At 41.6% G+C, this 144,179-nt stretch overlaps 1 protein-coding gene across 12 annotated transcripts; it reads right to left on the bottom strand.

The window, feature by feature from the left end:
• Nucleotides 1-45,468: 45,468 nt before the first annotated feature.
• TSC22D1 (TSC22 domain family member 1) lies at nt 45,469-138,081 on the bottom strand. Of its 12 annotated transcripts, XR_009818606.1 has the most exons (6): nt 134,121-136,978; nt 107,497-107,602; nt 106,189-106,294; nt 105,895-105,943; nt 100,883-101,143; nt 97,790-99,920 (listed from the first exon to the last, which is right to left on the bottom strand). XR_009818606.1 is itself a non-coding variant. In XM_061994991.1 (4 exons), the coding sequence occupies exons 2-4, from the start codon at nt 136,949-136,951 to the stop codon at nt 46,658-46,660; spliced, it is 3,141 nt and encodes a 1,046-aa protein (XP_061850975.1). In that variant the 5' UTR covers nt 136,952-136,984; nt 137,650-138,081; the 3' UTR covers nt 45,469-46,657. The 12 variants fall into 12 exon arrangements, 6 of the variants coding, with proteins under 6 accessions (XP_061850975.1, XP_061850966.1, XP_061851034.1 ...); XR_009818607.1 differs by lacking the exon at nt 105,895-105,943; XM_061994991.1 differs by lacking the exons at nt 97,790-99,920; nt 100,883-101,143; nt 105,895-105,943; nt 106,189-106,294; nt 107,497-107,602 and adding exons at nt 45,469-46,915; nt 48,025-48,076; nt 137,650-138,081 and having other exon boundaries at nt 134,121-136,984.
• Between the last annotated feature and the right edge of the window lie 6,098 nt (nt 138,082-144,179).

Here is a 144,179-nt window from a genome sequence, read left to right as displayed (position 1 = left end):
GGCCACGGTGAGGGGCAAGTGGGGATCGCTCAACCCTTGCAGTCACCCCTGGAGGGCCCTGCTTTGGTTTTGCTCCACCAGCTGCAGCTTACAGGGATGTATGTAAGCTGCAGGGCTCAGAGCCAGGCAGAGACATACCCAGAGGGGGAGGAGGAGGATCCCCTGGGCATCTGCAAGCCACATCCACAGCCAGCATAGGAAACAATGTCCAGACTGGACCCTCCCTCACTTCCTCCGGTCACCCGGTCGCTGGCGAATCCTCTCGCTTCCCAAGATCTTTATGTCTGGCTGCAGCTCCTATTTTTAAGCTGACATTCCCTAAGCTTAATCCACTTAGCCTGTGCGCACCTTCATCCTCTTCCTGCAAGCACAGCCTGAGGCTTCCAGATCCTCTCTGCTGCACTCCCTGTCCTCCTCCCTCCACCCCTTCGCCTCTCTGGGGAACATGTATCTATAAAGAGGTGGATTAGCAACATTACCAGGCAGGTCACAGGGTGTCAAGCTGCTCTTTCAAGGCTTAAAACCTGAGGGTCGCTCAAGAGGGAGCCATTTCAGATGTGCTTGCAATTTGTTGACAGAGCCAGTAGTTTGGGGTGGAGCATTTAAGAGACATCATTCCTGTAAACAAAGCAACCAGGAGCTGTAGAAATGGTTTACCTTCGTTTTCCTTTTTTTCACGTGAGGAAAAAGGAAAGAAAGAAAGTCTGTCTAAGTGCAACGAACGAAATTCATAGCTGTCGCAAATCCACCTTGCTCCACTGCTGCCACCAAGCACCGGCTGATTTACACCCACTACAAACTCCAACCCCTAATCTCCTCTGAGCAGGACAAAGCAATTACTTTAGTTGTTATCTGATTGGTGGGGAAAAACAAGGTGTCCACAAGGCCAAACACCCACCAGCCTCTCTGTGCCTCTGAGTGCCCCCATAGTGACTTCCCAGTGCCTAAGACCATGCACAAGGCATCAAGTATGGTCAAAAAAAGAAAAGAAAGAAAATCAGACCAAGCTCTTACTTCAGACTATGAGGTGTGTTTGGGCTGGACCCACATCTTGCAGGAAACATCCCACCTCAAGCGGGGTTCTTACATCTTGTAAATCAGGAGCAGCCATTCCGCTTTGGTGTGCTGCAGGGACCGACGTGAGGGCAAATCCCGGGTGCTTCGTCATCCTGCTGAGCTCTAATCCCATCAGCATCTCCTGCCACTCCATCAATCGGATTAAAATGTGGCTGAAAGTCATAATAGAGCTGGCTGGCCCAGAGGGAGTAAGCCCTGCGTGTGCATAGCCAGCCATTGCAGCTCAGCCAAGCACCACGCTGCTCACAAGCCCACAAAGCTTTCACCACCACAGGATTTCGGCCTGGTTAGAGCTGCAGACAGGGCAGCCCATATTCAGCATTACCACAGAGAGGTAGAGGTTGCACTTTTAGCTCACTCCCGCCCCTACAGAGTCTTTGTGCTTTTAATGGATGAAGTAACTGTAGCGTTGCTGTCAGAGCCTTTCACATTCATACCAAAAGTTAGACAAAAATGTTCCAACAGAAAATATTTTCCATGAGAAAATGGTCCTTTAACAGAATCTAACCTTCCTGGTGGAAACCCATGAACTCTGTCACACCCTGTGGTAGAAACAAGACAGGTATGTACAAGGATGCTGCCTTCATCCTGGGACCACTGGCAACAAGAAAAAAAGATTCGTTTGAGGTCTCTCTCTTTTGCTGTCTTTCTCCAACTATGAAAATAATTTCATTTATTTAAACTTTATGTCCCATTTGTGGAGTCTCCTTCCTTGGAGGTCTTCAAGACCCACCTGGACACATTCCTATGCAACCTGATCTAGATGAATCTGCTTCTGCAGGGGGGTTGGACTACATGATCTCTAAAGGTCTATTTTGGAAGACCAGTCTATGATTCTGTGATTCTATGATTTTGAAAAGCTTTTGACTTCCTCCTGCTACCCTAAGTACAACATACGTGGGAAGGGGATACAGCCTCTAGCAGCTCCGTTCATGGTCCAGATGGGCACATCTTTTCTGCCTCAGTGTGGCAGTGGGCCTGTGACCACACACCAGCTTCACCAGCATGACGCAAACAGGGACCAGTGGGTTGGAATTGGCCTCAAGACAGCTCCAAGTGGCCAGCTGCCTTTGCCTGGATGGTTCTTGGGAAAGTAGGCTTCATCATATCCATGTGATGCACAAATAAAGGCTTAAAGTAAGATTTGAGTCCCATTGTCCCAGAACACCAGCATCAGCACACTTACTTCAAGCTTTTATGAGGGTTTGGAAGATCATCTGAGGTCAAAACTGATCTTCCATCCATGAATACAAAAGTTGAGACCACTCTCATATAGACATATGGACACCATGTAGAGATATGCCAGACTTCAGCAGCCTGGAGGATCTCTACAACAAGATCTGCCCGTCTTTAAAAGTTGTCTTGAGATATCATCTTTTCTGAGAGTACTTGATGGCTAGCAGGAGATGACCTCTACCGTGTTCACAGGGAACAGTCCTTGCTTTTGCACAAAAGACAAGATTAGGCCTGCTGAACCATCACCTCTTCATGACTCTGTGAGGTTATGGAGACCCTCACTCTTTCTATTTACAAAAGTGTAGTGTCTTGGCAATAGGAAAGGAATAGTTGGCTTCATTTTTGTATTTTCTAGGTCTGCCTAAATTCAGCCTTCCTGTCTTTTCCACTGCACTTTTCTCCAAAAATCAATCAACACTTCCCACTCATGGATGTTTTTTTTCTTTCATTTACTTCCCCAATAAGTAATTGCTCACAGAAACAGTAGGAAATACCAAGCTGAGAGGCTTCTCAAGATGGCATCTAAATGACAGCTTTCTCCAAAAAATGCCCAGCCTCTACCATTATCTACAAGCACTCATCACTCCCTTACAAAGATAGCAACAGTCTAGTGCCTTGAGGGCTGGGCTGCCTGCACAGTACAAATGGTGACACCCTGGCCAGTTTGGGAAAATCAGACACATCTCTTTTTTCCTATTTTATTTATGGCAATATATAGAATTAAAGAGTTTAACTGGAAGGAGAGTTTTCCATAGACCTATGAAGAAGCCTGAAGAATTCACTTGCAGGGAAATAAATTCTATACTAATATATTCCATAGGTTGATTCAAAAGTTAAAAGGATGATTAAAGTGTTATATAGATTATGAATCATTCTGTCCAGATTCCAGATGTAATAGTCTTTATTATTCTTAATTTGTCTGAAGTTTCCTCATCTCTTTGCTTCCCCTCTCATTCAAGAGACCTTTTCCTGTGCAAAATGTTCCTTTACAGCTCTGCCTTGTATGTAGAGGAGGTGACTCTGAGCACATATCGACAGGCATTGCAGCCAAAACAAGCTCCCTGGCTAAGGTCTGATGCTAACCCCTGATGCAGAGCCACTCCGGTATCTTGCATGTCAGGGGAAAAAACAGCACAAATGTGTTTGATTTGTAACTTTACAAGGACTTTCACATTGAGGCTTAAGTTTCTTTATTGGTAGACTTAAGAAGAGGGCACCATTAACACATAACAAAGGAGGCAACACTAAACTACTGCCACATAACAGCAATGTTTTAAAAAACTCACTACTTAGAGGTTTATAAGGTTCCTTTGAAAGATTACTGCAGAAGCCACAAAATAGAAACAGAGGAGAAGGTTTCTCAGCTGCGTTGTGCCTTTCCACACACTTTCGGCCCTATACAGAGGGACGCGCCTGGTCTAAACATAACTTCAGCCTCTCTCGAGCAACTTCCTCAGCCTGGGGCCACCCACAGGGGTTTCCCTGCACCAGCAGGATCCCCTGGCAAGATTTAAGACCCCATTGTACTATTGGAGTGACTCAAGTGACCCTTAGCAGTAAAATCGAAGGAGTAATTTAGCAGCTGAAACAACCACTTTTCCTCTCCCAACAGCCTTGTGCCAAACGACTTTCTGATCAGGGTTGGGGTTTTTTTCTGTTTTTCCCTTAGTTTTTTATTTTTTCTAGGTAATTTGAATGAAAGGTACTCTGGCCCTGAAAATTATCCAAGAGAAAAATCCCAGCGTTTCAACACAAGATATTTAAATCAAATGCTGTGTCTTTTAGAATACTTTCCTATTTGTTCATTTTGGTCACACCTAGAACTGCGTTTCCAAATCCTCCTGGCTGCCCCCAAAGCTGCCTTTAAGTATACTCTGCATCTGAAAAAGTGCTCCCAGCTCCGTTTATCCAATTCAAGGTCCACACGCTGTTAGACTCTCATACAATGAAGACGTCATTAAAAGCTGTAAGTACGGATTATTTCAAGATATTTCCTTATAAAGCAGTGACACTGTGTATTAGCAGCTTTTATTCTCTGCAAATCCCTGTTTCAGCTTCAGAAGAAGAAAAAGGCTGGCTGGTCCGAGAGAAGGGACGCAGCTGAGCCTCTGCTCATTCTTGCCAAGGTGCATCCCTATGCCTGCACAGCTAGCATGGGGTCATCCTCACTGGGGCTTGCTTTCTGCTCCTCTGCTGGCCGGCCAAATCTAGCATCCTCTTGGAGCACTGAGCCAAGGTTCCCTCCCTGGTCAGCCCAGTGGTACTGGGAATCAGAGGAAACTCAAGATTGAAGGGCACAAGGGAGCATCCTTCAGGCAGCAGCTGCTTTTCTCCTTCCCAAAGAGAGTCCTTGCTTCAAGGCAGTACCCCTGTGGACAAGCTCCAGTCCAGCAAACTGACTTCTTCCTGTTTTCCTTTCTTGGGGTTTTTTTTGTGGAGTTGCCTTAGTCTTGGTGCAGTGTGACTTAATCAACCAGTGCTGATGCTCTAACAGATTCCACTCCTTAGACCTCGCTCCATGACCTCACTGCTTTACTTTTTCCTCTTTGCCCAATCTCCATCTGACACAGAAAACATCCCTTTCTCAGGTCTCAGTCACCCTGGATTCGTGTCTCTGTCAACCCACATCCCCAAAACAGTTTGGCAGAAATACCACAGAACACTCCTTGCAGATGCAGGGCATTACCCCTCCCGGCCCCCCAGCACAGGCAAGGACCACAACACATGTCTCCTGGCTGGAAAGAAAGCTGTCTGGAACATGAGATCATGTTTTCCTAAAATAAACGGGAACCATGTGCTCAAACTCAACACCTGAGGCAAAGCGAGAGTCTCTGTTAACGCTGTGCAGCCTCCAAAGCAATCCTCACACACACACACGGCATGGTGACTAATGCCCTGCCACTAAAAAGGGCTTCCAGAGGTTTTCCATGAACAAATTTCACTCCAGCTTGAGTATTGACTTTTCACCTGCTAAATACACAAACTTCACTGTAATGTCCACGCTGATGGGTTGGGTTTTTTTACCAGCACATACCACAGCTGTTCAAGAAAACCCAGCTCTTTCATAAGTGATGGCAGCATTTGATCCTTGTTAACACCCCTCTTAAATGCCAAAAGATCACCCTTCTAGTAGGTCACATGGGGGTGTGGAAATGAGGGTATGTGGTAGACATGGAAGAGAAGGCTGGAACATAAATGTCTCAGCTCCAAAGAAAAGGTATAGAAAATAATGTACTGATACAGCTGCTCAGAGAACCGCCATGTTACATCAGAACAGGTGGCCCTGTCAAAAACGCTCAGACACTTCACCAAAACACCAAGCAAATTTCTCCAGAGCCTCCTTTCAGAAAGAAACCACAAAGAAAAGCCATCAGTCCTTTGGACTCACTTTGGACCTGCAGGATCTTACTGCTCCTCTCCTCTCAGGTCACCAGGCCTCTGTGCCCTTTTGGCACCTCTTCTTCCACGTGAATAAAAGCCACATCTCCAAGAAAACTGAATGAACATATGGCTCAGCTCATTGTGAGGAGGAATGTATATACAGTGAGACTTTCTGAACTTGTGCAATTAACATCTTGCCTAAACAGACTCCGGCATTTTGCTTTCCTGCATATTTGAGGTTTGCAGTCAAGCAGTCAAACTGTGTAATCCACCATCTAAGACATAGCATATTATTTGCCAGCCCTGACAGGTTGATTCATCTTATAAATCATTTGGGCTTCCAAATGAAATGCAGATTGATTTTATTTTACCTTTTTTATTTTAGGAGCAAAGAACCCACAGGCGGGTGTGTCGAAGTGCCCTCCCAATACTGCTCCTAGGAACAATACCGTCCTGGCAAAAATGCCAATGAAAAGTATAGAGAGAGGTGTGCATTTGCAATTGAAATAAGATTACCTCGAGAAGCTGCCAAAATATCTATGAATAATTTTCCCCATTACCGACATTATGCCAGCTCCTGAATTACTTTGCAGGGAACACATACACATATCTCCTCCTATTTCAGGTCACTGGCTTTTGCATCTCACAGTCTTTTGTTGTTGTTGTTCAATAGCTAAACACCATCCTGACCAATTTGAGCTCTATGGCAAGAACCACTGGTCTTCTCCTAGGACAGTTCATTTAATTCGTGATGCTCTGAAGGTTACGAAGCGGTACCAGATGTAGAATTTGGCAGTGCGAGGGGTATGGATTGGAAAGGAGCAGCTCACTGTGGCCCAGGTCTTTGAGAGGATGGCCATGCTTTATGTCTCAGTCCTGAGGACTCTGCAGCAACTCAGTGTGAAAAAGATGGGTGCTGTGGTGTGGCCCTGTTCTGATCTGAGAAGAGGGATAATATAAATCTTCTAAAATGGTCTTGACCATTTTAGCCCACTGTGGCACCGGCAAGGTTTCAACACCTTGAAACAATTAATTCTAGCATTCCCAAGGGGGGGAAAAAAACTGCATTCAACTTACTTCTAATTAATTTACGGGTTAGCTTCCCAGTCCATAAAGAGCACCATGCACTAATTAAGACCAGCTGCTTTATAGGAAAAGCTACAATGACATTTGTAGTTTTCTGGTACCAAAATGAGATGTCCTATCTGCACATAGTTCAACTAGCACTCACTGCTCCTGGATGTTGCGAAAGCTGAGAACGTATTCAGTCACAAAGAATTAAGCCTTTATATTAGATCTTGAGGGTATGCAAAGCTATAATCAATAGGAAAAAGAGATAGTGCCATTAGTGCCAGTGGCTACCTAGGATTTGCATCTCATGTTGATGGAGAGCTACGGTTGAAGCTTTTCCCACAGTTGGAGCACTTATAGGATGCTCTCCCATGTGGTTTCTCTGGTTTCTAATGAGGCATAACTCACCCTGAGCTGGCACGATTACCCGTCTCTCCTCACTGGGGAGCAGCTTACACTCATGAAACCTGTAGGAACTTAACTGTTTGTGAGACCTCCTTCTCCTCTGTTCCACGTGGCAGAGATTGGATGTGTTCAGAGGTTGCTGGAGGCAAGAGAGTAGACAGAGAGGGAGGGAGCTGGAGATTTGTACAGCCAGGCAGCGCACTGGTTGCATAAGCCCTGTGTCTGTGGGAAATCAGACTAAAACCTTTTCAGAAGTAATATAAACATGTAGCCTTTTAGGACTAAAGTCATTTATGCAGAAATTTCCCCTATGGTCAGACTATTTCATAATTATCCACACTGGGATGTCTTGCATTTTGCTTTGAAGCATCTGGTTCTCGGCATGTCACCATTAGTTTGATCTAGCAGTTTCTATCCTTATATAATAGCAAACCATTTCATGGCTATTCCACACAAAATCTCTCTCTTCTTGCCCACTAAATGACCTGGAACTAGAACACAAACATTCTGTTTGCACAGTTTTACATAACATTTGCCACAGTTTTCACACAACGCTATTAAAGGCTAATTTGTTTCTGTTCCCTGGCTGATGGAAAGCAGTTCTTTTGGTAGCTCGATTGCGTCAGTGTTCTTTGAAAATGTAAATAAAGATACTAAGATAAGACCTGTCCAACTACAGAGCCCTTTTTCTCTTTATGTTTACCAGATACTTCAAGCTAAATAAAATTACTGTTTGTACTTGATCTGCCTGAGAACATGCTCAACAAATTGATAACCAAGCTTTCTTGGATGCACCAACCCCTGCCCAACATTTTGTGGTCACAAGCAGGATCTAAGAGGATCCACAACAATGTTTTTCAAAAAGGCCCTCTGAAAAAAACAGCTTGGGGTCCCAAATACCATTTTGAAAAGCAACATAACTCCAGAGGAATGGGATTTTCAGGGAAATTTAGATTCCTGAGCATTTCACGGCCAGTTTGGGAAAAGGAGCTTCTACTTAGCAGACCCTTTGAAAGCATTGCCTTGCTAGCTCCTGTTGATGTTGATGGAAACACATTGCCTCTTGTCATCTGACAAATCTCACTGAGAACTCTTCATTGGTGCAAAACACCTTTGCAATGTGGTTTAAAGATGCTTTTCTACACTGTCTTCAAATCCTTCTTGCTAGGCAAAGGTTCTTTTTCAAATGGTGTCTTGGAGATCTGTTTGCTTGGCAAGATTTCCTGAATTGCCTGAATTTTCAATGAAGACAGGTGGGTTTGGATCATTTTGCAAAACTGACCTTAGCCTGTTTTAAAAAGCTGGAGATATGGCCCATCGAACATGAACCACTCTTCAGAGATGCCCAGTTTTGGAAGACTAGGGAAATTATTCAACTGCATATTTACCTCTGATCCTCCAGTTACAGGGTGAATCCAGCCCTAGACCTTAGGCATGTTTCCTCAAAACATTTAAATAAGCTTAACTACATGGATTCATGAAATCAGCTCATCAAATGTTGGATCCACGTAGCGGGTGGGGTGATGGAAGGTGCCTACAGTTAAGTGGAAAAAGACACTGGCTGTTTCTGTCTTCATCTTTGTCTTCTTTTCCTTTGCTAGACTCTTTCCTCCTGGACTTTAATCATCAGATGCTACATAAGGATCTTCTGGTCTCTGAAGCAGAGACTTTACCTCCTATTAGAAAGAAATTATGATGTTACATTCACTTTACTGGGGTTGATGTTTAAACAGCTGCTACTGTTGTTAAAGTCCCAAATAAGCAATGCCAAGAGTCTCTAAGTGTAAAAATAAGTGAGAAGAAAAGCAAGAAATGCAGGAGGCAGAAAATTATTAAGTTCACATCAGGGTTTTTTTATAAAAGCTGAACACAAAGTTACATGAGTCAATTAGTCTTCAGAAGGGCACATGAACTTATCTGCTGTTTATGGCACAATACGAAACTTAAACCTACATTTCCATTATATAGAGTAAAAGAACTTTACTTGCCCAGTCGATTCTTCTTCTGACATTTCTAGGGTTTTGAGGTTTTTTTGGTGTATTTTGATAAGCCTAAAGAAAAAAATGTATATTTGGAACAGCTACCTTATACTAGATCCCAAGAATTATTATTAAAAAAAAAAGAGCTGTCACATACAAAATCTGAAGAATATAAGTTATTGATACAGGGACAAGGCCACCTTCAAGGTCAGAATATTTCAAGAACCACATGAATTGACTCTAAACAAATTGCCATCACATCCAATAATGCATGACAAGAGTTTCTGGAGGCAGAATGGCCCAGAGAAGCGTTTTACTCCCACCAGGTCATAGAATCATACAATCATAGAATGGTAGGGTTGGAAGGGACCTTTAGAGATCATCTAGTCCAACCTCCCTGCTAAAGCAGGTTCACCTAAATCAGGTCACACAGGACTCCAGGCAGGTCTTGAAGACCTCCAAGGAAGGAGACTCCACAGCCTCCCTGGGCAGCCTGTGCCAGGGCTCCATCAGACTCATGGTGAAATAGTTTTTTCTTGTGTTTAAATGGAACTTTTTGTGTTCCAGCTTCATCCCATTACCCCTTGTCCTGTTGCTAGATACAATAGAAGAAAGGGATGCCCCAACCTCCTGACATACACTATTTAGATATTTGTAAATATTAATGAGGTCTATGATGATGCTTGAAGCAACAGCCAACCACAGCCATTCCCTGGTATCAGTTGCTGATAGAAATGTGTTTAGAGGAGCTGAGAGCCCATCAAACTTTTCCCAGACTTTTTTTCCCCAAACTTTTCCTCTGCAATATAAAAAAGCAAATACTTAAAAACCTTCTGATGCAAAACTCCCTTTGAAATTAGCAGACTTTATGGAGAGCTCAGCACTGCCCAAGGCTATCCAAGAGCTGCCCTGCTCTGCCCTGCTACTGCACTGGAGAAAGAAAGCCCACGTGTCCTGTAGAGACATGGATTGGTCAGAGGCAAGAGAGGCTGCTCCCTCCTCACTTCTTTACCTCCTGGGACTGCCTGGAAACCCCATCAAGGGCAGCAGAACTCACACCTTGCCTTAGGAATCCCCACACCTTTTCCTCTTATTTCCCTTGGAGGGGACAGGTGGGAGTGGAGCCAAGGTGTTCCCACTACCATCTGGGTCTCAGCACCTCTGCACACACCTTTCGGACAAGCATCTCCCGCTGGCACAGTGCCCCAGGCAGGCTGCATCGGCAAGTGATGGTCCTCAACACTCCAGCTCGGCTTTATCTCCACATTTAATAAACAACCAAACATCTGCTTGATGATATCAGCTGGGACGAAAGCACTGTACATCGTGAGTGTGATTCAGCAACGTCTGCGACCTCAAACAGTTTGTTGTTTCTTTAGCACGCGCGGAGCCTGACCCCGCTCACATCCTCTAAATCCTTCTGCTCATTTCTGATTTTCCTGACCCCAAAAAGGCCATAGGATGAAAAAAAAAAAAGGAAAAAATAAATCCAAGGGGAACTAGTATTCAGCTGTAAGCAGCAACAAACAAACACTTCATCAGCGTGAACATGATATTCATAAGTCTTTATCACCAACAGGTTTTTTTACCTATCTGGCATACACCATACTGCAAATTAGTCCCATTTGTCCACACACTGCTAATGCCATTAAAACCGACCTCATTTGACAAAGTACATGAGTCCACCAATCCCTGGACTTGCTAATTTTTCAGCTTAAAAAAAGAATCTTGGTTCCTACACTAAATTTAACGAAAAGAAATCTCGTTGTAGTTGGAAACTACACCCTTGTAACTCTGAGGAAAATTAAGAGCAGACCACCCTTTGTTTGGGTTGGAACTGGAGGACACTTTAACACCTGCATTATTTCCTTATGCCCCAAGAGCAGCTGCTCATTTCTTTCCATTCCAACCAGTACTTTTCACCTCCATCTCTGACTGTGGCTGCCACAGATATTTTAGCATGGACAGAATAACAGAACACATGATTTCTCACAGTTTTGCAGAGATCGTTCTGAAAAAAAAGAATCATTTTCTTTTCTCTAAAAGGGCAAACTTTGAGTGTGGGCAAAATATTCTGAAACCCTAGCAATGCTAGCAAAATAATGTTAAAAAAAAATCCCATAACTCATTCATTTCTTTCCATATTTTTTTAACCAATCACGCCACCTCTTAAGGCTCTGCTACTAGTGCTTTCCCAATGATATCTGACTTCTAATTTCACCTTCCATTTTTTAAATGCCTTCATTGTCTTAGCTGACTATAACTGCTAAAAAGTTCTGCTGTTCACCAATGGTTTGGTACAGGAAAAGATGAACACAAGCTTTACTTGGGCTAGGAGGGGTAATGTGAGCAGATGTCAGTGGTAAAGGCTGTCTACTGCATAAGTGCAGGTGTGTATTTTTGAAACTGGCAATACAAAAATATGCATGCTGAAGCTACATAAAAGACAAGAAATAGGTAAAAAGCACAAAAAAATCACCATTTCCCATCAGTTCTGCATCCTGTTTGGTGAAGAAAACTGCAGTGTCATGCAAGAAACCTTTAAAATGGATATTGATCACAGATGCAGCGCAGCCAAAAGACAGAGCTTTGCTAACTGAGTGTTTCGCAGCCTCCTGTTGTGTTTTAAGAGGGAATGTGGCCATCACAGATTGCCGAGAATGCTGTCAGGTCGGTGAAATATGTAGGGCTCATGGGAACAGGCACAGTGAGTGCAGGCAAGAAAACATTTCTTGAAAAACAAGCCCTCTTTCCTAAATGATTTAATGAGAAGCAGGAGAAAAAGTTAAGAAATCCCACTGCCTACACTGAGCCCATATCTTGATCCCTGCTTTTGGGTCCCTCTGAAACAAGGATTTAGGTTTATGTGGTAGCCAGCACTATCCTGACACAGGTTCGTACCGTAGTCACCACTGTCTTTGTGCAACCCCAAGCCAAATGTCTTCTTCATGTCTGTGTAAGCATTTACACTGAAGTGAAATTTGTCATAATCATAAATAAAAGTTAGCCCTCTGCTCAGCGACTACCAGGTGCTGTGGAACAGCGGAGGAAGACCCAAAGGGCCATGGCTGCAGCTCACGTCCACTGCTCTGAACAGCCCTCATCCAACATTGCGTGGGCAGCTCATCACCCCACTGAAGGTTGAGCCTCAGCATCACTCCCTCTCTGCCTCCCACACACAGGGCCTCTGTGGGCAGCCGCGGCATGGGGGGCAGCTGGCAGGCAGATGTGAGGCAGGCAGCTTCAAAGGAGCTGCCAGCCACTTCCTGGCAATGGGTGCATTGCCACAGCCCACCACGGGCGCCAAAAACCGATGGGTTTCCCAGGTTCTACTGCTATGCAGCCCTCCAGGTCTCAGGTATCACTTCTTCTCCTACCTCATGTTAAGGGAGACAAGCCTCTGACAGGGCTGACTCCTCTGGGTGATGTCATGCAAAACACAGGACAGCTGGAGGACCAGCTGGTTCCCAGGCTGGGGCATGCTGGTGGGATACAAACAGGCATATATTAATGCCTTCTGATGCATGTGGGTTGGGGAAGGTGGAAATGAGGCCAGGATTGTGGGGATATGAAGAGGAGAGGTCCAGATCCCAGGTGAAAGCAGTCTGTTGGAGCTGGAATGATGTCTTCACTAAAGTTTGGGAGAGAAGAAAAATTGTCCACATGGCAATGCATGGAGGAGAACAAAATGTGGTGGAGAGAGGGGAGGTGTTTGTCACAGTCCCAGCCTCTGAGCTGTCACTCGCTTTCTCCTGAAAAAGCCCTACCCAGCACCTCCCTGGCCTGCTGAGCCCCTGCTACCCATATCAGCAGGGCTGGGTGTCTCTGGGACAGCCTGGTCCAGCTTCTGCTCTCAGGCACCTGCTTTGCAGCACATTTCCCCACTCTGCTCAAGGGATGTGTCTTTGGGAAGTATTTTTGCAGTAATAAAGCAGCATTTTCACTGGGCAAAGCTACATTTTAATAGTAAGTGGAGAAGACTGTTAAAAGCTGCAGCAGGCCCCTTTTGGCGCCAGTCATTGCTTTTTTTTCCTCCTCCATATGTACCCCATATGCAAGTACAGCTGAGAAGCTGACAGAAACTTTTTTAAAAGGAGAGAAACGTCTGAAGCTGCCCCGAGAAGGATGTTCTGGGCTTTTAATTCTGCTTTTGCAAGAGCTGGGAGATCCCAGAGATCTCTTACATCTGCGCTTTTGAATTCTCTCCTTTCAGGTAATTAATAACGCGGAAAACTGTGATGGGGGTGTTGCGCAGAGACCTTTCCATTCCTTATGCCTTCTTCTCAGCCCAGCTGCTATTCAATGTGTTCATGCTGTGCCATGAGAACACCTCCACAGATGACACAGCATAAGCAGGTGGGTCCAAATGATACAAACCCATTGCTTTGCACAGATTTGCATGGCTGTGATGGGTCTTCTCCTACAGCCCCTCGACAGCCATGAGTCCAGGCATCCAACACCACCAGATGCATCAACCTACTCTCACCTCGAGTTCCTCCTAGAACAGAGCAAGGAGTCACACCCAGAAACAAAACCCACTTCCAGGATGGGTTTTATGACCCAAGTTTAGCCACAGAAAAGGCACAATTGTTCTCTGTTCTGCCCATGGGAAGTCGTACTCACAAGTTCTTTCTTCAGTTTCAGCTGAAGAATGTATTCATGGGTTGCATTGGATGGGCATGCATGTCTTTTGCTCCCTGCTGTACATGGTCAATATTAAATCCCTTCTTCATATACCCACATGAATTATTCCATAAAATGTAAAACAAAAATAATGAAATAATCCCTACAGACTGAAAACATTGCTTAGACTCCCACATTTCAGGTCCTGAAGTGTCCTCAATGCTCACAAGATTCACCTTGATTTCTAAACCAAAAAGCATTCTTTAATCAGGTGACATGAGAAATATATAGATCTGCAGGGGAAAATCCCACATCTTGGCATTTATTTGGTTTAATTTTCTCATCATCATAGAGAACTCTTTGTGATTAGGTAAGAGTCCCTGCAAGTTTACAACGTTCTCCTTTAAAGACCTCTGGCTTGTTCATCAAGTCTCAAAATCTGTCTGCTGTCTAACTGGGCAAACCAGACAAAGCAAGGGCAGATGTAACAGTTCCACTCCCATTTTACAACTAAGCCAAGAGAAGTTGCAAAGAAATCTTAGCATGCCACTTAAAAGGACCAAACTGCAGCATGAAAAGCTTTTTGTGAACTAGTTGGGCTCCTGAGTGGCCCAGAGCTTGTGTTTTCCCCAGCAAACATCCGCTTTTTTGAAGTTCTGGTCCTCATTCCCACATGAATGGCAGGGTTTGTGACCCTTTCAGTACCATGCAGGAGCAAATGAGGAAGCAGGCTTCCCTAGGCTCCATGACACCCCTCCCAGCGGTTATCTAACCATCAAGGATGCCGTCTTCCTCAGCTGAAACCCCAGTCTCTCATTTCCAAGCACTCCATGACAGCAGCATTCAGCTCTCAGAAACATGTCCATGACAGGGTCACCTGAGAAGTAGTTACTGCAGTCCTTGCCCACTTCACAGAAACCATGAAGAGCAGCAACTGGCTGTCAGCTGCTCTCTTCTGCAGTGCATTTTAAAACATTACCTCCTTTTTCATAGCACATTAGGTCCCCTAAGTCCCTTCTTGTTAAAACACACCAGGAGGATGAAATTGTGAATCCTCTTGGCTTGTTCCATAAGACAAATTGGGGACTACATCCATTCCCACAGGGAGAGGAGAAGGACTACCAGCCACAGACAGCACCTTCTCTGGGATCAGCTCTGTGGGGACAAACCCTCAGGCAGTATCACCCTCTCTCACCAGTGAGACAGAGACGTAGATGAGAAAGGAAAATGCATGGCAGGGAGCAGAGTTGAGGAGTGATGGATGTAGGTAGGGGACAGTGCCATAAAAAGGATTTTTTTAGAAGTTTCCATATTGCCCACTGAAAAATAACTTTTTTTCATACTCTTTTGACCTTTATTTACATTTCAGTAGAGCAGACTGTGATGCAGGTTATTATTCTCCTACAAACAGTAAGTTTCCTTTATAAAGATGCCGCATCGCAACAAACACAACGCTTGATGGTACCTAGGTCACTTTTCTAGGCAAAATATACAAAACCTGTGGTAATGGGTATATTTTCTACAGCTTTTAGGAGTCATCCCTGAATGGGGACACAATTCACCAGAATATCCTATAGAGCGGAATTTTCTATTAAAACCGTTAGGACATTTTCTGCAAAAAGTTTATAAAACTATTAGTCTTTAGGAGATTCAAATGCCTCTGAGTTTTGTTCTACCACTTAAAGTGTTGTTTTAGAAGCACTTCAGCCCTGCTAATGTGTGTCTGCCAGACAATGCAGCTGGTATGAACTGACCATTAATTGGAAAGCGGGGCTTTGCGTGTACCAGACTAAATGATTTACTTTCAAAGTGCTGTTATTACAGTTGTAGACTGTGTTTTGTTGCTTAGAAACCATCCTTATCAATGATTCAAGATTTCTCCTGATAGCACGGTGAAGAGACAGCACCTTTCTGTTTTCTCTCAGCAGTTGTCAGGGAGAACTACTTTATAAAAACCATTGCAAAAGGCAGTATCCCCTCGTGGATGGGCAATAGTACAGCTGGCATGTTGATTTGGACCAAAGAAGTACTTTATTCCAAAGAAGCAAAACTGACTTTAGAAAACATCATTTGTCAGCAAGATGCTCTGAGACCTATTGTTCAGCTTGGGGAAGAGGAAGAACAAAACTTTCCCATCAAGTGGAAAGACACGTTTGACAAACATATCTAACAAGCAACAAATGCTAAGAAGGTGGCCTCTGTAATGTGTCATTAAAACCACAGACACATTACCCATGTGGACTTCAGGCTGCACTTCATTAGTAAATGAATTCTATCTGTGACAGCCTTGTCAAACCCAAGCTTTACTGATTACATTTGGCTTTTAGGCAGTAATCCCCAGAGAAAGTGATTTATTTCAGTCATTGATGAGTTACTCCATTGATGGTAGTGATAATGACATTATCTTGACATTGGTGAGCATTTATAGGCCTCTTGGAGGGAGACAGTGTTCAAGGGGGATTTAAATGAAGACAGGAGGGAAGCTGAGCACAGAGGCACAAGAATAGTTGGGAAAGTTTGGAAAGCACAACCCACCTGTAACAGTGAAGGGTTCACAGGCCAAAGCAGAGAGTGCTGAGACAAAAGGACCCCCAGGTCAGGCAGCAGGCCCACAGCAAAGCAGGGCCACGGGCTGCCCACCACCCTCCCTCTTCTCCCAGCCCAGTGCCCTGCTGTTGTACAGGGGCTGAGCAAAGCTGGCTTCAATTCATTTCACAGCTAAACTGGGAGCTGCAGCTGAGAATTAAACTCTTCTCATGCCCTGTTACCGACAGGGAAGTTTTTTCCAGGTGTAATGAGGAAATTAAGTTGAACGTGTGATTACTGGGGAGTAATGATGCACAACGAAACTGGTGAAGGGTCTGGACAACAAGTGTGATGAGAAGCAGCTGAGGGAGCTGGGGATGTTTAACCTGGAGTAGAGGAGGCTGAGAGGAGACATGATCACTCTCTACAACTGCCTGAAAGGGGAGCTGTAGTGAGGTGGGAGTCGATCTCTTCTCTCTCCAGTAATGAATGACAGGACATGAGGGAATGCCCCAGTAACAGCTATTTGGAAACACCTTAGTTCATGTCTTTTCCAGTGTAGACAAAATCAAAAAGGGATCTGCAGACACTTGACAATCTTTTAGGTTTTTGTTGTCATCCAGCTGGCCAGGCAAGGCTCCTTCTCTGTGAGGAAATGTACAGCCAGGCTGTACACCCTGGCTGTGCAATGGACATAAAATTGTAGCACTAGTGCATTCGAGGATTGACGCATTCATTATCTCCAAGAAAACATCATAATCTTAATTCTGATGATCTGTCTACAGAAAACAGAGCAACGCTTACTCTGCAGCAGCAGCATCTCCAAGGCCTTGTGCAAATTCAGGAGAAGGTTTTACATCGGCTGAAATAGTTCTGTCAATTTTCATTCAAGAGTATGTCTCAAAGTTCAATGAACATGCACCCTGTCACACTGATCCAGTACTGGCCCACCTGTAACAGTGAATGCGAGAATAGCTTATCTTTTTCAGTAATTAACTCTAATCTGAGAAGACATAGGTGAGTAATTGCAAGAATAGAGGCTATTACTCCTCTGATAAATAAAACAATCTGCTTTTTTTTAAGCTCCAGGACTCATTAGGCCACAAATTTGCTTCTGTTGCAAATTGGAAGTGTGATATGATTAAACAGTAAATCTACTCCTATCATTTTTAAGGTACCCTGCTGGGCACAAGCTCCCAAGTTTATGGGAATAGCTCAGCTTATGAAGGAGTGGGAAGCATTGTGTACAACTTAAAATAAAAACTATAAGAATAAATGAAGTGGACTGTTCAGCCACAAGGCTAAATTACCAAATAACGTGGAGAATAATACTTTTCACCATGTAGCCGTATTAATTTCCATACACACCAGTGAGTTTTGAAAACAACGGAGGTCAGAGCCACCGGCAATACGTGGCTGCTGTGCTGTTCCAAACTGCCTGTCTGTGCTGAGGACAATGCAAAATATGATTTTATTAATTTCTCATTCTAACTGCATGGCACTTAGCAGTGTTTGTGACTGGGCACAATGACAGGCACCAGTCCAGGGCCTGTGCTGGCACAAGCCAGGTTTGTTCCATCGACCCCAGCAGAGCTGTGCTGATTTACACCAGCTGAAATCTGACCCATAATTTCTGCCTTGGAAGGATTAAACTTAATTGGTTCTTTATGTTTGACCCACAGCACAGGGATATCCCAGCACCACAAACCCAAGGGTACCCATCTCTCCTCTCAGCTGTAGTTAACATCCCCGTTCAAGACCATCTCATGACAGCTGGTTGGCAAGAAGAAGAAATTGTGCTGTGGCACCAGACCCATTGACCAGTTGGTTTGGCCACAAAAGGTCATACACCAGAGTTTTTGGAGGCATGAGGGAACTCCAGGGTGTCTCAACAGCCAGCCTGGCAGGAGCAGTTTTCAAGAACAGCCCCACTGGACAGCAGTCCTAAAAAACTGTCTCCCGAGGCCTCCTTCAAAGAGAAGAGGGCTTTGACCCTTCAAAATGATCCTACTCATGCTTAGTCTGGAGATGCCCTTGGAGTCCCTTTGGTCTGGTGATGCCAGAGAAGGGTTGGTGTGGGGCCTTGTCTGCCCTGCAACACCACACACGGTTTGTCCGTCACTGCTCCATCCGTATCACCCTCCTGCTGGCTCTCCCTGCCTCCTCAGTTTTCTACTTCTAAATTACCTTTCTTGAAAGCTAAGACAGATGGGCAGACTAATGCATAACTGCAGCCTTTGGAGTATGTCCTGAAAGTTTCCAAATTTTGGACCACCAGAGAAGCAGAGGGAACCTTCCAGTGGCTGGTTTAACACCCAAGTCCTGCCACCTGCCACCTGGACAGTACTCCTGCTTGTGATGGCCCATAGGCAGAGAAACTTGGTGCAGGCCTTCTGAGAATGTCAGAAGCCAAATAGTTTGGGATTTTAGAGGTTAACAAGTAGTACCTCAGATTTCCTTCGTCTGCCAGAATCAAGCAGTGGCCCTGCCCAGTTCCCAGCATGATCCATCACCCATGGGAAGCACTGTTGAATGAGGACACATTGCCACACTGTCCTGCGCACACTACAGTTTGACAAATGCTCATAAACAGTGTTTTACATAGAGCCCATTGTAGTGATCCTGCCTTAGGGCTGTGTTCGTTCTTTCCAAGCAGAAGAAGTTGAAAGCATGCATGGAAACTTTTTTTCCACTGGGCACATTGTTGTGGAGAAATCCAGCAGTCTTTTCCCCCAGTGCTTTTCAGCCTGCAGACCCTCACTCGCACTCTGCACAGCCTTCTGGTTTATGCAACTATTGGGACAGTTTAGGGCACCTGCTGCTGAGCAATGTGCAATACAAGGATTATTTTCTGGTTCCCAGTTAAACAAGTTCCCTGGTGATGGGGCTACAGAGTGGACAGGAAGAACATACAACACTGTGCAACCTGAGACAAAGCAGCACGCCAGGGAAATCCCACCTCTGATAAAGTCAATGCTCACCAACATCATCAGGATTTTGCCTCAAATTATCTCTTTTTATTGTCTGCAAGGAACTGAGCAATCTGTTAGGTGAGGAGCAGTAGCTGGGTTTGTTTTACAGAGCATAGCTGGGAATGTCATGATGTCTGCCTTCCATGTAGGCACAAAACCAACAGCTTGGGGGTTATCGTGTAAAAATCTCCTGCTGCTAAGCCGTACCTACATGGGGGTGATTTCACTGCGTCCCTTCATCTGAGGACGTGCTGAAATGCAGCTGTTAACCCTAAGGTACATCTCCTTCCATCTCTGAAGAGTGTACACCGGTTCATTAATTTTGCCATTTCATCTGGGAAAGATCAAATCTGGAAACTTTTTTTTTTCCCTTTCTCTTCAGTTTCGTAATTACACTGTCTGTGAGAAAACAGAGCAGAAAGGAAATTGCTTCTAAAGGACATGGTAATAAATGTGTCATGTATATCACTGAGCTGGCTTGTGTTTATTATTAACTTGGAAGAGAAGGAGAGTGGAGCCGCGGCGGGGGAGCATGACGGACAGGTTCTCCTGGGAGTGCAGTTCCAGGCCGTGCTGCCTGTCCCACATCTGCACTACGGGGCTCCAGACCCTGCTGAGCAATGGACCTGTGAATCCTGCTGCTGCATTAATCTCTCCACAGTTCAACAGCAAGGAATTCCCTAATGTTTCCCTCTGTGCTGATTTCCACTAACTGAGGATCCGGCACATTTTAATTAAACCACTATGTAATAACTCCTCTGACTTCTCATTAATGCCAGCCAATAGAGATGAAACTCTGCCTTGCAGTGTCTCCTCTTTGGCAGTTGTTCACTCAATGAACTTCATCTGTGATTATCTGAACTCTGGCACATGTAGAGATGAACCTAAAGGTGGCGGTTTGATGTTGAATCCCGGGCAGGACTTTCAAGGATGAGAAATCCTAGAAGTCTCTTGAACTTCAGCGCAACCAAGACGCCACCTTTATCTCCAAAGCGTGTATGTATTCAGGACAGATCTGTTATCCTGCTGCTTTAGATCACTCCCAAGCTGTAAAATGGGCTTGAATCTGTTAAAGCATGCTGCTTAATCTGGGTTTACTGCTGCTTTGTGTAAGTGAAATGGCAAAAAGCAGCTCACTCGTGTAGTTGAATCCCAGACCTTTCTGTTGGAGTAATTTAATTTCCTTTATAGAAAGACCATTGATGAGCAAACAAATAGCCATTGGATAACACTGCAGATAAAGAAATGGTATGGGCATTCATATTGTGGAGCTCCTTTGCTTTTAACAAAACCTGGAGTAGCTCTCTGCTTGAAGGTGTGAAAGTGGGGTGATAGGAATAGCCTCTCCATGGTTCAAGCTGGGACTCTGGAAGACTCTGAAACTCCTCACTTAGATTTAGTGAGGTCGTTCAGATCACCTGATTTTGGGTCAGTTCATGGAGGTGAGCTGCACAGGACTGATGCTTGTTGAGGAAAAGGATGCTCTGATGGGAGCCAGGTCGTGGTGATGTCCATATCAAATGGAGCCAGTTTAGTTCTCTGTGGACAGTGCAAGGGCGAATACTAGACAGAATTTTAAGAGAGCACACACATATCCACAGTTCCTTCCCTGTCATGTGAAATACATTTCTCAGAGCATACATTTTGAAAGATGTATACTGGCCTTTGGTTTTTTTTTTTCAGGAAATTGAAAAGGTGGCATCCACCTCCAAAAACCATTTTGTGTCTAATTCAATAAGCTCCACCAAGACATCAGTTATTCTCCCGTTTGGCTCCTGCCTCTATTCATTATGTGTGTGTGCATATTATTGTTACTTATCAGTAATCTCCTTGGAGCTATACAATGACACAATATTATGACGTTCGCTGCTCCAAACAAAAACTTGCTACACCAAACACTAACAAATCACAGAATCTCAAGGGCTGGAAGGGACCTCTGAAGATCATCTAGTCCAATCCCCTTGCCAGAGCAGGACCTCTTAGAGTAGGTCACACGGGAACTTATCCAGGTGGGTTTTGAATGTCCGCGGAGAAGGAGACTCCACAACCCAACTAGGTAGCCTGTTCCAGTGCTCCATCACCCTCACAGTGAAGAAATTCTTCCTTGCATTTCTTTGAAATCTCTTAAGTTTCAGCTTGTATTCACCGCCCCTTGTCCTACCATTGGACATCATTGAGAACAGCCTGGCTCCATCTTCCTGACACCCATCCTTTATGTACTTGTAAACATTAATGAGGTCATCTCTCAGTCTCCTCCAAGCTAAAGAGCCCCAGCTCACTTGGCCTTTCATCATAAAGGAAATGCTCCACTCCCTTCATCATCTTTGTGGCCCTGCAGTGAACTCTCTCCAGCAACTCCCTGTCCATCTTGAACTGAGGGGCCCAGAACTGGACACAATATTCCAGATGTGGTCTCACAAGGGCAGAGCAGAGGGTGAGGAGGACCTCTCTTGACCTACTGTCCACAGCCCTTCTAGTACACTCCAGGATGCCATTGGCCTTCTTGGCCACTTGGGCACATTGCTGGGTCACGCTCATCCTGCTGTCCACCAGCACCCCCAGGTCCCTTTCCCCCACACTACTGTCTAAGAGTTCATTCCCCGACCTGTACTGGTACAGAGACACTGCTCTGAGCCAACCTTTGATCTGTGTCTGGAGATTCATGGAATCAAAACATGACTTGTCAGACTGTCAAGATGTTGAGTTTTTATACGATCCATCAGAAAAAGCAGGTACTCTGGCTAGGGCATCCTCAATGCACATTCTTTCAAGGACTCTCGCATTTTTTCCTCGATTTGGGAATTCTTGTTCTCCACACATGGCATTGGTTTGAAAGTAGTTAAGTGGTGATTATCCCTTATTTTCCTACTTTATTTGCAATAGTGAATTGTGGGGATAAACAGAATGTATGCCATGGTGAAAAAAAAAAAATGTAAAATAAAAGCACATTTCAGAGTTGAGAAAATGAACCATAGAGCAAAGACCACAGCGTGATTACACAAGCTTATTCAATGATGGCAGTAAGAACTGTGGCAGGCAATTATTTCCAGACCTTACCACACAAGAAAGGCAAACTGTTTGCTGGACAGCATTCACAAGGGTCAGATGATAGAGGGAAAGGCCAGGAAGACAAGAAGGAAAGCTTTCACATCCCTTTCTCAAGCTGTCACATGAAAGAAATGCCTGCAGTAACACTCCATGAATGTGAACAGGGGGATGTTTGCGAACTGCAAAAATGTCCCTCAGTGGGGTGGAGGGAGGAGGAAGAAGAAAATTATCATTAAATGAAACAATAAGAGAATTGTTGCCATTTCACTTTATTTTTGTCATCCTGGAGCTGAGTGAAGAGAGACGAGTCGTGCCTGGCCGTTATGTGCTGTCACAATGCTGCTATAGGTGCCACATAGATTTCTCAAGTGCTGCTAGAGAAGGGCACCTCTGCTTAGTTAGGTTAGAGAAGGGCAGTTCTCTAGGTCAGAGAAGGACAGTTGCTGGTTACATACCTGGAGTATATAATGGCATTCTGTAACCAGGAGGAACCCATGGTAGTGACAGCAGAGTCAATAAAGGTCTTGGGCTTGACTCACTGCCATCTGAGAACACTCATGTTAAAAGCAAGTGCTCTGAGCCCTGTGCCAGCTGCAAAATCACCTGGGCTCATTCAGAAACCATACAGGTCCCAGTGGCACACGTGCTTACACCACAAACACTACACATGCTTGGAGGCTTCTGCACAGTAGGGACTTCTGTTATTTGGTACTCAGCCCTGAGTCAGCAGCTTGCTGGCTGCAGGACACCGAGATGAGGGGTAACTTTTGGACTCTAGATGATCTCTAGAGGTCCCTTCTAACCACTGCCATTCCGCAACTGCCCTAGATGATGGGCAGAAATCGCCCCCTTGGAGGGAGTCCTTCTCTCCCCTTGACTGCAGAGAGGACCCAAAGCACACGTGCTTCTACCAAAGACACTTGAGTGAAGTGTTTGAAGCCAGGTGGCTCTGGACCCGCAGGCACACGCAGCTACAACCAGCACACCTGTTCCTACGGGGACAACAGCTCCATTAGCCCAGGGGGTGGCTCAGGATGGAGGGACACTGCAGAGAAAGCTCCTCAGGAAACACAGGCTTTCAGGCGTAAGCAAGCGGGTCCTGCTATCTATAGATAACGGGCTGAAAAACAGGAAACAGAGGTCAGGAGCAGACAGACATTTCTCACAGCAGCAGCCTGATAGCAGTCACCTTCCACAGGGGTCTGCCCAGTGACCTTGGCTGCTCAGTGTCTTTGTAAATGGCTTGGAAGAGTGGTGAGGAGTGAGATGTGAGAGTCTGCTGCTGATAAGAAGTTATCTGAGGACAAGGACACGTGCTCTGAGAAGTGCAGACAGGGAGAACGGGCAAAGGACAGCTGAAATTCAACACATAAACCCACAAAACTCAACATTTTGAGGGGGAAAGAGAGCCCTAGATTCACTTGGGCTCTGCACAGACCACTGCTGGTCAAAAGCCAGGACTGTATTTAATGCCCACCAAAGCATGAGCTCAGTCTCTAGCAGCAGTCAAGAAAGCAAGTCAAACACTAGCATCCTGCAGGAAGTCAACAGAGATCTCGGCAGCCAGCAAGGGAAGCATGATAAGGCCTGTTTTCTCTCCTCTCAAAACATCTGGACACAGCTGGAGATGGGTGCTGGGCTCAAGGCAATACCAGCCTAATCCATTCAGTCAAGCCTCTTCCATCAGCCACGATGGCACCTCGGTACACAACCAAAGCAAGAGGTCTCTGCACCTTACAGCATCACAGACACGGTCTTTCTTTACCCATGCTCAGTAAAATGAAAAGATATGCAAATAATATGAAAATGAGGCCCCCACACCTTTCAACAAAGATAGCACAGTCCCAGTTAATGACTGAATTTCTTCCCAGCCCTTAACAATGGGGTATGAAATGTCAATACCCAAAGCAAACACCAGAATATCGACCTTGGGAAAGTCCATCATGTTGTTTGCCAGCTGAAAGATGGGTTAAAAAGGGTGTAGCAAGGGGCTTACTGCTTTCTTGTCATTAAGAACAACCTACATTGGTTATGGCAGGAGTCACCTGGCCATGCAGCTATGTCATGAGGTATCTTCTCTCCTTTGCCACATGTGGTCATACTCTTATGATTTGAGTCTTGTTGCAGGGCCACTCCAAGCAGCTGGACAGTTTGCCATGTGTTTTCCTTCCTACAGCTTGATATAATTCCTGAGGATGTGTTATATTCTGAAAGCTGAGACAGTCCTGGACTGAAGAAGCTGGATTGCTGCTTGCACTCTCATTTTGGGAACTGGTCAGTATGTCACAATGAGGCAAGTTACACTAAAACACACCTGCTTCAAGGAGAGCCTATACTCATATGGTCCTGAAATAAGTGGCGCTCATCAGAGGGTGGTAATGTGTCCTGCAAAAGGAAAGGGACCTCTGCTTTCATCTCAGATGTTATTCTTGCTGCCAGGAGAGATGCAGGGAACACCTCAGGTGTGCTTCTCCAGGGCCTGGAGCAGGCAGGGTTTCTTTTTCCCTGTCATCCTCTTTAGAAAGGATGAAACCCCTCTGACTGTTCATTGCAATGCATGCATCTGCCTCAGTGAAACCAGCAGAGGAAGCAACAGACCCCACCCTGAAAAAAAAAACACCCAACCAAAACATGTGTGAGTGTGTAGGTCTGTCTCTATCTACAGATGGCTCAGGGGAGTGGTGGCTTTGTGGCCAAACACAGCAGATATCTCCCCTTCACGGCGGTGCCCAGGCTCTGACTCCAACACCGCTCCACCCAGCCAACATCACCCACAGAATCACAGAATCACAGAATCACAGAATGGTTGGGTTGGAAGGGACCTCTAAATATCATCTAGTCCAAGCCCCCCGCTAAAGCAGGTTCACCTCCATCAGGTCATACAGGAATACGTCCAGGAAGGTTTGAAAACCTCCAGAGAAGGAAACTCCACACCCTCCCTGGGCAGCCTGTGCCAGGGCTCCCTCACCCTCACAGGAAAGAAGTTTCTGCTCATGTTCAAGTGGAACTTCCTGCGTTCCAGCTTGTGCTCGTTACCTCTTGTCCTGTCTCTGGGCACTACTGAAAAATTACTTGTCCCACCCTCTTGACACTCACCCTTTAGGTATTTTTAAGTGTTGGTAAGGTCCCCTCTCTTCTCTGAACAGCCCCAGGTCCCACAGCTTTTAATTGTGAGAGAGATGTTCCAGCCCCCTGATCATCTTGGTGGCCCTGCACTGGACTCTCTCCCTCTTCTCTGTCCCTCTTGAGCTGGGGAGCTCAGAACTCGACACAGGACTCCAGATGAGGCCTCACCAGGGCAGAGTAGAGGGGGAAGAAACCCACCAGCATTTGAGCTGCTGAAGACGACAGTAGCCTATGAAGGAGGGCTTTTAATTTAAGCTTAGCCTGCCTTTATGTAGCACTCATTTACAGCTGTGCTTGGTCTACATCCACCAGCAAAAGGAGACAGGTGGAAACCAAAGAACCACTTTCCCTTCCCTCCATCCCAGCAGTGCAGCTTCCACAGGAATGGAGGGGGTGACTTTCTGATGTCCCAAGGGGGAAGGAGGAGACTCCTTATTGGGATTTTTGGGTGATTGGGAGCAGAGCAACTCACTCTGCCTTGGAAGTGGGACTCCTCTTCAGCTGTGTCTGTCCACAATCCAGCTTTACTGTTGAATCACTCTCACATGTCTGAAGATGAACTTTAAATGAAAATATGTTCCAACTCTTGAAGTTTTCCAGTCCTTAGGAAAAACTGGCAGATTTGGTCTTCTTCCACCCCAAAAAACGTGTCTCAAAGTCAACCATTACAAGCTATTTTAAAACGTAGTGTTTCTACAGCCCAGTGCCCTTCAGATAACAAGAAGTGAGGGTTTGGTTGGATTCTGTGTTTTTTTCATGTTCACTTTAAATCCAGCCTCATGTTTTCCTCTTTCGCTCCCGCTGCTTGCTGATGTGGGAGGCAGCGCTTGCGCGTGGGCCTGCCGAGACGAGCAGTGGGAGTCCCCACGGGCAGCAAGGACAGGACAAACGGCTGGGGATTCCTAGTTGCTGCTCCCATGCTTCCTCTGTCCACAGCCCCATGTGGTTCCGGCTCTCCTCAGGCTGAGGGGACGCTCCCACCAAGTTGTGTTGTGCCAGATAGTGGGATTTTGCCCCAAAATAGTGTTTGAAGCTCAGCTGTCACACTCGGCAGCAAGCAGGGGTATTGCAGGGGTCAGAGAGGGAGCAACGTGGATGAGACCCCTCGAGTGGATTGCTCCAAACCTCCCTCTCTGCTCGGCAGCTGCCTTGGGGATGAAGCACAGTTGGAGGGGCTACCTAAAGCCCCCCTGGGGCCAGGGGTGACCTGCCCCAGCAACTGCCTCCCTGGGGCAGGAACTCAGAGCAGAGGGAGGAAAGGAGGGCTGCCAGAAGACACTGAAATTAAAAAAGGAAAGGAGAATGAAGACAAAAGAGAAGTCAAAGTAGAAATTTGGTTACTCTTCAGAGCTAGGGGAAGGAGCTCTCCTGTTCCACAGCTTTTACTGTGCCCCATTGAACAACTCTAATGAGTAATTATCAGTGTATGTCAGCTGTTATTTCAGTTCCGGCAACATCTGCATTTGAAGAACATCTGGGGTTTTTTTCTGTGAAGCTGCAAATGCTATAGTTAACATATCGGTATTTGATTCTTCTGTTTTTATTGTTTTTAAATCTCCAACCTGTTCCGTGAGTACCGTGCTAGCTGTGCACGGGAAAATGAAACTCCAAAATTGCTATAAATGAATTAACTTCTCCTTTCTGTGTTCTTCCCCAGCCCCAGGGCCCTGCCTTGAGCTGCTTTGATGTACTGAGTAGAAATAAAATGAATAAAAGTTGCAATATCTTAGCACATTTCACATAGTGATATCCCCAGCACAGGCTGAAAAAGCCTCCATTGTAATGGGATTTGAGGGAGAGGGAGTAACAATTTAGGTGGTTGTGCCTGTATCAACAGTGACTGCGGCATCTCAACAAGAGAAAAAGAAGAGAAAACCTCCTGGGAGAGAAATGCTGTTGAAGCTTTGAGACCTCGGAGCATCCTCCGTTTTATTTATAGAGCCTCTGTGGCTAAACACTATTTTCCAATTACTATATTGTTGGGTCTTTTTTTCAGTTGGGCTCCTTATCGTGTCTTCGAAGCAACGTGACCACACAGTAAAGTGTTTTTGAGGAGTGTTTGCTGTTTGAGGTTAGAAGTTGAAACCACAGAGTTCCTTATCTTGTCTTTCTGAGACTGCTTTTAAATGAGCTAGCAGGGCAAAAGAGCAAAGCACTAACAACTGAAACCATCTTTTTCCCTTCTCCCCACCCATACCTTTGAGGCCACCGGAGGAGAAGTCTCCCATAGGAGACCCAGCTGCTAGCTCGCTTTGATTTTGTTGTCCCCAGACCAGGTATGAATGTGCCTCAAAGGGGTGGGCAGGGAGGGGGGGCGTGGGGCTGAATGGAAGGTGGAAAGCAGTTGCCAGCTTAGTGTGATTCCCCTTGGAACCTGCCTTTGTGGCTTTGGAAAAAGTGCTGGAAAAAGCAAATAAAGTTAATTTTACTACCTTCCCCCCCCCCCCCCCCCCAGACTTTCAGCATTTGTTATTTAACTGCTGCTGAGTCTTGCTAAGAAATATGTCTGGATGCTGAAGCTGGTGGGAGTCTTGCTCTCGCTGGGTAGTGGTTGGGGTCTTTCTCATGGTCTGTGAGTTGGTATCTGGTGTTGTAGGACTGCTGCTGCTGACATCCAGAATAGCTTTAGTAACCCTCAAGAGAATGCTTTTGGATAAGCTCAGGTGACAAAAATCTGCTCTCCTGGTTTGCTTTTAGGTTACAAGCTTATTAGAGACTTGTAACTGGGATGAACTAGGCCACCTTTCCAGGCAGGGATGAACTCTTGGAGGGCTGTGAGTGTCTGGTCCCTCCACCGTGCTCTGTTGGTACCTAGAGACCTTTCAAACCTGCTCAAGCTTTCACAAGCCTCAATGTGCATTTTGAAGGCATTTGTTTTTCACACGCTCCAGTAGTCATGCTCAATACATCCCAACGTGATGTTTCGATACCAGGACAAGCATGCTGGTGCAAATCATTTTGTAAGGCTATCTCCTTGCAGCTTCCCAGAATTGCACTGGTTCAACAAAGTCTGCCCAAGCTGAGTTTGGTCATCATAGAATCATATTGGTTGGAAATGATCTTTAAGATCATCAAGTCCAATCATTAACCTAACATTGTGTCACAGGCTTGTGCGAAGCTGCTTTTTGCTTGGTAACCGGGAGAGAGGGCTGCAGTGCTGGTCCCAGTAAGCAGTTCTTGAAACATCCCCCAGCTCTGAGGTGGACACATTTCCAGCCTGGATGGGCCAGTCTGGCACCTCTGCCATCACTATTTAAGAACAGAAATCTGTAGTTCAAGGAGGTGTAGGAGTGGCATAAGATGGAGGCGACGATGTGGACCCCACAGTCAGAGAAGGAGGAAGGAAGGAGGAGCACCAGACCAGAGACCCCTCTGCAAGCTGTGGTGAAAACACAGCTGTACCCCTGCAACCCATGCAGGGCCATGGCAGGACTGAGAGCCACCAGCAGCTCCATGTGAGTGAGGCCGGACGGGTGACAGACTGTGTGAGGAGACGGCCATGGCACAGGCCGTGCTGGAGAGCCTGCAGGCTGCAGAGCAGCCCCACACAGGAGATAAAGACACTGGGATCAGGGTTCTGAGCCTGGGAAGAGGGGAGGGGTGGGGTGAGGTGATCTGAAAGGGCTGGTTGTGCTCTTCATTGTATCACTCTGCGTTGTTTTCTGTTTGTTATGGTTTTGATTTTTATGGTTTTGGTTGTTAGTGGATTGAATTTTTGTTTTCTTCCCCAAGGTGAGTAGTCCTGTCTGTTTTGCCTCGGACCACTCAGTGGCAACTGAGCCCTCCCTGTCCTTAGGCCCTTAGTACTTATGGCTGGTGGTGGTCCTTTGTTCCTAGATGGGCCTAAACCCTGACACAAGCCAAGCCCACCACTAAACCATGTCCGTCAGCACTTAGTTCTTAGTTCTGATCTTTAACAGCCATACTTAGGCTTCTCTGGCTTTTTGACTCTGTGAACTTTAACTAAGAGGGAAAAGATTAAAAAAAAAAAAGAAGAAGAAGAAGAAAAGATAAACAGCTTCTTAGACACACCTAATATTATCATCATCTCCAAACAGTCCTTCCCTGCCCTGAGGAGGTACCCAGCCATCTCAAGCATCCTTGGCAGACAGCAGAAACTCGCTGAGGAGAAGGAGGAGGCAGTGAGCACAGAAGCTGAAGCGTGTTGTGATCCAGAGCAAATCAACAGCACATAGATGACTCGATAGTCTCATCTTCTAAAGCTCATGGCTGGATTTGGGAAAGAACATGGTTTTCTTTTCTATTGGTATATGATCACCTCAATCTGAACAGAAACATTTTCAGCATGGAACCAGGAGCAGTGTTCATTATCTGCACTCAGCAGTCAGCAAATTACATGGAAATTTCACCTCAGAAACAGAATGATTTTCATTATCTGGAGACCTATCTTGGGAACACGGCCTGATAATGACCTTGATTTAGTGCTGGCTCTCAGAATCTCTGGCTTTGTTCTTGAATAAGACAGACAGTGTTTAAGCAAAGGCTTCCTGCTGGCAGAAGCTGTTTCCGAATCACTTGTCGAGCTCCATGTAAGCCCAGACCTCTTCACCTCAGCAAGTGACCTCTCCCCACTACTCAGCCCTTATCTTACAGTCTAGCCTGAGCCCTGCTCCTCAGAATCACTTCCTACTTGCATTTCTGTTGATACCTGTCACTAAAGCTATTCTCATCCTCTCCCCAGTGACTTCTTCTCATGGAACACCCTTAGTAGCCCAAACAATTCTATGATTCTATGCACAGGTCCACATCTGTCTTCTATATATTTGGGCTAGTTCTCGTATGCCTTTCCTTAACACTGAGGTCAAAACCACAAACTGCACCTCAGGTTGGCCTCCACAGCTTCATTAACCTCATAGCTTTTACCCATAAACCCTCTTTCCTAGAGGACCATCCATCATTTCACTTCCCAATGTTTTCCTCCGCGCATCCGTGGCGTTTAACCTAACGTTTGCCTTGGTAGTAACTGTTCTGCATCCCATCCCCAGCAGCTGGCAGCGGTTTGGTTTCACAGCTCCAGGGTCCCAGCCAGGGATATGACAGCAGGACATGACAGGATTGCCTTCCTGCCACGTGTGACTGGTGACCTTCCCAAATGGAGACTCCTGGCATGCTAGTTCGTCTTCTCAATAGCTACTCCATCTCCTAGACAGAGCAAGGCCTGATATCTCTTGGACATGAGGATGCAGTGTCATTCTTCCCCTCCTTCTTCAGTAATTTTCTACAGCCAGTAGAAGCCACTGTCAGCCGGCACAGGTGCTGCTGGGCTGGGAACTACCTGGTGGCTGGAGCTGCAGAGGGGCTGGGAGACAGAACAACCCCTCCAAGTGATGGCATGAGCCCAGATGCTTGCAAGAGGTGCAGGAGGTTTGGATGCTGCAGGAGGCAGACCAAGCAGCCATCACCTACTCTGCTAGCAGCTTCTCCTCATGTCACCCTTAGCAGGCTGGGGCCAGAGCTAGGATAATTGCTCTTGCCAGTCCTCAGGGGACATTTCTCCATCCAACCCCATCTACATCCCTGCCGTGTGTCTCCGAGAGGACCTGAAATCCACAGGCCTGCGTGTGGAGGTGAGCTCAGGCCTCTGGCCTCACTGGAGGCCAAAAGCCCCCTTCCATCTGCCCTTTCTGCCTTGGCCCTTCTCATTGTCTTTCTCCACTTTATTTCCTGTGACCAATTTGCCGTGCCAGGTTTGTGGAAAGCAGCTGGAAGGGTTTTGTGCCCACAGTGTTTTTCTCCTTCTTTATCCTGCTCAGCAGGCTTGGATCTATTCAAACCTCCCTTTCTTTTTCTTCCTTTCTTCTTTTCAGTGCAGCTTCCTACAGTTTCGGCTTTTTGGCTGAGGCGGTGCTTGAAAACTGTCTTTCCTCTTCCCTGGTGCCTCCTCCCACAGTAACCCTTCATGTGCTTTCCACAAGCACATGTGCTTTTCTTGCTTTCCACAAGCATGTGGAGGTGTATTACGAAGAGCACAGCAGAAAGCTCCTGCCTTTCCAGTAGGAAGACTGACTCCCATGCTGCCAAATTACCACCTTAACCTCCCAGGGGTGGTGGGAGCATCATCTGCTTTGCCCACAGATGCAGATGCGCAAGGGAAGAGCATCGGAGTGCTGTGCCTATGTCAGAGCTGTCAGGACATGGGGTCTGCCTCCTTGCCAGCCCTGGCAGAGGCTGCCCTGGGAGGCTGTAGAGTCTCCTTCTCTGGAGGTTTTCAAACCCACCTGGACACATTCCCATGTGACCTGATGGAGGTGAACCTGCTTTAGCAGGGCGTTGGACTAGATGATCTCTAGAGGTCCCTTCCAACCCCTACCATTCTGTGATTCAATAATCTGGGAAGGCCAACAGTTAGCTGCTCTCATATTTGACAAATGTCTGTGTAGCTAGAAACTTGTACTGGGGCACCAGTATGATGCGTCACCACCAGCAGTGACACTGCCAGCAGCTGCCTGAGCATGTCTGGCACTTGCAGCACACGAGCATCCACCATCTCAGCTGTGCTGTGTCAGCCGTGATGGTTTTACACTGTTAGACAACAGTCAAAACAAGGCAGGATGAGTTACCAGAGAGGAATGGGAATCCTCACTGGGCTTTTACCAATCTACTTAATGTCAAGAAGCCATGACAGGAAAGGTCATTTTTGCTTTTATACCAATTTTAAGCATATTGGTAAGCTGGCTGGCCCAAAGCTGGTCTGCTGATTTCCTTCCACTCTCACGGGGTTGTATTTGTGTGATGACTATGTGTGTGTTTGTTTCTGGAGGCTATATACTGTGTGTATACTCTCATAAGTTGAAACTTTAAAACAATGTTATTATTACTAGCATTATTACAAATGAACGCTTACGCACAATGGTGTGGCGTTGGCACCCGCTTCCCAAACAGCCGTGCCCGATGGCTTGAGTCAGATGCAGGGCTCAGCATGCTGCTTCCTGGAACAGATCCCCAAGCACCACAGCTAACCTTCTCAAGTTTATGCTCCAGACCAGGCAGCTCTTTGGGGTTTTGGTTTTGTTTAAGAAATGCATGCACCAAAACTATGCTCTCACTCATCTGCAAATTTTTTTTTGGCCATTAAACAAGCCAATGGCAACAAGGCAGGAGTGATCCTTGCCAGACTGGTCAACCTCATCTCTCTTTTTAAGCAAGCCAGGAGTTCCCAGCTCACAGCCCTGATGTCTCTGTGGCAGCAGAGTGTCGGACAGGCTCAGTACCTGGCAAACACAGCCTGGGCAAACACAAACAGCAAAGGAAAGGCCCCTACCAAAACCCGCCTCATTCTCTAGCAATGCTCTTTCCTACTTTTGCTTCACTTTTTCTCTGTGTGTTTGGTTTTCTTCTATCATTTGATGGCATTTCATTAGTGCTGCATATTACATAAGAATATCTTACTATTTTTTTTATAAAATTCTGTTTCATTTTAAAACTATTAAAACCATCTGCCACTTAGTAAACACTAACATATTTTCTTTTCTACATCAAAGTGTCTCCTGTCTGTGTTGTAATGGAAGTTTGACATTACTCTTTTTTTCTTTTTACAAGACAGGCAGGAGACACTTTGATCAGGTGCCAAACCGTTTCACTACAACAAACAGGCAACACTCTGAGCTAGAAATGATAAGATGTTATTATGAACCGTGATGATTTCACGACATGTCAGCCACAATGTCAAAAAAACCCACCCTACGTGACATGTAACGTTCAAAATATCAGTGTGAAATTCCAGATTATTTTCAAGACTTTAACAATTTATGAATTGAAAGCTTTCCTTTCATATTTTTGGCTATGAAACCGTGACCTTTTTGCAGTGTTTTAAAAAATATCTTCCTTTTTTAATCCTTTTCATGTCAATGAATTGGTTATCTTCTGTCAAAGATGCTCCATTGAAAAAAATTCTGATGGAGTCAACTTGAAATGCTTTTCTTGAGAGCCTTCTTTACATACAAAATATTGTTGTCCCTGTCAGAGAACAAAAGAATCACCTGCTGGCTTCTGTGTCACTCCTAAATAAATCAGTTGCTCAAGGATTATTTCATCCATGTTCCTCAAACACACAGCTCCCCACTGCTCCCACCAGCCCCCTGTACACGTTTGCCTTTTATCCCAGGATGCAGAATGGCTGCACAGCTTTCTAATGACATAAATACTGCAACTACGTGCTGGGGGCCAAAAAATCCAAAGATATGTACACTGTCATTTCTGTCTTACGTTGCATGCTGAAAAGAAGGGCTCTTCCACAGTCATTCCTGCCAATTGCTCAGGCTGTGTATGAATGTGCAGCCCCTCAACACGGGAGCTGCAGGTGGGGCAGGCAACAAGCTCCTCTTCCTCTCTCTAAAAGCAGGTCTACTCCTGCTTTGTCAAATAAAGCTATTCTAGCTATCCAGGTGAACAACCACAGCCAATAAAGCTATTCTAGCTATCCAGGTGAACAACCAGAGCCAAGAATGGGTTAATTGTCTCCACTGAGCATGGCAGCTGGAGGAGGTGTTCACCACTGGTAGCAGAAGGGCAGCAGCAGGCAGGAGGACAGCCTGTCTCAACAGTGGGGAAAGACAGGTGCTTCTTATCTGAACTTGCAATTTATTTCACCCTAAAAAAGGTGAGAAACTTCAGAGGCCTGAAACTTGATATTCTGTAATGATCATAAAGGAATCAAAGATGTCCCTACTGTCAAAACCCAATAGAAGTTGCATTTAAGGAAGGTCTGATGGAGTATTAGAGGAAAAAACATCTCAAAAACTGGAAGACGTTGTCCTTGGAGGTTTCCAAAACAGCTGGACACAGCCCTGAGTGACCTGCTCTCATGCTAAAATTAACTCTACTTTGAGTGGCCAGTTGGCTGGATCAGATGACCTCCACAGATCCCTTAAATGTTCAGTCATTCTACGTCCATGTTATGACATCCCTACCATTACACAGGATGAATCCCAGCTCAGGAGCTGACAAGTCTCAGGTCTGCCTGAACCTGGCCTCGCATCCTTACACATGACATCTGCTGCATCAGCAGCTGTACAGATCATTGTCTCCCAGGCCCAGGAGGTGCTGTTGGAAGCACAGCATCCAACCTTTCCAAGAGAAGGTCTTTGGCTTCCCAGATAACTTCATTTCAAAACATGCCTTCAGACTGGTCTGGAGTTGAAGGACTTGCATCGCATCACCCAAGGTCAGGAGGAGACCCCAGGCAGCGCCAGACTGCGGGTGTTTGGGCACGGGGAGTTGTTTGTAGCAACAGAGCCACATGCTGCTGCAGCATCAACACACAGAGTACATCCAAGCACAGCCCAGGCTGCTGCACACCAGGGTTTTGGGTCAGTATGTGCAGAACAAACAGACACCAAGCCTGGGACACTTCATGTTTCACGCTGCCTCCCTCCCCTGATGGGTTGGGTCGGTGTGTGTCACTGTCCCGAGAATGACTTTCGAGCCTCAGCTGAGCAAAGGTTGCTCGAGAAATGATTGAGCCTAAGCTCATCTTCTCCCCTTTTAAATGTAGGCTGTTTAGAAACAAAAGCCAGAGGATTGTGTATGCTTGTCATTTCAAACCAGCAGTAAGTATCTTAACGTGCAATAAATCATTCTTGAGAGTAAAGGCCAGAAATCCAGAGCGTGCATGGCTGGAGGGGGCCATTGGGGGTTGCAAACCAACTGACAGGAATAAAAGTGGGGTGTTTCATTCCCTAGGGTTCCCCAAAAATCCACAACTTTTGTGGTTTTCTTCCTGAAAGACTGCATTCAGGGCGCATCAGCACAAGGCAAAGTCAGTTTATCCTGGAAAGCTGAGAATTTGGTGTTTTCTCCCTATGAGAAGAGGACCTGCTCTCTACAAGTTGTTTATTGGTTATTATTGCTGGTTGTCTGGTAGCATCTCTTCCCCTTTCTCACCTTCTCCAGGCAAAAATCAAAGACTTTCCTACCACCTATGATGCTTTAGTTCCCCATGGGGTTAGTAATTAGCTAGTGCCATTCCTCCACACAGCTGACCACACAGCCCAGTATGCCCGAGAGCTTCCCTCCTCACCAAGAGACAGAAACCACTGGCAAGTGACAACCACAACTCCCAAAGAGCATATCTCTTCCCAAATTAAACTGTTGTGGAGCTGTGGCCTAATTACCACAGTTGCTTGCCAACAAGTTAGAAATGTTGACAAAACCTTCCCCTCTGTGCCAGCGTGAGGAGCAGCTGGTGCTCAGCAGCAGATGAAGGCCCTGTGGTACCATAAGCCTGCCCTGCTGCAGGAGGTTCCATCAGCCATGCCACTCCAGCTCAGCAAAGAAGGATTTTGATTTGGGCTAGCAGAGGCGGTAGGGGTGATGCTCATCAGGATAAGCAGAGCTCACAGGCCACAGCAGAGACCCTGGGAGGAGCAAAACATGGCCTGCAGTTGCAGCATTTGCCAGGCAGCCTGGCTGTGCTTGGCAGCCACCGACACACCAGCACTGCCTGTGCAGCAGAAATCTGAGGATAGCCAGGGAATGATGCTTCTCTCAGCACCAAAGACATCACCAGAAGGACTGATCCATTGTCCTGCTGCCCCTTTTCCGAGTGCCTTGTCTCCCATCCAGTAAACAGTGCAGGAAACCCTTCATATTTACCAGCGCCAGAAAAGCCCTTTGGTTTAACCTTGTCAGAATGCATCTGCCAGAGTGGCAACGTTCTGTCTCTCTGTGTGCATGGGTCAAGGAAACAGGCTGCCTACGCAGCCATCTTCCAGATGGAGCGGTCCCATACGCATCCAGACCTTTGTTAGCAGTTGCCAGACTCACATGGCACGTGAGAAACGCCTTACACGTAATTATAGGGCTGCCTACAGTGTTTTGCTTAATCGTTTGGCTGACAGTAGAACACAGCTGTCAAAGGAACTGCCCCCTTGGAAACCTTCTTGTCCACACATTTTAGGACAGGCAAAATAAACTAAATCCCCTCAAACAAAATCTCCTCAACTGTTGGCATGGCAAAAAGCGAGCAGCCCTTCCTTTGCCTTTTCCATCTTTGCAACCTTTATTCGTGCCTTAAGGAAAAGATTTAATTGCTTTTGATGTCATCATTTATTCCTCCTCCAAAAGCAATCAGTACTTCAGCTTGATTATTTCCATATCATATTATTCACCAGCCACAATGTTATGAGTATAAAAATGTTTCTTGATAGAGAAATTGGTAAAAGGGATTTCAGATTAAAGACTCAACATATGCTTCAATATCATGAAACTGTCACAGATCAAGAAAATATCTATAGCCCCACATTGTGAAGTGGGAAGATTGATCCTGTGCTTCTGCTTAACCCCAGTCCCTTAATTAATTTCTTGCAGGATCAGGGCACTGTAACAGCAGCTTGTGCTACCATCAGAGCACAAGACCAAGTTTGTTCCAACACAATTTCAGAACTGTTAGAGTATCCAAAAGCCTCCTAAGCCAAGTCCAAACTTGTCATTTCATCTTAAATAATTTCAACATGTTTCCCTCTTATTTCTCTTCTTTTACCTCAGCGTGTTGCAACTCACTGATCTTTTCAGTGACTTTCCTCGGAAACTGAAGGCTAGAAGCTGACTCATTATTAATAGAAGGTATGAGTCTCATAGAAGCAACATGATTTCAGGAACTCAGATTTTAAGGGGAACATCAAATCTGTCTGTGTTACAATTAGGTCACCAGAAATTAGCAATACTGAAGGTATGTCCTGTGTTTGCTTCTAACATGGGTCATGGCTGATGCATACATATGTCTGTACACATGCTGCCAAATAGCCTTATGGGCAAACTTGGGAGTACAGCTAGGAACAGAGCTTTGTGAAAATTTAGACCAAAAGTAAACATTCTTAAAAAGAAAAAAAAAAGAGAAATGGATGTCTGTGAGGTTTCACATGCAGCATCTCAAAAGGGTGGGTGCACTTTCATTTAAACCTTCCCTTAGCTGGGTTGGCCTCAGTCCTGCCAGGAAGACAATCCTCTTCAGAGAAAGAGAAAGCAAAGCTTTGCACAGAAATGAAAGTGAGTCATTTGATGTTGTCACATCTAATTAAAAGCAAATAAAATCAATGCTCTTAAGAGATACCTATACCAAAAGTGCTTTTCGTTTCTGAAGGTAGAGAATTACTTCTTTCAAGTATATCAGTGGGCAGATCAACGGTGGTGAGGGTGAGGAGACGAGGTCTCTGGAGGACACTATGTCAGATGTGTGAGTCTACCTGAAATTTCAAAGACAAAGATTAGCAGAGGAGCTCACAACACATCCAGAGCAGAAACCAAGTCTGAAGTGACACCCATGGGCTAAAAGCACAGATCAGGGCCAGTGCTGCACTAGGAGGCAAGCACAAGCATCGGGGAGCCTGGGGAGACAGGCTGGAAAGGGATGAGTGGGGAACAACTGCTCTTGCAGAGGGAGCAAAAGGATGGAAATTAATTTAAACAGGGGGTCTATGAGTTGTTGTCTGGCTGATGGAAGATGCTGAGGGACAAGGACAGCTCCATGCCTTCCCTGCAGTCTGCAGCTGGCCCTGGGCCAGGTAGACTGGGCCAGTCCTCACCCGTAGCCCAGCAAGGCCAGTACAGATTGATAACACCCTGGGTTGCTGGATTTATGCTGAGCAGAAAGTGTCATTGTAAGTGTAGCAACATCAGTATCACAGTACCAAGAGGATGGGATGAGCCTTTTTTCTGCATTTCCCAGTGACAGGACAAGGGCTAACGAGCACAAGCTGGAACACAAGAAGTTCCACTTGAACATGAGCAGAAACTTCTTTCCTGTTCAGGTGAGGGAGCCCTGGCACAGGCTGCCCAGGGAGGGTGTGGAGTCTCCTTCTCTGGAGGTTTCCAAACCCACCTGGACACGTTCCTGAGTGACCTGATGGAGGTGAACCTGCTTTAGCAGGGAGTTGGACTGCAGGATCTCTAGAGGTCTCTTCCAGCCCCTGCCATCCTGTGATTCTGTACTTACACTGCCTAGGAGCAGCCACTACCAAAATACAATCATGCTCACTCAAAGAGATCCCATGACCCCAGCAACAGGCATAATCTGTAACACAAACCCCTACCTTTAAGAACATACCTGCTTTTTGGAGTGGACGCAGTACTTTGGCAATGGCTTTCAAAGGATGAGCCTGCAGGCAGTGTTTCAGTACCAGGGTGTTTGTGTTCGGTGCTGCACTGAGCGCTGCATTTCCTACTCATGGCCTGGCTGCTGCAGCATGCACTTGGGACTGTCAGGCTGTGCTGGAAGGACTCTTACTTCCCCCTGGGATGGACTGGGGTAAGATTCTCATCACCAGACCCACCAAGAAGCATCATCTGCAGAACTGCCCTTCCCTTCTGCAGGTCGTTTTTAGTTTACATTAGTTTGGGGTTTTTTTGCATTGCTCATTCATCTTGATTAACTCAAATGCTCACCTTAAATTTATCTTGAGAAAAGGCAAAGGATCTAACCCTCCTGTAAACATGACAAGTTTTACTCTCTAAACTACTAATAAAAGATATCTGTATTTTCACATCCCCAAAATGGAACTTGTCTAAGGAAAGGGGCGTTTGTCACTGAAGCAGCATGGTGAAATGCAAAGAGTTGTGGTGGGGGCTGATTTTACCTCCAGCCTGATTGCAGGCAGCCACAATGAAATAGGAGTGCCGCAGAAAAGGGGAGTGTTTTCCCCTGGGCTACAAGGTGCAGCCCTCTCCTTGTCCTCACTGGGGGCATTAACTCTCATGAGGAGCACTGCAGCTCCCTGAGGGAAGGGTGGGTGGCCAATAGCCAACTGAAAGCCCTCATCCAGTGCCTCCTGCTCTTACAGGCCCCCCAGCTCCTGATCCAGCAGGCTCAGCACAGATGGCCTGGGAGGTCTGGGTACATTCATCTGCTCTGCCAAAACTCAGAGTGCCCAGAAGCAAATTTAAGCACTGCAGGCGTTGAGGACTCTCCCATAGAAAAACAGCCCCAAAGCTCCTCATTGGCAACCCTTTAGAACGGATACCAGTCCGTGCCAGACTTTCCTTGCCCTGTAAGATTTCACTTCATTTATTAAAATTATATTATGAAAAATCAATATTGTGAGGGGATTAACACACAAATACAAGTCTCCCTCCTCAAGCTTCATATATCTCCCTGCTCCATGTGGAGGTCATCACAGCAGCTTGGCCCTACTACATGCTCCCAGACCTCGCTGGCTGCCAAAGCAGCCCAGGGCAGGAGTGAAATCATGGCTGGCGCAGCACTGACGTTTCCAATACCAACATTGGCATCCAACAAGTCACATGAGAATACAGCCTCTCCCATCATCTCCCTCTGTCCCAGATCTACATAAGCACTCCCAGTCCTGCCTTATTTGTGTGCTGTTGTTGGTTGGAGCTGCTTCAGTTTTCTCCACGTGCCCTGGCAATACAGGTACTGCCGTTCCTTAGAAAGCCCAATTGCATTTATGGCACTTAAGTAGCAAATAGGAGTAATTGCCTTCTGAGCAAACAGGCTGTCCTGGCTCAGATCCTCTACACTAACCCATTAAATGGTGAGCTGCTGTTCATTAAGAGCATGACTGAACTTGATCCACCACCATCGTTTACTGGCTTTAAAGTCAAAGCTGATGGAGAAGGGGGGAAGGGCTAGGGGACCACTCTGTGATTCTGGGACTTTTTCCTTCACTGCCTACAAATACTTACATATTCATCCTCACCCTGAGAGCTGTGAAGTGCTTTTACCATCACTGGTTGGGAATCTTTCTGAAATGGAAATGGAGAAAGCCCATGGCTGCAGGAACTTATTGGGGCTTTGCTAAATCCTACACTCAGGATACAGGCAGGTACAGCACCCCAACTCAGCTGCATTGTCCTGATCCCTGTTTGCTCTTGTCCCATCCCAGGCATGTATTAAACCTGCTTTTCTATTACTTGGGGACTGCTGCTGCCTGAAGGCAGGGAAGCTTGCAGTGAGCTGCCAGCCACCTCTACTCCTCACTCTCACCTTCGCTTTTCACTTAGGGTTTAGGGTTTTTGATAACTGCATCTTTTCTACGAAGCAGCCCACACAAACCTCTCTTCTGACTGCTTTCACTTATGATTTTGCAAGCCTTTATAATCAGTTCTTAGAAATGCTTTAAGTAAGACCACTATAGCACTTTGTCACATCTTTCTGGACCATTTTTTAAACAAGGTTATGGTAGGGAGCAGGGACCAGCCTGATATCCCTTGGAGGTCGTATTTACCTCTAGGGTCACAGAAGTATTTCCAAGAGCTGTTCCTCACGCAAGGTTCAGTGCTCTGTCCTGCCCAGGAGGCGGTTGGATCTCATCTTGGTCACCTCAGAGTCACTGAAATCAAGAATGGCAGCCCCAGGGCAGCTGGCATCAGGGAGTATGAACTTGCAACAGTGGAGACTGAAGTCAGTCAGTTCATAATGGACATTCCCATCCAGTTATTGTGCTTCCATGCCCAAACAAAAGGTGCAATAATTTATCTTTGGAGCTTCTTCATCCCACTTCCCAAGACAGAAAGACAGTAACTGCAGCAACCACTCTCAGGAAGTTTTTGAGAAGCAGCTTTGGTAGCTCCTGAGCGGTGTCCAGTTTCTAGCTTCAGAAATAAGCACCTACCAGCCTCCTGCCAGGAATGGGTCTTCATTTCAAGCATTTATAAGCTGGGTTAGCAAGGCAGGAGGCAGAAGTGCTGGAGCAGGGACCTGCAGGCTGCATCCCTGGCATGGAGGGCACTCTGCTCTGGCAGCAGCCGGTTTCACGGAGATCCTAAGTTTAAGCACATATCTAATTGAATTGCAGACGTCTTTTCTGATGGCTATCTGGTAACACAGCTTTGATTAAAGCAGCAGTGGAGCGGCAGAACAGGCTGGTTCTCAGTAATAAAACTAATGGAAGGAAGAATGACCATTTACTGCAGCCTCCGCAGAGAGTATAATGTCTGCAGACTCTTAAACAAGATTTTGAGGGCAGATCAGATACCCAGTTTCCAATGCCTATAGATCCTGCATGTATGTTGGACTGGAAAGCAGCTGACAGGAATTTAAGTAACACACAAATAAGCTCATCTCCCTCCTTTCCCATACTCCCTGATTAACAGGAGATCTGCTTTCCTTTCTAAAGGCAAAAGAGGTTTGTTCTTCTTGTTTTTTTAAAGGTTCACAAATTCTATTCACTGCCCTGTTGTTACTTCCAAGATTTAACCTGAGATTGCACTTGCCAGATCTCAGCCTCCCGACGTTTCACAGTGCCTTCAGAGCTCCAAAGAGGAAGAACTTTAACAAAGCTCAGTCTAACCAAAACAGAAGGCAAGAAATTGCAGTGTTATGACCTTTTCTTCCTTTTTTTTTTGCCTGTAGCCACTTTCTCATGACGACTTGAACTGCCTCCAATATGTGTTACCACATACGCATCCCTGAACCCCCCCCCCCCCCCCAACGCAGAAGAGGAATCAGAACTAAGCTTCAAGATGACCGAAGAAACTGGCTTAGCTCAGGATTTTGAGAACTATTTTTTCCCCTCCTCAGCTGGTCATTATGCTGTACTCAAATTCCCATTCTGCTACATTTTGGGGGCCTCTTGGCCATGTCCTACCCAAACTCCCTTGTCTCTTGGACCAGCCCAGCTCTCCTGGGGGCACCTCAATGAATGACCACCACCTGGGACATAGTTTCAAGGAAAGTCTTCACAGTTTTGCTCATTTTCCCTTTTGAACTGCTGCCGTTTTCTGATGTATTTACAATGTAAGGAAGTTAGTTTACTCATGGTTTGGCTTTTAACTTGGTTGTTGAGCTTGGCTTTGCTCCTGTTGGAAACTGAACCCCGATTCAGGAGGGCAGTTGCCAGTGTCTGCTGGAAACTCCTTGCCATGGGAGTTTCAAACATAGCGATGTTGGCCTAGCTCAGCACATACTCAATGCAGTCAGGTGAGTCTGCTTACTCAGCTCATGAAAAGGACTGGGCCAGCGGCAGGTGTTTTTCAGAGTATCCTCAAACAAGCATTTTCAAATGCCTGAGGTCATTCCAAACTCCCCAGGAGCTGCCTCCAGCAACCAATCTCTGTTACATTTCCTACATCTGAAGTTACACTGACCAACAAGGGTTGGAACTGAATTAATCTGGCAAAGCCTCAGATTTGTAACTTGTTTCAGGCTCATCCCAGCAGAAAACTCTCCAGAAAGCAAAAATGCATAATCCTAAAGAGAGAGGAGAAAAGCAAGAAACAACATCAGGTCTGTAAGACATGAACTGCTACTAAAGTACTTGAGACACTTAACCAGAGATTCTGTGAATGGCATACATTAAGCTGAACAAGTGTGCCTTCAGTCAGGCAGCTCGAGTACTGCTACTTCACCCCTACGAGGAATAAATAACAATTACAAATCTTTGTATTGAGATTAATACATTCACTGGAGCTACACAAATCAAAGGTGCTAATTCCCAAATGGTCTCGCTGGGTTCTCTCCCCAGTTGAATGGCGAGGAAGCTGCCTCCCAGGCACTGATTTATTCTGTAAAAATTAGGGAGAGGCATGTGTAAGACACTGCGTTTTCTTCACTGCTGCTGGGAGGTTGTGGCTGGGTGCTCTCCAGGCAGTATTCAGGCACGTAATGGAAGGATATTTCTCTTCCCAAATATTTACAGAGCCCTGCAGAATTTGGCCAAACTGGACTTGCTTTAGAGTCATTTGCCAAAAATCATTGTGGCTTTTTTTTTAAACCCAACAAAACAAAAGTTAAAAAATCCATGGGGGTGGGGGGAAGCAATCTGATCTCTGGTAATTTGCTTGGATCAGTTTATCATATTGCTGTTGAAAATAAGGCAAATGTGCAGCTAATTGTTAACAAGAAGTTAAATAACAATCAGCTTGAATACAGCCTGAAGAGTTACTGAATCAGAGATAAGCAAAGAATAAAAAGCCTGACATATAAGAGATAGATGACACTTAAATTTGAGTCTCGCTGTGAATGAAAACCCGAGCATCTCAGAGCTCCTCTGAAAGAAAAATTCTGGTGGAAAAAACACAGCACTCTTGACTATTGATAACATTTAAAGTGTTCTGCAAAAAACCTCACATTTGTTCTAGAACAAAAGCAAAAATCAAAACAATTCATTCCCGAAGTACTACAACACAACCAGCTGAAACATCTACTCTTCCTTTGGGTCTCAGGTGCAATTTTAGTGAATTCGAACCCGTTTCATGGAGAGACGCTGCAGTTTTGACAGAGCTCAAATTACCTCAGCAATAAAGCACTGCTCTGCCTAACTAATAAACAGCTCAAAAAAAAGTCTCCATGGTTTAAAAACTACTCAGCACCTAAATGACCATATTTGCCAATATCAAAATGCAGCGTACTACAATTATTAATGTATTACCTAATCAATAACCTTCAGACTTCCAGATACCACATTAAAGAACAGTTACAAAAAATCTATAACCTCAGATTTAGAATATGCTTGTACTGTTGCTCAAACAAAGTGAAAGAAATAAACTCAGAGGTCAATTTATTTCTTAAGCAAAAAATAATTCTGTGCCAGTTTCGGTAAGCAAATGGGGTGAAAAAGCCGATCTGCGTGTTCAGACTGACTTTTTTTATACACTCAGCCTGGAAGTGCTAAAGAGACATTCATAATATAAAGGCAACTGGAAACAATTAAGCCATTTAAAAAGCACCAAAATTAGCATTCCCTTTGTCTGATCCAAATAACTCAAGTGCTGTTCTGCCACAAAGGCTATCATCAATTTCTAATTTTAGCTTAATCCATGAAAAAAAGCACTTTGCCTTTCTTGCTGGCATTAAGATGACTCTCAACTTACTTATCAACATCTCAAGAACACAAACTATGAATTAAAGTTGACACTCCCCCATACACACTCTCTGATATCCCAGTGAAGGTAATGCAGTGACCTGTGCTGAGATACAGCTAAGCAAGCCCTGAACTGCTGCACGGCAAGTACCCAAGAGTTTAGCTCTAAGTCACATAGAAAGGTGATCCATGCCACCACCTTTGAACCTTCAGCCTTCTCGTTACCTCTGCTAGACCTGACTACTCTCACAAGAATGTGAAGCTCCTCGTGAAAGGTATCTCCTGATTTTCATTATAAGGAGTGAGCAGTCATATAAAACCTTATAAAAAAACCCCTTTGTAAAAAGCCCTGACATTTCAAGTCAAATTAATCTTCTGGATTCGTATCTTAGGACACTGCTTTCAAAGTCAAAGCACTGTCCTGCCGCTCAAAACTACTGACTGCTTTCTCTCGTTGTGAATAAATACTTAAGATTACCATCCCCAACACCACAGAACACAATTTGCAGGCTATCAATCACACCCTATCTAGTCCTTCACCTTGAAATTTATAGGTTTAGGTTCAGATGTATTTTAGCCATCATTACCAAAAAAGAAACATTGGGGGTGTTTATTCCAAACTGCAGGGAAAGTTGTGTTCGCTTTGCACAGAAATGGAAATTCTCCCCAACAATTTCAGAAGGCAGAACTAACCACTACACACCAAATTCACACTATCTCAAAACAAAAAAATAAGTATGAAATAATCATGGTAAAAGGTGTGAGAAATTCTTGGCCATTGAGATTTCAGCCTGGTCTCACCACTGGAAGTTTTGATGCTATGGCTGACCTGCTGGGGAAGCTGTAGGGCTCGCTGCCTTTGTCACCCTGCACTACAGGTGTTGGAGCTGCTGCCATGCCCAGACAAGGGAATAACTTTTGCATGAGATTTATATTCATCTATGGCTGATAATAGAGCAGATGTCTGCACTCTTGCTCACCTACTATTTAATGTGTAGAAAGCACCCAACACTTCTGACTGCCCAGGCTCAGTCTGCCCCCTATTTCCCCCTCCTTCATGCCAGTTCACAGGGTTTTTAAGAAACTGCAACAAACAGGAGCAGCATTTTTAACTGAAGCTAAAGCTCTGAAGACAAGGAGGATCTCAGACCCAAGCCTGTGCTCCCTGACCTCACTGTTCATGTAAAACTGCATTGCAACACGTTGAAAGTGACTGCAGTTAACATCAGTACAATATACAAACCGTGATTTATCAACATCGTATGCTTTATTGAAAGTTGACAAGTGCAACAGTTAAATACATTGACGTGTTACAACTGTTTAGAGAACATGCACAAAAACATATGCATACTACTATACAGATCATATGCAAAAAATCCATACTGGGAAACCCAATTTCTTTTTTTCTTCTTTTAAATTCTTTGCTAGCGGGGGGTTGATAATTTTTGGAGTGGTTTTTCCTGTCTTGAATCAAACTACAATGAACAAAGATTTACTTCAAGATAATCAGCAGCCAGGGAACTTCAGAAGTTACACAAACAGCATAAATCTGCCAAATTCTGAACAGTTGCGTAGGTGCATTCTTTTTCATGTAGCATTAAAAAAAAAAACAAACAAAAGAAAAACCCCAAAACTTTTCAAACTTCTTCAGATCAGCCAATGAAACAACTAAACTTCAATCTGTACAACCTAAATAGTTACAGTTTTCTATTTTACAAAGTAATTACACTAAATACACAAATATACAGTAGGCAAATAACCTTCATTGTAATTATTCTATGACCCAACTGCACGTCACCTACCTGCTTTCTATATATAATACAGTTTTATGCACCTGTCCACTGCTCCAGAAAACGGTGCAAATATTTGCACTTAAGGTTTCAGGTGACAATTAAGTGTTAAAACACTGAATTTACCTTTCTCCCTCTTCCTCTTAGATCCTATGCATCAGTCCACACTTTGGAACCCCACTGTACTACGGGGGATTGAGCCATCACTTTTTACTCCAGTCTATTTCTTCATAATTCCAAGCTTGAAAAGCACTTGTATCGGTTAATGTCACTGGATGAGCGGAAGATTTTAAAAACAAACCCAAAAAAAATTCAGGCATGCAGCTTCGTTTCTCAGCCATTTGCAGAAGCTGCTCAAGTTCCCAGTGTACTTGTGCTAATTCTCTGGAAGTTTATTTTATGCAGACAACCTAAAATAAAGACTCCTTCAAGCCAAAAAGGGGGAAGGGAGAGAAGAGAAAGAGACAAATGAGTGTGTAATACAGACGGGTAAAAGCCTCTCCTGATGTGTGCAGGGCATGGAGTCCTCAGTCCGGGTTGCGATGTACATTGAAATGAATGAAGGGTGGCTGTGGCGGATTCCCGCTAGTCCTTCTTGCTCTGGGCAGTTCAGAGGCCAGTGATCACAACGGCAAGGACATCTTGAGCTACGCTGAAGGCCCTGACCCCTGTGATGCTGGCTGAGCAGGCTGCTGCGCTGTCCCTTGTGACTGGGAGGAGGAAGGTGGGGAACCAGTTTGCAGCTGTGCCTGGAACTGGGCAAGCTGCTCTGGACTGGCAAGTGTTTTTAGCAGAGTATTTTCTTGCTCCAGCTGGGAGTTCTTCTCTATCAGCTCTTTGATTTGCTCTTTGAGGACCTCCACTTCCTCCCTGACCGCATACATCAAGTGACTCTTTACCAGATCCTAAAACGCAGAAGAGAGCATATGCATTAGGAGAACAGCCCAGCGCCAGGTCCCAGGCTCCCACCCAGCTCCACCTTCGCAGCGAGGCGCCGTGAGCCCCAGCTCTGCTCGGGCACGGAGGGGCATCCTGAGGCACGGCCAGCCCGGGCCGGGCGGTGGGTGCCCTCCCGCCTCCCTCCGTCCCGCCCGCCGCGCACGTGCGGCCGCGCGCCGCCGCGGCCCCGCCCCCCGCGCGCCGGCTGCAGCCAGTTCTCAGGGCAGGTTGCCGCATTTCCCTCCCTACCGCCGGCCGCGCGCGGCCGCGGGTGACGTCAGAGCGCGGCCCGCCCAATGAGCGGCCGAGTTATTTATAGCCGGGAGTTAAAGGCTCGGAGTTTGCCTAGCAACAGTCGGCAGAGCCTCCCGTGAGAACGGCTCCAGGCGCCGCTCCAGTAACAAAGGCCGGCCGGGCCCCAGGCGCAGCGCGGCGGGACGGGAGGGACGGCACCGCGCCGGGGGACCGGGCCGGCGGCCCGCGACGAGGAGCGCCCCCCCGCTCCGGGCACCGCGCCGCCGGCCGCGAGAAGCGCGCGGCGGCGAGTGCCCTGGCTACAGCCCCGCGGGGGGGATGCGCCCGTTTGGCAGGGGCGGCCCGGAGCGCCGGAGGGGCAGTTCAAAAAAAAAAAAGTGCCAAGCACCTCGGCGGGGATGTCGTACACGTCGCCCTGCCGTCCCCAACAAATGCCGCTTTCTGCCCCAGCACCGCCCCTCCCCCGCCGCATGTAGCCGGGATCAATCGTTTGGGGAGGCAGGAGCCAAAAGCGATGCCGTCATTCCCTGTCCGGCATCGACAGAAAAACGTGCGCATTCCTCTGCTCAGGAAGCCTTTGATCATCAATAAACGCCCCCTCCCCCCCCGCTCGAACCCCCCCCCCCCCCCCAAAAAAAAACAACACAAAAAAGCCCTATCCCAACCACCAAAAAGCCTCCCCTAAGACAAACCCGTGCCTCCCTTCCTGTCCCGGGATATGAAAATGCATCCACGCGTGGGTTAACCATAGCCTGCCGCATCCCCATCTTGTTTACTGCTTTAAACATGAACACGGTTTTATGCCCCAATCAGTACATACCATCGCTTGCTCGATCTTGTTGTCGATTGCTACCACGCTTGCACCAGAGGAGCTGCAAAAAAAGAAATAACATACAACATTAGCACCGGTTTAATTATTTAAGACACGAGAGACGCGGGCATCAGTAGCCAGTTGGCTGCGAAAAAGTCATCCTCACGCTGCCCTGCCGCCGCCTCACCAGGATGCTCCAATGCAGCAAAGCAACCTGTGAAGCCGCCTCGAACCCCCCCACCCGCAGCCCAATCAAACAGACCGACATTTTGCCCCCCAACAGACCACAAAGATGGAGCTTAACCGCGGGCTGCGGCAGAAGCGCTGCGCTCCGGGGAGGGCAGCCCCTCCGGGGAGGCGAGGCGAGCGCCCGGTGCCGCCGCTGCGGCTCCCCCGGACAAAGGAGCCAGCCCGGCATTCACCTGCCCCGCTACCTCCGCGCCGGCGGAGCCCCTCGGACACAACACTTATTTACCTACTGTCGAGCCTCAGGGAGGAGTTGTCGGTGCCCAGCAAAGACGATAAGAAAGAAATTGAGAAGTGTCTTAGTTGATAAACTCCTAGATCCATTGCCACTGGTCTACAACATTGGGCATTCATGCGATCGCGGCCAGAAGCGCTCCCCGGAGAAATCAGGTCTGTCTCCCTCTGGCCGGGTGCGGCTGTGCGGGCAGCGGGGCAGCTCCCCCGGGCGGCGGCGGGGCCGGGCGGCGGGACCCTGCGGGGCGCGGGGCTGCGCTCGGCCAGCTCCGAGGTCAGCGCTCCGCCGCGCCGCACAAAACCTGCCCATGCCGGCCCCCCCCATAATTTATGCGGCGGCGGAGCCGCCCATTGGCTGCGCCGCAGCTCGGGCCCCGCCCCGTCGCATCTCATTAGGAACACTCCCCGCTCCCCCCCCCCCCCCCCCCCCTCCCGCGCCCGGCCACGCAGCCCCCGGGTCCGGCAGCGCCCTGCCCGCCACGCAGCGCCCACGCGGAACGACCCCCCCGCGCGTGAAAGGGTGGGGGAAGGCAGCCTCTGCCCACACACCCACCCCCTTCACCACGCGAAAACCTGACCCGCGGGATATCGGAGCGCGGCTCACCGTGCCGATGGCTCGACGGCGAGAACGGAGGGGGGAATTAAACGCCGTGCGCGTTCTAACGCGGATGCAGCGCGGCGGGGAAGCCCGGCGGGCTGCCGGCCGCCGGCGGGAGCGCGGGCCGCGCGCACAGGGGCCGCCCGTTACCGCGCCGACACCGCCACCTATTGGCGCAGGGCGGTGCCGGCCGCGCCGGGCCCCGCCGCCCCCGGGGCACTCAAGACCTAACACCCGGCCCCTGCCTGGGCATCCGCGCCGCAGCCCCCGGCGACTGCACTCCGTACCCCATAGCTCTGCACACATGGGCTGCGGATGCAAGATACACACGGACAGATAAAGCTGTTTCAGACTTGAGAGATCTGCTGAAGATGCAACAATCCCTCTTTATCCCTTATGCAGGCCTTCCGAGGCCTTGTTGTTCATTTATGAACAACAACATTCAGCCATCAGATCATCCTCAAAAAGCGCGCACAGCACGAACCCGCGGAGTTCTAGCGAGCCAGCTGATGCTCTCCTACGGGAACACGGGAAAACACCTATTCACACATTTTCAGATGACACCTTGCAGTACTTACAGCTGCTGCACATGCATTAATAATTTAGCAAAAACTCTTCACCAACCTAATTGGTGGTGTCTTTCTTAACAAGTGTTATGCTCTCAGGTGTCACAGGGCACAGCCACTACAGTTAACAGTTTAGAAAGAGACCTAATGATAAATTCGACCACCTCAAAATACTGCCACAAGAAACAACCGACCTGCATTTTCATCTGGCATTACGTCAGTTAAAGGCACAAAAAGAAGTAAAAGAACTATTCAATTCTCTATAGCAAGCTTCTCCAAGAGATAGAAGTCACGTATATGTCACAGGTGTTACTGTCAGAGAAGCAGGAAAGTCAAGAGGCACAGAATAATCATCTTAAAGCTAAATTTAGCATTTGCGTAGCTGCATCATCCTTCTTAGTTTATTTGTGTTGTCCTTGTCTACTATTCTTTCATTCAGTAATGCCCCTGGAGTAGTATATACTAATCCTATTCACCAGAGAGGTCACATTTAAGAATAAGAGCCCCTCACAGCTGCTTGCCCTGTAGCACACTGGATGCACATCTCACAACGGCACAGCTTCCCTCTCACCCGTCAGGTACATGGGGAAGTTGCACAGGACAGTACCTAACAGGCTGAAAATTAAAATTAAAATAAAACCCCTGCCTGTGTTGACTTGCAAATTTAATAACAAGTAAACTAAAAGCAACACATTACAACACACATACCAGGCTCCAGCTTCCCACCTCCTGACAGATAAACACCAGTAAAGACACGTTGTACATTCACCTCGATAAACCGCTTTCTTTGCAGAGGTCACTGACTGCATACAATGGTACTCATCGTGAACAAGGGCGCCATTTAACAAACAGCTCCAAAAGCACATCATCTGTGCTGGAATCTGTATCAACTCCAGCCCTAGACTTGATCTGTATTATTGTTTTATGAAGAGTTGGGCTTGAAAATCAGTAATGTCTTAAGTGACATTGGACCATTCTCATGGGCAGTTCCTCAGGATGATAAAATGAATGGAACTTCAGCTGGCCACAAGCTTGGGGCAATCTGGGTCCCTTGAAGCTCTCAATCAGAAAAGGGTGGAGGTAGGTGTAAAATCAGATGTCCTATCTCTGCTATCTTCAGGTAAGTTATTTTTGTAAAGGCCTAATTAGCAAACTGAAATGCCTGAGCAGACTGAGCTTTGCTGTTGCAGGATGGACAGCAGATATTTGTATTTTCATTTGTATATAAAATGCTATCATTCCACTTAGAAACATGGTATCATTCTCAGACTAAATTAACAATAACATAGCCTTTTAATCTATATTAACGTATCTTCAAGAAGAAGAGATGCAGACAGGATCCTAAATCCAATTCCTACTAAACTCATTAACCATCTTCCATTAACTTCAGTGGGCTTTTCACAAATTCCTTCGTTTATTTTTAGATGCCTACAAGTTGTGATTCAATAGAAAGCTGTCAGCTGCGTAAGTAGAACTGCATATTAATGTGCATCTTCTGCTTTGCCCACCCTATAAAAAGGAAAACCGTATGTGTCCCTTTATGGCTGAGGAAGCACTGAGCTATCACATCATCTGGGAAATAAAAAACCCAAACCATGACATGTACTACACTTTCACTCCCAAAATTGGACGTGGTGGGCAGGGTGGGTCCACCACTAATCTCAGATATTCTCACCTCAACACCCCATCATCTCCCTGACAAGGATGGAGACTGAACTCCATGTGTAAAGGCTGGGCTTTTGCTGTTGCTTTTTAAAAATGTGTTCTATTTTATAAATCATATAATCTACAGAAGGAAGATTTAATGAAAGTAATCCTTCAAGCTCCCTTTCCTCTTGTTTGTTCATTGGTTTTCTCCTCTCCTGCCTCCTCCATCCTGACATTCAATGTGCACTTCATTGTTTTGACTCACCCACCCTCCCTTACAGCTCTAGGAGGGAGTCAAGATGACTACTGTGTTACTCAAAACCTTCTAACTATCTCTTTTAACACCTCATTAACAGACACTACATGATATGAGACTCCTGCAAAAGCTTACAGTTTGACATTCCTGTGAGAAGAGGTGAGAAAGGTTGCAGAATTCCTTACTTCTGTAAAGCCACTCAGGGTAAGCACTGAGCTGCACCAACTCATGCTCTCACCAGCCCTGGATAGGAGAGAGGAAGGACATTTATTGGGTGTCCCCTCACTATGGAGGCTTCCCAGGTGGTCACAATTGCTGTGTACAGTGATAGAAAAAGTGAAGGTGAAATACTGAGAAAAAAAGCAGGGCAGAATACAATCTACTGCTAAACAAGTATCTCATGAGCATCTCTGATCCTCAAATAAATTAACTGCTTAAGCTGAAACACACACAGTAGTTAGACTTTTCAGCACTCTTCACCTTTTGTAGTGTTTAGGTTCTTAAACACTGTTTCTTCTACAAAATACTTTCCTCTTGTCTCAAATTAATCATGCTAAGCACTTGAAAAAAGTGCTTTTCATCTTAAGCACATAATGAGGTACCCTGCAGCACAGAATCATTTTGTCTCTACACAATTCTGGTTTGGAATATTTCTGTGTGCATGTTAAAATATATTTCACTTAAAAAAAATATCTTTCAAGTACCTTGTCAATGTATGTTGTTCCCTTTAGAAGCCAACATCTAGTCCTAGAGAAGCATCTCCTGAAGTAGAAATAAATCATGTCTTTTAACCGTGTAGCAAAGATACCACACCAGAAACTGGGTTAGAAAGCAGCAATTTCTGTTATGGCACACTTTGATCATACACTATAGACAGGCTCAGATCCTGTGGACCTCAGGTACTATTTTCTACTACAAAATAAAGGCACTGAAAATTTTAAAAAGCAAGATCTAAAAATCTGTTAATTACTCCAAAGCTCCACAGTAGTAGCTAGATTCTACTGACTTTACATGTCACTTTCCATCTAAAAGTGGTCACTATGTGACAAAGTGTCATTATACCTAAAAAAATCACAAATTCAAAACTATTTGTGCATTGACAGCAACACTCCGTCCCCTGCTCAAGTGTAAAAAATTAAGCATAATTGCTCCAAGCTAATAACATGAAGAGGAAACTGGCTCCAGTTGACATCAAGGACTAAAGGACTATTTATTTCAATAGGCCATATTTATTTTTTAATCTCAATACAGGTACAAGACAGGCTGGAGAAGCTGCCCAGATTTCTTTTTTTCCCCCCCACTCACAGTAAGTCATACTTTTTTATAACAAAGTAAACCAAAAAAGAAAAGTCACATTCAGATAGTCTAGATAAAGATCATGAAATCTCAGCCAACTTCCTTTTTCTAGCCCAAACTTGCAGCTAGAATCTTGATTTAAAGAACCAAGCCATTGAAAGCTTACTGTTCAGCTCCAAAACATAACACTTCTTTTTTTCAGCTTGAGTTCTACATATTACAATTTATGTACTTCTGCTAAATAGAAGAACTTCTTGCTACCAGCTATTACCCTGTCAGTTCTCCTAAATATGAGCTTTTCCTCCCCCATAGTCAAGTTACTTGCATCTCTAATTTGGTTTGCATTGCATCCCTAATTTGGTTTGCATGGGAATTGACTTTTTGTTCCATTAAAAACAGATGAAAGGGAAAGCTATGCGAGATGAAATGGAGTGCTATATTTGTCATTTTTTTTTCCTCTCAAGATGTGCAAGCATAGCTAAATAAATACTCCATAGAGAGAATACCTACACCCCGCTGGGTTTTGGGAAATAACTTGACAGAATCTCGAATCACAATGCACACACCGAAGTCTCATGCTGTGCACCCTGCACAGGAGACAGAAGGCTGCATTTAAAAGCAAGAAGATAACCTCGTAAGATGATCAAAAGACAAACTGGCTCCTCTGAGAATATCATCTTTCTCTTTTACAGGCAACTAATTGCAATATCAACCTTAGTTGTTTTTAATGAGAATTATAATGATCTCTCAACTTTAATGCTGACAAAACATTAATGCTGTATCAAGTACCTGGTTGTAAAAGGGGACAGAGATAACCCAGTCTTTACTGGTCAGAAAGCACTTTGCAAGGAAATGCGAGCCATCTTAAAGCAATTCTGATGCTTGGAGATGGACATGACAGATCTCTTTTTGAGTGATCATCTAGAAATGTGGCTGGGATGAAGGACCCTGTTCGTGCACATCCATTGAGTTTCAAAATCTCACAGAGTCAAGTGAGGGCTGTCATTACTCAAAATCTGAAATCACATCCAGATGCTACACCTCCTATATTTAAAATAGTTAATACATTTGCAGTAACATTTACTTTAGGAATCACAGACTTCCCTAATTCCATATTCAAGCTCAAAGTAAGTGTAAAATACTTCATTAAAAGTGAAAGCCTTCCTCAGTATCCCATAAACTGCCCTTGACAAATGTCTGCAAGTGGGAAAAGATCCACCAACCACTAGCATCCTGAAAGTTTCAAGTGAGACATCTAAGCCAGAAATTGATTTTCTTTCCTCCAGAAAGCTGTACACAATGTCACTCTGCATGCTGACACTGTCCCCAGAATGAAAGGGAGAAAAACTGTTTAGTGCCATGAAGTAGCATTGAAGTTTCACTACGCAAATAGTGGACTTCACATTCATTTTTTCTTTATGTGAAATTTGGTTTAAATAATTTCAGATTTAGTTCATAAAAAGAGTGTTCAATTCCCTGGCCTTATACACAGCTTACTCTCTCTTTTCTCAAAGTGAAGGAGAACACCTCAAAGTAAAAAACACTTACTCTAGCATTTTAGCCCACTTGTTCTAACAGTCCAGAGGATTTTTCAACCACTTACTCCAACATTAAATGAAGAGAGGAGGAAGGAGAGTCACTGGAGCATTTCAAGTTACATCTAACATAACAAAAGAAACATAGCAAGTATAGGAAGTGGTTTGGCACGGTGACACAATGAGCATTTGGAAAGCTGAAGTTCTCTATATTAAACAGCATCTCTGACCCAGGTGGCTGATAGCAAAGGAGGGACACTCTTGACACCCATCCACCTCACCCTACACTGACAGCACACAGTGGGATTTAGCTATCAAACTAAAAGCAGCCAATTTAACTCAGAACTGAGAAGAGTCATCTTTTATTGCTTTTTAAACTCTTTAATATTTTATCTTTCCTTAATTCACACATGATATTCCTCTTCCATCTCAATTGGTTTTCTGGACTGGTGCTAATTGTGGAAGAAGGGAATGAAGGACCTTAAGTGTCTCATTTCTTCTGTTCCCAGCTCCTGTGAAGCCTACACCCATTATGCTTTTTTATATCCACTTCACTCCTCTTTTTCCCACCCCTCCCTTTTTCTAATTGTTCCTGTTGAAACCATATTGAATTTAGTCACATTTACTAAGAAACTATTTATTTGTCATAGCAGCTGGCGTATACTTCTCACTGAACATCATTTTCCCCTTGGTGGCCCCTTTGATTCAACACTTGAAATTAAGTCTGCATTTCCCAGTATATCACACCAGAAGACAATTAAATTTGTTAGGAACAAAACCAAAACCTCTGCAATTAGACAGTATTGTCCTATGGTCGTTGGGACCTTTGGAATGAAAGTCCCTACTCCAGCTTCAAGTCAATGATCATCAAAGGAGAAAATCACGACACAAAACACAAGGCAAGCCCTAAGTGTGGGAATGGAGCACTCGAAACTTGGAATCCAATCTGTAGTGAATGAGGATGAAGGTCGCTGTTATCACCCTGTTGTACAGAACCATTCTGTTAAACAATAATAAGCCTCTAACACCTTAACTCAGTTAGGTGAGTACTAGAATAAAGACAGTAAAGGTAGGAGTTCAATGCCACTTCACACTCCTACAATTTCAATCTCTTTGCAATTACTGGCAAATGGCTTCAAATGTATTAGCAATATCAAAGAACAAGTAGGTGAAAGGCATTCAGATTAACTCCCCTGGCTCTAATGCCTGCAATAATGAGCTGTAATAATGTTTCTTAAACTCTGAGTGGTGAAAACACTCCACTTTGGTTGCACCTGAACACACATTTTACCAGCTTTTGGGGTAACTCAAGACCTCTTGTTCCATCCAAGCAGAAGTGCACTGGGACAAGCTGAATACACTCTAATGTATTTAAAAGTAGTTTTATACCTGAATGGAAACTTTAATTTATAAAAATAAAACCCTATGTATTCCCACCTATTCAGGATGCATGGAGGGAATTTCCAGAAAGGGGTAAGAATGTCACCCATCTGCCAGATGCAGTATATACCCTGCCTTGCTCTCCTTTATCAACCACCCAGTCACGCTGGATGATTTCCTGCCCAGCCTGTGCTTCCCACCCATCCCCTTCCTATGGAAATGAAGATATGAGAGCAATCCTCAGTAGGGCATTGAGAAACAGACACGGTACTCCCAGGCTTCTTAATCCAGGCACAGCTTCAGTGACCTAAGAGACACAAATCCGCTGACTCACAATTGCAGAAATCCCAACAGAGTATCTCTACATAAAAAGCACTTAAGCTTTCCTCGCTGAAGTAAGAAATTGTAAAGCAATACTTCTTTGAAATAGAATGCAAAATACCCAGGGAAAGCACATAAAACTATGACATGAGCTGTACTTCAAAATTACTTTTAAAAATTACGTAAAGCCAGATAAATAAATATTTCAGTCTGACCTGACTGTACCTTACAGCTTTAGAGAAGTATTACCCACTTTAGCAACAACACTTCTTTCTTGGGATCCTTCTACACTGCAAACCAGAGAGGATAGCCAGAAGACAGATGTTCTGGCTCAGCATATTTGGAACACATCCCTGGAGCATCTTCTGGGCCAGAGACTGCAAATGGCTGGCATAAGACCATGTTATCTACAGAAGGTCTGTATATCCTGAAATCTTGGTTCTCCTTCAAGTGGGATTCAGCCTTCCTCGGTAACCTGCTGTTCCTCTAAAGGAACCCTGGCCAGTAGAAACCCCTAATTTTTCACCAGGTTGCATCTTCTAGTTTACAAACAGCAAGTACCTTGACACTGTAGGATCCATGGTGGCCATGGCAGACACCACTGACATTTAGACATCCTTGAACCAGACATTCTGCAAACAGCAGAAAATACACTTTCAATCTTTTAACACACACTTTCAAAGGAAAGACTTCAGGATATTATTTCATACTTATTAAATATGTGGGTAACCATCTTTAGGCAGAGTTGGCTAAATTTAAAAGTGACATCCTGTTTATGAAGAAGTCCTGTCCACTCCCTAATTCTGCTGATGCCTGTTTTCTGGTGCCTGTCCACCTAAAATGTTTCATTATCTGTTCCAACAGTCTTTTGTACAAAACAAGGTCTGAGCTCATACATACACTGTTAGGCACCGAACACTTCTTGAAAACAATTACCTCATCCTCTAGAAACCACCAAGATGATGCTTTGAACCCTCAAAACAAAACCCTCGTAAAAATAACACTCAACCAACTCCAGTATCAGAAGTCTGAAATGAGTAACCTACTTAGTAACACATAAGAGTCCAACACAGCTCCCTGGTACATTTCCTCATTCTCACAGTGGGTGTTAGTCCAGATGCCCAGTGCCCAGTCTTCTACAGCATCAATACAGCTGCCACACTGCTGTCAACTTATAAAGAGGTGAGAAAAACCCCTGCCGAGAGAGAGGATTTCAAGCTTCTCTTCCAACTTCCCGATTGCAGCTAGGGAGCCACTGCTGCAGTGTCACACCAAGCACAGAAATGTCACCTCTTAAAAAAACAAAACACTCCAGCAGCCTCCCCTTCAGGGAAGGCATTGCCCAGGGAAGGCATTACCCGCTTCCACACAAGGTACAGAACAGGGGAATTCCTCCTCTGATTCTTCACTGCCACTAATTGCTAGAGGCCCTGGGCAGGTAGATTGTAACATCAATCAGCAGTTCAAGTACAAGCAATCACGACAGCCATAAACAAAAATATTTGTAAGTGAATGTCTGAGTCATAGGGTAGCACTGGTGCAACTGAGTCAGGCTCCTGCCTCGAATTCATTTGCCCAAACCTGTTTTTCAGCCCCATTTCTGTAGAACTCAGCATTTTTAAATAAGCTGTTGATGAACTGAAATAGGAAGAGATGAACCATTGAACCAATTCAGAGATTGGAGGTGGGGGAATTTCCTTATGCTGATAGAGTGAAAGATTCAGAGTAGGGGTTAGAAAGGACCTCTAGAGATCATCAATGCCCCAAGACATCAAAGTACTTGAAAGGATGCTTTAAATCCTTGGAAGGTCAGAAACCTTATTTCGCTAAAGAATTACCTTTAAATAATTTTTTTTAAATACTAGGTTTCAGTGGCCATCAGATTTAATTTCTCAGACTGCATCTATTAAATATCTAATGATGAATTAAAGCCTACCTTTTAAAAACAGTAAGAAGGACTAGCTCCTAACTATAGCAGGTTTTCTATCCTTTTAGATCGAGACTAGGTGTCCTTCACTTACATATTCTCTAAAACTGGTTACTGAAGTTCAGATAGGGATGACCTAAACAATAGCACAAGACACAGAAATTTGCCTGTCTTCAGCATTATTCACGTATTTTAACCAACTACAGCCCATCTTCACCATGCCAAGAGTTAGCAAATGCACACAGCACACCCTTCTTCCAGTTGATGCTGTAACCAGAGGCTGAAGCACCTTCTGACTTTTCAGAAAAAAATACAGAGGATGCCACACCACCAGTCAGTGTTCAGTGTGACTATGCAGAGGTGCTGATATACCTGAGATCTCAAGCAGACATAGCCCCTGGTCTGTGTTCTGCACTACAAGAGAAGCAAGAGCTCCTGCACACCCATGTAATTGCCATTTCCAGCTCCCTAGTGCAAGACAGTACCCCAGTAGCACAGAGACATTAGGTACTGCTTTTCCAAAGCCCTTTGTCAGAGGCTCCAATGCCAGAACTCTATACCCTAGACTTCATTCTGGCAGCCAAACTTAAAAAGTATAAAGTATTTCATTTTATTAAAAGCCCTTCTTAGTATGCTGTAAACTGTCCTTGACCAAGGACTGCAAATGGGAAAAGATCCACCGTGTCCTGAAAGTTTTACATAAGTTGCCTGACCTGATTCCTCCTTCCTCCAAAGAAACAAACACCCCTCAACACCCCCACCCCGAAAAGACATTCGGTATCTAATCCAGAGAAAGTCAAATGCTTTGGCCCATGCATTCAGTAGAGTCAGTTTTGGAAAGAATACACAAACATATGCAACAGCTTGCAAAAGATATTGAAGTTTCTTTTCCATTTGCAATTTAGGGTGGCATGACAGGCCTCAATTCACAGAAAAATAACTAGAGTAAACCCAGCATCTCAGCAAAACAAACTACAGGAAACAAAATCAAGTGAGAAGTAAACAGGAAGTCACTTGCTGAATAAAAGGAGAAATGATCCAAATGTTTTGTATAGCATTAACAGATGCAGATTTTTGTTTATGGCTACAGGTGCTATATTGTGCTGTTATGTGTATCAGTAAAAATCAGTTACAGCAAGACTTTGCAGAATCGTGCAGAAAGGTTAAAGAAAATCACGTAGTCTACACATGTTTTTTCATTATACATTTTGCAGAATGGATTGGTTTGTGGTAGGAAACAATCTTCTCAATACTACCTTTCTTACTCAGTAATATATAGTGACACAGGTCATTGCTGTACACACACACACTGCTCAAGCATTACATACCTGTTGTCATTTTATTTCAACTGATATTATAAAAGGCACTGGTTACTTAGTTCAGACTAACTAATTCAGTATCATTTTTAACATTAGTTTGAAAGCTCAAGCATGTTTTCAGAAACCATTGTTTACTGAAGAAATTAATTTTAAAAGAAAGGTTTTCCAGTGTATAAATTTATATTCTTTAGAGAGGGACTATTCACAGAGGAAACCTATTCTGCTCAGGCATTACCAGAAACATGACAAGAATGTAAAGCAAAATGTATTCATTGGTATTTGTAAAAATTTACGTGTGAGCAAGGGTGTGGTGAAAAAATCCAAAAGCACCAGTTCAGAGATCAGAAGTTGTGAACATATTCTGTGCTCCCTTCCACAGAAGGGTATTTTACTTCAGTACACAGAACAATAAACCAGTACAATGAAGCATCAGGGCATTTCCCCGCTCTCTGCCCGCCATACACACATTGTCACATTTTAACTCAGTAGACTAATTCTTCCCATATACGGAATGACTTGGTATTCCCTTTAAACGGGAGGGAACCAGATCAAAACCATGCAGTTCATATTTCACTGTTTTACATGGAAATGGTGGTTAATAAATGTAACTTGCATAAGATTAAGCTGTATTTCAATGTCTCTCCAAACATTTAACAAGCCTGATTAAACGACCGTCTCTTTGAACATATGACAAGACAGAAGTTGGCACACATTATGGATTAAAAGATATTTGAAGGAATACAAACTAGTTTGATAATAACTTTCAAACCATGTTAAAATTCTCATTTTGGCTTCAGCTTTATGTCACTTAAGATCTGGAATAATTGTTGTGTGTGGGGTTTTTTTTTTTTACAAGAAAGAAAAGTACTGTAATTGCAAATCATTTTATAATATGGATTAATTTAAATATTGCAGTAAAGATATTTCAAGACATGTAGATTTTCAGTGTTTAAGTAAACCCACCCATCTTAACAACACTACTCTGAATCAGTGTGATACTCCTAGCTTGAAATAGCTTTATCAAGTGTCAGGTACCTTGGTTTAGAAGTTATTTGTAAATACTTGCTCAAAAAAAAACCAGTTTGAGAAACAATTTTGAAAAAAAAAAAGGATAAGTAAAACAAGCATCTAAAAATTTAAAGCTTCATAAATACCTCTTTAAATGCTGCTCCAGATCCAAGAATAACACTTTCATGGTTTGGGAGAAGTATCAGGTTCATTGATGTATCTATTTAGTACCTGCTGATTAGTTTTCCCCAGATGAAGGGTCAGAAGAAATACCTCTGAGTCCTTGGCAGCTATAAGATTAGCATTAGCATTCCACTATTAACCACGGGTCCTGAACTTGCAGCACTTTCAAGAATCACAAAGCCTCCCCGTTAAAGATTAGCCACTTGCTTCTATTCAAAGTTGGATGAGTTTAACAGTGGTTGGTCATGATCAACAAAACAAGGAGGGCCAATGGTGATGACACTTACAGATCCTGAGATCACATGGTGTTGTTACATAAAGCATCAAGAGAGATTAAAATCTTTACGATTCGGTTTTCAAATCACACACAAACCTGTCTTCCTTCAGCAGTGTCAAATTCGCCAGCTCTCAGCTGATTCAGCATGTTCCCACTTTTTGTAAAGCGAATATTAATCGCTCCAGGTAGCTAATTCTGCTTAGAGACAGACAGGCAGCTGAGTTGTACTGCTTCTCAACTCACAGTTCTAGTGCTTAATACCAACTGTAATTAGACACAGAATTGACAGTACCCAGTTTGACAAAAAAAATATATATTTCACAAGCAATTCCTGTCCCTGACTACTGTAACAAGAAGCAGCGTCAAGAGCTATAGGCATGCATCTCCTTAAAGCCCGCTCCAGACCAGCTGAAGATAAAAAGCTCACCTTGTATCAATACAAAATTCAACCAAATATTGCATATTTGATTAGTTCACAAATTGTTTCAACAGAAATGCAGATCATCGTAAGGATTTCTTGGTGCATTGCAGTACATCTACACCATGTAACTACAAGCCTACTTGCACAGGTACCATTATCTAACATTGCTTCAATGTAAATATATTCCTTCCTCTACCGTGGTGAACACTTTTCAGTGTGAACAAAAGGTGACTGTCCACAGTACATTGTAGAGAAGTGGACAAGATACACACTGTACTAGTCTACACACAAGCTGGAGAGATGGAGATAACCCCTCACTATGGAAGTAGCTGGCTACATGAGCAGGAACCCCCACCATGCAAGAGAGCATGGGCACTGATACTACACACTTCATTACCCTTTCATCAGACTAAGACCTCAAAAATGTGGAGACAAAACCAGAAGTCAAACCTAGGATGTGTTACCTGGGCTTACTACTGTCTGCTAGAGCCATGTCAGATGTGTCTCCCCAAGTAGGTTTGCCTTGTAAGACTAATCTAGGAAAGAAACAAGATTGGAAGGGCCAAACAAGTTGGCTCAGAGCATAGCCATCTACTATGTAGCTGCATTTCTGTTGTACTTTGCCAAAGCACTGAAAAGGTGGCTGATGACAAACAGGTACTACACAATAAAAAGAAAACCATGTGGCCTGGGGGAAGTAGGGTGAAAACTAACCCTACTTGTTAGAACCAACAAGTCTTAGAATCACATAAAGAGAACATTTTGGTTAGGAGGTAGAAAGGAAGTGGACATAAAGAAATAATGTTGGTTTTGGTTTTCTTTCCTGGGGATAAGGTGGGTAAGTTCCACATTCCAGAGCCATGAAAGAATTCAGATAATTTAAACTGAGAAGAGCTGCTAACTGTAAAACAGTGCAAAATACTTCTAAATGGTCTTCCTAGAGCCTAGTACACCTGGCTTGGAAGGACAGAGCATCATGTGCCTTTTCAAGCACACCAGGGAGACTAAAGCAGACAAGTTACCCTTTACAATAAAAGTTTCTCTCATTACATGAAGTCCATTTCCCTCAGCACTGCATGGAAACAGGTAATGGTCATAGCTCATTTGAGCATTCCCCTCTCACTCCCACCAAAAAGTCATGGAGGTGGGACCACTCAGATGGCCAAGCTGTTGTACTGCAGGATCTTCCTCCATGAAACCCTATGAGTGAGAAACACTTGCTCTGAAAGCAGAACTACTCTTGAATGCTTCAAGTGGAGACTAACATGATACAATCGCATATTTAAAAAGAAAAGGTGTGGGGGAAAATGATTTGTAGAAAGAGGTGGACTTTCAACAGTCTTTCAAGGAACAACCAGCTAATAACAAAGGGAATAATTATTATCTACTATTAAGATAAGAAAGTTTGACCCAGTATAATTGAGTCATTTCAATATTTAAGATTAAATTACTTATAGAGAGAGGTCTTTCTTCGTTTGAAGAGCTGAAGCATCAAGTCGACTAGAGGAATTACCAAAATCAGTTCCAAAAAGCTGAAGCAAGACAGAAGTTAAGAGTGGCATCCTTACATATCCTTTTATAGTCAGAGAGACTTAGTACAATAATACCACCTAATTAACCCTCATGATTACATTACCTTAGATATCACATCCTGTAACCTCCCTTGGACGTTTTATAAACTATGCAGTCTGTATGCCACTAAATTGCACCAGCGGAGTTAATGGTGTCAGATTTTAAGCTGCCCTTCTACTAACCTTCTTTAACATCCTTCTTGTCATCTATTGCCTGTACTCCCCTCTGTAAAGCTGCACAGCTCATGTCAGCTAGGAAGACCATCTTCTTCCTTCCTGTGCACCCAGCACATGCGCCAGTCTCAGGTGTTTTCCAGAATGCTTAGAAAAATGAATACACATTGAAGTATGTTGGAGTGGGACAGGGATGCAAGTAGTGATGTTATCCTTTCCTATAGACAGTCTTTACTTTCTCCTTTCCTATTCCAAGATGCCCTCTGAACAGGAGCTCCCGTGATGCTAGGGGCTGTGTTAAGACAGCTAAAAACAACAACCAGTAAGTTAGGCACATCTGATCATCACTCAGCTCAAAACTAGGTTTCCTTTATAGCCAGAAAGATCATTAAATGTTAGATTACATGGGGAGTGTGGGAAGGAATGCTTAAGAGACAGAAATCTAAGTACTAAATACAATTTATGAAAGATCAGTAACCAACTGTACTATTAACTCCTGCCCACACACAAATAAAAAGATACTGTAAAAAGTTATTTTTTCCAGCATCCTCTTCATGAACTTATGTTAAAACCTTTATAATTTGCTCCGATTATTAAAAGAAGTCGTGTCAGAATCGATTTGAAAATTAAAGGCAAATACACATGGATGATAAAGGACTACTGAAGCAAGTACCCCGCTGGGCCCACAAAGAGAAGTCATAGGGAGGTCCACCTCTGGTAACACTGACTGCCTTCCCTCATGCTTCAACCCCAATTCTAGTGATGAGTATGGTAAGGTAACACTTACAGGCTTCATTTTATGTCAGTTCTCCGGTTATGCCAAGTAAAATGGTTTCTATACCACTTATCTAAAAGCACTGAATTCTAACTTAACATCTTTTTATTTGGGAGTTTTGTGCCCTAGAGAAGTCTTACCAATTCCATTTATTACCTTCTAGAAAAACAGCAAAAGATTTGCTTTGTCAGCTTGGATTTGGTTTGGTAACTAAGTGTTGAAACACCAGCACTTCCGAGGAAGGTATTCCGTAACTATGTGATTTTTCTCATAAGTATTCCCATAAATTTGACAATTCTGGTTACAGTGCATTGAAGTAATTACATGTATTGCTCAGTTATGAGTAGGTCAACAACTTACAGGTAATAGAAACCACAAAGAAATTGTAAGTCAACTGGATTAAGTAAGCGATGGAACATTATTACTGCTTTGAAAAACAGCCTCTAGCTGCAACTGAAAAATGCCAGAAGTGCAAGGATCTTCTTTCTTCTGCTGTCACATTCAAGAATTCAGCAGCAAGCTATGCTTTCCTTTCTTTGTCCTGAACCATTCTGGTTGTTATATAAAGTGACAGATTGCGCACAGATGAATTATCAGTGTGGGTACACTAATATGTCAGATATGGGTAAGTTTTAGCATTTAATGAAACAAAAAAACAAGAAGATTTCATGCATGATAGCATCAGGGTACCTAGGTTTCCCCTCTACTCTGCCCATAGCTCTTACATCCAAATGGGAGAAGGGAACATATTTCAAGATAATTTAATTTTTGTTGCTCCTTAACGGTTTTGCTTTTAAAAAAAATACATCAGTCCAAGTTTAAATTTGTTAAGTGAATGGATCTGGCATCTAGCCAATGGAATTTACTGTTTATGTCAGACTGAATGAAGTGCAGCACTTGAGCATGAATTCCTGAGCATGTCACAGATCACCAAATTAGCTGCCATACTTCAATGGGATAAACATTTAGGAGGTTAATTTTCCATGTATTATAGAGAACTTCAGAGATAGTTTGATTAATCCAGACTTTACCATCAGAAAATGCAGAAAATCAAGGACAAGCCAACCTTTAGACTACAGACGTAAAAAGCTCTGTTAGCAATGTCAATCTTGATGTGATGCAACAAATAAGAATAATACAATTCTGATGTGTATACATGTGCACAAAGCAGAAAAACATACCAGGAAAACATTCATGCTCTTCCAGAAGCTTTAAATGTGCAATCCTTAAGATAGTTAAAGGTTAAAAAAAAAAATACTAAAATAGTGATCAGAGCTCAATATAAGCAACCAGTACTCAGGACTTCCAAAATTTCTTATTACAGGACAGTGTCCAAGACTTCAGGGGTTTGAAAAGATTCAACATTGATATAAAATTGCAGCATTTATTGTTACAGGAGATGCCCTATGCACCATTTGCATCTTAACTTCATATTTTTTAATGCTTTGTTGCCTTTCATTATTCCGTTTTAAATCAGTATTTATAGAGTACTTTGGAATAAAACATTGTCAGGCTGCTAATCTGCGACAGTAGCACGCAAAAAACAAATCTGACTTCAGAAAATATTCATTAGCACTCATTGGTGAAGGAATGCACGATGGATTATCAAAGGAAATAAAACTGACAACTAGAAAAGGTAAAGAGCACAAAAAGCTGTACAAAGACAACTGCACTATAAACCAAAGCACTGAAGTGAAAGGCAAGTGTGCGGATGCCAAGCTGGCACTATCTTCTTCCCAAATGCTAGCAGCAGAAATCACTGCTATACCTTTGCTAGCCTCATATTTTGAACAGATATAATGAAGTGTAGTTAGAGAAGACAGCTTTATTTCAGTTCGTCATTAAGCAACTAAAAAGTGTCTTAATCTGTTAACATCCTAATGAACATTTAAGGAATATTCTTATACCTTCATAGTCACCACCAAGCAATACATAAGGTAAGGCTTTCTAAGCACTATTGCAGAGAACTAGCCTGTTTTACACTTAATTTTACTTTCGTCTTGGTACCACTACATATACTGCCAAAAAGAAAATCCTCCCTGTGTGAAACACGAAAATAAATGTGCAGGAAAGATCTTAGTGGGTCTAAAACTACTAGCCCGGGAGTCACATCTAGGCATGACCCAAGGCAGAGGCATGGGGAGAACTCAAAAAAGCAGGCAGATAGATAGGAGAATACTGCAGAAAATTGCATCTGTCATCAACCTGAAGAGTTCCTGCACAAGGAGGAGTAACTTATGATTAAATAACTCAAGAGAATTTTCTTCCAAGAAATGGTCCCGTTTTCTTTTAAAGAAATTACATCACGTACTCCTGAGACTTTTAAAACTGTGGTTGGTTAATTCCAGGTTAACTACCCAGGGAAAAGACAGTTTACAAACTATGAAATAAGAAGCATCAACCAACATGGCTGCTAAAGAAATACAAATTTGAATCTCAAGAGCATTCCTGATTTAAGAATACATGTTAGGAACACCTGGAAGCCACCACAAGCATGAAGGAGCATCTGTAGCAAATCAGTCTTCAGGCACCACAGTGAGCCATCTACAGGTCAGCGCTTTACATTCCACTAACTAGAAGTCATTGAACTAGATCTAGTCTTTCATCATACAGAAGAACAAATATCCTCAAAGTATATTCCAACTGTGGAACTACTTTAGTATCAAGATGAAAAAAATGTTTAAAAAAAAAAGAGTAAATTACCAGGGCTGGGGGGGTGTATGTGTGTGTAATTACGAGCACTGGTACTGAATCTTTCATGGTTACTGCTTTTTGTATTGTGTACAGCAGTAAATTCAGATTAAACCTACAGGAGACAAGCCTAGTATCTCTTTACCCTGGCTATGCTACATTATCCTAGTCTAAAGCAAGTGCTACTGTTCCTTAGCTGTAGGTCCTGTGAAACCCAAGCCAGCAGAATCTCTGATTAACCAGGAGCCTGATTAACATGGACTGACACAGCACAGTAACTGCAGCTCAGCCTTTTTTTTTTAATTGCTGCAAGGGACTGTCAATTTCTTTTGCATGTTACAGCAGTTGAATGTAAACTTAATAATGAAGGATTTATGGACATTCATGTAGACTGGAGGGGAAGGTACTCTCAACACATATTCATATGTGTTCGGTTGTTGTGGAGTTTTTTGACCTATGCATTCAAGAGAACTTTAGAGGACTATGAAGTTGCTAGTCATACAACCCATGAAATGGAGCCTCACAGTTAAACATAAATTCAACAAACAAAAGCAGCACAAAGAAGGACTCTCAAGTCTTCCTATTTAGGAAACCTTCATCAGGACAATTAAAATCAAATCTGTATCCACTCAAACTTCCAAACCGGGACTCATCACTAAGTGTGGGCTAAGAGGAGCCAATTACAGCTATTCCTGGATACCTGAAATGCCTAAGTCACAGAATGGTAGGGGTCGGAAGGAACCCTTAAGAAATCCAGTCCAATATCCCTGCAGGTCCACCTAGATCAGGTCACACAGGAACATGTCCAGGCGGGTCTCAAAGACCTCCAAGGAAGGAGACTCCACATCCTCCTTGGGCAGCCCGTGCCAGGGCTCCCTCACCTGAACAGTAAAATACTTTTATGTTGAAAAGAAACATTACCCCTTGTCCTGTTGCTAGATACAACAGAAAAAAGGGATGTCCCAACCTCCTGACACCCACAATTTAGATATTTACAAATATCAATGACATCCCCCTTCAGTCTTCTGTTCTCCAGACTAAACAGCCCCAGTTCCTGCAGCCTTTCCTCATAAGGGAGATGTTCCAGTCCTCTGATCGGGACTCTCTCCAGAAGTCCTCTGTCTCTCTTGAGCTGAGGAGCCCAGAACTGGACACAGGACTCCAGATGAGGCCTCACCAGAGGGGGAGCAGAATCTCCCTCAGCCTACTGGCCACACTCTTCTCGATGCATCCCCAGGATGCCATTGGCCTTCTTGGCCACAAGGGCACATTGCTGGCTCACGGTCAGTTTATTATCAATCAGGACTCCCAGGTCTCTCTCTGCAGAGCTGCTCTTCATCAGTTCAACCCCCAGCCTGTACTGGTGCATGGGATTGTTCCTCCCCAGGTGCAGGACTCTGCACTTGCCCTTGTTGAACCTCATGAGGTTCCTCTCTGCCCAACTCTCAAGCCGGTCAAGATCATGCTGAATGGCAGCACAGCCTTCTGGGGAATCAGCCAGTCCTCCCAGTTTGGTGTCATCAGACAACTTGCTGAGGGTACATTCTGTCCCCTCATCCAGGTCATTGATGAAGATGTTGAACACGACTAGCCCCAGAACTGATCCCTGAAGAACTCCACTGGCCACAGGCCTCCAGCTCGATTCTGTGCCATTGATCACCACCCTCTGGGCTCTGTCAATCAGCCAGCTCTCGATCCACCTCACTGTCTCCTCATCCAATCCACATCGCCTGAGCTTTCTGATGAGGATGTTGTGGGAGACAGTGCCAAAAGCCTTGCTGAAATCAAGGTAGATGACATACACTGCTCTCCCCTCATCTAGCCAGCCGGTTATGCACTCAGAGAAGGATATCAGGTTGGTCACACAGGATTTCCCCTTGGTGAAGCCATGTTCACTCCCCCTAATAACCATCTTATCCTTCATATGTTTAGTGATAACATTCAGGATGAGTTGTTTCATCACCTTTCCAGGGATGGAGGTGAGCCAGCCAGTTATGCACTCATAGAAGGCTAGTACTAGAAGGCAGGTCATAGAGGACTTTTGTGAGACTAAATGATGTCTGACATTCCTTTGGCATTTGGTAACATCTATATTAAAGGAGTAAGTTAAACTACAACAGAGTAGTGCTTTTATGAAGAGTTTTTATCTCTACGGCTCTTTCCTCAAATTTTTATTTTCTTTCAGACTCCAGAGAGGGACCTGCAGTCAAGCAACAGTTGATGCCCAAAAACCTTGGGGCCTTGCAAGACTATTTTTAAGAAGTCAATCTTTTTCAAAAAGGGAGGTAAGTAGTAGAACAATGCAGCATCACCCCCAAGACACTACACAAGCATAAATTAATACAGGAGTAACCAAGGCCTTTTGGTATCTCTAGCAGAGCTGCTGTAACATGACCTTTGATGTGCTAAAGCAACCTGCAGAAAACAGAGAGGCTGGCTTTCTGCCATGCCCAACATTTTCACAGGGAGGAAGCAACACTTTGCCATCCTGATTTTCTTACTCATTTAGGCCACATGCACTGCAAAGTCAGATCTAGCTAATAAAAAAAGAATATAGATATCCCTGATGTTTAAATCAGAAAAAAAAGCACTCCACAAATCCACTACTGTTATTGAGAAGACCACACCACCAGGCCCAAATTTTTAACATCTGGATCACCAGGACTGGAGGCATTAGAGCAAGACCTCTCATGAGCAGCACACAGAAGGAAGAAAGGTGTAACTTGCCTCTGAAACTTCAGAGTCTGGCAAGTATTCTGTGTGTAATCTGTTCTCATGCAAATAACTTCAATGTGCTTTGAAACCTACTCAAACATGCTGGTTTCTGTGAATATGTACCAGTGCATAAAGAGGTTTGAAAGGAAAATGGCAACAAAATAACACTGCAGGTACCAAACCGAATGCCTTGCCATTCTAAGCCACAGATTGTGTGACATTCTCCCCTCTTGCTCCCTAGTAAATCCCATCAGTGTCCCATCAAAAGTAATTAAGTCACATTAGTTTGAGTGCCAACAATACTCCACCATTAAGAGTTAGTTCCTTCATCAAGCATTAGAAGACAGTGCTAATTCTGTACTTTATTATTTTTAATGTGAACATTTAACTCTTAGCTCTTTGTATCTATGTTGGTATTCTAAATTAAATGTGTTCAGCAATATTTATTTCAGAAGAGACTGAAAGTCACAACCTGCAATTTTCTTATCCGTCTGTGGAACAACAGCAAGCAACTGTAAAATTAGCTGCTTCCGACAAAGCATTTTCTTCAGAGACCTACTCACTTTATTTTAATTTCTTCCCCTATCAGTAAGGAGTACAAAATATGACAATATTGCACATGTGCTGAGATGTCCCTCTTCTAAACCAGAGACTTCAGTTCCATAACCAGTAATCATCAGTCATTTTCTTGAAATTAATTGCTCTAAGTAAAGCAAAGTAAATAAAAGCAATGGAGGTTATCCAGGAGACAAAAATAGAGGTTTAGAAGAGTATTACTGCATCTCAAAGAGGAAGAGATGCTATTTTTATACACGCTATTATTAATGAGACTGAGAAATGTATGTATCATTAAATATTAAATAACAGAATAAGACGAAAACAATCCAACTATAGATTGGGAAATTAGAAAAATGCATCTGTGAACAGAAGTAACAATGAAGAATAGAAATAAGAAGGTGAGTGTAAGCAAGGAAGGAGTAGAGAGAAAAGGTAGTCAGAGAAAATAGCAAGGAGAGCAAGGCATTAAAGAAAGAAGGGTCAGGAACTGCAGGAGGAAGTGAAAAGGATAAAGGAATTATTGGCTAAAAATATCCAAAAGAAAGGTAACAGCAAATGATTGGGGGTTTTTTTTGGTACATTTAATACAACATTGGAAAAATAGAAAGTGCCTTTCTGAAAATATAGAAAGATATAAGAAGAGATGAGTTTAGAAAATAAATTAACAGCAAGCAGTTACCAAAGGCTCTGCAATTTCTCTCAGCAGACCAGCACTTCGGTTCATTACCCAGTGCCATGACATCATTGCCTTACGATGAGAGCTTTTGGAAAACAGGAAAAAAAAGGCAAAAAACCCCAACCCAGAAACAGAAGTTTCAGTCTCAATCTCTTTTCTCTGCATTCATGAGCAAAAACATCCAGCCTATGACAAGTCTCTCCTTTGTTTATGATCCAAAAACAACGTACTAGAGAAATAACTTGTCTAAGGTACCAGAAATAAAACAGTTACGTTAACCAAGACCTTTACGTGGCTCAGCTTCCCCACTGGAATGGCAGTGCTAAGGTGGCTTATTCTAAAACAACTCATGCAGCTCTGAACTGTGACACCCTGCATTTTGCAGCCATGCCCAAAAGCCTCTCCACCACAAAAAAAAAATCTCCTGCCAGGAGCACTGCAATGCAGTACTCTCAATCACAGAACGGTAGGAGTTGGAAGGGACCTCTAAAAATTATCTAGTCCAACTCCCCTGCTAAAGCAAGTCCACTTAGATCAGATTGCAGTACTGCATCAGTAGCTCCTGGTTTAACCGCTATAGTATCTGCCTTTTGGTAGAGGTGGGTTTAAACAGCACAGCAATTAAAAGCAGCCTACACCCATCTTTCCACAATGACAACTCATTTGGTCACAGCAAGCATGAGGATTTTGAGTGGCACTCTGTGTGAGCTCCAAACAATACAGTGCTATTTCTACTACCTCTTCCTCCCCCTGGTCTGAAGAGAGCAGCATTTGAGTGGGGAGGGCAGACAGATGGACATAAAGCAGATTCATTGACCTATCCACACTTCAGCTGTAGTTAATAATGTGCTCACTGAAAAATGCCCTAGAAGCAGTAAGGATGATGGGTTCTAAGTGTATTCCAAACACTCTCTGTACTTCTGGCTTCGGAATATCAACGTATGAAGCTATGAGAACTGAGTGTTCTTGTTTCCAAGGTGCCTTACAAAAAGTTAAAAATCAAAGTTTATTACTTTCTCCTTCAGTGAACAGTTCAATATTCCATTAAACGTTTGCTGTGATCCCTATTGGCACATACATACGAAGTCCAAGGATGTAAGTAACCTACTTGGGCAGTCATGGCAAAAGGCTTTCCTTTGACAAAGGCTGAACTTTCCATGTTTTAATAAAAAGCACAAATGCAGATTACGAGACAAGTTAAAGAACATTCTTCTCCTCTCACTCCATTACACATGTTCCATTAGTGTGTTTCACAATTGGCTCCAACTAATTGCTATGAAAGGTTCTCCTCCTTCACCCTGCCCACATGTCCTTGACTCCTCCTTCGTGCTAGATCAGATGGAAAAACAAAAATATTTACCTGTGCCACCATGTGAACAACATAAAAATGAAGGCAGAAATAAGTGACCGTCAGAAAGGGGAAAATGAGAACCTATCAACATTTTTCATTCTAGGCTGCTTTCCCCTTTCATACACACACGGCAACTCCACTACTGGCATAAGGTCTTCCAGGAAACACCAGACAGGGAGTGATACCAATGAAAAGGCAAAAAGTGAATTTCTGTTGTTGTTATTGTGTACCTTTATGGTTTTGGTGTTGTTGCTTTTACAGTGGGGGAGGGAATAAGAAAATCAGATACGGAAGAAAATATTCAGGCCGTTTTCCTGACTAATCATCTTTTCAGGGCAGTAGGATTTCCCTTTCCCAGCTAAGCCTGTGGCAGTCTGATGCAAGATTCATTGCAAACTGCCAAGCAGAGGGCATGCTTGGTAAATACCGATAAAACCAGACTGATATTTACCTGGGTCAGAAGTTTATCAGAACAGTTGAAAAAAACCCCACATTCCAAAGAAGATAAGCAAGTAGGCATAAAAGACATCAGAAAAAAGAACCCTAAACCCTGAATTATCAAAGCTATCATATTAAGAGATACAACAGCAAGAGCAATTAACATTAAACCTCTTACTGCAAGGCTATTTGAGAAGTGATTGTATCATTTGTGCCTAGGAGCAAAGAGATAATTGGCACAGATATAGCATTATCCATGGCAATATATGGTTAAGTCACTGATTTGTCACCTGTGACACTGATCCACCATTCAAAGGGAACTCTTCAAAATAAGCACATGATTAAGAAGTCTGCTTACAATCTCAGTGAAGGTAATTAATGTACTAGCTATGAAGAGATGTTTCTCAAAGCTCATTTGATCATAGGCAAGGTTAGATGTCAGGAGGGCAGTACTCAGCCTAAGACCCACTCTCCCCGCTTCTCTCCACTAACCACAGAGTCAGCCCAACACAACTCTCCTACACTAAGGTTAGCCTTTATAAATATTCTCCTATCTTATTAAAGCTGTTTATCCAGTGGTCAGCACAAACCAAACTCTGAAAGGGAAGTTAACAGAACAAACAAAACCACACACACACAAAAAAAAATCAATTTTGTGGACTAAGAGAATTATTGTAACAAAAAGCCATTAAGCACAGCACCTAATGTCACTCTGACTTCACAAGGTTACTCAAGCTGAGGCCCTCACTGTGAAGGAACCTAGTAACACCTTTTCTGTTCCTGTGGTTTGTTCTTCTGGCTTCTGAGTCTGTCCACTTCCTTTTTTCCACTTCTCTCATATCCTTTTCTCTGTCTTTTCTGGTACTTTTCCTTTTGGTTTAGTAAACTGGCACATAGTAAAACTTCTAGGCTTTCTTCATGGCCTCTATTTGCAAAATAGTTCACCTGCATATAAAACTCACACATCTTCGTACATGTCCATACAACAGCCAAGAAAGCCAAATTATCCATTTCTTTGCCACACCTGCTTCTAAATGCACATAAACAGCTTTCCTGGTTTTCTTCTTCTTTACTTCTGCACCAACTTAATTTTATAGCAAGATAAAACTGCCACTGATATTGGGACTAGAAATAGGCACCTAAAATAGCAGTTTGTTGGGTTTTTTCTTTTAAAGTACCAAAACCATCTTTTGACCATGTACATAATGTTTGAGCAAAACTAAAGAGGTCATGCATGTTTTTTGGACTTCCCACACAGCACACTGCATGCAAAAATAGTAATCAGAAGTGCAAAATGCTTTTGTAACCAGAAAGTCCCCAGCCTCATTGCAGGAAGGCTCAACATCATCCTCACCAACTCTGCCCCTGGAGGGCTCTTTATATGTGGAATTAACTTTTGAAGTCACACTAAGCCAGCAAAGCCTCCCTGTTTACAACTGGGAACTTGAACAAGAAAGCTATAGAGTGTATGTACAGGTATGGACTACTTACTGTTTTTCTCCCAAGCATCATGGGATTCTATTACTAATGATTCTATGATCCTGCAACTGGGGAGTTATTAAACCAGAACAATAATTAAAGATGCTTTGGGAGTCCCATGCCTAAGAGAACTCTGTTCCAATAAACTAGATTACTAACACCGCAGACTCAGATAGACATGACGCTGCCCTGAGAGTTTTGAGGCTTTTTCTGCCCTTCCCTCCTGTTGAGATCTGGGGACTTTTAAGAAATAGCCACTCCTATAGTCAGAGACACACAGTTGGCTTCCAGAGGTCAGGCAAGTCCCTAACAAAGGCTTTTCCAAATATGTCTAACACCTAAGCATCTTTTAAATTAAAAGCTGAATAAAAATGAAATTTGAAGAAGCAATCCCAAACCAGGATTCTGCTGAATCAATCTATAAAAAGGCAAAATAATCACCATCATACATAAACACCAGATAGCCAAATACCGTGTCAGAAAAAGCAATCATAATGCTATTTATTAGTTACTTCCATCAACCCCCCTGCCCAGACGCCCATATATAACAGCAGTGGAAAGTTCTGCCTAACTTACCAAGTACCATTTCACAACTACCATATGCCAGTAGAGTCTGCATCATTGAAGATCACAGTGGAGCACCACCGCTCCTTCCCACGACCCACTGTCCACTCAAACTAAGTGCAGTAAGTTTGGACAGATATGCTTGACTATCAGCACATGCAGACACAAGTTAATTCCTGGCCAAAGCTATTCTGGTTTTTACAAGCTAACAAGGTGGTGTTCAGACTGCAACCTGCTTCTAGCAAAACAAGCTACTTAAGAGTAAAATCCAAATCAATAGTTCAAAACAAGAACACCTCATGATGAAAACAAAGACCCTCAGACCATGCAAATGCCTTACTCTGCCTGCTTTATTCACTCTGCACCAACATCACTGAGCCTCATCGCCTTTTTTCAAGGAAAGGAGGCAGGACTTGTCCCTCTTCCCCCCTGCAAGGCCTTTCCTCTGATACTGCACCCGCTGTAGCTGCACTCCCGAGATTAAACTTCCTCTTAGAAAAAAAAAACAAAAAAAACAAAAAAACCCAAAAAAACCCCTCATTTGCGTAAAGTTTCTCACGATCCTTGAGACTGCAGTTTCCCCCCGAGAACTACCTCCGTTAAACGGGTTTAGTTACCCTGTTAACTCGATGGAATCCAGAGAAGCGACATCTGAGGCCAAAACACGCAAAACCGTTTATTTTTGAAGACACGGGCTGCTGACGGCGGCGGCAGTGGCGACCCGGCCCCGCCACCTGCCGGTCGCTGTCGGGGCAGCCGCGCTCCCGCCGCCAGCTGAGCCTCCGCAGCGAGCGGGTGGGTACCGCCGTCCGCGCCGCCTCGCTCCGCCGCGCCGTGCGGGGGCGGCCGCCTCGCGCTCACCGCACCGCTCGGACCCCGGTTTCGGGGTGGGGAAACAACCCTCCCGGCGGCGCCGAGTCGCTGGGAGCGCCGCGGGCGGCCCCGCCGCGGCCGCTAGGGAGCGCTGTGGTCCCGGGCGCCGCGGCCGCGCCCCGCCTCCCCGGCATCCGCCGCCCTCAGCCCCGCGGCGCGGCGGGACGCCCCCGCCCCGCGCTCGGCACCGCGCTCACCCGCACACACAGAGCGCTGAAAACGGCAAAAGCGGGAGAAACACGAAGAATATGGGATGCAGCCGTTCTAGTTCGCCTTCATTCATCCAGAAAGCTTGTTTATCTCCATGAAAACGGAGAGCTCATTTACACAGAAAACAGCTAACAGTGCAGGTACAGAAGTACCTGATTCTCACATAGAAGCTGGCGATAAAAGCAAGAGCACCTGACCCCAGCAACAACACTCGGACAAAACACAACCTGCCGCGAAAAGCAGGCTCTTGGATGATGGTGGAGCACAGACCAGAGATGGGAAACAGGGACCTGTCGGGCACATCCATCCCCAGCTGCTGGGCATCACCCAGGCCAGGGCTATGCATCTCCTACCTGATGTTACATCCTCCCCTACTAATTTTATTACGGAGTGAATGCATATAGAATGTGCCAGGGAAGGCTTGCCAGGGATAGAGTCCTACAGAAATCCTAATAAAGTAAATCTTTGCCCTGGGCCATGTCTCTTCACTGCTTGCCCTGAGAAAGTGGGTGCCCCCCAGAAGGCAGTACTAACCCCAACAGCCAGCCTCTTCCTTCTCCAGGCAATCCAGAGCCACTCACTACCCTTTCACATCTAAAAAGAGCTCAGGGCCAAAACCTATGTTAGTTTTCCCTCTGAGTAAATATTTGAAGCTGTGTGGGTGCAGGAAAAGCCCAGATAAATCTGCCCCGTGCTCCACACACCGGGAGCCAGTGCAACTGATTGCTGAAGCCTGCTTGTGAACGAGGCCAGAAAGTGAGAGCAATCTAAATCTAACATCATACTTTCCTGGGGAAAAGTAATGCCCAAAATGCCACAGCAGATATTCTGCAGGGCCACCACACTTGCCAACTCAAGCCAGGCTAAACCAATGCCCTCCCTTCCCTTAGTCCTCTCATCAGCAACAAAGCCACAGAAGAAGGTAGTAAGTTACTGATGTCACACCAGAACACCCACATCGGGGGGGGGGGGGGGGGGGGGGGGGGCAGAAGAGTATTTCATCTTAAGAAGGTGTAATGTATAAGTGAGGTCTTTTTTTCCCCCCTCCTTTCAAAACATTGAATTGACAGTATTTAAAATTCCTTCTCCTTTCCCCACTGTAAAGCCAATGTGACTCCTCAGATTAAATTAATCCTTATACTAATTGAATTACTAGATATCCTTCAGTGTCTTCCTGAAAACTCCCCTAAATTTTATACTTTCCATTGCTACGAGGTCATTTAGCTTACCCACAACAAACACACGCTCACAGCACTGAGAAACATTCCTTATCCTTTGTGCCACGGCATATGACAGGAAAAAACCCAAACCAATAGTTGTTTTGGCTGAAGATGCCAAAGAGTGATTGCATTCTCCCCTCAGTCTAGTCCAACTTTGCTCACTGGCAGTTACCTTTGAGCAAACACTAAAAAAACAGCAAGATGCTGTGTGTTTGAATCCTGCCTGCTATTCCCAGGGATACTAACAAGCAAGAAACAAGTCCTTGCTGAATCTAGCTTAAGAAAATACACACAGCACAGTGTGTGTGTACATAGACACACAAGAGATGCTGGTATGTTAGAACACACACAAGTTTTTGTGTCTTAATTTCCAAGACACTTTACTGCAACAATACACTTCTGAAATCAGATTTTATTATTTTTTTTTTATCATTCTTTACAAAAATTGGGAAGCTAAAAAAATTGAGTATTTCACTGTGCAATCATTTTCAGTACTGGTGAATAAGTCACTGGTTCTCCTTTTCATGAACACCCAAATACCTGAAGGAATTGCCTTTTGGTTTTTGCTTTCCTTGGTTTTTTTTCCTGTTTGTTTGTTTTAACAGAGCATCAGCCAACATGGCAAAGACTTGTTATTCCACTGCCAAAAGCATCACTAGTATAAAAGTGATGTCAGCGCTGTTTTGTTAGTAACACTGGCCTTCCCTCTGAAGAGGCAGAATATAGACATTGCCAGGTCAAGCATTAATGGAAACCATTGTTAGTTTACTTAAGCCCAACAGCATGAAAGCTTGTAAGACAACATCATCAAAAAATGATCTGGGATCACCTCCCACCACTCCAGCTTACTTCTTCTGAAGGTCCATGTGCTCAGAAATCCAAGTGACTTGAAGACATGGCAGAGGTAGTCACAAAAAAGGAATTAAAATCTTGACTTTTTTTGCACTTTCAGCTTTACCTCCCTCCTCACTGACTTACCTACAACACACACTGGAACACAGCACTTTGCAGAAAGAGATGTGCCTGCAAGACTTTGAACTCAATGAAAAACAGGCATTTCACGCAGTCTACTCTTCCAAATTTAGTAATGAATCAACTGTCATAATAGGATTTGACACAAGAGTCTGAATCTTTTGTTACTGTGCCAAGCTAGAGTTTTGTCTACTGCTGTAGTTTCAATATTGCACGTAGACTCCATGAGTTATCTGATCAAAACTGTATTTATATTTTCAATTATGAAAACAGTGTTTGATTCAATTATTTCAGTGAATAGTTAGTTTTCCTGGTTACTTTCTCAAGTAAGCCAAGTTCTTTCTACTGTCTACTTTGCATGAAATTACAAGAAAACTCTAAAAAGGGACCTTTACTGTGATGCACAAGAATTTTACTGCGATGCACAGGAAGATTACTGAAGGGCAAATATTCTGAATAGCAAAAGACATTGATCAATAAGTTCTACAGGTTAAAGAAGTGAAGTTTATACATTCCACATATGGGAACAAGTAATGATATGGCAGCTCCAATAAAAAGAAAAAAGAAATCAAGAGAAGTAGCTAAAATGGAAACCTTTGAAACCACTCAGTGGAGTGTAATACAGGTGCCACCAATCACAGAATAGTAGAAAAAAATAACATTTTCAAAGGGTTCTTTGGCATTAATCTAGACCAGTCTCCTGCTCAAATGCGGGCTGGCTTCAAACTTACATCAGGCTGCTTTCTGAAGCAACTGAACAAGAATGGACGGTGCTCAAAGCTCATGAGCGTTACTACCCTGATAGACCACCACAAGTTTGAAGGTTCCACCAGAAAGACTCGGCCTTACAAATCCTGAAGAGCAGGAAACAGAGATGACACAGACTTCATATGAACCTTGCGATTCACACTTTTGCGATACCCCACCTCCAACTAAAACCAGACAAGTTATTTTCTGAAATAGCAGAAAAGAACAGACAATCAGAAGAACTAGCATTTTCTTCCTAAAATAATACAGCTTTAGGATAAGAGAACCAGGAAAAACTGTATGGCTCATCAAAAGTACAGTTACAAGAGTACAGCAGGCAACTCTGCAGAACATACCTTATATTAAGATCTATTTTAAAAATTACTTCAACTATTTGGCTTCTGCAGTCCTGGTTGGAGGCCAAATCCGAACCTCAGCACTCCAGCAGCGGTAGCCTTTAGTATGCCATACTCATTTTCCTGTAACAGTTTAAGCTAAGAGATCTCACTAGCCTGAAAAAGTATAACTAACTCTTCTCTCTCCTGGATGCTTTTAAGGAGGAAAGTCACATTCCGTCAGTCTTCCACTGGTGAGGGTAAACAAGGCAGCATCTGAAGAGAGTAAGAAATTCAATACATGAAACCTTTTTGAGAAATTCTAACAGGGCAAGAGATATCAAAGTGAAAAGTGGTTTTACAGTACCGTCCCAGATGAAATCCTGCTTGTCTGCCTTACAAATGTAAATATGCCTAGGTTCTAGCACTGAAGCACCCAGAAACCTCAAGAATTCAGTGTAACTGTGCCACCAGATCATGCTAATAAGATCCAATTATGTATTAAAAAAAAAGTTAAACAATTATGTTGTAATTGGGTATGATGTCAAGATTCTGGGTGCAGACAGCATTGAAAGAAGGTAAGAGAGATCCTACCTAAAAAGTAAAAATCAAGAGATTGATCCAAAGTGTTAATGCCCTGAAGACTGCCGACTTAAGACTACGCAGAATCCATTTTTTAAATGTCAAGTCTGTTTAACAGGCAGCTATAGGCAACTTATTAAAAGAAAGCAAGCAAAAAAATAGAATAGTTTGGTCTTAGCTTTGTTAAAAAACTGACTATGAATCTGCGAGAATTTTATATGTTTTGCTGCTGTTCTCTAACACTCAAATGACCACTTCTACGGAGTTCAACACCTACATATCTTGTGACTATCTCCTTTATAAAGTATCACTCAATCACTGTTTCAGTCCAAATGTTTAGATGAACCCTGACTGAATTAAACCATCATGAACAACTTGTTAAAGTGCAAAGATGCTTGAACAGTAACTCAGTGAGTACTGCTCTCTATGGTCACTTCTGGAACCCAAAAGCAAAATACAGCAGAAAAGGAGAACAGAAACACTGACATGAAGAGATGTAGAAATGAATGTTGCTGATGTCTGTAGTTCAGAGAACAAAAATAGAAAAGAAAGCAGGGCTCATACAATGTTAAGACTATATAAATGAACTGGAGATACCTGCATCTTGTATCATCCCATTTAACATAATTCTCATAACGTCTGTGTTACACAACTACAATTTTAAGTATCTAAATCTATCAAGAGTCACTTTTTCAATTCCAAGCACTCTTGTCTGCATTGACTGCCAATAATAACCACATGCTTAACTGAAGGTCTTTCTATAGCCACTAGAAGTTAAAGATTGACGTTTCTACTGTTTCAATACCTTGGTCAAAGTTATGATGGAATTTTCCTCTTTTTTTTTTTAATGCTAGAAGTTGTACTCCAGACTGAGCTCTAACAGCAAGGTTAGAGACACGCTAGAAATGTTTGCAATACATGTTTGCTGAGGTTAAGAATAGCCCAAAGATAAGCAGTTGCCTAAACTTGGCAGTTATGAACTGGGACTCTACACAGGCACAAAACATTCTTCTGATGCTCAGACTCATTTGTTCTCAAACACTGACTGTCCGGCTCCAAAGCTGTACAAAAGTTTAATGAGGTGACAATCCCCTGCTGTCACAAAGTTCTGAGATATTCAGGTCACAGAAAAAAAAAACACACCCCAAAAAACCCCATGGCTAATTTGACACAACAGGAACTCACTGAAGAGAATTAGATAATAGGTGCTTGGAGTTTGGTTTTTCCTGATATCAAGGTTCCTTTTTTTTGGTTTTATTACCAACGTTAAAAGAGAAGGTTCACACTTGGTTATCAGAACGTGTAGGTATATGGAATACTTGAATCTTCATGAGGATTTAAACACATTCATTTCAGGAGAGTCATCATTCAGAATCATTTCTTTCCCAAAGTTCTCAGAAGCTTGAAATAAGATCTTAAGACAGTCTTACCTTTACATGCATCCATTAGTAAAGGAGAAGTTTAGCAATGCATGTAACATCATCCTTAGCAATTGAGTAAGCCTGCCTTTCATCAGCAAGAGTACCATGTGGCATCTGCCTTCATTAATAGCATATTTCCTATAGCATTTATGGGAAATAGCAATTTTGCAAATGTACCATTATTTGATATCACATGCCATCTATACCATTTCTTTTGAAACCACTGCTATCATATAGTTACTGGGAACATACCTTAATGTCATGGCTACAATAAAATAATTCCCTCAGCTCATAAAATATATTTTGTCTACAGTGAAACATGTAATTTTTTTTAAATTTACATTCCACTTCCAAAACTAAGGAATACTTAAGGCCTTGTTTGTACCAGTAGAGCTCATCAGGCTCATTATTTCTATTTAGAATTTGAGGTAAGAACATTCATAAACACCCTGAATACAGACACACTAACAGTAACTTAAATAAGAGTAACTGCACCTGCCTGCTCAGCATTAACTTTAGCACCAGTTAGCATAACATGTAAGAGTCCATTAAGTTCAAATGCTCCCATATTAGAAAGCTGCACTGAGTAATTTTTTCCACTGATTTTAATTGAATACGACTTCTCCCTGTAATTGGTGATCAGTTTCTAAAAGCAGATCACATACAACATAAATTGTTCACCTAAATTAGTCAGACATTAGAATTCCTGTATCTTCCCTTTTTTCATATGTTCTCACTAGGAAGCACCCAAGTTTACGTTCATTTTAAAAGTAAAACCAGAATCAAGGGCATTTTGGTCTCTGAAAATACCAGAAGATTCTATTTTCAGTAAAATACCGCTCCTTCACATCAGCATGCAATACCATTATATTTCACAACCACTGAGCAAACAGAACTTCCAGATTAACAGAAAGGCAGCCACCACAATCTGGATATTTCCTCATCACAAATAATAGACAAAAACTAAATGATATCAATTTAGACTCAAACTTTACCTCAATAACTGTATCCCTGTGTGCACATAGAATATGAATTTTCATTCTGCTCTAAAATAGCTACATGTCAGAATCAGCTTTCAACAGAAAGTTACTCTAGCTAGCAATGGATACTATCACTACAAATAATTACTAGAAATAGTGTTGAATACATTGTCAAGCTAAACAGAAGACTTGTTTTCTTCCTCAGATGGACTCTGAAATACACTAGCCATAATCAACAGTATGATCGTCAAATATTAGCTAATAAAAGTGTCATAGAACATGAGAACTAAGAAAAAAAAGCAGTCAGAAATACACAGCTATAAGTATTCAACATATACCAGCACACAGAAAAATACCAACATCCCTACCATTCTATGATTCTATTAAATAGTCAAAATTATATATACAGCATAAAGAATCTCAAATATTTATATTCTTTCTTACTCTCAAGAGCATAGAAAAGAACACAAATTTCATTCAGCTTCCCTCCCTCCAACATGATGGGATGCAAATTTCAAGTTTTCATTTAGATAATTACTACTGTTGTATTTTGTGAATTAGTGTCACCCATTTACAACTAAAACCAATGTATTTATTAACTTAAGCAAGAAGGATCTAGGCTTTGAGTCATTAAGAACTTCAGAAATATAGGTTAGCCTATCTATAATTAGCATTCCTGATGATTTAAACATGCTTGATGATTACTAAATTCATCATCTTTAAATAAACACTTCTGACTCAGCATCAGCAGAATAGAGACATATTCATCAACTAATTTAGCATAAGACTTTTTGGCAAGCAAGAATAGGAAAGAACTGATAGCTTTTATAAGAACAGTGAAGGCAGGAACAGGCATGCAAGTATGTTAACAAGTAAAATAGAAAACATTATCATGAAACTGAATCCAGAATCAGTGCAGACAATTGTTCCCATACTCCGATGTTTTGCATTTTAAAGTCTGTAATCAGTAAGCAGACACAACACAGACAAAAAAAAAGTTTTTATCTAAGTATTCGAGTAAAGGACCTACCCTTTTATTAATTATGATTAAATACTAACATGCCTTGGAAGTCAAGTTTTATCTTGTAGAAGCTAACAGAATACAAAATGGAAAATATTTATTTCAGTAGTTAGTAGTCATAGAGGATAAAACTAATGACACCTGAATCAAAGATTTTATACCGTAGATGCTACAGTGCCCAATTGCTAACCATTAGCAGAATTCATCTCTGCAAGTCACCTGCCAAGCAGGCCAGGAAACAATACAAAAATAAAAAGCACCATGTATCCATGGTGGAAGAATACACAAAGACTGAAAGGACATGTGTCTACTACAACCCTCAAATAAAAAACAAAATCAGGTACCAGAATTGTTTTATCAGTTTATTACTGTCTCTTCCAACAGGCTGTGAGCTGAGCCATATTCAAAGACAATAACCAGAATTTTACAGGCCATCTGAACTAGAAAAGTCTTGTTTCCAACACACTGGTGTCACACAAGACTGACTGTCACTCTTTCTAAGCACTTACTACAAGACTTTTTTGGAAGATTCATTTGATCCCTTACACTATTTTATTGATAATACATACAACACCCCAACAACTACACTAGAGCATAAGTCACTTTGCATATCAAGTCTTAAAAGTCTGTTTTGTCTATAGACTCCCTGGAAACTTAGCTTGCATAACGCATTCTTTCCAAGAGACTCCTCTGCTGAAATTAATATGAGTTTCTTTTACTAAAGGCAGCTCTCTTCCAGTTTCAAAAACTCAACCTAATCTTTTTTAGCTTAAATTCAGCAAGAGACTCTTCCTTTCACCTTCATGAGGCAGGCATTCCATCCCACACATTTTAACAGAAATCAATCCTTTCAGATTCAGTAACCCCTTCAGCTTCTAGCTTTAATTTATTTATTCCACATATCAGAGAGCTTTAACTCTCTTTTCTAGTGATACATCAGTTTTCAGCTAATGGGCTGCATACCATTCCTCAAATAGCACAAGCCATTCAGATTTCTTAGCAGGAGGTACATAGGAAGCAAGCCATTCCTCATTTTTCCCTACATCGGTTGCTTTAAAATAGATGAGACCTTAGAACGATGCTGAGTGCTTCTGACCCTATTCTTAAAATAAATAAAAAAAGGTGACAAGTGTATCTGTACTGGGTACAGTAGCAACCTATTTACACAATGCCTGTGACATTTTGAAATAAGCTTGCAGCAAAAGATCCGAGGTTCCACAGAGCACAACAGCATCAAACATGCTTATTGCAAGCAGTCTTCCACTTTTCCTGGGTTTTGGTGAGTTTTTTTGTTTGTTTGGGTTTTTTTCTGATGGTTATTTCCTCCAGTCAAATGGGTGGCTGAGAGAATTTGACAAAGAAAAATATCTTTTTAAAGCTGTCAACTTACATAAGATTAGACAATATTACTAAAGAGCATTTTAAGTATCCAGAAGGTTTTATGAATTATAGCTTTTGTTCAGATTAAGTTTTTTATCATTATGGAGAAACTTATCACAGGCTTAGTATGATTTGCAATATCCACTAAATCAAAATAGGGCTATCCCAGGAACTGGAGATACTAATTACATACTGCTTGTCTGAATTTTTCTTTAGAGGACACGTGGAAAGAATATTTCAAAGTCAGATTTAGGACTCCAAATTTTGCCTAAGTAGTCTAAGTAAACAAAGTGTAACAATAGTAAGTGACAATATACTACCAAAAAGATTTCATTAACAGTCTGAAAATCCACTCTGTACTGGTCTAGCAGGGGAACAATGCTGTCAGACACCCTATACCTACTTAAAAGTTTTACTTTAAAGCTAATTTTATCTTCCAAATTATGTGCTCAAAGCTAGTGATAAATGCCCAGATACACACACACAAACAGGGTCTCAGCCAGACCCCAGTGTCTTCCCAGCAGCTGTCCTGAACTCCCAGTTCCTCCAGCTCTCATACAGATGCACACATTTTGCCTGGACTTCACAGACACTCCCATCCCTTCTTTGTCTCTCTGGCTAGCCCTGCTTCATAGTCCCTAGTGATCACACACCAACACATACCCCCTCACCTGACCCAGGCACATGGGCCATTGTTGCCCATGGTCTGACTCTAGCTGCTGACAGAGACCTCCATAGATATGTACAGCAGGCGGTCTCTCCCCAAGAAAACAACAAAAATTTAATGAGGAGACAGGCCAAATCAGGCCCATGAGCTGAGGACATGTCCAAAAACACTGTCCAGCCACCTGCTTACATATAACCACCTCAACTTTATCCCTTTGTCTCTTAATTTCCCCACAGTTGTTCTTTCCCCCAAAATGACCCTGATTTTTCCTTTTCCCAACCCCTTGGTCTCTCCCCCAAGCATCCCACGCTGAGCCCCGTACAATCCCAAAGCACTGTTCCCTGCATGCCATAGTAAGTCCCACAGTGACTCTACCCTGCTTCCCTGTCAGCAAGCTGACCCCACAGAGCATCTCCATTGACTCAAGACTGTGTGTCACCCAGGTCCCTGGGGATGATGATCCCTGGATGACAGCCCCAGCAGGAGCCAGGTCAGAGGCCTTGTTTCTCTGATGAGGTTACTGGGGTTCCCTTGCCTGGTTTGTGCCTCAGGGCTTTGCTGTGTGCACAGAGACAAGGCTTTTAATCACATAACCTATCACCCTTAGTATTTCCAGACTGAACATCCAAAGCCATTCCAAGAGTATTTATCAAAGCCATGAAAATAACATTTCAAAGTTCAAAGCTAATGTGTTTGGAAAATCATCATGTTCACCACTTGTTTTAAGTTGTGCAGTTTTAGATTAAAAAACACAAGCACATCGTTTATCAGATTTACTTACTCAAGTTGTTGCTCTTAAATGTCAGGTGCTTGCTCATGTGTAATCCCAATAAACGTTTTCCAACAGTCATCAGGACACTTAAGTAATACAAAAAGCACCACATACCTTGTTGACCATATCATATTATATTTGCTTTATAAACACTCACGACTGTTAATGTTATTGCTAAGCAACTGGACTATCTACCACACCATATTTGCATAGCAGTGTCTATCACCAAACAAATGATTTTGAACTCTTAGTTCACACTTCACAGAACTGTCCATCTAATAGATTTTTTTTAACTTTTGATAAATTATCGAAATCAACAGGTGACAAAAAAACCTCATTCAGGACTACCATTTAAGACTGGAATGGTAGAGATTAAAAATGTGAGAGGTTCAGGCTGCATGGGAGATGTCAGCAAAGCTGAAGTTTTAATCATACAGCAGCTCTATAAGGTAGAGGCAGCAAAACTAAAGACATTATCTGGAACTTGTGAAATACCTTACTGTTACAGCTGCTGCAAAGAGGCAAATCTGCTCACGCACACAAGAATTAGTCAGAAAATGGAAGAGGAACAGATGAAGAGGAACCAGGGCTGTTTTTCTTACATTACAACCAGAAAGTTGCCCTTTTCCATTGCCTCTCACGTATTACCTTCTCCAGTAACTCTAATCACATCCTTCTCTACCAACACATGGGGTGATAGCTCTTTTAGATTCCTCTTTGATTCCATTTTCTCTGAAAAGCAGAGGTTTATTTTTCATTGAATTAAAACTGTCAGTGTTTCTAATTTATTTGATCCCAGTGACATAATTTACAAACTCACAAAATGGGTGGTTATTACTGAATTAGACCCTAACGGCACCTCCCCAAGTTTCACTGTTAAATGGTGCAATCCCTTGTGCAAACAATTCTACAAGAAAAAAAAAATCATATTCCAAGAGTAAAATGAGCTTGGTCAGACAGACTGTGTGAGGGCACATGGCTGGGCAATCCCACCAAGGGCAAGCAAAGCAGGCTCTTGCAGGGTTTATATGGAGAGTAAGATCTTAACAGTTGATTTTCAGCTAGGGGCTCTGATAATCTGACATAACAAACAAGTTGTGCTCTCAGAATGGTAATGATGACCTGAAATCCCATCAGTCACTGCTATAGAAGGGTCAAATACACAGTAAGAGACAGAGTATTGTTTTAAATGCCCTACTCTTCCATGCAGAAGCATCATCTCAGTCGAATGGTGTAAGCAGTCATACATTGGCTGAACAGCAGGAGGAGAAGCTCACATATTCCTGCTACTGTCAGGTCAAAACAGTGGGTAATTTTAGAACTACTCCACAAGAGACACATTTAAAATAGGCATATGAATGATAGGAATTTGGAGTGGTAAGTGAGACCACAGAAATTGTCATTACCAAGAGTCTGGAATTGAATGCTCTACTAGCTAGAGATTAACCCAAATATTAGTTAGGCAGGTTTTCTAAGCATAGAGCTTCATAAAGTCTATGGCCACCCACACAGCCATATGGCTGTGGTTATACCATACGTTCCCAGCATAAACTGCCTTATTTTTTGGTTTGAGCCTTCTCTCATCACTCTAGATTTCTCACCTGCACTATTATTGGGGAAGCCATGGCTTCCCTGTTAGCACCCTACAGCTCAACATGGACGTTAAGTGCAAAGAATCATACACAACAGGCTACACAACAGATTTAAGCTGGTTTTGCAAAAAACATTGACCTGTTTAGCATATTTTTTCAAAATTTGTAGGAGAGAGAATATATTTTCTGAATTGAACATGAGAGAGGAAGCTTCAGTTTGCTTGTAAAGTCAACATTATAGCAGCTGGGGTAGAGAGAGGAAGAAGTGGAAAGAAGGATGTCACATGCACCAAGTGGAAGTGGGTAGCCAAAACTGAATAATATTGCTACTCTTTCAGAACGGATAAAAACAACCCCTTCCAAGGTGATGCTCTTAAAATTTTTAAGCATATGGCTAACGGTAAGCATTAAAAGCAGAGTAAGGCTGAGGTGAAAAGACAACTCCCTACTTCTACAGCCCCATAATGTCTACTTAATATATGCTGCATTAGTCAAAACATGTTCTGAGTACAAGAATTGATTTAATTGTTTTCTTCAGTTAAATAGCTTTATGAAGCAATACACATTTAGTATTTATACAGTGACAGTAGCTGGCATCATACATGCCTGAATTCCTTGTGGATAATGGAATACATATCAACTCTGTCTTCATGTTAAAACACAAGGTATTCTGGAGCCTGCATCTCTGAATTTTTCCAAGGAGAGTCAGGGAATACAGGAGGAAGTGGTCCAAGACAGACAGATCCTTTTAAATACATTACATATGCTTACTCAGATCCACAGTCATAGGTTTTTAAATTGTATTATAAAACCATATTATTTTCAATATAACAACAGAAGAAAGAGAAACAAAGCACATGCTATCAGTGTGAATGGAGAACTACTCAATTGCTGAAACACTGGGATAATTTTAGTATTAGAATGCAACAGTATCAGATTTGTATTCATTTAACTCCATTATCAAAACAACAAGTTGGACCAAATTTAATGCTAAGTTCTGGCACATCCAATTATGCTATAACTTGTACATCACAAGGATCAAACCATGCAGACATGAAGAGAGGTCTTTCAAGAACATGTCTTTAGTTACACATTAACAGTTGCATATGGCCTAAAATTTTCAGGAGAGAGAATTAAGAGAATTTCATCAATTTCAGTGCTGTTCATCTGAGAAACAAATTTAAGAATCACTAATTAAACTGTTCTGGTTTCACCACTTAGGTTACAAAGGATATGACTAACTTAACATCGCCAAGCCCATGCTATACTTACACTAACATTGTTTTAACTGTTCTTTGTGGAGATTCTCCCTCCATGTAAAATCATGAGTGCAGTACTTAATTCAAAGTATGATGGAAGGAAAACAAAGCCTTTATAGCTCAAATACCACTTCCTATTCTCACACTTTCAGTCCTATTTTAAAAGGCAGTCAGCAAAACTTCAGTAAATTACTTCAGTAAATTGTGGTTCCTTTATTGTTAACAACTAATCTGCTAAGAAGAACTTTTGTTTGGTCTGAATAACATAAAAATAAACTTTAGGAAAAAAAGAGGTGGAAAACAAGAACTCCAGTCTCAGATTTATGTTGGCACAATCAAAAAGTTATAAGCAAGCTGTGTAAGATACTCTTCAAGTCACATATCTGTATAAGCAGAAGGCACATTTGTGCATGTGAAATACCATCTGCAAGCAGTAAACTTCCCTTATTCCCTTATAGTCCCTTATCTTATTCTGGCCTCCAGGAACATGAATGATGGCCCCTCACACAAGATATACTGCTTGAGAGGATGCTAAGATAAGCCTGGAATACTTCTGTTTACTAAGTCCTACACAATTGTTCTGAGTTCCCAGGAACAGCCTCTCCTGGAAGCCTGCATCTTTCTTCTCCCTACACATGCCCAAAATTTTGCAACATGCTGTAACAAGTAGACTTAGTATAAACTAAAAACCATTAATACACCGTGGGAAGAGAGGAGAAGAGCACCCAGATCGCCAAGTAAGATGTTAAAACAGAGCCTCTTAACAGCACTAGTAGGGTCACTTAACACAGTATTTGGGGGAAAAGCACTGCCTGATGCACTGTCATCCTGAGAAGCAATAATGATGCCAAAAAAGCGCATGTTTAGAGTCAGAAGGTACCCCATAACTTTTAAGATAAATACAATAGCAAATATGTCTACCAGAAATACCAACATGACCTTCAAGAGCACGTGAGCTCATAGAGCATAAATCAAGACAAAGATTCCTAAAAGGTCAGATACCACGAGCTGGTAGCGGTGCTAGATAGTCCCTGCCTATCCACAAGGACCACCGCATCTCTAAGAAGAGTCGGCAGTCCCCTCTCAGGGAGGCTGCACTGCACTAACAGCTCCTCCGTTAATGCCACACAGTTCTCACGCCTTCCTTGCAAATGAGACATTATAAAGCAGTATTAACAAATACTCTCGATTTCTGAGATGAATTAAAGAGCTTTTTATAGATGGCCTCAGGACTCAAAACAGAAATCTTGAGTTGGTGTTCTTGTAAGTACAACACAGGTAGGAGAGTCATTTAGAATTCAAATTCGCTTCTAAAGCAACAAGATTTCAGAGGGGTTTTTTTCCCCTCTCTCCAGTGAGACCCTTGTTCTTAGTCTTACATGCTGCTATGCTTGTGACTGAGAACACTTAATTCTGTCGTATCTGATGTTTAAACGCACCAAAAAAATAAGTTGCAGGTCATGTTATTTCATTATTATTCCTAGAAGACACAATTCCAACCTCCCTTAGAGCCTAGCTACTTTATTCCAAGTTTTACTAAGCTAGCACTCAGGTACTAAGCCATAGGAGTAGCAAAGCTATGTCTTGTTAAGTTAAATTTAGTGTTGCCTTCTAACAAAGAAATGACTTCTAAAAAAATCCCCACATTTACAAATACTTGTTCTGAAGTAGGCATGCACGCTCTTCATATTCATTTACAACCTTAATCTTTAAGCAAGTAAAACATAGCTGTTCATTGCTGCAGTAGCTACCATAATCAACCAGATTTAGCACTTTATTTCCTTAAACTTCAAAATTTAAGAAGTAAAACCAGCAAACACGACAAATTATTTAAAAAAAGATCCTGCTTACCTAGGTCATCTCACTTACTTAGAATGCAAATCAGTGACCACCAAAAACCGTGTTAATACTTTACTTAAAAAGGAAAGAATTGACTTAATGCCTTCTTAATCAGTCTCTGCTCAGCATTTCAACCTCATTGCCCTTACAGGGCAAGAGCATTCAGGTGAAGTCGAAAAAGCGCCACAGAAGAGTAACAGATGGCAAAACAAGCTTCCTACAGCCCTATCTAGGGAAAATGGATGATCACCATCAACTGCAGTGACTGGTCACTGCTCCCTGGGGGACAAACTCATTCAAATACACATTACTGCGGAACCATTAGTAACTAGATAAATGTAGTGTAACAACTTTGCTTCGAAAGGCTGGGGAAAAGTTATTTTAAAAGTTCCTATCTATTTAATGATTAGATGCTGGGTATGATGGAATTGAAAGTCAAAAGGAAAAAATTAGCGTCCCCAGACAAAGCTGTTTACAATGATATTCTGCACCAACACACTGTATCTGTCTCTAGCTATAGCCGTATTTTTATATCTATTTATACAGACATATGATCTCACTTGCACAGAAAAATATACTTGATACTTACATGCTCTTACAAGCTGCAAGAGTTTGAAGTTAACACAAATTCATGTTTTTAACTTACTGAGCACCTAAAGATTCCAAGAGTAACGGCTTTGAAATTGTAGAAAACAATACCCTCTCTCACTGAATGACCTCACTTTAAAAATCGTTATCTGCCTTAACCTGACCTTCTTATAACTGGAGGAATAGCTTCCTCGGGAATCCTTGCATCACTCATTACCTTAGTCTGCTTTCTACAGGCAATCATGTTATTTGCTTCAGTTTGAGCTTATTTTAGGCTTAGCTTTCATTTTAAAGGTCAGTATGCACGTCTGATGCTGAGGCAGCTCTTTAAATAAGTTTAAGGCATCAAAATATAATTCACCACTTTTCTTTCACCCCTTAATATAAATGTCACCTAATACACAATACCATCTCCAAAACTCTTCTTCAGCATAAAAAAAAATACTCAATATAGTGGTATTCAATTACAGATCCCTTTATAAGCTGATATGCATGTATTTGTGTGTATATATGCACATCCCCATAGAGACAATACTCATGGGTTGGAAATGATTTCTTCTACCTACAAGAGTGTAACATTTTATATAAAACACTTAAAGCATATATTTAGTTCCCTCACTTGTAAGAAAGCTTTAATATAGCAAAAGGCTAATACAAACAACACACAGCTGAAGCTGTCACTAACAGCAGAGAGAGACATACTTTTAAATATTTAACTAAAAAAAAAAAAAAAAAATCTCTCTACTACCTTTAACAGGAGAAAGACATCACCACAACCCAGTAAAAAAAAAAATATGGTTAGTGTGCCAAGATAGAAACTAGGCACCAATGGCAGAGGTGTTCTTAAAAGTGTATCTTCATTAGGCAAAGCTTCACACCACTCCCAAGTACAAATTATTCATTTAAAAAAACCCTTCAAGCTGTGGGGAAAAAACAATCCACTAAAACCCTAAACAAGGCAGAATCCCTAGTCTTTGAAGATAATTATTTTTGCATCATGTTAAAAAAGAAAAAGCAGCATTGTATCATATATTATACTGTACACCATAGGTCTCAAAACTCAACCTTCATGGGATTGACTTAATAAAATCCTCAAATGATAGCCTGTAATTAAGCTGGAATTTTGAGAGAACAATTTCCAACGTTGGGTGCAAAAGAGGAAATTTAAATTTGCTTGGAGTGCAGACAAAAATCCTTGCCTTCTATACCAAATTAACATTTGTAGTGAAACATCATCCACAGGTCTCATTTAACAAGCAAAGTCTCCTTCTTGGAATCAAGATACAACAGGGGATAAGTGACATCCTGATTTTATACAGACTAAACTAAGTTTAGATTTGAAGGGAGAAAATGGAAACAGCATTTGTAGCACATTACAGTCACAGCAAATCCAGGTTAAGACGTAAATTCCTCTATTTTGATACTTAAAAGAAATCTTCACCATTGAGCGTACTTCATAAATTAGGTTATGGATCACATTAAAAACAATTAATTTTCCAGATTTCTCTAACCTGCAAGGATTCTCCAATGGGTGAGAGGAATTTGCTAAGTAAGTAAAATCTCTTTACTGTGTCACAACTTGAAGAGAAAACACAGTAGCAAAGAAGGGGGGGGGAAGAAATATGGGACTCTGGCAGTTTTATTGTACTAGCTTTTAACTAAAGCACAAAAAAGTTCCTTCAGGCAACAAGAACACCTGCCTTGCAGAAAGCCAGTCACTATGTGATTTAGTCCAGTCCAGTGAAAAAAAAATGTTGCAAAGAGTGTCCTGAGAATAACTGAATATCACATGCCAATCAAACTGGTGAGACTATTCACTGAACCAAGGCCTTTCTCAATGTGGTTCTCAAGTGTCTCTTATCTGTAATTCTGCACTCTGCAGAGCAACAAATACAAACAGCTAGTCTAGTCTTAACATCTTGCATATACTTCAGTATTTACATAAAGGCAGAAAGGAGAGTTTCTTTATAAAAAGTACACTGCATCAGAGAGCAAGCCAGATTTTGAAACAGCAGGCACTCCGAGAGGGACACAAAACAGATGGTAGTTCAGGGTGATAAAATATGGCAATATAAGTCATTCACTGCTTAAGTGTAGAAGAAAGTGAAGAGCCTAGATTTATCTCATCCATTCATACACAGAGCTAAAGCCCTTAGAAAAATGTTTAACTTGCAAAATCAAAAGGAACAGGCAAGGACTATGGCCCTTGAATCACTACTATATTGCCACCAAGACTACAACTTTAAAGTCTTTGAAAGAGGCAGAAAATTAATCCAAAGCAGTAACTTAAGTTGAACTACAAGTATTTGTGTGTTAAGATTACCTGGAAAGATAAGCAAAATGCCCTGTAGCTGAAGTACTGCCACACAGAAAACATTGCTTTGGACTGCTAGCCATAAAGATATATTGGAGTCTTCCACATACCGTGTATTTGTGGAGAACAATGAGGACTGATACGGGGACAAAAGTTTGCTTGCTTTTTCTTATATGTTTGATCTTTGAACAAATGGTATTACTGCCCACCTTTCTCATTTGTAAAATTGCTTTATTAGAAAAACAGTTCTGAGCTAAAGAGGAAGTATTACAGAGGCCTGACTAGTGTACTCTTTCAACAGGGATCAATGGGAAAAGTCTCAGAAGTGGATGCAAGTACAGGGAAGGAGAACTGGAAAAAAAAAAAAAAGGAAAATCTAGCATTAACACAAGAGAACAGATACTTAAAAGCTATCACTCAGAGTCAATGTCAAAAATGTCAATACAGAAATCACTTCTTGGAGCACTCCACAGCATAACACGTAAGAAAGCACTATTGTTCCCTAACATACTCATAATAATTTTATTGTGTGTTTTGTAAACACTGTTTTAAAAAGTTCAGAGATCAATTTAAGCAATTATTAAAAAAAAAATCCGTTGTGTTGTAGGATACTAGAGGTAAAACTGAGGTTAATACACAAAAAGCTAAATTCATCATAGAACATTCTCATCTTTACAACTACTCTTAATTTATTAGTAAAGGAATTAATGTAAGTTCTTTCTGTGAATGTTCCTATTCCCACATGTCTATCACTTTTTTAACCATATTTCTACTAGAGTCGACAGAGGGTTACAGCTTTCAAAGGTATACAAACCCTTCAAAGGCTACGTAAAAGTAAATGGACAAGCCTAACTTGTCCCTATTTTCCTCGTAAAAAATGAAGCTATAGCATTTACTGTTTTAGACACCATAGATAATAATCAATGCCCAAGGCATAATAAAACCTTCAAATCAACACCTGTATTTAACAGACAATAAAGAATCTAACCCCACAAGCTACCAATCTACAGGAGTCCAGACTTTACTAGTGGTGTTGTTTATAGTGGGGGGAAAAAAGCTTGGCTGCTGCAAGTGATTTTCTGTCAAGTCTACTGCCTTAAGGGAGAGTTAGCTGACTGCTCATTATTTCAACTCCTGCACTGTTCCAGTATCCAACTCAGCCTCAATTTCTCTGTAGGCCTGAAGTCACACAGGAACATCCCATCTGTACACAGCAATCATGCTGAAGTCAGCTGTTCTTCATTTACTCTTACATGCTTCAGTCTGATCCCATCTTTCCATTTGCGAATTAGTTTTTCATGCTTTCATATACTGCAAAGCACTAACAGAGATCGGGAAGACATTTTTACAGTAAGTTTTTCAAATTTCACTATTGTAAAAGGTTCTGAACACATGCCAGCAGCAGGTGTGTGAGAACTCCCCTGAAATGCTTAACAACAGATAAGGATGCCTTCTCAAGTCACAGCTTTAGTCTGTTCAAGGTAATTGCCACTGTTTCTCAGAGAACTGTGATTCACATTCACATGCTACTTCACCTACACTCCGCATTAAAGAGTACTTCCTAGCCTCTGTAACACTTCCCACACTGGTTAAGTGCCAAGATATACAAATGTGTGGAACAACGTAACAAATGAGAAAAGAATTAAACTTATACCTTTGGGAGATGACATATGATTTTATGCCTTAAGCCTTCCCCTAGCCACAAGGAACCAAGGTTTGGAAAAATAGGTAAGAATCTGTTATTTGTCAAGCAACATGTCCAAACAGTCTTTCCATTCTTCCTGTATCTCCACACAAGATTTACAGAGCACTGTATTTTACCTTGGGTAAATTTGTGTTTCTAACAAAGGTTGCCCATCAACAAGAGGCAAAAGGTTTGCAAGCTTGTGCTGCCTAGGCAGTTAAACTAAGGTAATAGAAAAAAAAAGTGCATAAGCTGCAGAAACTTCCATGATATTTTTACAAATTTTACAAAAATAAGCTGACTTAGCTCATTTAAGCTACTCCTTCTCTATAGCATGGACAACTCTCTTTTTCCACCAGAAAAAGCTAAAACCAACAAGAAATACAGTTAACTTCCCTATATACCATGCCAATAATTCTACAGATTCCTTAGTGACAGTAATTTCTAAAGAGTGCCCTTCCTGAATAGAAGACTACATTTGCTGGCAATCTTTATGCATTTATAGTATCAGCCTTTTAACGTGGGCTCTAAATGAAGCAATTCCATCCAATGAACGGATGAAGTCTCCATCTAGGCTGGAGAGTTGGGCAGGGAGAAATCTAAATAAATTCAATAAGGCAAGTGTAGAGACTTGCATCTGGGAAAGAATAACCCCTGCAGAGTAGTGTAGGGGAAAGGGAACTGGGGGTGTTGGTGGACAGCAATGTGCCCTCGTGGCCAAGGCGGCCAATGGCATCCTGGGGTGTATTAGAAGGGCTGGGGGCAGTAGGTCAAGAGGTTCTCCTCCCCCTCTACTCTGCCCTTGTGAGACCACATCTGGAATATTGTGTCCAGTTCTGGGCCCCTCAGACCAGGAGCTGCTGGAGAGAGTTCAGCACAGGGCCACAAAGATGATGAAGGGAGTGGAGCACCTCTCTTATGATGAAAGGCTGAGTGAATTGGGGCTCTTTAGCTTGAAGGAGACTGAGGAGTGACCTCATTAATATTTACACATATATAAAAAGAGCGGGTATCAGGAGGATGGAGCCAGGCTGTTCTCAATGATGTCCAATGATAGGACAAGAGGCAATGGATACAAGCTGGAACATAAGAAGTTCCAAAGAAATACACGGAAGAATTTCTTGACTGTGAGGATGATGGAGCACTGGAACAGGCTGCTCAGATAGGTTGCTGAGTCTCCTTCTCTAGGGAAATTCAAAACCCACCTGGATGAGCTCCTGTGTCCTACTCTAGGAGGCCTTGCTCTGGCAGGGGGGTTGGACCAGATGATCTTTGGAGGTCCCTTCCAGCCCTTGAGATTCTGTGATAAACCTCAGTTCAAGATGCACAAAGCTGAATTTTGGGGAAATCTACCTAAATCACATTTTAATCTTCAAAAGTCAATTATAATCACATTAAATACATTTATAATGATGTGTTGTTGTGTTCAAATACCATTTACTTCAGAATTACAGATGGTATCTTTATCCAAATTTGGCAAGAGAGGGTCAACACTAGCAAGGCTGAAATTGTTGAAGTAGTTAATAAGGAAACCACGCCAAGCTATATGCGTTTGTGCCACCATTTACTATCATCCATCAAGATAAATAAAAGTATTTTGCCCTCATGAAAGTGATACTCATTTGTGCAAGACTGATTTCTTCACTTACTATTCTGTAACAGAAGCATAAAACCCACTCATTTTCCTGACTTCCACTTGAAAAAGCAAGGAACATCAGCTCCTACCACAGAGAGAGAAAAATCTGCCCATGAGAAAGAAATCTACCCCCATGTGAGACTGGATCAAGGAAATAAAACAATATAGGGCAGCCTATTAGAACAGTAATTCCATATTCTTCAAAAGAAATTAGCACGTTATAAGGGAAGTCTCACTGTCGTCAGTACAATAAACACAAAATTAATACGGTCTTCAAACCCATTTTAAAAACAGTTAATTCATCATGCCTTAAATTCCATTTAGGCAACTCAGCTTTAAGTAGCAAACTCCAATGATTCCAGAGACAACTCACCTCTTGTTGCTGATACCAACTTATGAGCCATGCAGCTGCCAATTCTTCATAAAGTCCACACAAGAAACAAAATTGGACAGGTTCAACCGTTTGTTACCGTTGCTTTCAGATAAGTGTCTTTTCCAGTTTACAGTTAAAATACTTTTCTCAACTAATCCCTGAATAACACTCATTCTTTCAGGGATCAATGACAGATGTCTTGCAAACTAAGGTATCAATCTATATTCTTTGATTAAAAAAAGCAGTGAAAAAAATATTTTTGTCACTGCTATCTGCTCAAATCCCAGTGCCCTGCAAACAGGACTGGAGAAATGAAATCCAACTTAAGAGCACACCACTGCAGAGGGAACCAGTCTGGCTTTTAGAAGTTCACAGAAAAGTGTTATGTTTTCTTATCTGTCTCCCTCACTGTAAAGCAAGGGAATATAACCACCCCAGAACCTATGCTCTTTACTGTCATTTTCCCATTTAAATGAACATAACTTTCTGGTTCACAAAATACCCACATTTTTGATGCACCTCCCTTCCTTAAACTACCCTAAACTGACACAGCATCTCTCACACAAATGACAGATTTAGCTCTGGTTGAAGTAGCAATATTTGCAAGACTTTCCCCAAAATTTGCTGATCTTTACGAAATACTTCCTCACTCTGAAAGCATCCCATAACAGAGAAAGAGTTGTAACATAAGCTACAGAAAGTGGATAGAAGGTGGAAAGAAGCAAGCAAATCTTTCAGATTAAATAAGATAGTTCTTCTGAGACAGGGAAAAAAAAAGGAGCTGTCAACAGCCAGGATTTTATTGACTGGCTATGAAACTATTAGCAGGAGCTGGCATCTGGTCAAGAAGAGGTAAAGGATTACATGAAGTGAGTTAGGTAGTTCAAATGCTCAAGGAATCTTAAAGGGAACAGAAAGATGAAAAACAGGAACACTACAAGTCATATTGTGAAATTCCATTAGTACTGAGGATTAAAAAACCTTTAAAATAGTACGGTGACTTTCCATGTTTCCTGGCATTCTGGAGTCAGAAGAGTCACTTGATTCTCATACGATGATAAGTACAATATAAACAAGAAGAAAATTGTTTTAGACATCTTTATTGTTTAATAACACAAAGGCAGGAGTTATTCCTCTAAAAATGTATCAAGAACCCAGGATTCCAGCTGCAAAACTCAGAGCATGATAGTAATATGCTAACACAATGCTGATAGACCAGAAGTAATACAACTGACTGCAGAATAACAATAGGGGGTTTTGTTAGGTTTTTTGGTTTGGGGTTTTTTGGGGGGGAGAATGTTCTAACTGTGACTTGGAGAAGGGAATAAAGTAATTTTAGCAACTGAGACTATAATATTAGCAATAGTTATCGGTACCCCTGTTATTTTCCTAGAAGTATTCAATGTTCATAAGCATTCGACGGTCTAAAATTTACCTTACACTACAGAACGACCAAAAACTGTGTCTGAGGCAAGTATACGTATTAAGGAAGGCACAAAAGATATCAAACCTCCAACAAACTAGGAGTTTGGAAAAACAAAAATGGTATTTTCAACTAAAAGCACTGCTAGCACAGATCTGTGTCCACAGATGTTAGTATTTACATCTGAGAGTCACAGACCTTCTAGGTTATTCCTGTTGAGCACACAATTCAGGTCTACACCTAGAACGAGTACTCAGTTTTAAGGTCATCATACACATATTTCCACATATTAAAAAAAAGGACTGAATTTATACATTAAACTGATGTACCTTTAAATTTCAAAGTTCACAAGTTCACTGTGGTTGCAGAATTTAACACATGCATCTGATTATCAGTTTTCTAAAAATATCAAGTAATAAATTTAGCATTTTACTCGATAACCACAGAAGCAGTAAGACAAAGAAGTTTGATATTCACAGCAAAAGGATATTAAAAAGCCATCCAGAGAGCTAAATGTCTGAAAGTCCGGTGAAAATGGCTCACTACATAAGTATGTACTTAAAACAGCACCATCTGAACAATTATTTTTAGAATGTACTGAGACTGCAATACATTCCAGCACAGTAAGAAGTCACAACTGCCATGAAGCAGTGGCCTCAGGGCTACATTTAGACCGTTCAACAATTTAAATATGCTGGTGAATTTAATGAAAGATCTAGGCATTAAAAAACAATGTTTTGTGGTAACTGATTTAAGAAATTAATTGGATCCAAGCACAAGCATCTGACTAGTTTACTCCAACTGCCAGAAGGAGAAAACAGGAAAATAAAAGTGCTCTTTACCCACTGCCAGAGGGTACAGTTCACCCTCCTGCCACCCCTTCTCACAAGCAGTTGCAGAACAAAGTTTTCCCCTTTCCTAATCTGAACATTAAAAGTAAATCCTGTTCTTCAAAACTATTTCCTACAGAGAAGAACAAAAGCACACGGGCATGCGTGTGTGTTGTTCACTCCTGCCAAACATAAGGCTTCTATTTGAGATCTCACAAGACGCTTAATTAAGAATCCCTTAGGCTGAAAATAATTGAAAGCTTTCTGCTTTCTAACAAACAACTTTTCACTCTTAAAGAAAAAAAAAAAATCTTAAGTTCTTCCACTTTCATAGCTCTCAACACTTCCAACATACCTTCTCGACCCAAAACCACAGGAAACCTCAAAAGATGCAGTACTTCTCATATTACTATTATGACCTTTTCGGCTCAAATTTATTTTCAATTAAACTTGGTGAGGTAGAAGCCTAATGAGATACCATTTTCACAAGAAGCTTTATTATTATTTCTAATAATTTAAACGGACTGTAAGTAGAAAAGGTTTTAGAATGTAACAGTCTGAACCACAGCATAATCCTGTTTCACATGGCATCTCCTATGCAGGGGACAGCAAGATCTGATCACACTATTAGACCTGTAAACCCTTAAAGTTGGGTTTACTGAATTCACGGTCAGATAGGAAGATGCCAGGTTTAGGTTTTATAAAAGACATCTTTATGACAATGTAGCAAAAGGACCATATGAGGCCAAACCAATTTCCTAAAGAATGATGCATTAGAAGTAATTTTCTGCCTAGGCCTCCATTTCTAGGGTGGCTCTGTGTGATGGAAAAAGGAGTCATTTCTTTCCCAATCCCACTTTTGTCAGGAGATCCTGCTTAAGGAAGGCCAAGATCCAAAACCAGTCATCTTCCAGCAACATAAATGGCTCTCAAGATCTTCTGCTGAAGGCTTGTGATGCAGTATAAAGGTTAGAAGGTGTCCTGAAGCAATTTGGAGGGAATGAAGAGGGAGAGAAGAGTCACAAGATGCACCAAAGTAATAATGCATGTAACATAGTTCCAAATGACTTCAACTCAGCATGAAAGAGGAACTGGTAAAATCTTAGAATTTCATTTCCAGTTTTAAAGTGATTCCTTTTGCTAAAAAATGAAAGGAAATTTAGAATAAACTTCCTGTGCCAGCAATGACATAGCTGGAGAAAGAAAGGTCTGACTGTGGGCTACTGATGTTTGCAAGAGGCTGTTCTCTGCACAGCATGAAGCAAGAAAGGCAGAATTTACCTGACCTGATTCTACCGATTCCCCTTCTCTGGGCCTGAGGGATCGTGTGAGTTAGCAGCACATCCCCTTACTCCAGTCTAATTCCTTCACGTGGACAAAGAAACAGGACTTAACAAACCCAGCAGTCACAGGCTCCTCTGAAGGAAGAACATATTTACACATTTAGAACTGGGGAACTTTTCGGTGCTGGGAATCAAGTTGGATTTCAAACCCATTTAGTGATCTCCTCCTTACTGTGCATTCAAACCTAGTACTGGTGTAAAGAGACAGTGAGGAGATGAAGACTGTGTGGCTATGGGCCATATACAATTGCTGGCCTTACCTCAGCCCCAGCCACCAGTTTCTGCTCTTGACTTAAGTTTCCTGTCTAAAAAAGGGTCAGACGAAGAATGTCTTTAGTGCTCCAAAGAACTGAAGTACAAATATGACCCATGGACAGGAAGCTTACACAAAGGCATAAAAACCACTCTTTCCAAGTGCCCAGGATACTTTTTTTTCCTCTCTCTCTCTCCCCCATTTTTTCTTTAAATCGCTCACCCTTTTTTCCTCTCTCAGCTTAGAGGAGTGGAAGACAATATCAACAAAAAAAAAAGCACAGAGAAACAGCATAAAGTCCATCCTTCACACCTGAGCGGATGGCAGTTCAACAGGGCCCTACCTACCTGCAACCCTGTTGTTTGCTTCAAGAATTCTGTTTGCCCAAGGAAAAAAGAGACGAGCAAATCCTGGAAGCAGATCCTTCCCCAAAGGAAGTTTCTTTCTGAGTCTGCAACCTGGAGCTTTTGCTTGAGACTCAGTCCTCTGAGCGGATTCTTTCTTCAAACTCTCACATTGGTTCTTTACTTTTGTGGGCAGCTGGAAAAAGAATGAAGCCGTAGGCTGAGGCAGGGACTCCATACTTCCAGGATAGGGAGGCAGAAAGACTGGAGGGGAAGGAAAAGTGCTAGTTGGTAACTTCTTGAATAATGATCTGCATTCCCTCATTTTCTGCCACACAGAGACATACACAAAGTCACTGCAATAGGGGAGGATGACAAGAGATGAGTACTATACATGCATTTTTTTCATGCTCTGATGCCAAAAAAACCCACAACCCCAAAGTGTTGGCCTAAGAACTTTCAAGACTTTTAAGACATCTAGCAATAGGTGAGAGCAATCATAAGATGCTTTGTCCAGAAAGTTCTGTTTGTTACAAGTAAATGGGAGGGGGGGAATTAATTTCAGTGATCGGTTCTTGGAAAAAAAAAAAAATTGAATCTCTCCTCTGTTCACTTTCTCAAGTGACTCAAAAATGCAGTGAACATCTCCCCATAATGCCTTTAAGAAGAAACGATCATACTTACCTGGCTGTTTCCCTCACTTCCTAAGCCTAACTCCCAACTCCTCTGTAAAGGCCTTACTCCAATCTCACAACTTTTACTCTATTGCAAATCAGATCACTCGAACCTTGACAGCAGCTTAATGCTCTTGTGACAACTTCTGACTTAATCTAGGCATATGATGACTGCTGTGGAAGCTAAGAACCTATCCAAGTTCCTGGTTCAAGCTTCTGGATTTCTAGAATATTCCTCATTTTTCCTCAGACCTACATGTCCTCAGAGTTAATTGTCAGTCGTTGAATAACAAAAGTACAATGTGTGTGAGATGACATTTTCTTCTTCACAAATCCTGAAAGCTAATAGACTCCTGTGAAAATATCAGTAGCATGAGCCAACACATTAACAGAACAGAACCAGAAGTCACTGTACTTGAAACACAATGATAAATGTAGCTGCTCACTAGGCATTTAGTGGTTATTATCCATTGCAATACCTTTTGCACAACAGCAACAACGTATGACATTTACATGTAGGGTGGCTGTTGAGCTGTGTGCTTCATGTAAGGCACTACCATTTTACCTGCAGTGCTCTTAACTGCTCTCAAGACAGCAGGTAGTATATGATGCAATAGTTAAACAAGAAGGTATGCTATCATTGTGTCTGATGCAATTTCACTTAGTTTTGGGGTAATTTTGGTGGTGTTTCTTCATTCTCTCCTTCAGAGCCACATGTAAACAAAATAGTTAGGTATGTCCTCTATCCTTCAATATCAGCTTTCCCCTCCTCAACTTTCATTCATTGTGCTCCAAAGAGATGAAAGATAATTTGAAAAAAAAGCTATGTTTTAGCATTAAAACCACATCAATAATATTTATTTCTTTAAAGATATCTTTTAATTTTGCTAGTTAAGAGGAACAGAGTGGAAAATATCCTTTTTTTTTCCTTAAAACAGAGGACAGATAAAGCCATGAAGTGCAGAACCTGATATCCTATAGTTATTAAAAACAGAAAGATCAGCAAGTTTCTTCCAGAGAAACTGCTTGGGCATGCAGAAAGTCACTCTGCTGCTTGGTTCCTCTGAGGACACTGAATACAGCAATATCTCAAAGGTATCTTTGCTCTGAATAGTAAGACCATTTTATTGAAATAATAGGATTGTCTTTCAATGGACCAGCATGACTCGACCAACATGAGACCAAGATGTTCCTATACCATTCAATTTGGCAAAGCATTGGGTTTTTTCATTCAGGTTAGAGTCAGGTTCAATCTTTTTATCCCCCATGTATGGTTTTGTGAAAGGAGGTCTTTCTGTTGGGAAAGAGTAACTGACCAACACACACAGATGTATTTGGTCAACAGATGTCTCCAGAATGATGTTTATACTCTCCTCTTCCAGTAAGGCAGAGGATACAAGACAAAAAAAAAAAAAAGATGTAATAAACCTAACACATTCAAAGCAAATTTCTGCTGGCTAAGAAACTAGAAGTACCTTGAATCTCAGGAACTTCTGAAGTTGATAATACTTATTATGTTACAATCTGTAACTATGATGCCATATATGGAGTTATGGGCATCATTTCAGGTGAGGCACTGAAGCCTACAAACACTAGTAACAGCTTTGAAGTCAAATGTTCTTTTCCAGCTCAAAGCAGTATATCAGAGCAAATAAGCACATATGAAGCAGCATGACCTTCCAAACAGGAATCTGCCTAGGACCTCTGTAATACCAAGGTAAAGCTGCCTTTGAGAAATCCTCTTTAACCAGGGAAAGAGTCTATTCACTTAAAAAAAACCTTCAGATCACCTTCGACGTACTGCACAGTATGAAATCACCTATTGGAAGTTCCAGAGGTGTAGAAGAGAGGATTACTTGGTCTTATGCTATTCATGCAGCAGTTCAGTAGACAAAGATCCAATATAAAATTTGATGGCAGGGTAGGGGGGGGAAAAAGGTGTCTGAGGACTTTGCCCATTGGTGTTTCCATCATGGAAATAGCTAGCCAACAGTTTCTAGAAGATCAATCTGAAACATATGGTCAGAAATAACGTGTTTTAAAATTCCTTTCTTTATATCAAGGTCATAGGTACTATTCTTTTCAAAGAAAGGGAAAACCAAGTTTTACCCTTTCATACCTCTTTCTTCCCTTGAAGAAACTTGTCTCTAACTCTTAAAGAATAAATCAAGTTGGTAATTTTTGTGTTCTAGTTATCAAAAATACTAGTCTGATTCCCACATACAGATAAGTATTTCAGGCTGAAATAACCATCTTTCTACACTAGAGATGAAAAATGCCAGTAAATACTCTTTTGCTCTTCTAAAGATTTAAAAGAATGAAAAAGCAGTCTAGAATAGACCATCCAAAGTACATGAATGCTTCTTATCAAAATTTTGGGAGAGGTTTTTTTTGTTGGCTAACATCAATCATCAAAAGTGATTCACACTACCAGGACAGGATGTTAAGTCAGCTTAAGGACCTCAATATACAACAGCTCTTCTCAGTCTCTGTACCATGGAGTTTGCTGATTTACTTCAAGAGCAGGCTGTGATGAGATTCTTCTAGTTGGAGCAGGAAGAAATTATGGCTGTGATGACACAAGAACAATGATCTTCAGACACAGATGAAGTCAGGAAAGGTACTGGTAGTTCTGTTTGTAAGCATGCAGAAGATGGTATGGAATCCTATAATTAATGTTCTCATCTCCTTTGGGCAAAGAAAGGAACCTCTGCAATATCCTTCCATAGTGACCTGACTGTTGATAGATATTCTGGGAGGAAAACTCCCTTCAGTGCTTTCTTCTGCCTTTCTTCTCTATGTGGCAGGTTTCTCTGTCTCTTCCTAATTCAAAAGCCTGGGAAGAGCAATCTCCATTTTTCTGTATCAGTGAGCAGAAGCTCAGTAGCCAGTAAAGTTTAAACAATTTTGAGTAAATTCTACAGAACACAGTCTGCAAAATAAGCAAAAAAACCAAAATTCAATCTATGGATTTGGTAGGTAGTATAGAATAAAACAACAATATTTTTCTATTCTTTCTAATACTGCAGCTCCAACAACTGCAGGATCCAAGGGAAAGAACATGGAAACAAAATGCAAACAGCCACATCTGGTTTAAATTACCTGCAGCTACAACTATTTCTCAGCCCTCAAACTGAATTTATAAAGGATCATGCAATTATTTTACATTTAAACTAGCCATATGGAGTACTTGCCATTCCTGAAATGAAACTTGTTATAGGTTGAGTTGTTGCCCTACTGCCATTAGTCATACCTCTAGAAGTACGTGCAGGCTGCAAATCAACTGCATGATCTATGCATCAGCATCCAGTTGAACTGCTATTCAGAGTAAATATTGCAAGAACACCACATTTTAGCAAAGTATCTTTCTCTTGGAAACTAGCACCAACATGACATGCATATTGAAGTATCAACAGTAGATATGTAAGGCTGACTGTTTAAATATCAAGCTACTAACACTACGAAGAAACAGCAGTTTCCCAAAACTTCTGGTTTGGGTTATTTTGGTGGGGAAAGAGCAACCTGACAGGAGAAAAGGGAAATCATTGAGCATTACAATAGCTACACCAGATAATGTTATCAAGTCCCAAGATACAGAAAAGGCAGCAAAACCATTGATCAAAGTGTTGATTTTAAAATATCGTTATGCAACCCATCATTAAAAGCTAAACCTGCAGACAAATAGAATGGCAGGAATCTTGACTTTCTGAATATCAGAATTTCTGAATTAAAGCATTTGGTCTCTTCTCTGGAAATGTTTTGTATTCCAACTTCTTTAATGGCCTACTAAAAACCAGAGAGGGCATAGCATTGTCTGGACCAGCAGGGCAATATCTGCTTGAGACTGGCAGAGGTACCGGTCCCTGAAGGACCCTTCCTATTGTCAGCTTAGGAGTGGTAAAAAGCTGTGGCTTTTCTGAACTCGGCATGACAGAGAATTCCAAAATTGTGTATAGCTGTGACAGCAATACACATTTGAGAAACACAGACAACATCCTTCAGCACATACATGAAGCAGGAAAATTCTAAGGGTATAAAATGGAATGATGGGTTCATTATAGAAAATACCACCTTTTAAAAAGAACTCCCATTAACAGATGCATCAAATTCATAAAAGTAAATAAATTAGCATTTGTTAAACAATGACAGTATTATTTTTAATTTATTTAATCTGTTTATACTGCAATAATATTTTAATAAATTACCATGCTTTTTGTTTCTTGTCAGTTTTGTATACAAGCACAGTTAAGAGAAAACTTGTTTGGCTTAGTTAAATAACGTTTTAAGTCAGATTAACGGACTTTACTGGCACTGATATCCATTTCTGTCATAAAGACATACCTTCATTCAGCCTTAGGGAAATTCTATGCTTCTGGGCAGAGTGCATAAGCTGATATCGAAAAAATAATAATAAATCAGTGTTTAAGGCATCAGGTTGTTTGCTTTTTGAAAGCAAACTACAGCAACAAAGGTTACAGTATTTATTGATATGTTGATCTTAAGGAAATCACATAAAATCTGTAGTTTCCTAATCTTAAGGATGTCTTCGTACTCTCCTTTTTAGCTCTTAATACATGGCTTGCTTGATTCAATTTGATTTCATTTACATGCAATTAGCTTACATAAATTTCTTACACTTTTTTTTTAAAGCATCATTTTTCTTACTGCGTTCTCAATCTTCACACAATTCCTACACTTCTCTGGTCAAGGTCTTTCAGACAGTTCTTGCAGGACCTGGAAGCTGAAATACTACACATAAGCAATGTTAAGAGAAGTGACTCCAGTACTGTTCAACAGCCACACCACATTGGATATCTCTATTTTTTAATCAAGTGAGGTGAGGTTTGAACTGAGTTCTCAAGTGCAAATAGCTCAAGGCTTTTCTCTGTAGGTTTTGACCCTTGATCATCTCCTTCACAATTCTCCTCTGGTGACTGGGATTTCTGGAAAATTCAAATACAGCAAAAATGTCCCTTTCATGCAGTATTTACTCAAATAATATCTATTTTACAGATTAAGATTAATAAAAGGCAATACGGATGCACTGGGAAATAAAAGATAAACAAATGAGTTGATTCTTTAAAGTCACCAGTTTTAAGAATTTCTACTTTGGAAAGTACTCAAAATCCACATTTCTGACTTGAGCACTTAGTTTACTTTCTATCTTGAGTACTAACTTTTAAATCTTTTATGTTAGAATAGCTTTCTGACTCTAGAGATTATTGATTTAGCATGGAAGCTGACCAACAGGCTTAATCCTTTCCTCCTTTTTAGTAGCAAAAAGTAGTCTAGAGGCAAAACTGGACTGAATTTTATAAGTAACTGTTACTGCTGAGATACAAAATTATGTCAAATGCTATTGTAAGCTGTGTCAGTTCTCCAGTGCTAAGAAGTGTGTGTGATGTAACTAAGGCTTATTTTTGTCTACCATGAGTTGGTGACAGTGGAGACAAATCAATTCAGAGTCCTGACCTGCAAATGATGTACAAGCACACTGTGATACCTCTGCAATATATAGTCTGATTTTGAAGTTCAAGATTCAAGTCTAAAAAGCCTCATGTGCTTTTTTTTGTGGTTTAGATTAGAATTCCATTTTTCAATTTTTCCTACTAGGTATTACCAGTACATGAAAAATACATTCTAGATTATCTTGTACTGCTTCCACTATACATAAGGTGTTGTCTTTAATTAGCTAATTAAATGTTTTCTGAAGATTTGGTGACTTTACTATTGACTCAAATTCACCTGTAGTTTAGTATCAAATTATAATTGTGTCATTCTCTCACATATTACTTGGAATAAGATCATTACAAGTTTTACAATAAAAATGCTACTAAATCAGCTGAGGTAAAGGCCATTTGAAATGTATCATTTGGTTCTACTTAACTCTCTACATTGAGTTGTCTTTATATCTTTTCTCCATGCAAGCACCTTCACACCTACCTGCTTTGATCAGTCAGAACTCCCGCTTTTGCACTAGACACAATTAACTTTGGCAGTGCCTCTTCACAGGCATACCAGTGTGCAGTGTTTGACTGCCATTCTGTATCTGTTGAAATATTAGCACTTGGTTTAGGTTGCATGCAAGAAGAAAAAAAAACAGTATCAAGGCAAATATAAAAAAAATACACATGAAAACACATACAGATCTATTTCTAACCTAGGCTTACTGATCTCCCAAAATTATTCACAATAGGGAAAAAGATATCAAACAACCATACCAAAATAGAAACTTACCCCACTGACTGATCTGGGTTGGAGAGTGTTTAATCATATACTGAATCTCCCAGGACCCTCTTTCCTTCATTTAAATCAAGACTTCATTGACAAAAATAAACACAATCCAGGGCACGTAAAACGGAACTTCCTACACACGCAGGTAAACACGCAAGACGCTATGAAACCTCTTGAATAAAAAAACACCGTTTGAATCATTACTGAGCACTTCTGTATATGACTAATATCTACAACACACATAGTTTACTTTGAAGCATATTTGACAAAAACATACACCAGAGATATTCTTGACATAACTCTCTGATCATAAAATTAGTTGCCTGATCTCCAATTTCTTTGCCAAAATGTAGAGGTCAGTGTTTCCTCAAAACAGTTGCTATGTTCAATAAAATGCTTCCACCTATAAATTCTTAAGATCGGCTCTCCTAAAAGAGACCAGCAAGGCTTCTTTCCTTCCACTGCATTTTCTTTTCAAGACAAGATCCTAAAATTAGTTTGCAGCAGGACCAAGGCAGATCTGCTTTAAAGTTCTCCGATTGTAGCTGTATACTACATGCAAACTGTTATGTTTTCAACTTATAGCCTTCTAGCTATCAGAAAAAGGTTAAAAGCCTCACAAGCCTTCCATGTTACCATTACTTCTACATGCAAAAAAGTTAACATTACAAAATTCTTACAACTCTTAAAGCAAGCTCCATTTTCTAGTTTACTGAAATGTACAAAAAGGAAAGCATAGTGCATGTGACAAAACTTGACAGAGCCAACATGAATAATACCACAACATAGATGCCTAATAAAGTAAAAACCCTTCATTGTTGGCACCTGTTCAAAATCCATTCTCTAGACACTGTCAAGTGTTACATTATATGAAATGTATATAGACCAAGAATGGGTCTATTTTTTTAAGTGTAGTTACTCTTCCAAATAGCTACTTCCCTATTTTTTTAAATGATTCTTAATTTAGAGTTTAATATCTCCATAATTGAAATTCCCATATGCATTTTGCAAACTGGACCAGTATTTAATAATGCATAACTGCTTTTTTTTCCCCTTTTTTTCTGCTGGATAAGGTTTATATTGAATGTTACTTCATATATATAATTTTACATATGAACATCAAGCAATTTTCTTTTAGTTCTTAACTATTTTTATTGCACACCTTAGTCCAACAGAAAAATTTTTCAAACCAATCTGCAAACTTCATACTTCAAGATGCAGTTTATTTTAACAGTCTGCTATTCTTAACTCATGCAGCCTTTTAATGTCCTTTTTTTCAAGGCATTAGGGAATTTCCATTTGCCAGTCAAGTTCTTTCACTCTTTTTTATTAAATAAAGCTTGCATATCTGTAAGTAGCCGGCATGACAGAAGAATCTTATATGGTACACAATAAAATGCATTCTAATGGTACCCACATAGGCAATCGTATAGCTGTAGTGGAGATGCTACAGGCAGCACACTGCAATATAGCATTACAACCTTTTTTCCCCTCTTTCATGAATGTAGGTTTCAGAAGTATGTTGTATTCATGCCTATGCTAACCAAAGTTTGCTTTTCCAGCAATATGTCTTGACATTATGACTCAATATTTTCATTTATTCATTTTCTCTCTTGTACATTTAAAATATGCAGACAAGAAAAAAAGGATGCAGTAGAAAAACAAAAAGCAGTGGCAAAATATTCATAGCCTCACATTACTGCAATCAAGTAATCGTTTGTTTTCATACTTACTGCAGTTCACTGCAAAAAAATTACAATGAAACATATATTCTGCATTCAACAAAACTATATGGAAGATGCTTCACATTTCTGAAGTAGGGTCTGAGAGTATGAGGGAGGAAGACATGGGAGAGGGTACACTCCACAACTTCAGTGGAATCACCTGAACATTTGTTAGCACCATGTATATTGGCAAGACATTCTCAAAGACACAGTAATTTAACCATGACAACCTTGGCCTTTAAGGAAAATTAATCATTAGCTGGGCTGTACAGATTTTTGAGAAAAGTGAAGAGATTAAATGTAAATCCTAACATTCTTCTTGCTACAGACAACCACTTCATGACTTCATTCCCCACCCATTCCCTAAAAGGCATTAACACTATTTATATTCCTTCCCTCCTCTTTATCACTTAAATCAGAACAAACGGTTATTCTGTGCAATGTCCTAAATATTTATGGAAGCAAAATTACATCTGTTTAGTAGCTAGCAATCAAAGAAGTCAGGATCATCTGACTACCTTGTTTTCCAACTATCATAACACAAATCTAAACTACTACTACATGTTCATTTGCAGCATGAATATATAGTGTAAACAAGGCTAATCTGAGGTAAAAACAAGACACTATGGGCAAGGACATCAGCAATCCATCTCCACGTGACCTACTTATTAGTACACAATTCCATGGGAGGCAGTAGTTACTATGAGAAAGTCAAATTCACACAAGTTCAACAATCCATTTCAAATTGCAGCAAACATTAACCACAAAAAAACTGAGCTATAGTACAAGAAGGCTCACAGCTATGGTAATACTAAACTTGTCACAGTATTTTATTAGATTTACTCATTTTGTTTAGTACGTGACTAAAAGTTACTAGAAATTTATTTAGTTTATATATACAGTTTAAAAATCCATAAATTTGCAAATTCCCAGTTATTATACTTAAATTGTTTGCAATGATAATCACTCTGATACCCCAAGACAGTGCTCACAACACGTCATTCTATCTTAATTTTTATCATGTCTTCAAAAAATCCAACAGACAAAACATGACAAATCAAGTATTTCTGCTGCCATTGTACAATTTAAATCCAATTAGACACCTCAAAGAAGATAAGAGTGTCATGAAAGCTATGGAGTAGATGAGCCTAGCCTTACTACTGCCTCCCCAAGCATCAGGCAACGGGAAGGTAAGAAGCATCCCCAATATTATCCATTCTGGTGGACAACAACCAGCTATACAGGCAGCACACATCGAGCCCAGTCTGTTCTTCACGCAGCTGGCAAGACAAAAGACAGAAAACAAAAGGGAAACAACCGTGGAAAAGGTAGAGCAAAGGGATATGAGAAAAAATTAAATTATTGGTGGTAAAGTGAGGAGCAGCATACCAATAGGGCAATAGGGAAAAGATAACTGCAGCGCCAGCCAAGGAGAGTTCTGATAGGACTTCTAGGGATTTCTACACATAGCCTACCCAGGAAGGGTAAAGAAATTTTGAAAGCCAAATCTTTTAAGGTTGGTTCCTACATCCTACACTCCCCCTGCAGCAGAATCACCGACTGGAGTGAACTCCACTGACTTGAACACTGGTGCACAGCATTAGCTTTCTTCATTTATGAAGCCACTAGGCAGGACTGGAGCCAATGTTATGGGTATAATACTTAGTCTCTAACATTAGCCTGGCTATTGCATCAGTCATGCTATTTTTAAGTACAATTCAGCTTTTCTTTCAAAACTGATGCAAGCCTATATGGGTTTTGTTTTTAAACACTGTTCAAATGTAAATTGTTCAACGCCACCTCATTTGCCAAATATTTCAGAACCACTCAAACATACTACCATGTCTGCCATTCAGAACACTTATTTAAAGCAGTGTTTGTTATGTTTTGACAAGAGAGCTGCTAACATTTAAACTTATCCTTCTAAATAATATGCAAAGTTGGCAAAACTTTTTATTATCATTTCCATTTTACTACATTAGGGTGGATGAAGGACAGCATCACAATGTTTGGCATCACTGTGCCACTGTTAAAAGGCAACAGGTACTAAACCCTGAAACCAAAGTTTCTCTAACAGAGGAGCACATATTAAACAAAAAGCATGAAAATTTGCAATGGAAATTTTGAAAAAATCAGATTATCAAGGTTTAAACAACCAAAAGAGGGGTATACTGAGAATGACAACTTTCAGTCTTGAAAACCCATAACCAATACACATTCTGTTTGTGCTCAAAGCTTTAATGCAATTTTAACTTGAGATTCATATGTGCACTTTTTTATTTGGATGATCATTGCATACCTTAGCACTTATGAGAATTGGCAATCAAGCATTCAGAAGAAATTAGGCCCCGTCAAAAACATTTTACAATAGATAACAATTGTTCTTCCCCACACTTCTTTTAATTGCCTGTATTGGGGAAGTAGACATTAAATTCCTAGTTTTTAAGTATCCAACATCGTAGAAATCCTTTCCACTTTGACCAACCACAGCATGACTGAATATTTTGAAAACTGTTCTTCAACAGCAAATGGTTCTGAGTGACCAATTTGAAGTATCCTTGGCTCAGTTTCAGAAGCATTCTTCCCTTGAGACCACCAATAGAAGTGCATTTTAGAGAAACATGAAGTGCGACTAGTCTGTGCTAGAATAAATGCCATCAAAGAGACAGCACAAAATCAAGAATCAAAAGACATTTTATTAAAATATGAAGCTGCAATAAAACGCACTAAAACAGACAAGTGAAAAGCACAAGAGAACGATGGTGGAAAAAAATGTTTCTTCCCCATCCTCTGGGGCTGTGAAAACAAAATGCCTTTCACTATATATTATCTTGGTTTTTGTTTACGTGACACAAACCAAAGTTCAAATATCTCCACAGAGGCAAAGTCACATTTATAAAAGGTAGGGTATATTCTTAGAAAGAACTCAACATTTTTTCAAAAAAACTTAGTAAAAGTTTAATAGCTTAATAGTTTGGGAGTTCTCAAACCTAAGACTGCAACAGAAATACAATGGAATTATTTACGCAGTTTTGCTGAGCTTTCCCCAGTTTCTACACTGCGTATATATGAAATCGCCTTCCTATAGTTTTCAAATAGTTTACAACCTCAAAAAAAGTTTAAGTCTTACTTGTCAGGTAATTTAACTCAATTAGGATACTACAAACTAGTTTCTTTCTCATGCTGACTTCATCCTTAGACTTGCTTTCATTTTTATAAAGGTACATTCAGGATGACATTTGAAATATTGGAAATTTCTCAGCCACAACATAAGATACATTAAAAATGCATTGTGAGAAATGAGGCTTGTAATTTGTGAAACTCCTGTTGTCACGGTGATATAATCAGACCCCAAAATACCCTGGCAAGGAGAAGACAGACATACAGATACCTGCTCTTTCCTGTTAAATATTAAACATCTTAGCTTTCTCAAAAAGTTTCACGGAAGTTATGAAGAGGGAAATGCAGTTGTCAATCCCTACACCTTTGTTTTGCCTCAAGTTCTCTCCTAAAACAGTTTAGCATTTCAACAAATGATTAAAAAAATGTTTTAATTTATCTAAGTAAGAATTCAAAAGCGTATCCCATTTTCTTGGCTCCAATATACCCACTCTAGTCTGCTCACCAGCCAAAGTAAAACCACAGAAAAACTTAAGTTCTGAATTACTAGTGTAACAAAAGCCTGAGCATGTTATTTTCACTCCATCCTGTGCTTATGTCATGATCTCTACTAGTTCAGAAAACTCGAAATAGGACAGTGATGAACAGAACTTTTCAAATTGTAAAATATCTGGAAACAACAGGTCTGAAGTACCTCATGAGGCAAGCCATCCCTTGGGACTTACTGAGATACATATAGCAAGTCCAATGGATATACTTCTCCACTTGAATGATGACCTACACCTACATAGCTGCTGCTTCCTCTGGATGAAGCTTCAAAGCCTGCACAGGTTGACAGCTGACAAGAAGCTTACAGGTTGCTACCCAAAGTAATGGGATAACAACATACCACAAAAAGTGGAAGAGCTCACAGACAGAAAATGGCAGGTCAGCAGGTTCTCCTGTGACACTGCCAGACTCCATAGTTCTTTACTTGAAGCTTGTGTTCTCCTCTTCAAGCACCAGGGAAAAGGAATTCGGAAAACAAAACCAAGACCTTTTGTCTCCTTAGAGGTCTCCCCAAAAATATGCATAACAAAACTTAAAATTCCTCAATCCCAAAGAGTTGAGCTCATGGCAGCTTTGTCGATTGCATTGTGGATTCCAAGACTGAATATGCCAGGAAAGAGGACATAACATGGCTATAAGGCAACAAAAGGTAAAACAGGCAAACAGCAGTTATAGATCTAGTTATTCTAGTTAAGAAATAGTTAAGTTTCCTTCTAGAAGTTTTACTTTGCTGAAAGATAGATATCATGTCTCTCAAAATACAGTGTAGTAAACAAACTAAAAGTAAATACTCACTATAGTAACACTTGAGATATAAAAAAGTATATAAATTCTGTAACTTCCTAAAACTTGCTACTCAAGTCAAAGTGACAATCATATCATGCATTAAACTAAACATGGATAATGAACAGTGTCAGAACTGTGATCTTAGAGATAAAATACTATGGTGAATTCACCACACCGCCTTTCCTTTCCCCTTCCCAAAACATCCCATCTGAAGCCTTCAAATGAAGCAAACATAAAAGGACCTTAAAAACAAAGCAAGTAATTTGAAACAAGTCAGTCTTTGGAACTTACAGCAGGACACACATCAAGTTGCTTTAAAAATGTTTGGACGGGGGGAATAATCAAAATAAAATGCAGGTATGTGTCAGCAACAAGTTGAAGATGTCCAACAGAAATGTGAATTAACTGCAAGCTTAAGAAGACTAGTTCAAGCCAGGCTTACAGTCTGCACATACAACCTAAGATACCTGTTTTTTAAGTTGTCATTTTCAGTTCTGTGATGGAGGAAGAATGTTATCTCGAGGAAAAACGTTATCTTTGTTTTAGTGAAGTATCATCTTCTGTTCCTGTTTTACCATCATAGGTCCCAATTTTTACATTCATTTCTTTTTTTAAAAGACATAGATTCAGCAAACAAGTAACCACACTTCCTTGCTAAGTAAAACAATTTAAAAGAAGAATTTATAGAAGTGCATTGAATTTCTTACAGGATCACCAACTAGTTGTGGGTGGAAGGGACCTTTGGAGACCATCTAGACCAAATCCACTGCTCAAAGCAGGGTCAGCTAGCAGAAAGGAGCAACAAGCTGCAAATGCAATAGCATGCCATGAGCTGTTCCAATATGCCAACTTGAGAGACTCAGAATAAGCAAACAGAACTAGCAACCAACAGGCCACCTTCCCCTATTCCTGGCCGTTTTTTAAAAGGCAGGTAGCAATGGCACTCATACTTCATTATGGGAAACAGAAGCTGTATTTACCAGACCTGTAGAGTAATTTTTGGAAAAGCAGACTTCTTTACAGGAACTATCGCACATTCAGTGAAGCACGATGTGCAACAAGGCCTTTAAGTAACTAAACTTAACATATCATTCTGACACCTCATTATCAAATCAGCAAACTTTCTTGTTTACGCACCTGTCAGTTTGGTATTTCTCAGTTTAGGGAATGTCTTCATCTTTCTGTCGGAACTTCCTCCAGGCAATATACCATACTTTCACAGAGGGAAACTGATTCATAATTAAAAATCTATATAGAGCAAAATCAGGGCATCACATATAAGCTTGCATCTTGAAGTTTTAGTTTCAAGAGTATAAAATATTAAGTAATATTCAGGGACACTATTCTATATTGATTTCAAGATATTTTCATCAGGATGCTTTGGGACACATTGTGTTTTAAGAGATTCCATGTCAAGACTACTAAATAAACTAAAGGAGCAAGAAAGCAAATAATGTAAGCCCCTTTCTGAAGCATGAATATTTGCATGAGGGTTTTGGTTAGGGCTTTTTTGTTTGTTTGTTTTCATTGAATCCATAAGCAGAATTAAAGATAATGAATTGCTTCTCCCTATTTGTCAAGTAAATACAGTCACCTAGCAGTCTTTAAAGACAGGAATTTATTTAAATTCAGACAAAGACTTTGAAATTACAGGCATTTCATGCAATGTTTGTGTATTATGTATTACAAAATAAGGTTTTAAACATTAAAGACTTGTAGATTTTTAAAGATGACATCTGTTCTAGTTTTTATAAACTAATAGCCACATCAATGATAAAGAAAACACTATACCCACACAGTAGGAAGAGATCTACTACAATTCACAGATAATTCCATTGGTTTCAAGAAAAACTCTTTAAGTACAGGTAAGTTTTCAGCTAAAGTTATGTTATAAAAAACTTGAAGGATATATAATTTTCAGAAACTACTCAAAAGTTGAAAAAAAAAAAATCCTCAAGGGGAGGGTATCCAGATTCCTGTTCGGAGGCTTCACTGGTACAAGACAGAGAAGTTCAAAGAACTAATATAACTAACTCTGTGTCAAGCCATCACAATTTGCATTTCCATCTCTCTTGCTAATGTTCCTTTAGAACACCACTCAGATAAAAAAAATGCCAACACACAAATAAGCAGATGCAGAACACAATCTCAATGAATTTTTAGACAGTTATGAGGAAATTCTAACAGAAACTTCTTCCCTGGCTACATCATTCTTTCCTCCAGAGAAAAATGGATTCCAAATATCTAGAAATAATAAGCATTTGTCAGGATGCAGCACAAAATAATTATCATAAATGCTAAATATCTTCAGAATACTTTTCCTTGATCTATGAACGACAGCAAGAATTACCAAGTATCAATTAAAAAGTTAAGGAAGAGATTTGTTTGTCCATCTCCATTCACAGCTGAGAATTTTGTGCATTAAACCTCAGGCGTCGGGATTTTTTTAATTATTAAGTAGGCTTTCTATTACACAGCTAATTATTTGAAGTGATTGTATTAACCTTTAGAAGATAAAACTATTACTATAAAGAATTTAACAGCCTGGTTTGATGCTGGAATGTGATGTAAGTTTCTTTTGTGGGGCAACTGAAAAGCTTAAATAACATGTGGGATCAGATCATCCAAACCAAAATAGAAAGACTGCATTACACAGTATCTGAATCAGGTTCCACAGTCCTTAGAACAGTTTATATTCTCCATATGAATTTCAAACAACGCAAACATATTCTACATTTCAGTCTCATTCCAATGAATAATACATTTATTAGTACATACAATCACTTGAATTCTACTTCTGTTACTTTCCATCTGGTATCTCCTAAAGTTTCTGTATTTCAGCAGCTTCTATTTTAAAATGTCACATACTAACAAGAGTAACAAGTTTTTCAGTAGAGATCTACATAACATGCAAGCGTTTCTATTCCCTTTTGCATTTTTTAAGGGCACTGACATCAGAAATCACCGATTTGAAAGCAATCTGAACAGTACTAATTATGCACTGAGCTACTCTGGCTTCCTTATTTTTTTCTTCTGAGCTTTGTCTTCATCCTCACTCTGTTAACATGAATTAAAAGAATTTGGGTACCATTTTGGTATACAGTTTTTAAAAGTATTTAAGCCACATCAATTAACCAAAGTGAAATATCTAAATACTCAATACCAGAACTTAGCAATCCCTTTCATCAGTTTTCTTCCATGAGTCTCAAACTCCTTCAATACATGATTGTTTCCAAAATGTAAACAGCAGTGGCAACTCTTTTCAAAGGCAAAAGAGAGTCAACACTTAACAATTCTTTATTTAGAACTAAGATATGAGGAGCACCTAACCTTAAGTCTGCATCCAGAAGAAATAACATTCTGTATATCCCCACAGCATATTAACCAATACTACATATCTCAGACATTTTTGCTGAAATGATAACTGATTGCACAATAGAAGTTTTTGCAAAAGGCACTTATTCAAATTAGTTTAATAACTTAGTGCCAGTAATTAGATTTATAAACTTACCCAAGCCAGCAGTTAGTGTCCTACAAAACTATTTGGCTTGTTCAGAGCAGTTTAGCGCCTTACACTGTTGAACTGCTTATCATAGGCATCTCCTGTGATACGCAGGAAGTAGCAAATACACATACAATTCCTACATGCACATCTTAAGGTGTTTTCAAAGTATCATAAATATGGAAGAGGAACAGACAAGATCAGGAAAAAAGCCCTAGTCAATGACAGTGTGGAAAATACTCTGAAAAAGAAGCTAGCCAGTCTAATTAGATATACCTAAACATACTAAGTACAGCAGCTTAAAATAAAAAGCCAAACCAATACATACTGTTACAGAGTAACAGCTGGAAGAAGAGGCTATATTTACAGTCAACAGACTTGGCTTTAGCCTCTTACCTGCCCCCATCAGTTTTTATAAACATTCCCTGACAGATTTCTTTTGTAAGAACATACTCCATATTGCCATCTTTTTCATTATACAGATCACGTCCCAAAAACATAAATTAGTCACACTTCTCTCTCCTAGGATGCTTTGTGATATCAATAAAGTTATATTAGAGAGGGTTGGGTACATTTCCTTAAGAGTAAAGCTACATGTAAGTACTTTATACATGTGATTGTATACCCCCTCCCCAATCTTTATCACATAGTTTATCTTCCAAGAATGTTTGTTCCTCTTCTAGTAGATGTAAGGCAAGTTGAGGCATGTGGTACACACTAACATGGCAAGAACTATGGTTGGGGTTTTTTATGGGTATTTTATTCCACTTCTAACAACTCTGTACCCATTTCCTGAGACATTCAAGATATTCAAAACTAACTGAACAATTAATTCATCACTTTAGTGTTCCCATAAGCATAGGATTTTACAATAGCATTTAGATAATAATATAAGTTTCAAACACAGACTATCCAGCACAAGGAAGAAATCAATTTCCTGAATAGTAGTCAAAGTGTAAACAGAACACTTGGCTAATCCTATTTTAGTGTTATACAGCACTTTCTAATCTCATATTCAAGATATGTCATTAAGGCAATGGAAAGAGAGTCTAGACTAATTTACTACAAAAAAACAGGTTATAAACAAAAAAACAGATTAAGTATAGAAACTCATGGCAAGACAAAGTAAGCAAAACCACATTTTCTAACTGGTCTTATGCATTACTTACATGCCATGCAGTGAATTATCTTATTTTTTGAATTTTATATTCTAAGCCAAACCTAGTAATTGTCTTCAATACTACCCAATTTGGCAGCCAACAGGGAATATTTGAGATACTTTGGATATAATATCTAGAAAATGTTAACATAATGTATTGGCTTTAGTAATGGTGATTAATTAAAAAGATTGTTTTGCCAAACATTTTATAATTAAAACAAGATCAAGTGTTTCTTGCATTACTAAATGCATTATTCATTTTACTGTTAATTTGCAACATAGTTGCATTATTTGTGTATAATCCACATCACTCTCCACATTCAAATCTAATCAAACATCATCTTTAAACACCAAGTAGGATCCCTAAAGTCTGCATACTCCTCCAGCTTCTGAAGTAGGATTCCTGGAAGAGATGCTGTAGACCAAATAAAATGTTAACATTTAACTGACAATCACATAAGGAAATAGGCAGATAACGGTACCTGTGGCTTGTCTTAACCCAGATTTTTATTTAAATCCTTCCCACAACGGTGCTTGTTTGGGGTTCATATTCAGGTCTTGCTCCAGCACAAACGCATTATGCAAAACTAACTCATTTCCGTAGACTAGACAAGACATACTCCTCCTTCTACTCTAAGTATTCTGCTGTTGGAGGGATCAAAACACAAATACAACACAATGAAAAGGAAGCTATTTTCACTATATTACAAACTAGAAGTTCTAAATAAAGTCAGAAAAAAAATAAGTAGACTATTTGTCTCCTTCAGGGTTTAGTGCCCTCTGACGTGCTTGCTGATCTGCAGAGATTCTGATACACCAGCAAGAGTCCTGAGAAACATGCTCCAGAATTTATTAGTAGCATAAAGTTAAGCTCTTCCTTAATGTTACTTGCTTAAAGCATTTGAAAAAAGCAGCACTGTCACAAGGGAATGTTTTGAAAAAGTTATGCCAGATCTCCTGGTAACACTCTTTAAAATGACTATCAGTGCCCTGGTTGCAAATGCAACTACACAGGCATGAATCAAGCAGAATTGCCCTGCTCTCTTCTTTTTTGCTGTGAAGACAGTTCAGAGTAACTTTGGTAATGGCATTTACCTGACAGAATCGTAAGGGGAAGCACAGGAACCATTTCACATCTTTTATTCAGAGTCTTTCACATTCAGCAGTAAAATTGAGACCCTAGTAATTTAAAATGCTTGCTACTTGGTATTTATTCATTAGCAACAGCTAATGGAGTTATCCACAGATACTTTAAGAGGGATTATCACAACAGAAGACATCTTTTCTCCCTTGAGGCAGGATGTAACTACTAAGGATGACTCTGGGAGGAGCACTGAAGGAGGCTGCTAAAGGCCATCTCTCCACCTGGTACCTGCAGAACTGTGCATAAGGATGAACGGCAATACTTTAATTCCATCACATAACCACTAAACATACATATTTATAAAAAAGAACTAGTCTAGAAATGCCTGCAGTACCTCCTGATGTACAACCGAACATTTGAAAAATACACAGGCACAGAGGTCAGAAAAATCCAACTTCTGAGATTTAACTTCCTTTTACCTCATGGTGCAGCTACCACTTTACTCTGTGCAACTTCTGTACTTCTTCACATCTAGCTACCCTAAATGCTCTCCTACAATTTAATTCTTTTGTGTTGCCAATAAGAATTGTCGCTACCTCGTGTGCCTTTACAGGATTCTAAGCTCACTCTCAAATAGTTAAAAAGGCATATAATTATAACATTTTAGAAAAAATAAATCTGCCTTTTGAAGCTTTAATATTTATAACATTTTTCTTGTTTTATAGGCCTCATGGATGTTTGCCAATGGGACTCTGATACCAGTGCTATAACATCCAAAATGCTATTTCAAGACATTGCTGTGTTGACTGTTATATTTTTCAAGCACAACAGCTTCCTGAAAAATAACAATTATGAAGAAGTGGAGTTTTTTGTTAATGAAACAGTAAATCTTTTCTTCTGCTTACATAGTATCTGAATTTCTGACCTAGGCTTTGATAGAGCAGGGCAGTTGTTATACCTTTCCCTACTTTACAGGTGAAACAATATCTAAACTTTTGTTACATAATGTCAGTAACACATGGTTGCATACCAGTTAGCTTTTAGCAGCCACGAGATCAATTGCAATAATTTAGATATCTCTAAACAACAGTTATGGATGGCTACCTTCCATATCTCTGTTTTTTTCACTCGATTCAATTAGTTTCCTCTCCAGCTCTCAAACTTCAAAATACTATTTTCGAAACTATAAAGTTTTTTTAGATTGGAGTAAGAAAGCATGGAGTAGTCCTGTGTCTTCAATAGTTGCCAGCACCAAGTCCTCCACAAATCACTGAAAAAGCAGAAAGTAGTAGCTACAGCAGATCTACCTCAAAATATGTACTTCACCTGAATTAGCTAGCAGTAGCCCTATAAGCTGAAAACAAAAGTCATTTGATTTTCCATGTGCAATGATAACTGCATCATTTCCTACATAAACATATACACACATTTTGGGGTTTTTTTTCCTTTAAATGGCTGCTAATTTCTAGGCCTCCACAGGATCTTAAGGCAATGAGCTCCTTAAGAAAGACAAAATCTTTCTTAAAATTTGCCATGGCAGTTCTACTCATGTCCTCCTGTTCGCAAATTTGAGGGCACATAAGGTTCACATGTTGTTCTAAACTAGTTCTCACTTAAAGTACAAAAAAGTGGATATGTTCTCACAGCTTTAGGCTCCTTACAAGTCATTGTCTCAATCAGAAGTTCGATGTAGGTTTACTGCTCAGCTTTAGAGATTTGTTTCTTGGTTTACCTGGAGATCATCTTTAGTCATTTTATAGACTACACCACCACAACTGAATTCTGAGTTGCTATAGGACAGGCTCCAGCAAGATAGCAGGCCTTAACTCATTAGCTCTTTGATTTCAAAGACTCAAGTGAAAGTACTTGCTTAATTTACAAGATGGAAATTCTGGGCTTTCTATCTACTCATACCAAAACCAAATGACCATTTTGGAAGATCTGGCAACAAATACAGAACTCTTAAGTATACTAATTCACTACAGTAATAGTGGGGAAGAGTAGGAAATTCTTAGGAAGGCAAAAGTGACCAGGTGAGATACTCCATTGTACTTGGATGTATGAAAAGGAAAATCACTGACACTAACATCCATTCCATTTCACACCAGCATCAAACTTCAGGAGTAAGCAAACCTAGACTACAAGGGCAATATAAAAGGCTTTTGGTTAAGAAAGAGTGACTCTCTAGGAAAATAAAGGGAAGAAAATATGAAGGGAAGTCTTCCCACACTCTGAAAAGAGGAACTGGCAGCACACAAATATTTCATTAGTCACTCATACTATCATTTTTCCCACTCCCTTTCATTGCTTCTGCTGTAAAGACTCACCAACAGTCTAGTTTTTTCCTGAACCAAAGTATTTACCATTCATCAAAAGTTCTCAAGCAAAGATGCTGAACCAAACTGGACAAATGGAAAAAGCACGGCACAGTGATGAAGCAGAACTTTAGGAGGGTGGTTGGACTAGATGATCCTTACAGGTCCCTTCCAACACTTACTATCCTGTGATTCTGTTAAGACACCATCTCAAGCTTAGAAACAGGATGCATTAGTTGAAGCAGCATAACCTAGCTCTGCAAGTGTTGCATTTTGCCAATGTTATCAGGGAAGGAGCAGTCAAAGTTTCAAAGCCTGTGTTTGAGGGTATGCAAACAGAGTTAAACAGCGAAGCTACAATACAAACAGTTCACATCAAGAAAACCAAACACAATAGAAAAATCTTAACATGGAATTTACATGCACATAAGATATGATAACCTGGTAAATCTACAACTATCGTCAACAAATTGTTTCTATTTATAATTCTGGAAGGTGCTAGCCTCAACAGTTAAGCATCAATTAAAACAGTCATTGCCAAGCAGCACAGTACTTGGTCAGGCTATCCAGACACTACCAAACCCACTCTAGCTGGCCAAAAACTTTTTCCCTAGTCACTTCTTCCTATGCCAGTGGGCCTCTGGACAAAAGCCATTAAGAAGGATTATAGAAAAACTCTTCAATCCTCTCCCAATAAATTATACTGAAGGTAAAATCAATCCTCTCCCAATAAATTATACTGAAGGTAAAATAAACATATCCATTTCTACATACCTTTCTTGTAGAAAGCTAAAGGTTCAGAATCTCCATTGCAAGCTGCTCCAAAATGCAAACCTCCCTTTAGGATTTTTCAAGTTCTCTGCAGAGCTCTACTGAGCTCTTTTTCAACAGCTCTTTCTTCTATTATTCCTATTAATTACTTGATCATGTGAATTAAGACAAGTATGTCCTTCAAGAAAATCAAGGTGCTAAGTCAACAACAGTCACTCTGGCATTTTAGGTGTTCACTGCTATGTTTCAAACACCATTTTTATTTGGTTTTATTTAGAAAATCCAGAAGTGAAGAGATGGTCTGAATTTCCACGTTTCATTTCTGTGCATTCGTAATTCAAACCATTAACACAGAATCATAGAATGGTAGGGGTTGGAAGAGACCTTTAGAGATCATCTAGTCCAATCCCGCTGCAGAAGTAGGTTCACCTAAATCAGGTCTCATAGGAACACACACTTAGAAAAACTGATTACCAGAAACAAACGCACAAATGTGTTTTCAGATATTGAATTTCAAACCATTTCTTAGCAGTGTGGGATTACAACAATTGTTGTTGACCACTTGAAGACAACCTTGCAGAAATTAGTCACATTCACTAACACTGTAATTTAAAAGTATTCAGACATGGTTGGACCTTCTCTCATAAGAAGAAAAAGAATATTTTTACCAACAATTGTATTTGATACATCTATCTTGTGGACACTTTAGGTATATTAGACTATCAATGGTAGGTACTTGTTTTAACTCTTATTTGTGAAGCAAAATGTAGATCTTTCCAGCAATCTCATGATTTCTGAAAGGGCTTTGTTCCTAAATTTTGTCTTTTTCATTTTAAGAAGACAACATAAATCAGTGGCTGTAAAACATGCAACTGATGACCAAAAATTAAAACATTCACTAAAAATGCATGTTCTGAATATTTTAAGTACTTTGACAGTGAAAATACATGTTAAAGATTCCTGAAGATTGAATTCTGATGGTCCAACAAACGCAAAAGGAAAGATAACTACTGTTAGTGCTAACTGCCTGCTCTAACATGTTAATATTTTATTTTTCCCCTTCCACAGATCACAGTACTCTAGAAGCTGAAGGTATCTTCATGCAAATCATCTTCTTCCATTTACATGTTAATTTCCAACGAAATAAGATTGCTCAATTACTTCACCATACTCCAACATAAGCAAGCAGCATTAACAATCTACACATCTCAAGAGCAGAGTCATGGCTAATCCATGTTTTCATGACAAAATGGTGACTCAATTTTCAATGCAGTAATATTCAAGAGATGATGTATATCGTTATTAAAAGGGTACATCTCCATAGGAACATACAATTACTATATTGCTTTGCAGCTCTGCTTTTTTCATAGACCACTAAACATACAATATTTTGCTAGCTTTAAAGTATCAGTGTCTTAAAATCAATTCATTAATTACATGGACATCAGACAGCAAGTCCTTTAGGATTAACTTTTCTCTTTGTTATAAAGCAGTCAGCAAAGCAGAGCCCAATTCACAGCTAGGCCTTTTAGCTACTATCCCATAAATAAGAGGAGGTTGTACTGCCAGCAACTGTGTATACTTGGCTCTAACACACACATGCCTCATACCATTTCAGAAATTAAAATTTCTTTCCCTACCAGAAAAAGAAAGAAGAAAACCAAAACCACCATCATAAACATTTCACGTCTCCTTTCCTCCCTCCTCTTTCTCTCCAATCAGATACATGCTCAGGAACGCCTCTTTTTCACAAACAATTATGGAATTGGAAAGAATCTCATAGGACTTGGAAAGAAAGAAAAGAACATGGAGGCACATTCACATCCTGCACCAGTCTCCTAGCATTTGAGTAACTTGCCATTTCACCCAATTTAGGATATTAGGCCTACTAAAGAAACATTTTGGCAGTGCAGTATGTTGATCCATTCTTAACATAATAACCTCATTCAATAGATTACAGGGGTACACTTACAGTTTGAATTCATTTGAGTGCTACAGTAAATTATTTTTAAAGTACCTAAAATATGTAGTCATTAACTCATGGCTCTTTTTATTTTATTTTCACTTGGTCTTATTTTGTAAGAATGCAAGAAATGAAGCTGTAACAGCGGCAACTGTTCTCTCTCCAGCAGGTTTGTTTAGGGCTTTAAAAATACACTACACTTTAGTGTTCTCACATACACAGATACAGATAAGCAGCATTCAGAATTTTATACCAAAGAATTTCCAAAAAATATTAATCAAGATGTTTAGCAGACATTTCAAATTAAGGTCGGGTCAAGATTTTCACTGAACAACTTGTATCATAAACAAACCATAATGCTGAATATAAACTAATTATTACTACAAAAGCCTTCCTTGCCATATTTCAGAGATGCTCAAGAGTTTGAAAATCCTGTACTGCAAGTGACATTAAGGAAGAAAGACAATTAACACTAATGCACAACTTAACACATACACAATAGTCATGAAACATCCTGAGTTGACTTCCCCTTCCATGCCTCTATAGGGCACTGTTGCATGAACCTTCATGAAATCCTAGAGGAAACGAAAGCATTCCACTTCTGTCAGGCTTAATTTGGAACTAAGAATTAAAATTTTGTTCATAGCCCACAGACAGGCTTCCTCAGAGACATACATAATCTTTTTACATGCTACAAAAACACACCATGGTACTCTGACACATATACATACATCCAGCAAAATTACCAAGTTGAAAATAATCTTCCAGGAAATCCATAGAAGTGTTCAGGGGGTTTTAATATACTTATTCCAACTTAGTGGCAATATATGCCAAACAAGACCCTCACTATTCAGATTCCACCTGACAAGTTTTTGCCTCAAGAGAACACTTCAAAATTGCAGTCTCAATAGACGTTGAAGCATTCACACAGGAGTTACTGGATTATTTTTTTATAGTAATCTTCATTACTAGCTATAACAGCACTAAATATATGGAAATAAATTTAGTATGGTTACTTTTTTGAATTCTTTGATTTCTACAGTTTCTTACATGTAATTTATGACTGTCAGTCATCACCTCTCATCCATACACAACTGTGACAGAGTTGGGTGAAGGTCAGAGGAAGCTTAAAAGTAGCATTTAGGTTTTCTTTCATCTTGACAGATTTCATCCCTCTACACACTCAGAGTTGAAAATTACTGGAAAATCATTACGAGTTATTTCAATGTCACAGATTTGTTTACAATAATTTAAAGAAAAACACCATTTCCAAACCAAGCACAACCAACCCACAACAGAGACTAAATTCAGAAACACTATGCAATTGAAAGGGCTGATGACCAGACATGTAAGCACTGAAGATTAACATTGAGTTACCAGTAACTAGGACTGTTATTGATTCATGAGACAATGGATTACAAAGAAGAGATCAACAATGCCTGCATTTGATTTGCACCTTTTGATCTTACAGGAATGAATGAAGTGTAATGCTGAGGGTACAAAAATAAGCATATGTTAATAGCACCTCATGCTGAAATTACCTTACCTGCATAACCCATCTTTTAGAAATAAACTGCAGTATAGTAGAAAAAAAAACCCCACTCTGTTATTAAATGCATTAAGACACTAAGACTATTGCTGAATAACTACCCATATTTTCAGCTTTTCAGTATTGTCCCTTATACTTAGCACAGTACTTCTCCAGTAGTTGCACAAGCAACAGCACAGAAGTTCAAGTCTTGATTACACATGAAGAAATCAGAACCCTGAAAAGTTCCTGCTGGATATTCATGCTAATTAAAGCAACAACAATATTAAAAAGACACAAACAGAAGGTTGGACAAGTACTTAAGTCACATAAAAGCTTGAAAAATTTGCCTGGCCAAGTGGTTTAGCACACTTAAACAGCAGGTTATAAAACATCCTACAATCAACTTCCAGTTGTTACCAAATCGTTACCAAATCTATACCTTTCGAGAAATACTATCTACATTTCTTTTAAACACACTGTGGGCCCATCCACACCTTTCTGTTAATCTACACTGCCTGAAGATCTCTTGCCTGTTTTAGCAATTTATAAAACTGTATTCTTGTACTATACTCAGAAGAGTAGGCTATTCAAAAGCATATAAAGAGATTATCAAGATATCCCCTAACTTTCATTAAAATAAATGTGAAGCAGTTCTCTAAAAGAAAAACAAACATAAGTATCAGTTGTACCCACATTTCTTATTCTTCAAGGATTAGAGTCAGCTTCAAAACTGTGTTAAATTTTTAATCCTTAATGATAAATAAAACCTTAAACTGATTTACTTCCCACTCTCTTCTTAACATGTACTTTCAAAATTCTGTATCTGTTTCAGTTAGTACAATATGTACAATCCCCATCCAGAAAGGCTGATTATAAAGGCTAGTTTGTTTAGGTAGCCATTCTCCACTGAACAAAGAAAAGTAACTGTTCTAGACGATCGCTAACTTCCAGGAGTAACATTTAGGCTCAATGTAAATTTGATCATAACATCTAAAATTAAGAGAAAAAGATGTGAAATTTTGGAGAATTACTATCTGAATTTTAAAAAAAAAAAGTTAAAACAACTTAGGTGAAGTCAAGATCCATAAGCATAAATTAAGAATGTAGAGCAGAGAAAAAAGTTCAGATGCAATTTCTGACATACAAAAAAAGCAGAAAAAAATTTACAGAAAATGTAATAAATTCTTTGCTCAAAGAAAGATGGTGAACAAGTTTAATGTGACTTTTCCACTCTAGTAAAGTAAATGTTCAAGATTTTACTTTGCAAGCATAACAAGTTCAGTTACTAAAGCATAATGTTGTAGTTGAAATATGATGAGGATCATTCCTAATCTCTGCATAGCATCAAAGCCAGAAATCCTCATTTAGTAGGTAGTTGCAAGTCATTTAGTCCATAAGGTGACCAATAACGATAAAATACATGAACTATCGCAGGCAAAACTCTATCATTTGCTTTCATGGCATCATTACAAACCCTGCCTGCTAAACACAACCAAATTCTGCTTCAGACACTGATAATGCATAAAGAGGTATTTGGAGGCTTGCACAAAATGAGCTGATAAAGGTTTCTACACCACAACTGACTACAGCACAATTACCATCTTTGTTAGCAAATTCCAAAAGCGACCAAAAGATAAAGCCCTGCAAGACATTAAAGCCAGAAGGGCAATCAGGTGATCCAATTTGATACTATAATTACACCGCACTTCCATCATGCAATTCGTAACTCTGTGAGTGCTTTAGAACAGGCTAAAATAAAGCGGTATCTCCAGTCATTCTTAAAAGGAAAGAAAAGCTCTTTCCATCTTAGCTTAAGGCTATGGTTCCTTGTACAATCGCACTGAGAATAAACTAGTTCCTTATTTATGGTGATCATTACCATGAAATGATTTACTGAATAATTTTCCCCGTAGTCCCTCCTTAGCATGCTGTTAAAGCATGTTTTGTGTAACAGCATTGCCTTTGGTGGCCTCAGTGCTGAAAACGAAAGGTATAGGCCCATTTTTTTTACAGTTTACAGCCTTTTTGTTGAAGTATAATACATATTACACAGTGTATTTTAAGTCTCATAAATTAATCAAGAATTTGGAAAAGTACCAGTGCATTAAATCAATAAGAACAAAGACACATTATTCTTTTAGGTTTTTACATTTAACCTACAAGCTGCCAACCCAGATCAAAAAAGGTCATATCAAGCATGCACTTGCTATTATTATACTAATATTCAAGTGCACATAGTTTCTAATTCTAAAAGACTATGCTAGCAATACTACTGTTTACAACTTGATTTACTTCATAAGGTGTTAGAAGACAGGCCTGAAAAGGCTAATTTACATTACTACTCTCTGTAAAGTGAGCAGCATTATTAGAGTAGCTTTTGGGGTTTTTTTTGCAGCATAGGTCTGCTATCTGCATGTCTTTTTATTTATACCTAAGCAAGACACTTTAATGTTTTGGGGTTGCTAGTTTCCCTCCTGTCCTCAGAACTTTCTTAGCTTACCATTGACTGTTCTGGCATTATCTAAATTACAGTAACTTTTAAAGGCTAAAACACTCACTACCAATACACAGACTGACAAATGGATCATTCTCATTTCCAGATTAGCCTGTAACATAAAGAAGGCAAATAATGAGACAGTAACCAAGATTCCTTTTCAACACTGAATATTTTAAACCTTTTGTTTGTTTTTACATACCCATACATAGATGATTTAACTTGCATATATACCATGATTTAACTTGCATATATACCATGATTTTACAAAGAGCAGCCAAAACTGTAGTGCTAAGGAATGCTTTCTGGAAATTACATTATCAGTTGGAGACACGCATTTCTCAGCATCTCCCAACAATCTGCCTTATCTTAAGTGCTAAATTACTGCTTTTACAACCCCTGAAATCTGTTGGTTCTTCCTGTCTTTAAGGCAATGCAATACCAAGCAGTGTAGCAATCCTTAGTTCAAAGCAATCATGGAATGCAGAAAATGCATCTATAGAGGACACTAGAAAAAGGTCAATCTGGACAGGTATTACCACCTACAGCTGGCCAGCAGATACAGAAGATGCAGACCCCAAATTCTTCATTGTTCTTTACTTAGAGCAGAGAGCTAATAAAGTCAATTCAGCCAACAGTAGGTATTTTATATCATCAGATGAAATGAGAAACTGGACTTTTGATTGCTGTTGTGTTATGCTCACATTTTCTTTGCCAAGTACTCTCTTTTGACTCACGTGACTTGCCATTACTGAGGGTAACTATTTTTTCCTTCCATAAACAACGAAATTAAAGAGACTAAGATATTTTTCTAGAATTCAAATGATGTAATTTTCAAACTGGATACAAGAGTCTAAATAATGGGGAAAAAAATCTGAATAATGAAAAACACCACTACTGCCCCTAGGATGCAAATAAAGAAACCTATGCTAAGCCACCATAAACTATTTGTTGTGAACTATCTTCCAAGTATCTTCTCCCTTTTTCATCAAATACACAGATGCAGGACTTAGAGCAAACAAAAAAGCCCATCAAAACTCTAGAGCTTATAAAGTATGCAAAAGTTATCACATCCAAAATAACGTTTGATCGAAACTTCCAGTTCTACTTTAATATGTTCCTTCACTGCTGTTTACTAACATCTTCAATGAGTATTCAACTACATCGTAAAAATCTCATTTACACCTGATCAATCCTCCTACAATATACTTGCATACATGATGAAAACTCATCCCATTTCCTGACTCTTGCTTTGCAAGCTAGTACTAGTTACTAATGCTTGAGATTCTCAAGGACTATTCTCTCAATTCTCACATTCAGCTTTAATCTTCCAGCCTCTCCCCAGACTTAATAACAAGCCAAAACATACGTCCTACACAGAAGACATTTCCTCCATTTCTTTTCCTCTCTCCAGCTGTAAAGGCATCTTGTAATAAAAATTCACCTTCAAAAATAAGGCTATGAGAGATTGTCAGACGATAAAGAATAGTTCAAATCTCTATGTTGGTTTTTTTCATGACCTTTTTCATCCTTTTCCTTTTGTTTCACTGTTGGATGAAACACACAAAACAGGTGAAAAAAACTTGCATCAGACTAAAGAATGAAAGCAACTCTACAGGAAATGCTGTCAAGGACAGGGAGATAGACATTAGCCCTCTTATCCTTCATTCACAAAATCTGCTTTTGATAAACAATATCTCAGATTAAGTTATTTTTAAAATCACTTACAGCAGGCTTTATAAATGCTGTAAAATACACTGTTTTTTTACATTTTCACTTTACAGGTAACTTAAGAAGAAAACAAATCTGTACAAAATATTATTGCAAGCATCTATAACAAAGCTTTGTCTAGATGTAAAATTGATTTTGCAACACCAAGTAAAAATACACAAAATAATTCACTGCAATATAAATATGTATTTTTAATATTTGAATTTCAAAACCACAAGAAATAAAACTCATTCTACTGTTCTAGAAATGAAAAACTAAGCTCAAAAGACCGTGTCTAAAACTGACAGGATTTAATAATTAAACTGAATAAAACAAAGTAACTGCTGCAAATCCAAGAAACTGTAAGAGAATCATATGCTAAAACAAGTCCATACCATGATTCAAGCTAAGTTTAAGAAAGTTATCCAAAAAACTGATCTGCATTTTTGTAGACTGAAACATTAGAAGAGATGGTGAATCTGTCAACATACAAACAACCTATGGCATACCCAACAGGCTAAAGAAATGCTAGTCAGAAGAACTAGGGGTGGGGGGTTTGGGTGTTTTTTTGTTTTAGTGTTTTCCTTTGTTTTGTGGGTTTTGGTTTTGTTTTGAAATACAGAAACTACAATGGTATTATTTGTATCCTCTCTTCAATAAATAAACTCAACAAATTCATTTTTCATCCATCATTCTGACAAGAAGGTCATTGTTACCACCTTTTATTTCAAGGCATAGTAAAATCATTCATACTAGGGAAATAAATGTTACAGTTTTCAAAGCAGACACACTCCACACTGTCTATATCTAAAAGGCTATGCCCTGGTAACAGGCATAGAAAGAGCTGCAAATGGTGTTCTACAAACTGAACAGGCTAAAGACTGAAAGATAATGGTATGTCTTTAAACACAATTACATACAGGTTTAATGAAAGCTGGGAGTTAATCTAAACAAGGTATTACCTGGGTCAGATTTTTTTTTTTTTTTAAAGGCACACGAAATGGAATTTTACAGCTTCTTCACTGGCCCAATTATGTCATCACTTCTTTCTCGTACCTTTTCCTGTGCCAGGTTTAGAATCACTTGGGATGTATTGATATAAATCTTCAGTGATATATGTTTGTGTGCATATGAGCAGAAATGGGGATTTTATACACATCTATTTACAGCATATCTGCTTCTTAAACACTTCTGTACTTCTACAGTCCACCACCCTTTACCTCCTCTAAAAGAGGGAATAACCTACTAGACAAAAGATTCTCCAGAGAATTCTGGTTACGGATATCCAATGGCCAGAAAAGCAAGGAAGCAACACAACAGTGTATCTTGCACTACCTTCAGTGTGCAATGAGGTCTAAACTCCAGATCAACAGAAATTCCAGTCAAGACGATAATACAAATAATACCTTGCCCTGAGACCCCCTAGAAGTTACATTGCTTCTGTTTCTGCTAACTTTTTAATGTTACAGACAAATACACAGGGAAAAGTGCTGCTGTAAATCACCCAGTTGTACATAAAAGTGATGTGACCACTGCTGCCATGCAAGAAAAACCACAATTATTTTTGGTCTCCATTTAATAAGAGTCATATCCTGCTCTGTGTAAAGAATCTAAATGATTTTCCAACTGCAGCAAAACAAAAGTGTAGTCTACCTGGAGATGACAGATTGAACAAAGACGTAATGTGCACAGGAGAAGAAAGGATATGATCTTTGGCTAGCCAAACAACAGAGGAAGAAGGTATTTCTGGCAATTGTTATCCTGAGGGATTTTAACATTCTGGAAAAAGCTACCAATCATGACAAACAGCTAACATATGCTCTTAAAATCAGGGTACACTCACATGCTAGATGTCACTTTCAAAACATTGAGTATGAATGACTTTGTAGTTCTCTTACTTAGCTAAGAGCTCCTGAAAGCTTAGGGGGCTTTTTTGATTGGTAAAAAAAATAATAGGGGAAAAAAAAAAAGAAACCAAAAATCCTACTAAACACACCACTAAACACAAACAGGAACCACAAAGCAAAGATCAGTGTCCTGGTTTAGAAAGATCGAAGAAAAACCAAAAAAAAAAAAAAAAAAGATGTTTCTGGGAAAATTGACTGCTAGTAGCATACTGGTGACACTGTGGGCTTTAACACCTCAGTCTGTCTTCTACCACCTTCACACATTTATTGACTGAAAAACATAATCAGAATGAAACAGTGTTGGAACTTGTCTTCTAGCACTCCTGGAAGACAAGCTGCTACTCATTATAGCTCTCTGGCATCTTAGAAAGACATGATGAAAGCCACTAAGGCAGTCAACACCTCATGATCAACATAATCAGAGACTGCTGATAGAGTTAGTATTTTCACTATTAATGAAAGAATCCAGCCTCTCCCAGTAACATAATTTTTTTTTATGTAAAGTTTGCCCACCGATATTACTCCTGTTACAGCACCAAGGACAGATTTAAGAAGTACTTCACCACCTATTCCTATGCCATTTTTCCTATCTTGAGTTTAGGGCTCTATTTTGTCTCCTCACCCAAGTCTCACTTTTCCTTTTCTAGGGTTCTTTTCTGTCCTCGTCCAGGATCTTGAGGCAGTTTATTTTAAAGTTACTTCTCCCATCAACGTAGCTGCTTCTTAGACAAGAAGTTCTTTGGGAGAACCATCAGTCTTCCTGTCTATTTGTAAAAGCATATCACAAGAGGTCCTCAATACAGTGAGGAAGTTCCACGTGTAATTAACATCAAATAATTGCACTTGAAAACTGCTCTTCGGATCACTTCAGTCCACACACCCAAGGGCCTTTCACAAATGACACAGCTTCTCTGCACACATTGTCTAAGAAATGAGAATATTCACAGACATACACTAGTAAGACTGGACAGTGGTCACTGATTTGAACAGGTGAAGATGGGAAAACACATGTAGTTCCTTAGTTGAATGCACAGAGTCAGTGCAGCAGATTCAAAGGCTCACCACTCCTCCACAGGCCTCAGCGGCTCTCACAATGGATTAACGCTTTGAAGCAAAACCACCAAGACCAAAAGTGCCCCAAGTTCAATTTAAAGAGCCGCAACAGCGTTTCTGAACCTCCCTTTTCCCACCATACTCATTTGCCTAAAGTCTCTCTTGGCTGTCAAAGAGAAGGTTTCTACATACACCACAGACTTGCAACTGGTTCAACCTGAGTAAAGTCAATACTTGAAAAAGAGAAGCTGAGGCGGGATGAAGTCTAGGCTTGCAAAAAAAAAAGTCTACCCAAGAATAAATATTAATTATTTCAGTATAATAAATAATCTAAACTACAATCAACACTAGCATAGCCACATTCCACGGTATTCTTTTGTTTTCCTCTATACAATGGGAATATACACACTATCACAGATTGCTAAACATAGTTTACCCACGCAGTTGTTGGAGAGCATAATCAATACAACCCACCCCCTCAAGAGAAAAAAAACTATTTTAACATAATACCTACATGAGTTGGGACCGGAGAAACAATACTCCCAATCAAACAAAAAAAATATATCAGACCTTTTCTTCCCACAGAACGGCTGTAACGAGACCTGCAAGTTACTGCAAATCAGGTAGTCCATCTTTTAATAAAGTTACGGGCAGTCGAGTCTTACCTCTCATCCTCACCATCTACGAGTGGCGTTGTCAACGGCAGCACCTTCAGCGGAAAGAGGGAAGCAGAGGACGGCACGTTGCTGCTACTGCCATCTGAAACGGCTGATGCTCCAACACCGCTCTCGCCACTGGCAGCCTGAGGTAAGCCCACTAAAGAAGGTTCTGTAGGGCGTCTGCCATCTTCAATTTGGCTTACAATTGACTGAGCTAGTGATTGTGCGGGGAACTGGGTAGAGCTTAGCGGGATCTGCTGGGGCACACTCTGTGCCACTGGCATACCTACACTTGTTGATATCAAGGGAGGCTGACTAACACCTTGAGCCAAATTTCCATTCTGCACAGCTGAGGCTTGCGCTATATTCTGTGGCTGTCCCAAACCTATAGAAGCAGAAGGTATGCCAGGAGGCACAGCAGAACCAGCCTGACTTGGTGCAGGAACAGTACTAGTAGAAGGTATAGGGCTAACCGCAGACAGCTGCTGGCCAGTCATCCCTTGGACTACAGATTCCACTCCCTGTGCCTGTGGCTGTACAGGTAACAAGTTGCTTTGCTGAGCAATGACCACTTGCTGAGGAAGGCCTGAAGCATTACCCTGTAATCCCTGCTGCATTATTCCTGTCTGCACAGGCTGCACCACTTGTGAAGATGGAGGAGCAGCCGTTGACGGCATAACTGGAGGTGGAATTTGGTTTGCAGCAGATGGTGGTTGCACCACAGTGGCTACGCTTCCTTGTTGCCCGACATTCAACATTTGACCACTGGTACCTACACCTGGTATTGCTGTTGGAGCATGTGCAACAGGCTGAGCTGGGGCAGCCGCTGGATGTGCTTGTACTGAAGGCTGCATGCTCTGCGTCTGGGCAACAGGAACTGGTTGCCCTGCTCCTACTCCTGCAGAACTAGGCTGCATAGCCGGGGCTGGAGTCTGAAGGATCTGCTGATGCTGAATGTAGTCTGGCATAGCCCCTGTAACGGAGTTTTGGTTCACCGGCTTAACATGAGCTGCAGCCATCTGCGTAGGAACCGTCTGCTGCTGCTGTTGCTGCTGTTGTCCATACTGCAACTGCTGCTGCTGTACGACTGGCAAAGCTTGCACAGGCTGCGCTGGCTGAGAATACGGGAGCTGCTGTTGAGCCATAGTTTGAATGGCAGGTTGCTGGTGGCCCAGAGACGGGGATACACCTAGTATATTAACTGGGGCTGGCTGAACCCCAGTAACAGTGGTTAGACTGGCCTGTGCAGGAGGTTGGACCCCTGGCTTCTGCTGTGTGTAGTTTACCTCTTGAGAATGCAGCGGGACTTGTGCAAGCTGTGATTGAGAAACACTCTGTGGTATACTAGATGCTGGAATTGCCGGAGGAGCAGCGCTGCTAAAATCCATCTGCTGCGGACCCACACCTTGAAATGCTTGCTGCTGTACCACAGTAGGTGCTCCCATTTCTCCACTTCCCACACTTTCTGTATAGTGACTCAGTGTGCTTACATTGCTGCTAACAGAACTCCCACTGGTGCTCTCCCTTTCAGAAGTCACTTCAAGCGGGTTTTGTTTTATCGTCTCTACTGCTTTGTTTACTGCTACTCCTTCTGACGCTGCAACAGTGTTTTCTTTATCATAGAACTCAGTGCATGTCCATCTACCTTTTTTGAAAGGTTCAGAACTAGAATCTAATTTTACAACCCTAAACCTTGAGGTGCCAGATGAGGGCTGCTGCTGGCTTGATCCCACTGCCCCTCCTGCAGTTGGATTAGTAACATTGTTAATGACACTAGAGGAAGCACTCGTACCATTGCCAACACCACTCAAGATATTCACATTAACATTGCTGCTAGTTCCAGACAAAGCATTTATATTACCAGTACTCGTGATGTTGCTTAAATTTATAGTACCAAGCACGTTGCTTGCCACACTGGAACTACCACCACCCATATTATTTAAGGTACTAGTTCCAGTAGCAGGACTTACACCTAAATTGCCAGGAGTACTTGTAGTGCGGATATTAGACACAACAGATGCCGGAGAACCAGTGGATGATGCAGCAGAAACTGGTGCATTTGATATAACGTTGTCAGAGCTTCCAGTTGTTGACAGTTTTCTGAACGACGGGCTGGGCGGAGGTCCTCCAGAAATTGGGGCACTGCCCACCCCAGGATGCGATGCATGATGATGTCCATGGTGGTGGTGGTGAAGATGGTGGTGGTGATGAACATGATGGGGGTGAACGCTTCCATTGATCACAACACCCTGCTGTGGGTGATGAGGCAGAAGAGCATGCTGCTGAGGAAGATGAGGCTGGTTTGGAGAAACAGCCCCAGGAGTCTCTGCCTCTTGGAAGTTATTTAAAGTCTCTTCAGAGGAGCTCCTCTCAGGTTCTCCCAAGTCGGTGGCCCTGGATAAAGAAACATCCAAGATTTCCGAAGAAGATAGGTCTTCGGTATGAGACTCATCCAGGTCATCGTAGCTTTCTGTATCCTCAGCTATGCTGTTATTAGAGCTCATACTAGCAGATATTTGAGCAGGGGTCACACTGGTAATTTGGAAGCCACTTTTCTTTTTCATTTGAGCTCCAGTCTGTGCAAGAGGTTGTGGCTGGAGCTGAGACTGCGAGAGGAGGTTCAGGCTTTGTGGAGGAGGGGGTGTCGGCTGTGGACCCGCGGATGAAGATGCTGCAGGAGATGGAGGTGGCGGCTGGACCAGCAAAGGCGGCTGATAATCCTCGGCAGCGAGGGCAGCGCTTCCAACGCCGGTACCTGGTGCAGTGGGAGCAGTAACGCAGCTGCTGCCGCTGCTACTGCTGCTGCCCCTTCTAGGAAACATTGCCGGGTGCGCCATCTTCCTAGCTCTAATGTCTGCGGCTGAGTCAGGCTGGTGCATTGTATCGGGTGTATTTTAAGAGTGCAATCCCCCGGTATGGAGAGAGATAGACACAGACACACATACACACACACACAGTTAGCTTTGCGCTCGCGGCAGGGCAGAGAGACACCACGCACAACCCCCCCGGCTCCCGCAGCGCACGGGCTGAGGCGCCTCAGCACCGCCGCTAACCACCCCCCTCCCCTCCTCCTCCCCTCCGAGACAGGGAGGGGGCGAGGACCGGTCCTCTGCCGCCCCTAGATTAGCGCCTCTGAATGTGACACTTTCAATCCTCCGCCATTCACTTTCTTTCTCCCTCTCCCCCCCACACCCCCTTTTGATTTCCACCACCACTCCCCTACTCGCCCGCCTTCCCCCACTCCCGCCAGCCCCCCGACTGCGCCTCTCCCGAGGGGTGGGCAGCGGGCGGAGGAAATGCCCGCGGCACCGGCCGGCCCCGGCGGCGAGCACCTTCCTCCCCGCGCCTCACCCGGGCGCTGTGGCTCGCCTGCAACCGGCAAAACCGCCCTCCCCACGGCGGCTGCCGCGCCACGCCGCCGGGCCGCCGCCTCCTCGGCGGGGCGAAGGCAGCCGGCGGGCCCTCAGGGCAGCCCGGCCAGGCGGACGGCGCCCCTCGCCATCACCGCTGGAGGAGGAGAGCCGCAGATACGTACAGGACTGGCGCACAGCAGGGCGGCAGCGGCAGGCTGAGCCGGGCAGGCACATCCCCGTCAGTGGCAGCCATGGAGCTGAATCATTTTGGGTATTAACGAGACGGAATAATGAGGGAAGAAAAGCAGCAGCAACCCGACAAGAGAGTCCATGAAAAGAAGGGAGGGAGGAAGGGGGAGCCAGCCAGGCAGCCTTCTCTCTCCTCCCTCTGTGTCTGGCTGTCTCTGGAGAAGGCTCCGCTCCGCACGCTCTTCCTTCCCCCTCCGCCTCCTCCCCCTTTATAACAGGCGGCACCCGTTCTTCCCTCGCAGAACCGCGCCTGGGATCAGTCCTCCTCCCGCCTGGACGTCCGCCCCGTCCTTTCTTTCCTCCGGTCTCTCCCGGCTTCCCTGCCGCCGCGGATCTCTTCCCCCGCCCGGCCCCGTCTCCTCACGGAGCGCTGGAGGAGGGCGCTGCGCGGGGCTGCAGGGGGGAGGGGAAAGCTCGCCAAAGGGGAGGGCAGGCGAGAGACAACGTAAGATGGCGGCCGCCGCGCATGCGCGCCCCGCTGGCAGACATAAAGCCCGTCTGGCTGCGGCCGACGGAAATAGGTTCGGCTCGCGTGGCGGAAATTGCCGAGCGGCGCCGAGCCCGCGGAGGGGGAAGGGCGGGGGGTGCCCCGCGTGGCGGCGCTCCTGGCTGGGGAGGGGGCGCCCAGCGGGGGTCGGGACGCGGCTGTGGCAGGCGGAGAGGCAGCCCATCCCCATCGCCCTCGTCCCATAGGCGCCCCGCTCTGCCTCTTCTTCGGGCCCGCAGCATGACTGTGCCTCACATGACCCGCCGCCGTCTCCCTCCCCCTCTCCTCAGCTCCGTTGCAGATCTATTCAAGTTATTCATCACCTTCTCCTTCTTCCCCTCCCTCAGTCCAGAATATTCCTGCCCATTCCTTCCCCCTTCGCATGGGGAAAGCGGAGACGCCTCGCTAGGGGACCGCCTTCCCCTTTCTGTCCCCGGCGGGAGTCCCCGCGAGTGACTCCCCTCACGCCTCGAAATGGCTACCGCCCACCCAGGCTGGCGGGAAGGCCCCCGGGGCGGCAGGACGCTGTCACCGGGCGGTGTTCAGGTGCCCCGGGCGCTGTCAGCGCGGCACCCGCCGTCTGCAGAGCAGGAGGTGTGATCCCTGGGCTGGGGCTGTGGCAAGGCAGGGGCACCTCCGGGGCTGAGGGGTAACGGTAGCCGGGTCAGGTGAAATCGTTCATCTCCATTCACGAGTGATGGTCTTTGTGACTGTGTGTGTATGTGTGTGAGAGAGAGAGAAGGAGCTTCTGATGAAAGCTCAAGGGAAGACATCAAAGTGCTACTCTAAAAATGATGCTGTTGAAAGGTATTTTATAACTTACTGGCCAGAATTGAGGTGAAATCCAACAGCCTTCACTGTTTCAATGCTGGCATCCCACCAGGTAAGAAAGACCCTGTGGCCCTCCTCGGAGCCAGGTGGCAAGGCTTGCTGTGTCCATCAGTGACAGCTCTCCCCATATCCCATACTGGGCTTCACATCTTGGAGCAATGACTGATCACTGAAAATACTTGATGCAGGCATGTCTGCTGGGAGATTTTGCCCCACATGCTTCTTATGTCAGTATGCACAGAGCCGCCTGGCAGGTAGCTCACGCAAGCACAAGCCCAAGAGATTTGCACCATCAGCACTGTTCCACCTCTCCCACCAGCAGGACCTTCTCCAAGAGTGCTGTCAAAGTGTGATAAATTTGGCATCCCTCCTTCCCACAGAGAGTGGGATAGGTTTGCACCCTCTCCCTCATTACTCTAGCAGCATGGTGGTAGGGTGTGCATCAGTGCCCAGAGAACTGCTCATGTTCTCACTTCCTGGTCCTGGTCTCCAAACACAGGCAGCCATGAGCTGGTGGAGTTGCTGCTTTGGAATTGGTCCGGTTTGCATGGGATGACGAAGTGTTCACAGGACTTGACTGATTCAGGCTAATTCTGTGACCAGACCATGAATCCTGCTGGTTAGGATAGTCAGCAGGGCACAGGGGAAAAACGAGGGCTTGGTGTTTGCTGCAGTGAATATTTAAGCACACATCATGAAGAGCAGTAGAGCTTTAACATGAGAAAAGTTGTGAGAGTCCGAGGTATTCTATCATACAGCTGAGTCATCTTGTGGGAGATGTAAATGTTAGTTCCTTCAGGCAGAGTGGAGATTTGAATCTCCCATGTTCAGTGTGTGACATTTAATCACCAAGGTACTAAAAAGCTGTTTTTCTAGCTTCATTTTGTGAAGAGAGTGAAGATTCAAGGTCACACACAGAGAGGGTGCATTTGCTGCCTGTTTCTGGATTTCACCCATCTTGCCTCTCCCTGTTAACCTAGCTTATGTAGTTCTCACTCAGTGTGGGCACAGGGGTGGCTTTGAGAAAATCCCGCCTTTTGCAGCCTAATTCCTTTTATGTCTGGAATGCAGATATTCAGCTCAGGTCTCCAGGTACCTGAAAGGCAGACTTGCAACCCTTGCTCCTTCCATGGCTCTAAGACACTGCCTGTATATGGTCACCTCAAAACGATTGACTTGTAATGAAGTAAGAGTCTGGCTTTTCTGAGAGGGAGACAATATCATTCTTCAAAATTGATAATCAGATTGAACAGCTTGAAGACCCTATTACCTGCACGGGAGCTCCCTATGGGAAGAAGCCTTCATATAACTCTTACGGATTTCAGGAATGCATCACAGAAGTCCCCACAATCTGTCTATGTCTTGATGCAACACTGAAATCTTATATGTGTCTTTAACGAGATACATGTGTAAACATTTTAGAGATGAGAGCCCGAGGCTGCAAGCCAACTTCCATAATAAATTCCTGTTCTGTCTGCTTATAACTTTCCCAGAACAATTTCCTTGAGGAATTAAGTCTTCTATGATTAGTCACAGCTCAGAGATGATTTTTTGAATGTTTAAACAAAGTCCAACTACTTTTAAAGCACATAGGTTATGAATACAGATGAATCTGTCTCTAACTGTAAAAATTTGTGCAAAAGTAACTCAAAGATTGAGTTACAAAGTTTATATGCACCTAACAGACATGGACAAGCCTGAAAAAGAATTAAAACAGTATTATTCTCCTTGGTTAAATGTTTACTTTTGCCTTCACTAATGAACTTATGTTAGTTCTGAACAGTTGGTAGTCTTTTGGGCTATAAACTTCTTAGTAAAGCATGTGAAACAGCCTTTAAATTGAGTCCATATAGTTTCTTCTTAATACAAGAGAAACTGAAGGAAAAATGAAATTTAGGTAACAGTGTTAACTTATCTGCATAGTGTGGTCACAGGTCAGTTAACAATCCAACATCAAGACTAGACAAAGCATGTCTGAAGTCGCATGTTTGAAATTATTTTTTAATGCTCTTCATAATTAGAAACATTTTCGTGTTGCGCCTCTTTTATTCACCTCTGAATTTTCATCAGGTATATGCTTGCACTTCTCTCTCTTTCAATTTCTGTAAGCCTCAGTCTAAGCATGAAAATGGGATTCTCAAAAGAAGGATTTTAATTCCCTTTCAAATCCATTAAGGTTTATTAAATTAAAATTAAACCACTTAAATTGATGATTTCATTGTTATTAATTGTGTTATTCAGTCGTTCAAAGTGGGAAAAGAAATCTCATCATATACCTCATTTACAAGTCACCAAACATTTCAGCCACAAAACGATTGACCATTTTCCTGTATGTACAGTAAGTGAAATTACCCAATCCTTATCTCACACAAGTCTTCCTGCTGTTTTTTCATGAGCTGTATCAATAGACTAGCTTGAACCAGAGATGGTTGTGTCTCCACTGGATGAATCCAACACCTTGTTCACCATGGTCACTGCTTATGTCTACAGGACAGATGGCCTCGCAATCTCCCTCATCTGGAGAGTGTAGATTGCTGGAGGGTTGCCAGTATAGAGGAATCCCCTTGGGTTGCATCTCCTACACACATGCTTCCCAAATGAGCAAGCACATATGGGCTTGTTGTAGCCCTTGCTGCCAGGTAGAGTGAGTGTCTGGAAGAACTCTTATTTCAACCTTAAAATACTTATTATTCAGGTTAGTGCAAGAGAACAAGATCTTCACAGTGTAAATATTTAGAGATCTGGCGTCGATATTTCTTCAGACAGGAAACAACAAACCTTGTTGCCACCACAAATTCTCCAAGGATACCAGAAGAAACAGTATTTTAGTATTTTTCTTTCTCTGGCTGCTTTACTATTTGACTCAGTTGTATGCGTTCATCCTAGCATATGCAGTAGTTTATCTTTGTTCAGAGTAATTATAGAGCCAAAAAACAGGAATACCATGGGTTTTTCACTCAGGACAGTCAGAATCATGGCAAATCATTCTGATGAGTGTTTTAAGTCTTGTATGACTGCTTTATAAATATTTTTTGAAGAACTTTAAAGAAAACAATTTTTTAATGATATGAAGCTGCCATTGTTAGTTTAGACAGAAGGCTTTTCTGTGTTCATAAATATTGCTGACTGTAGTCTCAAAGTTGATTTGCAAAGATATATGCAATTTTTTTCTTCCTTCTTAGAGAAGTACTCCTAAGCAAATTCTCACCTTTCAGCTCTGAAAAAGTTGTAATTCTGCTTCTGTGTTTTCTTAAAAAGTTCAAGTCAAGTCTTGATTTTCCATTCTTGTTTTGTTTTCAGTTGGCTGGTTGGTTGGTTGATTGAGTTTACCATCTGATTCCAAAACGCCTACTGAGACATTTTTCAGTCCTTATTTTAATTCTGATGAAATAATGTTGAACTTTTTGTAAAGGAAAGTTTTCTCACAAGTTTTTCTTATATAAATGCTTGTAGAAATGGACAATTCTAGCAATCTGAAAAAAAAAAAAACCAGCTTCTTTTAGAGCAATCAGGTCTATTCTAGCGCCAATATGCTCAAAATCATATTTTTCTATATCACCTGGAAATGTTGTTTTAAAATATACTTGGGGAATGTGGCCAAGTAGGCAGTCTTTTATTTTTATGGGGATTGCATTCAAATTCAGACTTTATGAAAGACTTCTAGGAGCTTTATCATCACTTTAAACAGCATAGACTGTAGATATGTAGAGTATGTACACTGTATTGCAGGACCAAGGGTTAAAAATAAGATCTCCACAAGCCCATGACTGGTGCCTTACTGGCCAAAAGACCACCATGGTTTTGTCAGTGTTACTGTCTTGCTTTCCTTTACTTCTCCATTTTCATAGAATCATAGAATGGTAGGGGTTGGAAGGGACCTTTAGAGATCATCTGGTCCAACCCCCCTGCAGAAGCAGGTTCACCTAGATCAGGTCATATAGGAACATGTGCAGGCGGGTCTTGAAGACCTCCAAGGAAGAAGACTCCACGATCCCTCTGGGCAGCCTGTGCCACTGGTCCCTCACCCTCACAGTGAAATAGTTTTTCCTTATATTTAAGTGGAACTTTTTGTGTTCCAGATTCATCCCATTTTCACTTGCATTTGTAGTCAACTGATGGAATTCCATCTTATAGAAGTGCCAAGTTCTGGAAAATATTTCTTAGATGCCTAAATCTACAACTGTAATGGATACAGTTCCATTGTAGTCTGAGATCATTTATTTAATTAAGTGTTTGCAGAGTACAGGTCTTAGATTGTTAACTGTTTGATCTTTGATTAGTCAGCCCAGCGGTATATATAATTAAGCTGAAGATCAAATAAAATAGATGATCAAGTCGTTGAAAAATGGTCCAGTTGTTAAACAGACCCTCCCTTTTTTACCTCTGGAAAATCTATGAGCAAAGTAGCAAGTCAAGTTTTTAAATTAGTTTTAGTTTTTATTAATTAATCATAAACATTTGTTCAGGACCATTTAATAATGTTGGAAATGTGAGCTCTTAGTTTATAGATCTCATTTGCAAAGATTTTGTGGACGTTTTCTTTTGACCAATCAGATATAAAAAATGCTTTGTTTGAGAACACGCTTTGTACCTTCTGCCTTCAGTGGGAAAAAGTTCTGCAATTTATGTGTGATTTTCTTGAATGATCAGGGTGAATATGTCTGTTGTGATGAAGTACAAATCTTTAGAATCTCAGGCTAGGAATAAAGAAATAATTTTGTTTTGTTTTGTTTTGTTTCCTCTGAAGCACCAGGCTTGTTTGATGCAGAATCCTTTGGAAAACCAGAATGTTTAGCTAGTTAGTATTTAGCACACAGTTTTTGTTATTCTATGATCACATAGTAACTAGAGGCAGATAGGCTGTCCTACTTGTGAAGGATACAGAAAAATCCTTGTTGGAACTCATCTAGTTGTCTGGATCTTGTGTATCTAATTTTCATCTCCCTTTTGGCTGTGTCAACAGTATTTCTTCCCATCTAAAACGTATCCTGTGGAAGCAAATATTTGTTTGCACAAATGCAGAATTTTCTATTGGATGGTACTTGAGCAAACTCAAACTTTGTTTTTTTCAATATGCATTAGTCGTAGTGTAGCTGAACAGCTTACTGAAAGCAGCACAAGACTGGTGAGTGCAGCAGAAATAAG

This window comes from Colius striatus, chromosome 1 (genome assembly GCF_028858725.1).
Source record: "Colius striatus isolate bColStr4 chromosome 1, bColStr4.1.hap1, whole genome shotgun sequence".
Taxonomy (NCBI): domain Eukaryota; kingdom Metazoa; phylum Chordata; class Aves; order Coliiformes; family Coliidae; genus Colius; species Colius striatus.
The sequence above is the reverse complement of the archived record's forward strand: the minus strand, read 5'-3'. Positions and strand labels throughout refer to the sequence as shown.

What these genes read in the sequence shown, in the direction of transcription:
- TSC22D1 (XM_061994982.1), bottom strand. Translation starts at nt 136,993, where the DNA reads ATGCACCAGCCTGACTCAGCCGCAGACATTAGAGCTAGGAAGATGGCG. An exon ending in GTAGATGGTGAGGATGAGAG is followed by an intron (nt 48,077 to 134,120) that starts GTAAGACTCGAC and finishes CTTTTTTTGCAG; the next exon opens with CTCCTCTGGTGCAAGCGTGG. An exon ending in ACAAGATCGAGCAAGCGATG is followed by an intron (nt 46,916 to 48,024) that starts GTATGTACTGAT and finishes TCTGCGTTTTAG; the next exon opens with GATCTGGTAAAGAGTCACTT.